Consider the following 118,011-nt stretch of genomic DNA (forward strand, 5'->3'; position numbering starts at 1 on the left):
CAATAATCTCTAATAACGATGGGAAAAGGTATAAATATGGGAATCAGAAAAACCGAATTAGTCCAAACAAAAAGTTTTCCTGTTATAACTAAAAAAACAAAACAAAAAAGCGTTGTCCATCAGATGCAACTGATGAAGTGGATTATATCCCACGAAAGCTTATGTCCAAATAAATCTGTTAGTCTCTAAGGTGAAACAGGACCATGCTTTAATAATAGCCGAAAAAACAACAACAGCTCCAACCCATCTCAACTCATTTCTTCTCTTCCCTCCCCTCAGCAAGGACAGTTATCTCCATCTTTTGATACCACCTCGGAGACTGTCAAACAAGGGGTTTTTTTCAGCTTCTAAAAGCTCTCTTCAGCTCAAGAGAAAGGGAACAAGGGATCATGTTTCAATTAAAGGTTTATTTAATACTTTACATGTCAAAGGCTTTAACTGTTTCTCCTCCTTTTCTGTACCTTTCATAAAAGGTCAAAGTGGTTTTTAATGACATGTTTGACATGTCACTGAGCAGGCTGAGGTCTCTGTGTATCAAACCTTGTTTAACATGTTTAATGTTGGACAGTGACTGAGTTATGTTAACACCTTTGGCCCATTTATTCCATTTAAATTAATACAACAGACTCCTTAAGATCCAAAGCGAGGCTCATACACCTACATCATGTTGCCATTTAGACACAACAAGAAAACAGAAAAAAATCCATCAGTAGATGACCTTGGTGCTGTGACTTCTTGGGAAGGATATCCATCTATCAATCCACCACCCCAAGGTTTTAAGGCTGAGATTTTCAAAGGAGTGGAAGGGAGGGAGGGCCCAACTCAACAATGAAATAGACTTAGGCACCTAGGGCCAGATATATAAAGGTATTTAGCTGCCTAACTCCCAAATTCATGGGAGTTAGGCAACTTGGGCTAGATTCACAAAGGGACTTAGTCACCTAACAGCCACTTTAGGTGCCTAATTCCCATATTTAGGCACCATTGGTATTCACAAAATCCCTGCTCAGATGCCATTGAACCCTGTAGATGCCTAACATCACTTGATGCTTAAATGTTTGCAGTAAAATTTCCCAAGTACCTACATTTCTGCCTCTGGACATGCTCATTACTGAATGCTAGTTGTCCACGTGCCTGGAGGCCCAGTGTGTTACATGACCAGGGGAGAACAGGTTTCCTCTGCCTATCTTGCCCTGATGTTCTAGGTGTGCTCTGAGGACGCCTAAGTACACACCTAGCAGCAGCCTTGCTTCATAAGTTTTAGCCCAGTGGCCAGGGTGCTCCCCGTGACAGATATTACAATCACATGCAATATCTCTGAGGGAACATATGGCATTATGTTTATGTGCCACAGCAGGGCAGAGATTGTATGGACATTGGGTTCTACCCCATGGGGGTGGGTTACTGAAGCTGCTTCAGGAAGTGGGGGGTGGGTAAGGAGAATCACACACATTGTAAACACCTCCAGAGAGATGCCACCAACAGAGGTGATTGCATATGCTGGTTCGAGCTGTATTTCCAGACATGAGGAAACCAAACAAAAAGCTATTAACTTAAAAAGGCTGCATTTAAACTGACTCAGGGGCTTCTTTCTGGTCCAGCAAATGGACAGGACCTTTTGTCCTACCCGGCGCCCAACAGTTGCAGAAGAATTGGAAAGACTTTGGTCTGCTAGGGCCCAATAAAAGTGATGGGTGACTCCTGGTATGTTTCATGTGGGTTTATTTTTTATTGTAGTTTCTCTGTAATGCTTTTGCCTTCAGAATAAAGGTGCTTGCTTAGAAAAAGCTGTGTGGTAACTGGCAATACACCATTCAGAGCCCTCGGAGAGAAAGCAAATCACAGGCTATGGCAGCTTGGAAGACTGGGGATATCACAGGGGAAGGCAGGGAGCTGTTCAGCCTTAAAAACTCCTGGTCAGAAGGTAGAGGGACAAGGGTCATGACCAGAGACAAGGGGCAGGTGGGGCCTGACTGGGCACTTGTGGAGGGGACAATACAGTTGCAGTTCCCCTGAAACTGACACTCATCTGGGAGACCACTGGTTCAAGGTCCACCTCTTCTTGATGGAGAGAAGGGATTTGTTGGTGGCTCAGCCACCTACTAGATGAGTGCGCTAACCACTAGGCTAAGGGATAATCTGACATGCAGTTCCCTCAATCGCAACTGTTGAAACTGTTCCACTTTGGCTAAATAATTTGTCACTGTGCCAGCAAGCGAGCGAGAGAGAGACTGCAAACATGAGACCGACTCTGTAGCCTGGTGGTTGGATCACTCTCCTGGGCTGTGGGAGACTAAGGATCCAGTCCTTCTGCTGTTAATTATCCACAGTGGAACAGCTTCCACTGAAGGGACTCGGGGCCCCATGTCAGAATAGCCCCTAGCCCAGCGGTTAGGGCCCTCATGTGAGAATGATCAGATCCCTGTTCAAGGAGTTGGTCTCCTCCTGACTTCATGTAAAAATTGCACAGGTGCCTAACTCCGGGAGACGGTTCACAGCTGAGAATCCCAAACAGAGAGAGGTGCCTCCCTGCAGCCCGGATTTAGACACAATTCCTGAGTGGTGCAGGGCTTAGCACCCACCCCACTCCTTGGCATCTCCCATAGGCTAGGTTAGATGGCTCCCTGCCTAGCATACCGGCTTTTGTGGATCCTATTCTGAGTTGCTTCTCTCTCCCCATTTGTTGTAGAGGGAAGCTGGGTACCCAACTCAGTCTTTCTGCATCCCAGTGATTTTCAAGGCATCTACATTCCTTTGTGAATCTAGCCGCGGGTGCCTATCTCCAGCTTTTGGGATCTAAATCCTTTGAAAACCTGGCCATTAGGCATTTTTGAAAATTTTGCCTTAAGTCTACAGGATACTCTGTCTCTGTGTACAGTCAGATTTTCAAGGAACATAAATTTCAATGGGAGTTGGGCACCTAAATCCCTTAATCACCTTTGAAATTCCCAGACCTAATCATCGAGCCATCCTTTCAACCACAACATCTATCTACCCTTCCTCCTTGGTTTCTCTTTTTTTATATACTTCTCTCATTGTTGCGAGGCGGGTGACTCGCTAGGACGGCACCTCCTGTTGGTCATCCTGGAAATTAGCTCTGCTGCCCTGGAGCACCCTCTGTAGGCCAATGTTCCACTTGCCACTAGCTCCCGTGTCCCTACCGGGCCCTGGTGCCCCTCTACAGCAGGGCTCTGCCCCCTGCAGTAACCCCACAGCTCTGGGTCTCCCCTCCCCGGGGAACCCCCAACCCTCTATCCCCACCTCACCTCAATCTGTGCCTACTGCCGGTCACCATATAGCTCCCGCTCACTGGGGCAGACTGCAGTGTACAAGCCATTCATCATTGGCAAAGGGGGGTTTGGACCTGCTGCCTTTGCCTAACCCCTGGGCTGCAGCCTCTGCAACCCCAGTACCTGGTTTGGCCTTTGACAAGACCTGCAGCCTAGGGCCTTGCCAGGTGGGAGCTCCCCTGCTCCTCTCGCCTTTCCCTAGCTCTGCTTGGTTGCCTGCACCCTCAGCTCCCAGGCAGCTAGGTCCTTTTCCCTCTAAAGCTGGAGGGAGAGTGTGTCTAGCTCCTGGCTCATAGCCCTTTTATCAGGGCCAGATGAGGTCTGACTGGGGAGTGGCCCAGCTGTGGCTTCTTCCCCAATCAGCCTAGCTTTTAGCCTACAGCTCCAGCTCTCTTCCGGGGCTGGCTGTAACGCTTTCCAGACCAGGGAGTGGGTGACCATCCCGCTACACTCATCTAATTGTCTGTCCACACTTCTGTTATCCAACTGGTATTCATTTGTCTGCCCAGTGTCCATCTACCTGTGTATTGCACACCTGTCCACAATCACACTATTCTTTCTTGAATTCATTTCAACTGTTACTCGTCACTTCTCTCACAAGCTGTTTTTCCCCTCATTATTCCCTAAAGTAGTACCTAGATGCTCCACACAAGATCAATTCACAATTTTCCAGGTGCTGTATATACAGAACAAGAGTTCGTGGAGAGTATATAATCTAAATAGACAATGCAGACAAAGGGTCAGAGGGAAAATAACCTGCTGACAGTAACACAGCAGATCAGTGAGAGAACCTAGGATAGAACATCAGTCTTCCAATATGTGACCTCATCCACTAGATCACACTAGCCATCAGAGGCTGATTTCTCTGGACTGATTAACATTATGGCTAGGAGGGTGAGATGATATTTGTTTATCTCGTGTGATTGCTTCCATTGGGAGAGTGATGACAATTTACAGACCAAGTCTCCCAGGACAGAGAAGGGATGATAATGTGCTAGCTACACCTGCATCAGAATGAGGCAAAGAACACAGCCAGTTCTTTACATTCTCTCCGCACTTTAAACACACCAAGGTATGCAAAGCCATTGGGAAGAAGAGTCATATCTGTAAGGGCAAGTCAATGTTTATTCTAATTGTTATCTTTATAAGCCAGGTGGTGTTTTCCCATAGAATACTGAGTAGTGTTTTACAGAATAAGTAGTGGAGCTGATGAAAAGTATTTAATCAAAATGTGTCTTCTTTCTCGACACTTCCCTATTTATGGGAACTCTTTATGGGAAAGTTGCCAACTTTGATAGCCTTCTTACAAAACTTTCCAAAAGATATCACATTCCGGGAGGTGTAAGGGAAGCATTTTAGAAAAGTATAAATAGATTACATGTATACATGGAGAATGCCTAGTCACTAGGATGCTGAGTGCATTAAAATAGAGATTAGACAGTGCGAGGAATAATGAGGGGAGAGATAGAGATTTTGATGATGATGACTGTACAGTCTGTAGATCTATATGTATCTATCTTATAGAGGTCTTTCTTAAATTTCTTATTTTGTATAAATTAGTTAAGACATGCAATTGAAAGATCAGTTAAAATACAGTTAGCTCAGATTCTTCAAATGAAATCAAATGAATTTTGATAGTTTATTTGAGAAGTTTCATACAGATCACAGCAAGACAATCCACTCTTTTTAGTACATGTCACATAACGGAGGTCCAGCCCAAGCCCAAACATCTACACAGCTATTTTTAGCGCCATAGCATGATCCAGTGTCTGCAGATCCAAACTCTGAAACTCGCTGCTGCAGGTTTGGGTGGGGGTGGTGGTTTTTTTTTTGCCATGTAAACATACCTATTGAATCCAACTAGCAACTTGATTGACTGAATAATGACTGAGTAGAAGGTTGGTACAGATATCCAGTGCAAGGTAATATTTTGGCTCCTTGCATTCCTTTACTCCCTCATTCCCTGGATGCAAATCTGTCTTGTATATTAATTTTAGTAACTCCTAGAGTACAGCTTGTTCTGGTCTCCATTGTAGTAGGCTCTGTACAAACACATAGACAATTATCATTGTTGTTTTTAATCAAACATTTATGCTACAATAGTTTCTAGAGACTATCCCTTTTTTCAGTTCAAATCTTTAAGTAATGACCTGTGTACTGATTTCATCATTATTACATACTGAAGTCATGTATTCTTCACCAGTGTCAACATAAGCACAGAGGACACCCAGTATTATTAGTAGTGTTGCTTTTCAAATATGCATAAGAGCCAGATTCTCAAAGGTATTTAGGGACCTAAAGATGCAGGTAGGCACCGAGTGGGGTTTTAAAAACCACCTAAGCAGGTTAGGTGCCAAACTCACTTCGGTAATTTAGGAACGCAAATGCTATTGAATGTCAATGAAATTTTAAATAGTAGTCACTGAACCACTTTTGAAAATCTCACTGATTAGTATTAACATTATCTGTAGTGTGAAAAGGATTGCCAATAAAATGAAAAAAAGACAGTGAGAGAGAGAGAGAGATAAGTACGGAATTAGATTGGCAGATAGATTGATCGGTTGATAGACGTGTGTGTAAGGGGATAGATAGATCGATCAATAGATAACATACCAATAATCACTAGTAGTATATATGTTGTTGTTCTGATTATACGTTTATTACCGAGCTGGCTGTCAGACATGGAGATGAGAAATCAAACCCGTGCCACAGAATTCATTCTCCTAGGGTTCTCCGTAGCTCCTCATCTGCAGCTCCTCTTCTTCATGAGCTTTCTCATTGCCTACGCCTTAGTAGTGCTGGAAAATGGCATCATCATTGTGATGATCCGGGTGAACTGACAACTCCACTCCCCTATGTACTTCTTTTTGAGTAACCTGTCCTTCCTGGAAATCTGATACGTCACAGTCACCATGCTCAAGACTATGGTCAGCTTCATGTCGGGGAGCAAGCGCATTTCGCTCATAGGCTATATGATGCAGCTCTATTTCTTCCTTGGCTTGGGGAACACTGAGTTCATCCTCCTGGCCGTCATGGCCTATGACTGATATGTTGCCATCTGCAACCCACTTCGTTACCCTGCCATTGTGAGCCAGGCTCTATGTATCCGCATGGCAGCTGGGTCCTGGCTGTGTGGCTTCTTCATCTCTGCATGGAAGGTATTTCTTATATCTCAGCTGACATACTGTAGTCCAAATGTCATCAACCATTTCTTCTGTGATGTGTCCCTCTCTTGAACTTAGCCTGCATAGACATGACCTGGGCAGCACTGGCAGATTTTGTCGCTGCCCTGTTTATCTTGCTGATTCTCCTCTCTGTAATAATCCTTTCCTATGCTTGTATCATCTCCACTATTCTCCACATCCCCTCCACATGGGGCTGCCAGAAAGCATTCTCCACTTGTGCGTCGCACTTCATTGTGGTCGTTATCTTCTATGCTGCCAGCATTTTCATCTACGTCCAGCCCCAGGCCCTTCCATCCTACAACACCAACAACATTGTTTCTGCTCTCTATGCCATTGTTGTCCCACTCTTCAACCCCATCACCTACTGCCTGAGGAACAAGGAGGTCAAAGAGGCCCTGAAGAAGACTTTGATCAGCAAAGGAGTTCCTCCGCAGAAACATCAGCACACTTAGTTAGAAATGGAGGGCGTGGGAAAGGAAGAAAATGGAAAAAACAAAATTGAACTTGACACAGGGATCGCTGAGCGAAAATCTCTGGCCAGTGTTATGCCACAGGTCAAACTAGATGATCATGATGGTCCCTTCTGGCCTTAAAATCTCAGAATCTATTAAAGCCTATTCGTATGAGCAGAACTTCAACTTGAGCATGGAGTGGCACCATCAAGTCTTTGTGCTCTCTTGGGACAAAACAACCGAGAACCCATGTGTTATTCCTGTGTTGCTAGCTTACAATTCCGATATAGATTGTTCCAACACCCTCTCCCCTTCCCAGCATCTCACAGTCTCTTAACCTCAGCTTCATTCTGCACCTGCCCCTTATATTTTCCTCCCAGACATTTTCCCTGCTCCATCCACCTCTTCCTTCTCCCTTCCCTTGTCTTTCAATTTCACTAATACCCTCCTAATTAAACCCACCCAACGGAGAAAGAAATGGTGTCACTCACATGGCGTTTGCCACCATCCCATTGATGTTTTTGCTTGTGTGTTCTTCAGATTGCAAGGGACTGTCTACTATTCTGTGTTTGTGCAGAGCTGAGCACAATGGGGCCTTGATCTTGGCTGATCCCTGGATGCTACCATAATAAACACAATTAATGATAAGTAACAAAACAAAGCTTTTTTATTTTGGTCTAAATTTTCCGGTTTTTCAGCAAAAAACTCTGAAACTGGAAAATGTGTTTTGTTTTGTTTTTTAATATAAAAAACCTGGTTTCTCAGTTAAAAATAAGGTTTTTCCAAAAACAAATGGAAATTTTACCAGATAAGTGATTTTACTGAAAATAATTGTAGAAAACTGAACATTTTCCAGTTTTTGGTTCTTTTTTCTTGAGCAAAGTCCACAAAATTTCACAGAAAGTATTTTAAAAAATTTCCAGTGAAAAATAACTAGCATTTCTCAACCAGCTATAACAAGCAACATCATGCGGCCTGTATCATCAATCAGAGCTACCAAAGATGTCTCGTGCTTCAATATAAAATTTTCACATTGTCTGCAGAGCACAAATTACCCATGGGAATTATTTTGTGAAACATGAATACGTACAAGCAAATGGCAAGCTGAAATCATATATAAATGTATTACGTAAATAATTCTTTGAAAAAATGGTTAACCTTTGTCATGGGTGCACAGGTTTGGTGCTCTGGAACAGCTGCCAATCAGTCTCAGTCAGGACCCTTTTCAGTGTGACAACCCCACAGGGTGCACTTTCACTAAGGTAAGCCTCCTTGGCTTCAGTGCCTCCTGGGACAGACCTTGGAGTGTTCAGCACCCCTGTTTCTTGCCATGGGCTCCCCCCAGTCAGTCCACCTGGGTAAGACACCTGGGGAAGACTTACACACCCCCAAAAGGGCCATGTACCCCCAACTTCCAGTGAGCAATGAACCCCAGCCAGTACTGTAAAACAGAAGGTTTATTAGTTGTCTGAAAAACAGTGTAGGAAGGTTCTTTGTTAGCACAAAAGCCAGAAAGTTACAGTAAAGCCCATCTTGGGTAGACGCAGTGCCCTCTGGCTCCCCCCTAGAGCTCCCAAAACCAGGAGATGGATCCACTTCTAACAGCCCACCCTCAGTCATGTCCAGTTGTCCCTCTGTCCTTTGTTCCCAGGCAAAACTTGTCACCTGGCCTCCACCTCTCTCTCTCTCTTTGTTCTCCAACTCATTGTACCTGGCTGGCTTCTTGTAGAGATTACCCCTTCCTCCCCGGCCATCAGTTGCTAAGTTACAGAATATGCAGCCATTGTCTGGGGTCCTGGCAGCTAGCCACACTCAGACCCAATCCTCGAGAGGTCTCTGCAAAGATCAAACACTGTTATCCCACCGCCTGGTTAATCGTGCAACACATGCACAAGGCATGCACACAATATTCATACAAATCATTAAGAAGATCCCCCCCCCCCCCGGCACTTCATCACAATCTCTAATTAATATTAGGACTTATTTTTCTGTTTATTTAAAAGTACCATCTGGACACGAGAGACTTTATAATCAGTCTAGATGTGAGGTTTCATGGAGGTATTTTGGTTTTCAGGATAAGGCACTGCACTAAGAGTAGGAAAGTTAATGAAAATTGAGTTCCTATTCCTCTTGGGGATGCAAGGTTGCTATAGCCATGTCAGTCCCAGGATATTAGAAAGAAAAGGTGTGTGAGGTAATAGCTTTTAATGAACGAACTCCTTGTCTCTATCACCAACAGAAGTTGGTCAAATAAAATATATTACCCCCACCTTATTTCTCTTGGGCTCTTTTTAGAAAATTCCAGTCACTGTATTAAGTGGAATATTTTGGCTGGACCTTTAAGCAGAGGCAGGTGGATTTCAGAACCAGGTTACTTCAGTTGGGACCAGATAGGAAACGATATTTCATCTATGCAACCTGAGGGAATGATGGAGATCATCCAGCCTCAGGTTTTCCTCCCTGGACCACATCAGGAGGGGATTTATGAAGGTGTTCAGTGGTGGCCTAACACTCTTTCAATGGTAAAGCCTTCATTGGCCTTGATGGGAGCCAAGTTGGGCACATTTGAAATGCCATTTTTAGGCATGTGTCAAGGTTCCTTCCCCACTCTGAACTCTAGGGAACAGATGTGGGGACCTGCATGAAAAGCCCGCTCAGCTTATTTTTACCAGCTTAGCTTAAAAATTCCCCAAGGTAGAAACTATTTTACCTTTTTCCCTTGGACTTTATTGCTGCCACCACCAAGCGTCTAACAAATATATAACAGGGAAAGAGCCCACTTGGAAACATCTTTCCCCCCAAAATCCTCCCCAAACCCTACACCCCCTTTCCTGGGGAAGGCTTGATAAAAATCCTCACCAATTTGCATAGATGAACACAGACCCAAACCCTTGGATCTTAAGAACAATGAAAAGCAATCAGGTTCTTAAAAGAAGAATTTTAATTGAAGAAAAAGTAAAAGAATCACCTCTGTAAAATCAGGATGGTAAATACCTTACAGGGTAATCAGATTCAAAACATAGAGAATCCCTCTAGGCAAAACCTTAGGTTACAAAAAGACACAAAAACAGGAATATATATTCCATTCAGCACAACTTATTTTATCAGCCATTTAAACAAAACAGAACCTAACGCATATCTAACTAGATTGCTTATTAAGTTCTAAGACTCCATTCCTTTTCTGTTCCCGGCAAAAGCATCACACAGAGAGAAACTTTGTTTCTCCCCCCCTCCTCCAGCTTTGAAAGTATCTTGTCTCCTCATTGGTCATTTTGGTCAGGTGCCAGCGAGATTATCCTAGCTTCTTAACCCTTTACAGGTGAAAGGGTTTTTCCTCTGGCCAGGAGGGATTTAAAGGTGTTTACCCTTCTGTGGGCTTTGATGTGAGTGAGTCACGTACTGCAGCACTGTGGCAGTTATGGGAACAGAGCAACTCAATGATACCCAGTCAAATTTACTCACCAGGGCAGGACATAACCAGTAGTGCAAAGGGAAATGTAGAGTTGCAGGACTCTGTCTCTCTGTCTAGCTGTCTGTTGTCATATATACCCCCCGTCTATTCATGTAGGCTGAGATTTCAGTGCTACTGAAGGTATTAGATTGGCCTATTCTCACTAATTTAAATAAGAATTGGGTGTCTAAATGACCATGGTGGATTGAAAATCTTCTCCTTAATGTGTCTATGAAGTCTATGCTTTGAGCAGGGGGTTGGACTAGATGACGTCTTCAGGTCTCTTCCAACCCTAATATTCTATGATTCTATCAGCTATTATTCATCTGTCTAACCATGTCATTCATTTTTCTGCCTCTCCTTCTGTCCACTAACTTTTCTAATAATCTCTAGCTAGCATCAGTATATTGGTCAACGTATGTGTCTGTAATGTGTCCAGTCACTCTGTTTTCTAGGCACTGATTCCCTTCTCACTTACCTTGGAATAAATTAGGAATAACTCCATATGAATCAATGAGTCTGAAACTTCTCTTGTTCACCTCAGAGTAAAGCAGGAGTAAATTCTTTGAAATAACTGGGGGTCCTTTTCCTCTCCCTCTGTAAATCAGGGGTAACCTGTAGTGGAGTTAGAGCTGACTAAACATTTTTCATATTTTTTTCCACCAAGAAATGGGGTTTCATCAAAAATAAACTTTTTCAAATGAAAATGTTATTTCTGAATATTTTTTTTAAAGTTTTTGTATAGGATATTCCTACATGAAACAATATTTGTTCAATTTCATTATGAACTGAACATTTTCATTTTGTTTCACTTTTGTACATCTTGGATTTTTTAATACCTACCTTTTTTTCTTTTTTAACTACTAAATCCATTTTTAGGTTTTGTTTTGTTTGTTTGTTACTTTTTCCTTTTATTTTTCTTCCCTTTTTCCACTTTGTAACTTATCAGAACTTCTGAAACTTTGGAAAAGTTTGGAAAAGCAATAGGAACCATGAAACTGGATAACGCCACCACTCTGCAACTTTTGCAAAGCTGAGGAAATTTTGAAGTCAGTGTAGTTACAGCATTGTGAAACTGAGTGAGCAGAGAGACAAGGTGGGTGGGGTGATATCTTTTATAGGACCAACTTCTGTAGGCGAAAGAGACAAGCTTTTGTCTCTTTCACCAACAGAAGTTGGTCCAACAAAAGATATTACCTCACCCACCTTTTCTTTCTCATATCCTGGGACCAATATGGCTACAGCAACACTGCAAATGTTTGAGGAGAATCAGATCTTACTTATTTGATTTTTAGCTTATCACAGAAGCCTTCAGTGGTCCCTATTCTTGAGCTCATTGAGAAAACACATAGAAAAAATGCGTTTGTTCTTTGGGTGTTTGCTTCCATTGGGATGCAGGTGTAATTTTCAGACCAGTTCTCAAGGGACACTGAAGGTAAATAAAGAGCCACATAAATACCTGTACCAGCATGCTTCATGTAGGCGGAACTAAACTCTGCTCTTCATATCTTCTCTGCTATCCAGCTACTCCAAGTTCGATTAGGGCTGCATACACAGAAGTGGTTTGAACTTTGCTCTGATAATATAGAAGGTTAAGGCAAGGTTTCCTTCTATTGCAAAAGTGTGTTTCTGAAGTGTTCCCCATTTTGTTTCTGAAATGTAAATCTGGATTAGACCTATACTGAAGTTATGTACGGATGTATTTACCCATACATAACTTTAAATAGGCTGGGATTCTCTAAAGGACCTCGGGAATTAAAGGCCTGCAAGCTGAGGAAAGCCTACGGAAGTTAGATGCCTAACTCACTTATATGTAGTGTTGTTGTAGCCATGTCGGTCACAAGGTATTAGAGAGACAAGGTGGGCGAGGTAATATTTTTATTAGACCAACTTCTATTGGGGAGAAAGACAAGCTTTTGAGTTTACTCAGAGCTCTTCTGCAGGTCTGGAAAAGGTACTCTGAGCATTACAGCTAAATGCAAAGTGGAACAGATTGTTGGACATAAGTAGTTAACATGTATTTCAAGGGACCCTTCAAGATGAAGTGGCCTGTTAACACCCCTCCAGTCATAGGGGGAGAAGGAAGTGGAAGCAGGAAAGGCCACCTGGGTGGGGGGGGGGGGGGGGGCACACGTTGTTAGTTGGTTATAGATTGTTGTAAATCCAGTATCTGTATTCCGCCAATGATTTTCACTGTGTAGCATAGTTATGAATTTAAGCTCCCGCTCATCTTTTGAAAAGACTGAATAGAGACACTAAATTTATGGCTTATTACATCAATCTATAACCCAGTAACCCCCCTTCCAGCTACTTTTCCCCTCCTCCTTACTTCCCCTCAATGACTAGAGGGGTGTTAACAGGCCACTTCACCTTGAATGGTCCCTTGAAATACATGTTAACTACTTATGCTACACAATCTGTTCCACTTTGCATTTAGCTGTGACATTCAGAGTATCTTTCTCAGACCTGAAGAAGGGCTCCCTGTAAATTCAAAAGCTTGTCTCTCTTACCAACAGGAGCTAGTCCAGTAAAAGATATTACCTCACCTACCTTGTCTCTCTAACTCATTCCTATTCCTATGAAAGTCATATATGTTCCTCTCTATACGTGCCCTTAGTTAAGATATCTTTAGGATTATAGTCCCTACATATTTAGGCTTGGAATGATTAGATTTTTATTGTTCAATATTGGAAAATAAAGATTCCACCATACACACACATAAAATAACAAAAAAATATTTCCATCGGTAGTAATTGAAATTTACAGATAAGCAAAGTAAAAAAAAGCTACTTGAGAGCTTATGAGTGTGATTTAAGGATATTTACTTTGTATATTTTGACATGTGATGTTGACCACTTATGTTTCAATGGTTATAAAACTTTCACTTTTTGAATCTCAGCGTCTTCTGCCATTAAATAATTATTGCCTGACCCTTATTGTCTGATCCAACTCACAATTTCCTACAATTGTGAACAGCTTAATTAATAAATATAAAACAAAGAAATGCTTAAAATCCACAATTTTGTGTAACTGTGAACATTTAAATTGATAAAATTTAAATTGATAAACATTGGAAAAATACTTAAAAATAAACATTGACATTATTTCTCAAAGTGATAAAAAATAAAAGTTGAAGTCAGAGACACTAGATTTATGGCTCATTACAACAATCTGTAAACCACTAATGTTGAATGGCCCCTTACTGTCTGTGCTAACTACTTATGCAGAACAATCTGTTCCACCTTGAATGTTGCTGTGATACTGGGAATATCTTTCCCAGACCTGAAGAAGAGCTCTGTGTGGCACAAAAGCTTGTCTGTCTCTCACCAACAGAAGTTGGTCCAATAAAAGACATTACCTCCCCCACCTTATCTATGTAATGGAGAAAGAGAAGGAGAGTGTCAGGCTTTGTCTGGGATCTTTAAAGGAGCCCAAGGGAATTATTTTTATATTATCCATTTTTTCTAATAGCAGAAATTAGTAGTTAACGACCAGATTCTCCTTTCAGCCACCACAGTGTAAACCAGGAGTTGCTCCACTGGTGTCACTGTATCTGATTCGCCTCTCATTCACTCCAATGTAAATCAGAAGTAAATCTATTGCAATTAGTGGTGGCCAAGATGAGCAGTAGCTGCCTGTGCATAGTAGAAGTCGTAACTGTGTTTAAAATGAGTTGCATTGCCGTTGGTCCCCATTCTGAAATCTACTCGTTGCACTTTTGCAACTGGGGTTTATGATGTGGAGACCTGCCCCCCAGCAATGAGAAGGAAGCACACCAATCTATTTCACGCACACTACTGGTTGCAAATCATAGACAAGTAGAGAGATGGAACAGTACTGGAGATAAGAAAGGCAGTGGTTGTTTTTTTTTAAAAAAGAACATGGAGCTCTCTCTCTCTCTCTCCCTAAGAGAAAACAATGACTGGACAGACTGATGTATGAGGGATTAGTTTGCTAGCAAATGAACCAATCTCCCCATGACTCTTTGTATATAAGACCCCATGAACCTCTGTGCACAAGCCCAAAGTATTTTGTCTCTATCAGTCTAGTTTTTGTTTCTCTAATTCTAGGGACTCCATACTTAGGCTGAATTTAGCATGTGATCAAATGATGGTATGTGTATAAGATTTTTCTCTCGCCTGATTGACTGGTGGAAAATGTTTCCAGATGTCCAGGAAGGGATTATTTGTGATTGCTGAGGGACACTTGGTATTGCAAATGTCTTCAGTGATTGATGAGATAATGACCCATTAAGAGATGAGGTTAGACTTGGTTAAAGATATCTTTAGCTTATTGATTAGATACTAGTGCATGGGATGGTGCATCCATCCAGTTTCCCATATGCAAGTATTCTAACAATGAATCCTCTCCTTTAAACATTCACAGATTCAAGTTTTAGATACAGCTCACCTGAAATAAATGTCTCACCTTACTGCATTTTGACACCTCATTGGAATGTAAGTGCAGTCCTTATGGGTGTTCGGGATTTTCAAAGGTGTCTAAAGGAGGAGGTATCCATTATCATGGCAATCATCCTACCTAGCCAAATGACTCACATTGCTTAGGTGGGAGAGCAGAATGGCTCCAGGCATAGAAGTCTGGCCCTGTGACTTTGCTGACCTGGCACCTAAGGAGCGGGTAACATATCGGAAATGAGGGACCTCAGCAAAAAAATGAGAAAAAATTGGCCTAACATTTTAGAAACTTTTGTTTAATCCCTAGTGCATGGAAACTGAGATGTTCCTTTCCTGTCACCCACACACACATTGAACCCACGAAGGTGACCGGGGTGATGGCACACTATCTGGAGTCATGTAGTGAAGTTTCTAGATCTGGCTCAATCCTATGAATCTTTGAATCTCTGAGACAGAACTGAGGGGGGCACCAGGCAGGGTCAGATCATGCACCCCTTTGCACATCAATGCAAAATTTGAGAGCGCAGCATGCTGGGTTCTCTGTTCATCCTTGCAACATGACCAACATTTCCCTCCCTTTCCATTTCTTTATGTTTTTTGTTCTTTTGTCTTTTTTTCACCCCTTATTTTTGAAAGAAAAAAAAATCAATTATATATAACTCCTTGAGAAGCCTTTCTAACTCCTTTAGGCTCCTCTGAGATAGATAGATAGATAGATAGATAATCAAAGGAGCCCAAAGGAGTTGTATATATAAAATTTGTATATGTAAAGGGGGCCCCGCATGGGAGTTAGGCAGCTGAACATCCGTCTTCCCCTGGTTTGTGAATCGCTCTAGGGCTTCGGTGGGAGATAAGTGCCCGGATGCCTAGAATGAGGCAGCAGTGTGCATGGCCAGAGGTAGATACATCAGCACCCAGGGAACTTGTACTGCAAAAACTTAGGTGCTGAGTGCATTTAGGCACCCTACTGGGTGCAGTGGGAGTTTTGGGAATTGCACTGTAGCCTAAAACTAGGATTTAGGCACCCAAACCCAGATTTAGGCACCTAAATATGCACTTTAGGTGCACTTTAGGTGCTTAATTCATTTGTGAATCTAGGCCTTGGGTGCTTGACTTTCAATGAAACTTTGGCTCCTATGGGACAGATTTGCAAAGGCCTTTAAGTATGTAAAGAAGCAGATAGATGCTTAGTGGTGTTTTCAAAAGCACCTTGTTGCCTAACTCCCATTGAAATCCCACTGTGTTAGGTGCTGTACAAACACAGAACAAAAAGATGGTCTCTGGCATGAAGAATCTACAATATGAGTCCCTCTTGTCTATTCAAATTCTAAAGGTCTTTGGTACAGCGACTGTTCTCATACAATATGTCTGTACAGAGTCCTGCACAATGGGGCCCTGCTCTTGGGTTGGGCTGCTTGTTGCTACTATCAAGCAAATAATGAACAGCCATGGATCTAGACTGATCGGAATCTGGCTAATCATGATTAAATTAATCACAGGTGGAGAAGGAAGGTACTGCATGTAAGGAATGGATGAAGGAAATCAAACCAATGTCAGCCACTTCATCCTACTAGGATTCCCCACTTCTGCTGAGCTGTATCTGCTCCTCTTCTCCGTCTTCCTCCTGGCCTATTTGCTAACGCTGATGGAAAACATCATCATCATCCTTGTCATCCAGGCCAACCACCAGCTGCACAAGCCCATGAATTTCTTCCTGGGCAACCTGTCATTCCTGGAGATCTGGTACATGACAGTCATTGTGCCCAAGATGCTGGCAGATTTCATGACCCAGGATAAACGCATTTCCTTCCAAGAGTGCATGGCACAGCTGTATTTCTTCGTGACTTTTGTGTGCACTGAGTACATCCTCTTGGCTGCCATGGCCTATGACCGTTACTTAGCCATATGCAATCCTTTGCGGTACCCATCCATCATGAGCAATAGGTTCTGCACCCAGCTGGCTGCAAGCTGCTGGCTTTGTGGCTTGATCACCGCTGCCATCAAGCTCAGCTTCATTGCCCAGCTCAGGTTCTGCAGCATTGACACCATCAACCACTACTTCTACGACATCTCTCCCCTATTGAACATCTCCTGCACTGACTCATCCCTGGCCGAGCTGGTGAACTTCATCCTGGCCCTGATGGTCATCATGGTGCCTCTGTGCATTGTGGTCACCTCGTACATCTGTTCACTGTGCTCAGGATCCCCTTGTCTTAGGGCAGGCAAAAGGCCTTCTCTACCTGCAACTCCCACCTGGCAGTGGTAGTCTAGTTCTACTCCACCACCCTCTTCATCTATGCCCAACCCAAGGCCATGTACGCTTACAACTCCAACAAGCTGGTGTCAGTGCTCTACACTGTAGTGGTGCCGCTCCTGAACCCCCTCATCTACTGCCTCAGGAACAAAGAGGTCAGGGATGCCCTAAGGAAGGCAAAGCTTGGCACAAGGAGCACTGGGGAACGTAGTTAAAGACTGCTGGAGAAGAGGGTTACTGATGAGTCTCAGATGGATGGCATGCTACACTAGGAACAAGTAAACCTGTGTTCTTATCCTATATCTAGGTGAAATTGGGCAAGCCACGCTGCTGGGGAAGGATGGGCTTGTGGGTAAGACAGTGGGCTGTTGCTAAGCAGATTTCTGTTCAATTCTTCTCTCTGCCTCACACCTTGAATTTCAGTGAGATTTGGGTCCCGAGCTCTAGCAGGCCTTTTCAAAAATCCCAACCTAGGTTCCCAGCTCCCTCTGAATATCAATGAGTAGCTAGCTTCTTTTGTCATCTTTGAAAATCTCAGCCCAAGTTTACTCAAAAGTTTACCAAAAGTTTGTGGACATGCTGGGGCAGCGTTTGGGACCACAAGGCCATTTTCCCCCCCTGAAATTTGTGTTGGAAGTATATTGATTCTGGTACTGCTGTGCATGGAGAGCAAACCAACCATTAATACACAGCCATGTCTCTCTTGTCCACATATATATGTATACCCCAACCCATTGTCTCTGGGCTTTACTACCTTTACACACATCCCACCTGTTCTGTCTCTCTCTACTCCTCCCTCTGCTGACTTCTCCACAATTCTATCCCTATTCTGGGATCCCCCATTCAAAAATGTCCTATCCCATTGGAGTACACCTCAATTCTTGTCCTCCTTCTAACCCCCCAGTGCTGTCTCTGTTCACCAGTCCTTTGCTCTTTTCATTATCACTTCCCTCCCCCCCACAATCTTCTGAAGTCCAGGGGTGCTATGACTTCTCAGCACTCGGGCTGGTCAGAAATTTTCCACAAAAGTGTGTTGTGATACAAAACTGGTGTTTTGACTAAACAATTTTTTTCACAAGTGGAAAAATTCTGTGGAAAAAATAAATTTTTCATTAAAAAAAACACAAATGCTTGAAAAAACAACTTATTGAAAATATTTTTGGTAGTCATAGAATATCAGGGTGGGAAGGGACCTCAGGAGGTCATCTAGTGCAACTCTTTGCACAAAACAGGGCCAATCCCTAATTTTTGCCCCAGAGCCCTAAATGGCCCCCTCAAAGATTGAGCTCATAACCCTGGGTTTAGGAGACTAATGCTCAAACCATTGAGCTATCTCTCCCCCTCACATGAGTTTAGTTTAGTTTCTTCACATCCCCATTGTCCTCTTTAGGTTGCTCTCATCAACCAAACTACATCTCCCATAATGCACCACAAGTGGGGACTCACATGGTGCAACTACTTCCCATGTCCATGACAGGAAACTACGTTATGTGTAGTCCAATCAGGGAGCTCGTACTTAGATGTGTTTAATGCATGAGGCAATTGAACTGCAACTGCAATGTGGCACTATGGTTGCATTTAAAAACTGAAATTGAGTTTCAATATTTTCCCAAAAAGACAAACTTTTCTGTGGAAAACTTAGATGAAAACTTAAGGGTGAGCAGAAATGTAATGAACAAGTGCAACACACCCAGTATATTTTTTTCTAGGAGAAGAAAGATAGTCTTGATTTACTGGAACAGATCTCAGGATACTGGGGGTCAAGTCTCAGAGACAGGAATTTTCAAAATTGCCCAAGGAAATTAGGGACCCAGGGAGGTATTTTTCGAATGCCAGTAGGACTTGTGCTCCTAAGTCACTTAGGCATTAAAACAAATAATTCCACCCCAATTTCCATTGGTTCTCAATGGTATTTAGGTACCTAATTCTCTTTTTTGCATTTAAAATCTCCACCAAAGTCCTTTGTAGATCCCAGCTAAATGTCTCTATGCTTCAGTTCTCTATCTGTCAAACAGGAATAATAACAATTCCTTCACCTACCCTGTTTATTAGAAATGCAAACTCTTTGAGGCATGGATAACCTATCACTGTGTGGCTGTGCAGTGCTGAGCGCAACGGGGCTCTATCTCACATTGAGTCTATTGGAGCTATGGTACTGGAATAATAAATCTTTCTTTGTCAACTTAATAAAAATGCCTTTGGTCATGACCTCTAACAGCAATTACAGTTATCAATATGGAACAAATAATCAAAATCAGTGCTAAAACACTTCCCATAAAATGCTTGCAGGATCCTAGGGGCTGGGCCACAGAGAAAATAACAGGCTACTACTCTGCCACCAGATAGATTTCCTCCTTTAGTTCAAGTGTCAAATGGCTGTGCTTTATGCCTGATGATCCACAGTTCCAACTTTACTGAAGATGGTGAGGGAGGAGTTATTACATTGAGCTCCTGCACCAGACTTAGACTAGAGAAAAATATCTGGTCAAGAATTTTCCATTTAAATTGTCTGCCAATGGAAAATTGGGTTTTCAACGAAACAACATTTTCTCAAACAGTTCTGATAGTTGTAGTTTGGGTGCCCTATGCTGTTATTTTCCACTATGGGCTGGGGTCTCTGGCCAGAATACATCTCCCATGGTGCACACTCACTCCATACAACAAGGAAAAAAGCCGGTGCATCGTTGGAGGTGTAGTCCAGCCGGAGATTGCAGCTCCAAGAGAAGCAGGGGTGCATAAGGCATTGAAGCTACCATGATGCTCCACGGCCCCATTTTGAATATTTTGCTTTTTTGATATTTCACCAGAAAATCATTTTTGTCAAAATTTCCCAGGGAGGCGGGGACAACACCCAACAGAGTATTGCACAGTAGAACTTCTCCAGTCCCAGTCTCCATAGCAATAGGCCTTGTCCTATTCCTGTTGCAATGCATGGAAGCTGTAACAATGGGAGTGGGTTGGAGCCCTAGTCAATCAACAAAGTTAAGGACCTTTACATCCACCAGAACTACTCAAGCCAGAGCCTCTCCCTGGGAGAAGCCAAACTTACGAGATAAACCTGTTGGATCACGTACGTGAGCTGGAGCTAAAGAAAGGAAGGATGATCCAGTGGTTAGTGTGTGTGCTGGGGCTGGTTAAAGGCCCTCTTCTGCTACAGGCTTCCTGTGCCACTTAGGGTTGGATTTGTAAAGGTATTAAGGTATTTGAGGGGGAGGGATAGCTCAGTGGTTTGATCATTGGCCTGCTAAATTCAGGGTTGTGAGTTCAATCCTTGAGGGGACCATTTGGGGATCTGGGCCAAAAATTGGGGATTGTTTCTCCTTTGAGCAGGGGGTTGGACTAGATGATCTCCTGAGGTCCCTTCCCACCTTGATATTCTATGTGTCTAAAGATGCTGACAAGAACCTAGTGAGATTTTCAGAAGCACATACTTACCTAACTCCTGGTGACTTTAAATTGATTTTAGTGTGCATTAGGCACCTCTCTGCATCAGTAGGCATCTTAATCCCTTTTAAAATCTGGCCTAAGTGACAGAGGAAGTCTATGACAGAGTAGGGACCCAAACCTAGGTGTCCAAAGTCCAAGTCGAGAGACCTAACCATGGACACATCCTGCCACTCAAACAGTTGTTTACAAACCATTCTGAAATTTAGCAGTCAGTGAGCAAATTCTCCAGTGGGACCTATTCTTTCTATAGCACCAGCCAGGGATTTCTCCCTCTCCCTGCCCCAAATTTCCCCACACACCCCCTCTCCCAGTTTTGTGAACTAGTTATGTGCAGTGTTGCCTGTTTAGTGACTGTTTGGAAATTTGAATTGAAATTGAAACATTAATACACACTTTAAAAGCATATACAGTGTATGATAAAATACATGTATCTGAAAAAGTATAATAGATTTTAAAAGTATAAACATAGACTAGCTTCCTTATACAGCTGTTGTTTTTATGACCATGTCAGTGCATTCATTTCGGTGATGTTGACCAACCTAATAATTTCAAATTATGATTTGTAAACAAAGTCTAAATGAGCTCTCCCTGACAGCTGTAGTGATGAGCTAGGGGCTGTGGGGAAAGGCTTCAGGACCAGATTGCATTTACATTCACACCTAATCTACCTAGGTATCCAGCAAGCAGAGCTGCATTGCCCAAGTGATAGATTTTGGCTGAGGTTGGGTTACAAATCACTTGAATGCAGGGGCAGGGTGGGTAATGAAATGTAGTTCTTATTGTATGAGTAAAGGGCAGTAGAACTGTACTTAGCCTGTAATGATTGAGGGCATCAAGAGAGAGGGTGGGGACAGGTGTTTTGCTTGATGGTCTGCCCAAGTCACAAATACTATTTGACCTGCCCCTCTCCACTGTTAAAGACAGAACTGATTAGGCTCCATAGATAGTCTTTTGTTTTGTTTAGTGACCACTACAGCTGAAATCAGGTCTAAGTGCTTAGACCTGCTGTGGGACAGTGTTTCTGTGGAAGAGACAGCCCAATCTGCACTAGCAGTGAGGTTCCCCCACTGAGAGCTCAGCTGAAATAGAATATCAGGGTTGGAAGGGACCTCAGAAGGTCATCTAGTCCAACCCCCTGCTCGAAGCAGGACCAAGTCCCAGTTAAATCATCCCAGCCAGGGCTTTGTCAAGCCTGACCTTAAAAACCTCTAAGGAAGGAGATTCTACCACCTCCCTAGGTAACGCATTCCAGTGTTTCACCACCCTCCTAGTGAAAAAGTTTTTCCTAATATCCAATCTAAACCTCCCCCACTGCAACTTGAGACCATTACTCCTCGTTCTGTCATCTGCTACCACTGAGAACAGTCTAGAGCCATCCTCTTTGGAACCCCCTTTCAGGTAGTTGAAAGCAGCTATCAAATCCCCCCTCATTCTTCTCTTCTGTAGACTAAACAATCCCAGCTCCCTCAGCCTCTCCTCATAAGTCATGTGTTCTAGACCCCTAATCATTTTTGTTGCCCTTCGCTGGACTCTCTCCAATTTATCCACATCCTTCTTGTAGTGTGGGGCCCAAAACTGGACACAGTACTCCAGATGAGGCCTCACCAATGTCGAATAGAGGGGAACGATCACGTCCCTCGATCTGCTCGCTATGCCCCTACTTATACATCCCAAAATACCATTGGCCTTTTTGGCAACAAGGGCACACTGCTGACTCATATCCAGCTTGTCGTCCACTGTCACCCCTAGGTCCTTTTCCGCAGAACTGCTGCATAGCCATTCGGTCCCTAATCTGTAGCGGTGCATTGGATTCTTTGGTCCTAAGTGCAGGACCCTGCACTTATCCTTATTGAACCTCATCAGATTTCTTTTGGCCCAATCCTCCAATTTGTCTAGGTCCTTCTGTATCCTATCCCTCCCCTCTAGCGTATCTACCACTCCTCCCAGTTTAGTATCATCCGCAAATTTGCTGAGAGTGCAATCCACACCATCCTCCAGATCATTTATGAAGATATTGAACAAAACCGGCCCCAGGACCGACCCCTGGGGCACTCCACTTGACACCGGCTGCCAACTAGACATGGAGCCATTGATCACTACCCATTGAGCCCGACAATCTAGCCAACTTTCTACCCACCTTATAGTGCATTCATCAAGCCCATACGTCCTTAACTTGCTGACAAGAATGCTGTGGGAGACCGTGTCAAAAGCTTTGCTAAAGTCAAGAAACAATACATCCACTGCTTTCCCTTCATCCACAGAACCAGTAATCTCATCATAAAAGGCGATTAGATTAGTCAGGCATGACCTTCCCTTGGTGAATCCATGCTGACTGTTCCTGATCACTTTCCTCTCCTCTAAGTGCTTCAGGATTGATTCTTTGAGGACCTGCTCCATGATTCTAGCCAGTCAGTTGAGTTTCTTGCAGAAAGATAGTGAGCATTTGCTGGTCTTGTTCAGAATCAGTGTTCAACTTCAGGATGAACAAGTGACAATGCACTTAACATTGGCCTCCAGTTTGTAGTGTGTGGTATCTCTTGCTTAAATAGAACGTATGATGCCACAGCCATGTTTGTTCGCTTGAACTGTGTTTTGTCTCCAGCATTCTTAAAAGCTTCATTAACACTCACCGGTGTTGTCCTTGGTCAGTGGAGACTCAGAGTTCAGAGGTGCTTTTACATGAGTTCACCTCCCAGGTGGGGGGCAAGAAGGCACTTGGCTCGTTCCTCCAGCTGCTCACTGTTCGCTTTGGCCACTGCTTAGAAAAGGCAGAGAGTTCATTTAAAATAATTACTAGTTTATAATGGGGGAAAAGAGAGAGAAACTGGCTCTGTGGTGGAGTCAGATGATTAGACAGAAGTACACATGAGATCTGATTCTGTTGTCTCCTAAGCCAACTTTACAATATAGCTGTACGTTGACCATTATGGGGATACACTAGAATAACATTGGAGTGAGTGAGAGCAGAATCAGTCCTGCTGATGCCAATGGAGGTACTCCTGATTTACATCAGAGTGGGGGAGAGGAGAAAACTATTGAGCTCAACACATATTTTCATATTCTATTCTATTATTTTCTATTCTATTCTACATAGTTTTTTATACTGCACTCCTCATGCTAGTATCCAAGCACTTTCTAGTAGAGCATTAAGCAGTGTGACTTCACATCTATTCCTGATTTACACTGGTCTCAGCAAAAGTAAAATTTGGACCCCTTTTCTCCTCTTTCAAGTGAGGGTTAAGGAAGTGATCTTTGGACATGAACTGGGCAAACAGTTTTCTACTTAGAACACAAATTGGCTTGGATTGGTTTGGGCTGAACTCTTGTGATGTGAAAGCCTGAGTTTTTTGCCACCATGAATGGTGAAACTGTCATGAGATTGGCTATTGTAAAAATGTAGGGCTTAGTTGTTATCTAATGGATTCCCACCTAACTCCCCCAAAATTTTCAATTTTCACATCCATCTATCTATCTATCTATCTATCTATCTATCTATCTATCTATCTCACACATTTTCCCTCTGTTTTCCCTTTCTAATCTCTTTCTCTACTTCCGCTCACTACGATCTTTTTTCTCGCTATTTTTATAATATGTATATTTATAATATATCTATTTAGGTCTGTGACGTTATTGACTTGAACTGGGACCATACAGAACATTGTTGCAACCAAGGTCCTGTAGTGACAACAAATCTTGTATAGAGGGGGTCAAATAAGGTGTCTAAGACAAGGTTATGGTTTGCTGGCTATGATTAAGCTATCACAGAATCATAGAATATCAGGGTTGGAAGGGACCTCAGGAGGTCATCTAGTCCAACCCCCTGCTCAGAGCAGGACCAATCCCCAACTAAATCATCCCAGCCAGGGCTTTGTCAAGCCTGACCTTAAAAACTTCAAAGGAAGGAGATTCCACCACCTCCCTAGGTAACGCATTCCAGTGCTTCACCACCCTCCTAGTGAAAAAGTTTTTCCTAATATCCAACCTAAACCTCCCACACGGCCACTTGAGACCATTACTCCTTGTTCTGTCATCTGCTACCACTGAGAACAGTCTAGAGCCATCCTCTTTGGAACCCCCTTTCAGGTAGTTGAAAGCAGCTATCAAATCCCTCCTCATTCTTCTCTTCTGCAGACTAAACAATCCCAGTTCCCTCAGTCTCTCCTCATAAATCATGTGTTCCAGTCCCCTCATCATTTTTGTTGCCCTCCGCTGGATATTTTCCAATTTTTTCACATCCTTCTTGTAATGTGGGGCCCAAAACTGGAGACAGTACTCCAGATGAGGCCTCACCAATGTCGAATAGAGGGGAACGATCAGTCCCTCGATCCGCTGGAAATGCCCCTACTTATACATCCCAAAATGCCATTGGCCTTCTTGGCAACAAGGGCACACTGTTGACTCATATCCAGCTTCTCGTCCACTGTAACCCTAGGTCCTTTTCTGCAGTACTGCTGCCGAGCCATTCGGTCCCTTGTCTGTAGCGGTGCATGGGATTCTTCCGTCCTAAGTGCAGGACTCTGCACTTGCCCTTGTTGAACCTCATCAGATTTCTTTTGGCCCAATCCTCTAATTTGTCTAGGGCCGTCTGTATCCTATCCCTACCCTCCAGCATATCTACCTCTCCTCCCAGTTTAGGGTCATCTGCAAACTTGCTGAAGGTGCAATCCACGCCATCCTCCAGATCATTAATGAAGATATTGAACAAAACAGTCCCAGGACCGACCCTTGGGCACTCCACTTGATACCGGCTGCCAACTAGACATGGAGCCTTTGATCATTAGCCGTTGAGCCCGACAATCTAGCCAGCTTTCTATCCACCTTATAGTCCATTTCTATCTATATGCATGTATCATTTTTGTATTTAAAGTTATAAGTATTGGCTCTATACTGTCTGTAGTTCAAACTTGTGCTCTGCTTCTGGGTGACACCCCAGACAAGTTGGTGTCAGCTCTGCCTAGCCTGCTTGATGGCCCATTAAGGACCATCAGCTATACAATTGACCCATTGAGAGAAGGCAGACACACCTTGTGACTCAGCGAGGTATGCGGGGACATGCCTATGGACAGAACTCTGAGGTTTTTCCAGGCCATGTGAGGGACAGCTTGTCTTTGGAACAAAGAAAGAAAGACCACATGGCAAGAGAATATAAAAAGCTGCTGCAGCTCCTCCATCTGGTCTTCAATCCTGCTTCATACATCTGGAGGAACTTTGGCACACTGAAGCTTTGAACCAGAGACTGAAAGACCCATCCCAGCTGTGGATGTACTCCAGAGACTTGATTTGAACCTGCAGTTTATTCTATCACTGCTGCAAGCCTGAACCAAGAACTTTGCCATGACTGTATGTAATTGATTCCATTTAACCAATTTTTGCTCTCATCTATAGCTTTTCCTTTTATGAATAAACCTTTAGATTTTAGATTCTAAAGGATTGGCAACAGAGTGATTTGTGGGTAAGATCTGCTTTTTATATTGACCTGGGTCTGGGGTTTGGTCCTTTGGGATCGAGAGAACCTTTTTTCTTTTACTGGGGTATTGGTTTTCATAACCATTCATCCCATAACGAGTGGCACTGGTGGAGATATTGGGAAACTGGAGTATCTAAGGGAATTGCTTGTCTGACTTGTGGTTAGCCAGTGGGGTGAGACCAAAATCTGCTCTGTTTGGTTGTTTTGGTTTGCCTTAGAGGTGGAAAAACCCCAGCTTTGGGTTGTAACTGCCCTGCTTTAAGCAGTTTATCCTGAATTGGCTCTCTCAGTTGGGTCTCGCCAGAACCAGCATCGTTACAGTGGCGTAGTTGTGCTTGGATCCACAGAACCAGATCAATTAAACTTTGGGTCAGAACCCCATGCTATCCAAATTTGAATTTTGATATTGAGATATTGAATTTTGGTATTGGTTAAAAAGCAGTTGCAATGGGTGAGCAAAAGAGCATAGGAGGGCCTTGACAAAAAAGCCCTGAACGTTCTGTGTTCAGAAAAGGGAATAAGCTTTAGAAAGAAAGCTACAAATTAAGAACTGAGAGATCTGTTAATGGCCAGTGATCAGAATGCTGGAGCACAACCCTTACCTGATGCTACAGAAGCAATGAAACTGCAAGCCCTGAGAGACGGCCTGCAGTTGGAACATGAACAAAAACTGGCAGAAATTCGAATGAGAGAGAAGCAAGCCTTGGCCCAGCTGGAGAAGGAGGCTGATAAAAGGAAGGAAAGGGCTCACAAGCGGTGTCTGGAGCAGCTGGCTGCTAAGAAGGGGGTTTGCCAGATGCAACAGGAAACTGCCAGACTTCAGCTCCAAGTCAAAAAAGCAATGGAAAAACAGCAGAAATTGTATTCTCTTGAAAGTCCAATATATAACAATGTTGGTATGTTGTATAAGTCTGAGCAGTTGTCTGGGTGTAACTAAATGTACCCCAACACTGCCACCTTTTATGTAAATGCTGTTACTGTGAGTTCAGTAGAGGGTGACTCCATAAATTGTGCCAATGCTATGTATGGAAGTGGTAGTGGAAACTTCATAGAGAGTGTAAAAGTTAATGGTAAAAGTTGGTTAGGGCAAATTATGGCTTCTAACATCACTCTTGTTAAAGCAGATCTTGTCAAAGAGGACGATTACTTACCAAATTAGAGTGTGAATGTTGTAGTCCTCTATGAGTTTACTGTAAGGGTGCCTTTAGCCAGAATCCACCTTGAATGGAATGGTACTAAACATGAAATTATAGCTGGTGTAAGGATTGCCTAAGGATCTTTTGATTGGGGAAAAGCTTTGTTCAGTCCAGGTAACCGGTCACAAGAAAGGAATGATCTTAAACCTGTGTCTATTATGGGCAATTATTTGCTTGGGGAGGGTTTCTCCAAATGTTTGTCTGTGACTGAAGTTTCTGAATGTCTGTCTAATGTCTCAGAAATGAATCTGGAATTAGATCAAGCACAGAAAGAACTCATTGGTCAGGAAAATGTTTCTCAGGAGCAGATTGAATTGGATAGTCAGGTTAAAGCCCTAATTGAGGAAGGAAAGGGTAGATTTTTAATGGGTGATGGATTGTTGGCTAGTACAGCTTGTGACAGTGAACATGGAAAAGGTAACTGTGATTTGCTGGAAGTAGCTCAGTGTAGTGAAGAGAGCAGCAGTTTATCTGTGGGGAGTGGCAATGTGCCTGGTAAGGAAAGTTTGGATGAGCCTAGGCAGCCTTGTGAGCTGAAGGCTTTGTCTAGTCAGCAGTTTGGGAAGGTGAGGATAGTGGAAGATGAGTGTCCCTATACCTTACCTGTTACCTGTGTGGAGAATTGTGACAGTGAAGGAAATGTGCCTGTGTCTGTCAAGGGTATTGACTTGCCTATGGAGGGAGCTACCCCAGTCTACAAGCAGTTGTCTGTGAACAGCCCTGTGTGTTGGGACAAGGGAAATGAAATCCAAAGCTGTGTGTCTGGTAAAGTAGAATATGTCTCTGCCTCTTCTTTGTCTGTGGAGCAGACAGAAGGTGCCTTTCAGCCTGTGATGGTTGAGGATAGTGCAGTTGTCTCAGAGTTGGTTCTGGATTCAACTAAAGCCCAGGAAGGGAATGGTCCTAAGTTTGTGTCTGCTAGGGAGAATGGCACTGTAACTAGGTTGCATCCAGTTAGTGTCATGGCAAAATCCCAGAGACCAAACAATTCTGGTGCTTGTATTTTGCCTGTTGCTAATGTGTGGCTGGGAAAGGGTGTAGCAACTCTGTCTAATCAGGGTGATACCCTAGCCAGGGCACAAGGAGAGCAGAAAAGTGATTTACTTGTGTTACCTACTGATGGTGTGGAAACTTGTAGCAAGAAGGAAAAGATTCCTGAACTTGTGTGTGGCAAAGGGAAGGAGAATGCTTCTAACCTTTTAACTAGGAAGTCTATAAGTTTACCTGAAAGGGGATTGAGTAGGAATCTGCCTGATGGGCCAGAGGTGATTCTGGATGTAAGTGAGAGCCAGAAAGAGTGTTGTTGCTCAGGGAAGTGTTCCTTTAGAGCAAGCCCTAGGTGAAGAAGGTAAAGGCAGAATTTCTGTGAGGGGTGAATTGCTGCTTAGAAAAGCTCCTGGGGAAAGGAATCCTCATCGTAGTCTTTGCAAGCAGTTTACTGCAACTGAAGGCTGTGAAAGTGATTTAACCAAGAAAGTTTCAGTTCCTAACAGCCAGAAATTTTCTGTGGTGAATGGATCCACTGACTTTCCTTTTGAAAGATCCAGTGTGGTTAGCTTTGAGAAGGTCTCAGATGGAGTGAAAGCTGTTAAGAAAGTTGAACAGCCCTTTAACCAAGTGGCTGTGTTTGGCCAGCTTGTTGGGGAGACAAGGTTGTTGAGAGAAGAATGTCTCCATGCTGATTCTGTAAGTGAACAGACTGTGTCTCAGGTTCTGAGGGAAGACTGGGTAGCTGAGTCTGCAGAGCAGAACAGCTGTGCAGTTAGTCTCTCGAGAATGCAGGGGATGGCAGGTATACTCATCTCTAGACACTGTGGATATGACTTGTATTCTCTCAGTGAACTTCACATCTGATTTCATGTGGAAGCGGAGGTTGGTAAGGGAAGGACAACAGAACTTTGAGTCTAGCTTGTTAGTGAACATGGATGGTATCTCTTTAAGACAGAGTCCAGCCTTGGAATTGGTAGCAGTGAAGAATCTGAACACTGGTGAACAGGCTCCTGTCTGTTTGAATGCAAATTACCTGACTGACTGGGAGAAGAAAGACTTGCTAATAGCCCTTAGCGGAGAGAGCACACCCAATCAGCCAGTGAATTCTGTTAAGCAAGGGAAATCAGGGTTTGATCCTTCAGGACAAGGAGGAAACAGAGACGTTAATTTTGCAATGGAAGCCACAGGCTGACCCTAAAAGGCCCAAACCCCAATGGTATTGAGCCAGAGGTGTGGCAAGACAAACATAATGATAGATGGACACTTGCAATGAATTTGTTGCTATTGCTCATGGTAATTTTTGTGACTAATGTGTTGCTGTTACCAAAAACTATAAAAATGTACAAAGTGCCTAATCTTGGAAAATCCCCTGAACATGTTAAAAGGAATACATGAGAACACAATTTATGTTAAAAGGCCTTGTTATACTGATGTTCCAGTTAATGCCTGTAAACAATTGTAAAGGTACCTTCCCCACTCTGAACTCTAGGGTACAGATGTCGGGACCTGCACAAAAGATCCCCTAAGCTTATTCTTACTTAGGTACAAACTTTGCCTTGTCCTTGAACCGTATGCTGCCACCACCAAGCGTTTTAAACAAAGAACAGGGAAAGAGACCACTTGGAGATGTCGTCCCCCAAAACATCCCCCCAAGCCCTACACCCCCTTTTCTGGGGAAGGCTTGATAATAAGATACTCACCAATTGGAACAGGTGACGACAGACCCAAACCCTTGGATCTTAAGAACAATGAACAATCAATCAGGTTTGTAAAAGAAGAATTTTATTTAAAGAAAAGGTAAAAGAATCACCTCTGTAAAATCAGGATGGTAAATACTTTACAGGGTAATCAGATTCAAAACATAGAGAATCCCTCTAGGCAAAACCTTAAGTTACAAAAAGACACAAAAACAGGACTATACATTCCCTCCAGCACAGCGAATTTTACAAGCCATTAAACAAAAGAAAATCTAACACATTTTCTAGCTAGATTACTTACTAACTTTACGGGAGTGATAAGGCTTCTATTCCTGATCTGTTCCCGGTAAAAGCATCACACAGACAGACAGAACCCTTTGTTTCCTCCCATGCCAGATTTGAAAGTATCTTGTTCCCTCATTGGTCATTTTGGGTCAGGTGCCAGCGAGGTTACCTTAGCTTCTTAACCCTTTACAGGTGAAAGGGTTTTGCCTCAGGCCAGGAGGGATTTTATAGCACTGTATACAGAAAGGTGGTTACCCTTCCCTTTATATTTATGACAGCAGTATTAAAACTTTTCACAGGGGAAAAGACATTCCAAACCTGATGTGCTGTACGACAAGGGAAACTGAGACACACTACCATATTGCTTTCATGGCTAAAGGCCAAGTTTCCTATACTATGGACAACATTAATATCTACATTGATTTGATGTTAACTGGGTTCCAAACATTTGCCAGAGCTTGTGTAGGTAAAGTAGCTTTAGCTTTAGCTCTTGGCAAGATCACATGAGACATACAGGAACCATGCTGCAAGAGCAGATCCAATCCCCTTTTGTTTTAACCAAGTTTTACCTTGAGTTTGTAAAGAGATTCAATCATGTTATTGAACATGACTTGGATAAACCATTTCTGTTATAAAACAATACTTGCTGTAGTAAGACAGAACCAAGAAGGGAAGCTCTTGGGATTCAGTCAGTGATGTTGGTGTCATCCCTTCCTCCATCAATTTTGCGTTGGGGGTGTGACGTTATTGACTTGAACTGGGACCATATAGAACATTGTTGCAACCAAGATCCTGTAATGGCACCAAATCTTGTATAGAGGGGATCAAATAAGGTGTCTAAGACAAGGATATGGTTTGCTGGTTATGATTATGCTATCTACACGCATGTATCATTTTTGTATTTAAAGTTATAAGTATTGGCTCTATACCGTCTGTAGTTCAAACTTGTGCTCTGCTTCTGGGTGACACCCCAGACAAGTTGGTGTCAGCTCTGCCTAGCCTGCTTGATGGCCCATTAAGGACCATCAGCGATACAACTGACCCATTGAGAGAAGGCAGACACGCCTTGTGACTCAGCGAGGTATGCGGGGACATGTCTATGGACAGAATTCTGTGGTTTTTCCATGCCATGTGATGGACAGCTTGTCTTTGGAACAAAGAAAGAAAGACAACAAAAACACTAACCCAGAAACCTATCCTTGCAACAAAGCCCAATGCCAACTCTGTCCACATAGTTATTCAAGTGACACCATCACAGGAACTAATCACATTAGCCACACCATCAGGGGCCCGTTCACTTACCCATCTACCAATGTGATATATGCCATTGTGTGCCAGCAATGCCCCTCTGCCATGTACATTGGCCAAATCGGACAATCTCTACGCAAAAGAATAAATGGACACAAATCTGACATCAGGAATCATAAAATCCAAAACCGGTAGGAGAACACTTCAACCACTTTGGCCACTCAGTAAAAGATTTAAGGGTGGCAATTTTGCAACAGAAAAGCTTAAAAAACAGACTCCAATGAGAAACTGCTGAGCTTGAATTTATATGCAAACTAGATACCATTAACTTGGGTTTGAATAGAGACTGGGCATGGCTGGGTCATTGCACATATTGAATCTATTTCCTTAAGTTAAGTATCCTCACACCTTCTTGTCAACTGTCTAAATGGGCCATCTTGATTATCACTACAAAAGTTTTTTTTTTTCCTCCTCCTGATAATAGCTCATCTTAACTAATTAGCCTCTCACAGTTTGTATGGTAACTTCCAATTTATCTGTATGTATATATACATCTTCTTACTACATATTCCATTCTGTGCATCCAATAAAGTGAGCTGTAGCCCACAAAAGCTTATGCTCTAATAAATTTGTTAGTCTCTTTTTAGAAAAAGCTGCTGCAGCTCCTCCATCTGATCGTCAATCCTGCTTCAGACCTCTGGAGGAACTTTGCCACACTGAAGCTTTGAACCAAGGACGGAAAGACCCCTCCCAGCTGTGGATGTGCTCCAGAGACTTGATTTGAACCTGCAGTTTATTCTATCACTGCTGCAAGCCTGAACCAAGAACTTTGCCATGACTGTATGTAATTGATTCCATTTAACCAATTCTTGCTCTCGTCTATATCTTTTCCTTTTATGAATAAACCTTTAGATTTTAGATTCTAAAGGATTGGCAACAGAGTAATTTGTGGGTAAGATCTGCTTTGTATATTGTCCTGGGTCTGGGGCTTTTTCCTTTGGGATCAAGAGAACCTTTTTTCTTTTACTGGGGTATTGGTTTTCATAACCATTCATCCCCATAATGAGTGGCACTGGTGGAGATACTGGGAAACTGGAATGTCTAAGGGAATTGCTTGTGTGACTTGTGGTTAACCAGTGGGGTGAGACCAAAATCTGCTCTGTTTGGTTGTTTTGGTTTGCCTTAGAGGTGGAAAAAACCCAGCCTTGGGCTGTAACTGCCCTGCTTTAAGCAGTTGGTCCTGAATTGGCACTCTCAGTTTGGTCCCGCCAGAACCAGCATTGTTACAAGGTCTACATTTTTATTACAATTTTCCTGGCTTGTTAAAGTTCTCTCATTCATTCTCAACCTTCTTTCAACTTTCAGGACCAGTCTATTTCCAACATGATAAACTACACATGTTGATGTTTGCTTATGATGAAGAAGAATTATACCTGTTGCAAGCAAGAGTGATTCTTATGTATTGTCTTCTCTGTCCCATGTCCAGAGTTGTGATGGATCATTCCACGGCATGTGTTCAATGACATGTATACTAATGTGGTGATTGGAGCTCATTGAGGGAACAACTGTCTCTTCTTTCCTCCATATACAAAAAGAACCATGGAAAACCACACCACGGTGGCTGAGTTCATCCTCGTAGGGTTCGGAGGCCATCCCGAACTGCAGGTCTTCCTCTCTGTCCTCTTCTTGGTTCTGTACACTGTCACCCTGCTGGGGAATGTCAGCATGATCACCATCATCAGCTCTGACTCCAGGCTCCACACCCCCATGTACTTCTTCCTGAAGAACCTGTCCTTCCTGGACCTCTGCTACTCCTCCGTCATTGCCCCTAAAGCCCTGCTGTGCTTCTCAACGGGGCACAGAGCCATCTCCTACAATAGCTGTGCTACCCAAATGTTCTTCTTCTCTCTCTTTGGGACCACTGAGGCATTCTTCCTAGCCGTGATGGCTTATGACCGCTTCGTCGCCATCTGTAACCCGCTGCGCTATCCAATCACAATGTCCAAGAGGGCTTGTGTTTTCCTGGTGGTGGGCTCCTATCTCTCAGGCTGCCTCAACTGCAGCATCCAGACAGCCTTTACATTCACCTTGTCCTTCTGCGGGCTGGGGAAAATTGACCACTTCTTCTGCGACGTCCCCGCAGTGATGCAAGCCTCCTGCTCTGACACCTTTGCCAGTGAAATGGCAATGCTGGTCGTGTGTGGGTTCATCATAGTGAGCACTGGCCTGGTCGTCCTTATCTCCTATGGCTACATCATTAGCACTGTCATGCAGATACCCTCCGCCGAGGGAAGACGCAGAGCCTTCTCCACCTGCACTTCCCACCTGGTGGCTGTGAGCTTGTTCTTTGGGACAGTCTTCTTTATGTATGCCCAGCCTGGGGCCATAACCTCCCCAGGTCAAAGTAAAGTGGTCTCTGTGTTCTACACCATTGTCATCCCCATGCTGAACCCTTTGATCTACAGCCTGAGGAACAAGGAGGTGAAAGAGGCCCTGAGAAGACAACTAAAAAAGAAAGGCTTTTTCCACTGAGTTCCCTGAAGTATCAAGGCTATTGAAGAGTGGATAGGTATTTGGGACGGATGACAATGGGTGCCAAAGACAGCGGAATTCCAACAAGGCTCTTCCATGGAACAATGGTCTCAACTGGTGAATATTATGGGGAAAGGCAGGGACTTTCAATTGCCTAAGGAAATTAGGCACCCCACTGAATATCTAACTCCCTTTGGCTCCTTTGAAAATCCCAGACAAAATGTAAGGGTGATGAATCGGAGACTAAGTCTATATCCCTTGGAAGGGGAACTCTCTCTCACATGGGGGTGGATGGTTTTGTGGTAAAGATGTTGGACTGTGAGTTGGTAAATCTGGGATCTATTTCTAGCTCCCCATGTGAACTTGGGCAGGCTGCTTACGCTGAGATGCTAATAGATTTGAGCACCCAACTCTCATTAACTTTAATAGGATTTTAGTGTCCAAAGTGCTTAGGCAGCTTTGAAAATCTCAACCTTAATCCCACTGTTTCTCAGGTACTCATCTGTAAAATGTGGATATTGATACTTCCTTTCTCTGGTTCTATCTGTTTACATGCTAACTTTTTTGGGAGCACAGACTTTTTCTGACCATGTATTGTGCAGCATCTGGTAAAATGGGACCCTGAATGTAAGTGGAATCTATAGTCATTGCTAATACGATAACTTTGAACCCTGGAGATGCATTGGCAGGGACAGCTGACAGCCACCCCTATGTGAAGAAAACCAGCCTCTTGATTCTACTTTGCATGGTTGCTTACCTTTTCCTCTGAACATTGTCAAACTGTACGTACTCCTTTCAGTGGATGCTAATGTAAAAGTCTCAGAGAAAAAAACTATGGGACTTAGGCTCCGAAGTCACTTAGGGACATATTTTCAAAGGTATTTTGGCACCTAAAGAGGCAGATACGCACCTGGAGGGACTTTGGTAAGCACCTAAACAGAATTGTATCAAATCAAATGGGACAGAATAGATTATGATGCTTACGGGAAAAGATCCACAAAATGTCTCTCATTAAGAGGCCCAGTTCAGCTCCACGTGAAGCTGATAGTCATTCCATTGACTTCAGTCAAAACCCCAGATACCCCAGCTGGTGTCAGTTGGAAAAGATCCATTGAGCTCAACTCACTGAAACCCCAGTCGGTATGAAGCAGTCGTAGCTCCACTGTAGTCAATGAAGCCAGATACCTAGCTGGTGCAAATCATCCCCTTTGCCATCAGTGGGCCAGATATGAAGCTAGTGTAGATCATCACACCTACACTGAGTCACTGACTTCAGTGGACCTCTGCTGGTTTCCACCAGCCGGGCCCCTTGTGTGAGAGTGAGGGCCTGATCCCATGTCCTTTGAAGTCAATGGAAGGACTCCCATTGATTTCAATGGCCTTTGGATCAGGCCATGAGATCAGAATCTGTCCCGCTATGTCTTGGCTCAGAGAGTAGAGCATGGAGTTGGCACATGTGAGGACAATAGCCAGTGTCAACATTTGGTCAGCAATACGTTCTCTTCTTCTTCCCATTGGAATCAGCGGTAGAACTCCCATTGATTTCAGTGGCACCATGATTGTGCCCAGTCAGCAAACTGATTAGCAAATGTAAAGTCACATGCTTGTAATCCCCCTCCATAAAGTAAAAGACCAATTGTTATCCCCTTAACATCATACCCCTGAACAATATCTTAGTGTCATTGTTTAGCAGTTACTGACTTTCACAATCATGCTGACGAAAATGGGTATGCAGCATGCGGAGGGATTTTCAATGGCACCATGGGCCACATTCACAAAGGAATTTAGGCTTTGCACAGCTCAGTGTCATCACAGCTCAGTTTTAAGTGCCTAGAAAATTACTGGGATTCACAAAGCCTGAGTTAGGTGCCCAGGCTCCCTGTGCAAGGAGCAGGGAGAGCTAGGTGCCTTAGAACGGCACTGACAAAAGTCAGCATGCTAGGTGGGTCCCTGCTAAACCAGCCAATGGGAGATGCTGATGCTCAGGGAGTTCACTGCCTAAATCCGCGATTGAGGGAGCCCCATATCTGAGTATCCCATAACCCAGGGGCAAGGGCACTCACCTGAGAGGTGGCAGATCCCTGTTCAAATCACTTCTCCCCCTCTGAGCACATTTACCACGTGAGGACCTTCAGGCGAGTTAGGCCTGAATTCCCTTGGTCTGTGCATCACTCTGAGGCTTAAGTGTCCAGACATCTAGAGGGAAGCAGTAGTGCATTTGCCACATGGGTGCTGACTCCGTGGGTGCACCAGGGCTCAAGCACCCATGGAAAAAAATACGGAGCGCTCAGCACCCACCGGCACAGTGCTTCCGGGCCCCAGGGCTGGACTCTGATCAGCAGGCCCTAGGGTGGCCAGAGGAGCAGTGAGTGGCTGGCGGGAGGTGCTCGGGGGAGGCAGAGAGTCATGAGCAGCAGGCTCACAGGGCGCGGGTGGGGAGTTTCGAGGGAGAGGGCAGAGTTGGGGCAGGAAGAGTCAGAGTGAAGGCAGGGCCTTGGGGGGAAGAGGCGGAGCAGGGCCTCGGGCAGAGCAGCAGTGGAGCACCCACTGGGGGAAAGAAAAGGCCAGTGCCTGTGTCATGCCTAAAAGCAGAAACATAGGCGCCCAGGGAGCTTTTACTGCAAAAACTTAGGTGCCAAGTTAGTTTAGGTAGCTACTGGATTCCAGTCCTGGGTTTACAATGGCTTCAGTGGCTCCACGGAGCCAGGCCCATGCTCAGAAGGGGCCCCGGCCTGCTCCGCTTGCACTGCGCCCTGAGACCCCACTGGCTCCCCCGCCCACTCACTCCTCTTGGCCTGACCCCTGCTGCCTCCTCAGCCCTACCCCGCTCCTCTCTGCCCCCTGGCCGCACCCCAGTGCACCTCCCACTCTGGGCAGTCTCTGCTTCCCACCACCTGTGGGGCCCTGCCTGTCTCCCCGGAGCTGCACCGCCTGGGACTGGTGCAGCCTGGCCTGTATCAGCCCAGGGGTGGGGGAAGGGGACAGTGCAGGGAGCTTGGCTGGGCCCCTGCAGTGGAAGTGCATCTTGAGGGAGCCCAGCCGGGGCAGGCCCTGGCCTGGCTCATCACACCACTCCCGAGGGACCGGAGCGATTCCCTGCCCCGGGATCAGCCCTGGCTGCACTGCTGGCTCAGCCTGGCAGACACAGTTGCCTCCCAGCAGGGCTAGTGAGGGAGGCAGGGCATGGGGGAGTGGGTTTCTTGTGGGGGCAGTGCTGGGCTGTGAGGGGGTAGGGAAGATGTGTATGTTGGGGCACTGGGAACTGGGGGTTCTGTGTGGGGTGCTGGGCAGTTGTGGTGAGGTTTTGGGCAGGGGGGCGCTGGGCAGGGATGGTGTTGTGCAGGGCGCTGTGCATTTGTGGAGAGGTTTGGGGTGGGTGCTGAGCACAGTGGATCTGGGGGGGCTCTGGACATAGGGAGTCAGGAGGATGTTGGGTGGGGGGGCTTTGTGGCGTGGCATGGGCCCACTCCCCGAGGGGAAGGGGCATGCTGGCTGCACAAGGCCGGGTGAGCCACTGTGTGTCTGGCAACTGCTGGTTTGTAAATAGTGCCCTCACCCTGGGCTGGGCAGAGATGGGCTTCCCCTGTCATGCCATGACTCATTGCTCCTGGCTGGCCCCACACTCTGGGGACTGACCTCCCCAGGCCATGCTCCATTGCTCCCATGGGGAACCACAAAAAAGTTTGGCACTGGGCCCACAAAAGGTTCATCCAGCCCTGCTGGGTTTGGTAGCAGCTGAGCAGGGATTTTGTGAATCCCAGCGGGTGGGATTTAGGCCCCTAAATTGGCAGTTGGATGCCAAAGTCCTTTTGTGCATCTATTCCATAGGCACCTAACACTGAATGATTACAATGGGTGTTAGGTGCCAAGGTACTGTTGAGAATCCCACTAGGTGTCAGAATAAATCTGGCTCAAGAAGACTACTCAAATGAGTAAGGGCCAGATATTCAATATATTCAAGTGCCTAACTCGCACTGGAATTTAAAATAACTTTAAAATCTGTCCCCGTGTGTTTCTGTATAAGAGTAGGAGTTCCACTTTAGGGCTTGAAATATTTTGTAGGAGTGGTGAGAAAGAAAGAAAGAAAGAAAGAAAGAAAGAAAGAAAGAAAGAAAGAAAGAAAGAAAGAAAGAAAGTTTCAGCTTTTCCACACAGCAATGTAGAGAGGCTGTCATTTACACACTGAAAACAGACAGAATGTATGTCCCTTTATAATTTTATTTTTATGTTTTAAAATTGGTACATTCTGAGACTCATTCACCATATTTACAGGAGACTGATATTCAGTTATTAAGATCCTGGGATTTCCATGGTAAATGATCAGAGTGAGTCTGATACAGCGACCTATAGTCCACCTAAATCTCATCTGAGTTCAAAGAGATTTTATCCTCTAAAAAGCCTGCAGAATTGGGCCATTGTTGTGTCCATTTCACCTCCAAAAGAAACAGGAAGCAGGTTTTGATGTGATTCTTTTACTAAGTTAATGAAACTTTAAATGTGGAGAGAATGGTCTTGACCTTTCCTTCATTTATGCAAGTTTTATAACAATGCAACTACATTGATATCAGTGGAGTTACTCTGGTTTTACAATGAGCAGATGAAAGGAAAATCCATCCCCTTGGCACCAGCAGATTTTCTCTAGACTTACACTTGGGAGAGTGAGAAGAGAATGAGCACCACTGGCTGCAACGAAGTTACTAATGATTTACACCAGGGTGTGTGATAGTGGAACCAAGCCCACTAGTATAAACGCAGCTACTAGTGATCTATACCAGGATGAGTGAATACTCCTGATTTACATCGATAAGAATGAGATTTGAATCAAAACCACTGACTTTATTGAGGTGTGTTACAGACACAACACAGGAGTATTGCACATAGATGAACCAGTCTAACATAGACTCTATCTGTTTCCATTACCTGATACAGATGTCACATTTTTCACCATTTTCCAACAGCTACCTCACCATGACATCAGAGATACTTCAAGAGCCAGATTCTGAGCAGGCTTAAATCCATGTAGCTCCACTGAAGTCAGATTGGCTAAACCAAATTTATATTACCCAATGATTTGGACTGAGGTAATTCCTATTATCAATATACGGAAATATACAAATAAATATGGAAATACTTTATTGTCACAAATATGTTGTATAGTCAATGATCTGGAATGTTATAGGAGCAGAAGAATTTCCATGCATCATCATCCTATCTCCAGTAGTGCCCAGTGTCAGCTGTTTCAAAGACAACAGTATTATAATCTGAATCATGGAGAAAAATTCTTCCTAAATGAGAGAGTAACAGTTGGTTCATACCCCAAAGCAGGAGGTCCCTATAAACAGTGAAGCCATTTTAGAATTCTGCAAATTTATTTGATTACATAATATCCAGTGGTAATGAGTTCCACAGCTTAGATGGCTAGATAGATATTTTGAGGTAGTCCCCTACTCTCCCGTGTCGTCATCCCCACCATTCATACACTGATCCCAAATATTCATTAGTTTATAGCTGGAGAAAAATGACAAAGAAAAACAATTACATATTTTGTCAGAAATTTGTATTTCTTCTTGTTGTTTTTTTGTTCACATTTCAGAAGTTCACAAAAGCCCTGCACAGGTAGATTTGGTCTCTATGTTCATAAGTAAGGTTCAACTTTTCAAAGATTTCTTCCCCATAGTTCTGCCCCAAGCTTCTTTCACCTCTTTGTTCCTTAGACTGTAGATGAGGGGATTCATCATGGGGATGACAAAGGTGTAAAACACAGACACCGCTTTCCTTGGGTACAGAGAAGTTAACTAGGTGGGCTGTGCATACATGAAAGCTGTGGACCCATAAAATAAACTCACCGCTTTGATATGAGAGGCGTAGGTGGAGAAAGGTTTGTGTCTGCCCTCAGCAGAGCGAATCCTGAGGATGGTGGAGATGATATAAGCATAGGAGATGAGCACAAACAGGGAGGTTCTCCCTATGACAAGGCCACATAAGGTAAACATCACCAGGTTATTGACATACGTATCACTGGTGGCGAGACTAATCAGGGGAGGGCCGTCACAAAAGAAATGATCAATCTCATTCAATCCACAACAGTGCAGTGTAAAGATGAAGCCAGTCTGCACCTTGGAGTTCACACAGCTACCAAAATATGACCCCGCCACCAGCTGAACACAAACCCACTTGGACATGGTTACAGGGTACAAGAGTGTGTTGCAGATGGCAGTGTACCCATCATGCGCCATGGCTGCCAGCAGGAACCCTTCAACAGTGAGGAAGACAGAAAAGAAGAAGAATTGGGTGGCACATCCATTGTAGGAAACGGCTTTTCTCCCTGCTAGGAAGCTCACCATGGCTATGGGGGCGATGGTGGAGGTGAAGCAGAGGTCTAAGACTGACAGGTTCATGAGGAAGAAGTACATGGGCGTGTACAGGCGAGAGTTGGCTCTAATGAGCAGGATCATGCCGGCATTCCCAAGCACGGTGGTAATGTAAATCACCAGAAACACCACAAAGGGGACTACGTGAGGTGCTGGACCACTTCCAAACCCTAGCAGGATGAATTCTGTCAATGCTGTGCAGTTGTCCTCTCTCGCTGTCTCCATCACCTGAAATTCCCTATCCCAGAGGATGTTGAGAAGATACATTCATGAATGTTTTGGAACTGCTCAAATCCCATGGGGAGGGATAGAAAAGTACCTTTGGAGTGATTTTCAGAATTAGTCAGCTGACTCCTTAATTCACTGCAGTTCTGTGGCAATCCCAGCCTTGAGAGATGAACCTGATGGCAAAACAGCCTTTGGCTTCACTGTAAGAAGATCAAGACCTAGTAATCCAAGTTCAACCCATTCATAATAAAATTGGAGTTTATTTATGTATTTATTTTGGGAGGTGAATCTTTTTGAGATTCTAGCCAATTTTTATTCAACTTTTCTGTACGGTTGTAATACAAGGCATGAATGATAGAATCTCTCCTTCCATGAGTAATCCCACTGATTTATAAAAAGGGTGGAAGAATTGGTGCCTTAAATATGAATTTTATCAGTCTATGGATGAATATATATGAATTATTTCTTCATAATTTCTTTTCCTGGAAGATTGCAGGGGTTCCATTTGAGAGCTTTTACCTTTAGATAGAATATTGTCTGTCTTAATCCAGGTCAAATTAAAGGGACTTTTGCCTAAATAAGAATGGAGTAAAGTCTTAGTAAGAAATTTAGGAGTAGGTATTTTCTTTAAGCTAAAAGCTATTTTGACAGTAGTTACATATACACATTTAGTACTGGATTCCTTACTCACATCATGGAACACCTTATTCCCAGTCTTACTGATAACAGTGGATTTTTTCTTTTCAACTGTATTATGCTTAAAATTGTAAGCGCATTTACAGATTGTCACCACAGATAAGAATCTGTTCCATCAGAGGAAAGGTAGCTGGGGTTTGGTCACTGGAATCCCGGACAACACCTAATGATATTCGGGTAATTCTGTGATGATGGAGAAATTACTGCAGTTCTCTGGTTCCACTTAAGGGTTAATTCTGCATCAGACTACATTATCGAAGCTGTGACTTCCACTGGTGACCAAATCTCATTGAAGCGACTGAGCTAGCAATTCTCAGTCTCTGCCAAGTCCTGGAGGGTCTTATGAGAGGCAAAATCTTTCGATTTTATCCTTGAATTCTGTCTTTCCTCCATTTCAGCTCCAAGCTGCCCAGTCCAACATCTCTCCTCAAAGACCTCAGAGCGATTAATGAATTTGCTGTTGTGAACACAGTAAATAGGACGTTGTATTCAATGGCTAGCTCTGAATAGGGAAGTTAATTACCTCTGTATATGGCACTGGAGAGACCTCTAATATCTGCATCTGGTGCATACTTCAAAAAGGATATTTTTAAAAAAATGAAAATGGTGCAGAGAAGAGATAAAAGATTGATTTCAGGTTTCACTGTGAAATAATAAGGGAGACCAGTGTATTTAGTTTATTTGAGAGAAAGTTAAGAGATGATTTGATCATGTCTGTAAACCCCTGGTAGCAGAGGTCATTAGCCTTTATGGCGACATCACACTAAGAGTTTGTGACCCTCACAGTTACCCTCAATTCATGTTGAAAAGTTGGAGACATGGCAAAAAAGAACGACAAAAGACATTTCAGAGCTGGAAGAAATGTCTGTGTGCGCCAGACGTAGAGAACACAATCTGGTTATCTTACCAAAAAGAAAATTGTGTGTGTGTGTGTGTGTGTGGTGGGGTGACTTGATCACAGAGTATAAGCCCAGAGAGAATATTCTGGATATTAAAGGCATCTATATTTTTGCAGAGAAAAGCATAACAAGAGCCAGTGTCTCAAAGAGAAACCAGAGAAATTCAAGTTAAAAATCAGCCACACACTTTTGACAGTGAGAGAGTGCTTAACCATCGGGACGAAGCGCCAAGGGGAATGGTGGCATCTGTCTAAATAAAGACAGAGTGCCTTTCTCGAAAATGCTTTAATAAAACACAAGTTTTTGGGCACAGACCAGGGTTAACAGGGTGAAAATCTCTGGCTGACGTTATACAGGAGGTCAGGTTAGAAGATCAAATGGTCCATTCTGGCCTTGAAATCTGTGAATCTTGGTGGTTTTGTTACGCAGAGGGTTATTTAATTTAATAGATTCCCAGATTCCAAGGGCGGAAGGGACCACTGTAACCATCTAGCCTGATCTCCTGTAGAACACAAGTCAAATGACTGCCCCCAAATAATTCCTAGAGCACATCTTTTAGAAAAACATCTGATCTTGATTTAAAAAAATTGCCAGAGAATCCACCACACCCCATGGCAAATTACTCCAATATTTAATCCCACTGGCAGAGAATTAAGAACTAAGTGAAAGAAAGGTTTGCCACGTAAGAAGGTCTTTCTAACTTCTTGACTCTTATAGTGTTTCTGAATGTTATTTGCCATCAACGGTGTTGGTTTCAGCGCTGCTGCTTCTTTCATTAGCTGGCTTGTCTCCTGAGTGACAATCCGCTAGGCTGTGGGAACTCTTAGCTGTTGCTGATGTCTCTGGGTTCCGTCAGTCCCATTGGTGGCTGGCTGCTGGGGAGGGAGAAGTGCTCTTTCATCCAGTCCCGTGGCTTCTGCAGACAAAGGTGTAGTAGCATAGGACGGTGACTCATTGCTAACAAGACTTCTTAAAATCCATGGTCTTTGCTTTCCCCTCCCTCCCCTGTCTCCACCCAGGAGCCCCAGGACAAATCAGAACTAAGCATCCCCCCCAGAGTCACTGGGCTTTTCAATCAACAAGGTTAGATTCAGACATCTGTAGCAAAATCAGGAGGGTTGGAGAGTGGTTTATACTCATGAGAGGAAACTCAGACACACAGTCTGCGGCCTTATCCTAAGACATTCTCTCAGGGTGTTTGTCCAATTAGATGAATTGGACTATGTTTTTTCTATTCCCGGAATGGATGAATTTAACTCTGAGAATTAGGTGTTGGGTTTGACCACTTGTCTTCCTTGTCTCCCTTGAGCATGATCTCATATTCACTAAAAATCGGGAGCAATAAAAATTTTTTTTTTCCTGGAAAATTTGAAGATTTTTTAAAAAATACATTTTGCTTTTCAGTAGTCTTAGCTGAAAAATTTCACTTTCAGGTTTTCAATGAACATTCACCATTTTCTTTGTGGTGAGGGGGACACCTTTTATGTCCAGCTTTAATTGTCCAGAGAAGATTATGTGTAGGATTGTCTTGTTTGGCAAATTTCTTTCAAAGTGTGATTTGCATTTCTATAAGAATACAGAAATGGCCATACTGGGTCAGACCAATGGTCCCTGTAGCCCAATGTCCTGCCCTCAGACAATGGCCGGTGCCAGATCTTCAGAGGAAATGAACACAACAGAGCAATTATCGAGTGATCCATCCTCTTTGTTGTCCGCTCTCAGCTATATTTCAGTCTATGCCTTCTTTCACAATAGTTCCTCTCCCCCAACAGCATGACCTATTCTGTCAATCCTATATATTCTGTGCCTGGTATTACCATGTCCCATTGATTATCATCATTCCACCAAGTTTCTGTGATGCTTATTATGGCAATGTCCTCCTTTAATACCAGCCCCTCAAGCTCACCCATCTTAGTATTTCAACTTCAAGCATTTGTGTACAAACACTTAAAAATTGATCAATACAGAGTTGTCTGCCTTCATGTGATGTAATTGAATGGGACTTTTTTCATTTGACCATTTCTCTTCAGCTCCGAACTGTACTTTATCAACTTCTACCATCTCTTCTCTTGCCATTGAACAGAATGGGAATGCTACTGCAACTGTAGGCCTAAGACAAGAAACATTTTTACAGCTCTAGTCTGTGCTCCTCACTCATCCAGCCCAGTAGTTGGGTCTCACCATTGGTCTCGCCGATATTATGCACTGCACAGCATGCATCAGTGGCTGCTGGAATGTTTTCCTCCACAGAGATTGATCCTTTTCATGAGACACTTTCACCTGCCTTTCAAAGTCCACTCCCTAGGCATCCTGAACCTGCCCAGGTGATTACTAAACCTCTCCTTGATTTTCTCTAGGTTGTTGATGTACGACTTCCAGAAAAGGAAAGGGTGGGCCGAGTCACCAAGAGAGAGGCAGAGCTGGCACAGAAACCCTGTTAAAGTCAGTTGGACAGTCTGGGGAGAACGCCCTAGCTTTCAGTCTGTCAAAAAGCCCTGCATTTCTAAAGCTTTGAGGACTGGGGACTTTTCCCAACCAGCCAACATTCATTTCAGTAAATCACCCACTAGGGTTCACTAAGGCCTCTGTACTATGGAACAGTAACTCTTGTGGTTTATGTACTCAAGGTCTAGCTGGGGAAAGGGTCTCCCAATAAAGACTCAGCATTGTTAGGGAATTCATTGAATTCATCTATTATTTCCTGCACATTGCCCAGGTTTTCTACCCAGAACAGCAAGACATTATTTCTCACCTTGCATACCTGCATGATGATGTTCCCACAAACTGATTTTCCAGCATCAAATTGATTCCCCACTGACTGATAGTAATATGAGGTTGCACGATTTCACATGGCAACATGCATTCCTTTCTCCAAGGTCTGGACAGTGCTCCTCTCGATGTCTGTGCACTACAGGGTTTGAATGAGCTTGGCCCTTAACTCCAGGAATGTGGCCTTCTGCATCTGAAAGTCCTGGAGCCACTGCTGGTCATCCCAGGTTTGCATCATAATTCAGTCCCTCCACTCGGTGCTCATTGAATGGACCCCAAACCACCTCTCTGCTGGGTGCACCTAGTCTTGGGAAGTTGTAAGGGTGTATCTGCAGGACTATCAGTTCACTCATCCTCTGTTGACTCTATCCTAGCACTGGGGCATTGCAAATAAAACAGAATCGTATGCTATATGTATGCTTAAAATGGGGAAGAGTGCTGAGTTTCTCTGCACTACATGCATCTTTGCAGTGGACAATTCATTCACGAGGCATGAGAGCAGCAGGTTATTGGATGGCACAGAGGGAATTATCAACATTTCCCCCTGGAATCCCTCAAGTCTCTGAGAGACATAAGGGTATTCCACAATGCACTGTGAAAATCTCCCACAAGATAACATGCTAAAAGGTGGCATGGGAGACACTTGGGTTCCTATCCAGAGTACAACACGTCTTTTCCTGATATACCCTAATGTTGTGTGGATACAAGGCACCAGCACAATTGATCGAATATGAATGCAGTCTGTTGAATTAGTTTTGTCCATGGTAGAGCTGGTTTAGAACTCAAATTCCCATTCTGTAAGAAATTCTTTTTTTTTTTTAAGGAAAAAAGAAAAAAGGAACTGTTACTCACATGGGGGCCAATTCCACACCCCTTACTCAGCAGAACTAGTTGCGTCAGTAAGCTCTACTCAATGAGAGTAAGGGTTGTGGAACTAGTCACACAGTTGGCTTCACCAGGCATGTTCATTTGCGGAAGTAACCAGCGTCTTTATGGAAAGAAGACTAAAAACACACTCAGTTCATATGAGCCCAATATTTCAGTCTGGGAAATCACTGTAATCCCAAAACAAAGCAACATTAAAACAAGTAGCTTGCTTGAAGTTTTGAACCGTTTGAAGCACCCAGGGACCATGTCCCAGCAGGTCCTGGAACGAAGCAGAAAGACTCATCAATGAAGTTAGTGCTCACTGTTGAGAGATCAGTGAGGAGGATATATTGCCGCGGGTAAAAGTGACTTTTCTAGCTGTTACTAGAACGCTAACAGCCGCAATAGTCTTGGCCCTTGAGTCTGGGGCAACATTTTCAAATTCCAGCTCTTAGGAACATTAAAGCAGATGAACTTTGTAAGTACTTGAGCTGTGTGTTATGCACCCATGCTGATTCATTGAGAGAAGAGAGCATGAGGGAACTATTAAAGTTCTGCAAGTTGAATGAAGATGGGGTATGTATTGATTTCAGTCTTCTGTTGGAGATCAATCTGAAAGCCTTATGGAATGTCATAATGAATTATGTTGTCTGTAATGTGATGGTGGCAAGGAATACAGAAGACTTTTCTTTCAATTCTGATTTCAATGCTTTTAGGTTCTGGTTGGTGGGGAGTGTCCTGACGCAACCTGAAGTGTCACTAAACCTAATTTTTGATTGTATTTGTTATTATAAGAACTGCTCTGAACCTTTTTTCCCTACCGAAAGTTTTCATTTTTATTGAAGAACTGAAAATATTCAGTTGAAAACTTAATTGCAAACTGGGGGAGGGAGAATGATTTTCCAATGAAAAATGGAATTGTTTTGAGGAAAGCAGACATTTTTTGTGAATAGTTTCATTTAATTGAAAGTCCACTATTCTGCTAATAAAAAAATATGACTGGCCTTAATTATTACAATTGTTACAATAACACCAGAATCAAGGATCAGGGTCACATTGTGCTAGGCTCTGCGTGAAAATAAGAAAGAAAGGAGAGGGGACTTAAACTGGCTCGATGAGGAGAATAGGATGAGACAAGGAGCCAGGCTTAGGAAAGAGCCAGGACTGGGAAAAGGAAAGGTTGGGGATAGAATAAAAATCCCTCATCTCCAGTGCTGTGAAAACAAATTCACTGATGTTTGTGAAGCACTCAGACACTATAGTGATGGGCACTGCAGGAAAGCCCATGGAGGAATTAATAATTCTCTCTCCAGAGCAGGGTTTGAATAGTGTGCAGTAAGTAAGTCTTGTGGCCACTCACTGAACAATTAAGACAAAACAAAATATTGAATAACGGTCCAGTAAGTGAGCCCCATCCATCCTGTGCACTGGATGAAGGAGAAGTACTGCGGAAATAATAATATGTGATCAGGTTATTAAAGACTCTATCATAATTAGGCTTGGCAGAAAATTCAATTTTTTTAATATAATTTCATTGGCTAATATCGTTTATTTATAAGCCTTTTTTTTCAATTTTTATCTATTTAAATTTTCACAGTTATGGGAAATTATAGGGGCTCAAAGAAAGAGGGTTAAACACTAATTATTTAATGACAGTAAACATTCAGATATAAAGAAAAGGAGTACTTGTGGCACCTTAGAGACTAACCAGTTTATTTGAGCATGAGCTTTCGTGAGCTACAGCTCACTTCATTGGATGCATACTGTGGAAACTGCAGAAGACATTATATACATAGAGACCATGAAACAATACCTCCTCCCACCCCACTCTCCTGCTGGTAATAGCTTATCTAAAGTGATCATCAAGTTGGGCCATTTCCAGCACAAATCCAGGTTTTCTCACCCTCCGCCCCCCAACACACAAACTCACTCTCCTGCTGGTAATAGCCCATCCAAAGTGACCACTCTCTTTACAATGTGTATGATAATCAAGGTGGGCCATTTCCAGCACAAACCCAGGTTTTCTCACCCCCCCGTCCCCCTCCAAAAACCACAAACACACACACATGCTCAAATAAATTGGTTAGTCTCTAAGGTGCCACAAGTACTCCTTTTCTTTTTGCGAATACAGACTAACACGGCTGTTGCTCTGAAACCTGTCATTCAGATATAAAAAGTTAAAGCTTTATAACTGCTACAGCACAAATTGTGAGTGTCACATGTCAAAGTATAAAAAAAAAATCCTTAAATCAAACTCTAGTAGGTTCTCAAGCAGTGTTTTTCTGACTTTTCCTGTCTGTAAATTTCAGTGGTTACTGATGGAAATGTTTTTTCATCAATGTGTGTGTTTGCTGTCAAGTACCTCTAAAGATCCAACCTGTCCAAGTCTAATCATAATGTATGCCTACAGGGAGGTGAATGAAAGTTGCACGGGCAACTTTAATCCTGGCATTTCCTAACTTTGACAGAGACAGAGTTATGCTCTACTTCAGTCACAAACTATTGGGTTTGCTGCATACTAAATGCTCATCTTGCTGTCTTCTAGCCTTAAAATAAAGGACTGTGTGCACTGCGGGCCACATTTCACCACACACCTCATATTGAGTACTCCTTCACTCCAAGGGGAGTCCCATGGATCTCAGTGAGTAAGATCATGATAAGAGCAGCAGAATCTTGCCCTCTATGGGCAAATTCTCCTCTTGTAAATAACTGTTATATGGGAAAGTTAATAAATTGGTGCTCTATGGTAGAAAAGTCAAAATTTCTAACAGAACTTCTGGAGATTTATTAAGAAGAAATTTAATGACATTTCTAAGGGTTCAGTCCACTTTTATGAAAACCAAGGGGAGACTTGCCTTCATTTTCAATGGGAGAGAGCTACAAATGGGGCCTGTAACCTGTGGCATTCTCCTTAGCCCTTTGCTTCTTTTTTTAATGCTTATCTCATTCCTTTTCCCAAGAAAATGGAGACAGTGAAAGAGAGAAACCACACAGCACTGACGGAATTCATCCTGCTGGGGTTTGGAAGTGGTCTGGGGCTCAAGGTGGGCCCCTTTGTGGTGTTTCTGGCAATTTACATGACAACTGTGCTGGGGAACACCATCATGGTCTTCCTTATTAAAGCCCACTCTCGCCTGCACACCCCAATGTACTTCTTCCTCATGAACCTCTCGCTCTTAGACCTTTGCTACTCCTCCACCATCGCCCCCAAAGCCATGGCGAGCTTCCTAGCAGGCAGCAAAACCATTTCCTTCAACGGATGTGCCACCCAATTCTTCTTAGTCGCTGTCTTTGTCACCACTGAGGCATTCATCCTGGCAGCCATGGCATATGATCGATACACCGCCATCTGCAACCCGCTCCTGTATCCCATCGCCATGTCCAAGCAGGTTTGCGTTCAGCTGCTGGTGGGTTCCTATGTTTGCGGCGGTGTAAACTCCATGGTGCAAACAGTTTTCACCTTTACACTGTGTTTCTGTGGGTCCAATGAGATAGATCACTTCTTCTGTGACGTTCCACCCCTGCTAGGCCTCTCATGCACCAACACAGACATCAGTGAACTGGTGCTGTTCACTTTATCCAGCCTCATCATCGTAAGCACTTCCATTGTCATTTTCGTCTCCTATGCCTACATCATCTCCACCATCCTCAGGATTCGCTCTGCTGAGGGCAGATGCAGAGCCTTCTTCACCTGCACCTCCCACATGATGTCCGTGAGTTTATTTTACGGCACTGTTACCTTCATGTACACCCAGCCCAGTTCACTAGCATCTCCAGCTCAGAGCAAAGTGGTGTCTGTGTTTTATACCTTGGTCATCCCTATGTTGAATCCCCTCATCTACAGCCTGAGGAACAAGGATGTGAAAGAAGCTTTGGGAAGAACCATCAGCTCAGTGTTTCTACAATGAACCTTCTCTATGAACATTGAAATAAATAATCCTTTGGGTTATGGAAAGACCAGTACCGTAATAGTCATAATCTAATCTAAACTAATCTATCTATCTATCTATCCCCATACACCACCTCTATCTATCAATTTATCTATATATCTATCTAAACTAGCAGTTTCCATTTGTTCTTGTCTCTTTCTAAATTTGTACGCCAGTCTCAACACTGGAGTATGCCATTACAAGAGTGATTTAAAAAATAAATCAATCAACCCTCTGTGTATCTGTTACACTTTTCCACATTGTTATCTATCATGTACCTTAGAAATGCATCTGTTCTGGAAATATGGATTAAAATGCCCCTGAACCTTGGGGAGTGTTTGAGATCTGTGTCGGAATTTCACCACTGGTCTATCAATGCTGATCCACTCACTGGAACTCAAAAAATAGTCCCTTGGCTTAGTGTGTGTGTGTGTGTGTGTGCGTGCGTGTGTGTGTGTGTTTATGTCACACTTTACTGGCTGGCTCCTACTTTTCTGGTAGGATTTTCAGAAGCACTCAGTGTTGCAGTCAATGGCACTTTTATCTCTGGTTTCAATGGGTGAGGGGGGGTGACACCGTTAAGCCAACAATGAGCACTTCTAAACAGCCCCCTTTTACTTTCAGTTCAAATGACAGGGGTATGTGCTACTGGTGCCCAGTTCCCATTGTCATTCAATGGGAGATGGGTGATAAAATACCATTGGTCTCTTTGAAAATCCCAGCCTTGGTGCTGAAATACCAGGACTTGTTACATTAATACTGGTCTCTCTCTCCTTTACCAGCTTGTGGTGTGTGTATTGTTTGGATGGCCAAGTGAAAGTTATTATTACAGAAAAAGTCCCCTCATCATCAACATCATCATCTAAAAAATAATTTTGTGTCAACCCAAAACACATTCTTTTTTTTTCTTCAAGTTTTCAATTCAGCCAGAGATTAGGAAAGTTGGTTATTTTCACTACATATGTGGGTATTTCAGACACAGGAGGCATAGTACAAGTGTGAACTACTGTTCTCACCCTCAGTGGTTCTGAACACCATTTCCTCTCACTGAAGTCAGTAGCCATTACACCTGCAGAAGAAGAGACATGATAACAGTTGAACGGGCGACAGCCTGGCTCTGTCGGAGCACCTCTGCAGCTAGCCACTCGAACGGTCCCGCAGCCAGCCGCACCAGCCATTGTTCTGGCATCTCCGGGCAGCTGGCCCCTGGCCCCTGCCCAAGCAGTGACCGATGCAGAGGGCACCAGGGACTGCCTGAGTAGCAGTCCTGGGGGCGGCGGGAACAGCCACAGCTCAGCGATGCCCAGCAGTTGTCCTGGGGCGGCTGGAGGAATGCCTGTCACCCTGGGGCTTCCCCCCAGCCGAGGCAAGAACAGTCACTGCCCCCAGGGCTTCCTTACCCCGCCTCCAGCAGCAGTCGGAGCGACAGCCACCCCCCGGAGCTCCCCTCCCCGGTGGTGGTGGGAGCAGCAGCGTGACCCCCAGGCTCCTCCCCGCAGCTGGTACCAAGGCCTTCCCCCCCCCACAGTGCCCCCCATCACAGCACCCCCCCCCCCATGAGTCAATCAGAGCTATTTATGGTATAACTCATGGAAAGGTCACAGGCCCCTGATTTTTTGTTTCTTGCCTGTGACCTGTCCATGACTTTTATTAAAAATACCCGTGATTAAATCTTAGCCTTAATTATCATCATTCCACCATGTTTCTGTTATGTTTATTAAGTCAATATCCTTGTCAGGGTTCTTTCCCCACTCTGAACTCTACGATACAGATGTGGGGACCCGCATGAAAGACCCCCTAAGCTTATTCTTACCAGCTTAGGTTTAAAACTTCTGCAAGGTACAAACTTTGCTTTGTCCTTGAACAGTATGCTGCCACCACCAAGTGTTTTAAACAAAGAACAGGGAAAGAGCCCACTTGGAGACATCTTCCCCCAAAATATCCCCCCAAGCCCTACACATCCCCTTTCCTGGGGAAGGCTTGAGAATAATATCCTAACCAATTGGTTACAAAATCATCAAAGACCTAAACCCCTGGATCTTGGAACAATGGGAAAATCAGTCAGCTTCTTAAAAGAAGGATTTTATTAAAAAAAAAGAAAGGTAAAAATCATCTCTGTAAAATCAGGATGGAAAATACTTTACAGGGTAATCAGATTCAAAACACAGAGGATACCCCTCCGGGCAAAACCTTAAAGTTACAGAAAACAGGAATAAACCTCCCTCATAACACACAGAAAATTCACATAAAACAAAAGATAAACTAATCCGCCTTGCCTGGCTCACCTATACTGGTTGCAGTATTGGAAACTTGGATTAGGATGGGTTGGAGAAGATGGATTTCTGTCTGGCCTCTCTCAGATCCAAGAGAGAACAAACATGTAAACAAAGAGCACAAAACAAAAGCCTTCCTTTCCCCAAGATTTGAAAGTATCTTGTCCCCTTATTGTTCCTTTGGGTCAGGTGCCAGCCAGGTTAGCTGAGCTTCTTGACCCTTCACAGGTAATAGGATGTTGCCTCTGGCCAGGAGGAATTTTATAGCACTATATACAGAAAGGTGGTTACCCTTCCCTTTATATTTATGACAATCCTCCTATAATACCAGCCCCTCAAGCGCACCCATCTTAGTATTTCAACTTTTAGTATTTGTGTACAAGCACTTATAAAATGGGTCAATATTGAGTTGTCTGCCTTCATGTGACATAATTGAATGGGACTTTTTTCATTTGACCATTTCTCTTCAGCTCCGAACTGTACTTTATCAACTTCTACCATCTCTTCTCTTGCCATTGAACAGAATGGGAATGCTACTGCAACTGTAGGCCTATGACAAGAAACACTTTTGCAGCTCTAGTCTGTCCACCTCACCCATCCAGCCTAGTAGCTGGGTCTCACCATTGATTTCACCAATATTATGCACTGCACAGCATGCATCAGAGGCTGCTGGAATGTTTTCCTCCACAGAGATTGATCCTTTTCATGAGACACTTTCACCTGCCTTTCAAAGTCCACTCCCTAGGCATCCTGAACCTGCCCTGGTGATCGCTAAACCTCTCCTTGATTTTCTCTAAGTTGTTGATGTACGACTTCCAGAGAAGGAAAGGGTGGGCCGAGTCACCAAGAGAGAGGCAGAGCTGGCACAGAAACCCTGTTAAAGTCAGTTGGATAGTCTGGGGAGAACGCCCTAGCTTTCAGTCTGTCAAAAAGCCCTGCATTTCTAAAGCTTTGAGGACTATGGACTTTTGCCAACCAGCCAACATTCATTTCAGTAAATCACCCACTAGGGTTCACTAAGGCCTCTGTACTATGGAACAGTAACCCTTGTGGTTTATGTACTCAAAGTCTAGCTGGGGAAAGGGGCACCCAATAAGGACTCAGTAAGATTAGGGAAGTCATTGAATTCATCTATTATTCCCTGCACATTGCCCAGGTTTTCTACTCAGAACAGCAAGACATTATTTCTCATCTTGCATATCTGCACGATGATGTACCCTGTCATAAACATAAGGGGAATGGTAAACACCTTTAAAATCCCTCCTGGCCAGAGGAAAAACCCTTTCACCTGTAAAGGGTTAAGAAGCTAGGATAACCTCGCTGGCACCTGACCAAAATGACCAATGAGGAAACAAGATACTTTCAAAAGCTGGGGGGGATGGAGAAACAAAGCCTCTCTCTCTGTCTGTGTGATGCTTTTGCCGGGGACAGAACAGGAATGGAGTCTTAGAACTTAGTAAGTAATCTAGCTAGGTATGCATTAGATTCTGATTTCTTTAAATGGCTGAGAGAATAAGCTGTGCTGGAGGGAATGGATATTCCTGTTTTTGTGTCTTTTTGTAACTTAAAGGTTTTGCCTAGAGGGAATCATAGAATCATAGAATATCAGGGTTGGAAGGGACCCCAGAAGGTCATCTAGTCCAACCCCCTGCTCGAAGCAGGACCAAGTCCCAGTTAAATCATCCCAGCCAGGGCTTTGTCAAGCCTGACCTTAAAAACCTCTAAGGAAGGAGATTCTACCACCTCCCTAGGTAACGCATTCCAGTGTTTCACCACCCTCTTAGTGAAAAAGTTTTTCCTAATATCCAATCTAAACGTCCCCCATTGCAACTTGAGACCATTACTCCTCGTTCTGTCATCTGCTACCATTGAGAACAGTCTAGAGCCATCCTCTTTGGAACCCCCTTTCAGGTAGTTGAAAGCAGCTATCAAATCCCCCCTCATTCTTCTCTTCTGCAGACTAAACAATCCCAGCTCCCTCAGCCTCTCCTCATAAGTCCTGTGCTCTAGACCCCTAATCATTTTTGTTGCCCTTCGCTGGACTCTCTCCAATTTATCCACATCCTTCTTGTAGTGTGGGGCCCAAAACTGGACACAGTACTCCAGATGAGGCCTCACCAGTGTCGAATAGAGGGGAACGATCACGTCCCTCGATCTGCTCGCTATGCCCCTACTTATACATCCCCAAATGCCATTGGCCTTCTTGGCAACAAGGGCACACTGCTGACTCATATCCAGCTTCTCGTCCACTGTCACCCCTAGGTCCTTTTCCGCAGAACTGCTGCCTAGCCATTCGGTCCCTAGTCTGTAGCGGTGCATTGGATTCTTCCGTCCTAAGTGCAGGACCCTGCACTTATCCTTATTGAACCTCATCAGATTTCTTTTGGCCCAATCCTCCAATTTGTCTAGGTCCTTCTGTATCCTATCCCTCCCCTCCAGCGTATCTACCACTCCTCCCAGTTTAGTATCATCCGCAAATTTGCTGAGAGTGCAATCCACACCATCCTCCAGATCATTTATGAAGACATTGAACAAAACCGGCCCCAGGACCGACCCCTGGGGCACTCCACTTGACACCGGCTGCCAACTAGACATGGAGCCATTGATCACTACCCGTTGAGCCCGACAATCTAGCCAGCTTTCTACCCACCTTATAGTGCATTCATCCATCCCATACTTCCTTAACTTGCTGACAAGAATACTGTGGGAGACCGTGTCAAAAGCTTTGCTAAAGTCAAGAAACAATACATCCACTGCTTTCCCTTCATCCACAGAACGAGTAATCTCATCATAAAAGGCGATTAGATTAGTCAGGCATGACCTTCCCTTGGTGAATCCATGCTGACTGTTCCTGATCACTTTCCTCTCATGTAAGTGCTTCAGGATTGATTCTTTGAGGACCTGCTCCATGATTTTTCCAGGGACTGAGGTGAGGCTGACTGGCCTGTAGTTCCCAGGATCCTCCTTCTTCCCTTTTTTAAAGATTGGCACTACATTAGCCTTTTTCCAGTCATCCGGGACTTCCCCCGTTCGCCACGAGTTTTCAAAGATAATGGCCAAGGGCTCTGCAATCACAGCCGCCAATTCCTTCAGCACTCTCGGATGCAACTCGTCCGGCCCCATGGACTTGTGCACGTCCAGCTTTTCTAAATAGTCCCTAACCACCTCTATCTCCACAGAGGGCTGGCCATCTCTTCCCCATTTTGTGATGCCCAGCGCAGCAGTCTGGGAGCTGACCTTGTTAGTGAAAACAGAGGCAAAAAAAGCATTGAGTACATTAGCTTTTTCCACATCCTCTGTCACTAGGTTGCCTCCCTCATTCAGTAAGGGGCCCACACTTTCCTTGGCTTTCTTCTTGTTGCCAACATACCTGAAGAAACCCTTCTTGTTACTCTTGACATCTCTTGCTAGCTGCAGCTCCAGGTGCGATTTGGCCCTCCTGATATCTTTCCTACATGCCCGAGCAATATTTTTATACTCTTCCCTGGTCATATGTCCAACCTTCCACTTCTTGTAAGCTTCTTTTTTATGTTTAAGATCCGCTAGGATTTCACCATTAAGCCAAGCTGGTCGCCTGCCATATTTACTATTCTTTCGACTCATCGGGATGGTTTGTCCCTGTAACCTCAACAGGGATTCCTTGAAATACAGCCAGCTCTCCTGGACTCCCTTCCCCTTCATGTTAGTCCCCCAGGGGATCCTGGCCATCTGTTCCCTGAGGGAGTCAAAGTCTGCTTTCCTGAAGTCCAGGGTCCGTATCCTGCTGCTTACCTTTCTTCCCTGCGTCAGGATCCTGAACTCAACCAACTCATGGTCACTGCCTCCCAGATTCCCATCCACTTTTGCTTCCCCCACTAATTCTTCCCGGTTTGTGAGCAGCAGGTCAAGAAAAGCGCCCCCCCTAGTTGGCTCCCCTAGCACTTGCACCAGGAAATTGTCCCCTACGCTTTCCAAAAACTTCCTGGATTGTCTATGCACCGCTGTATTGCTCTCCCAGCAGATATCAGGAAAATTAAAGTCACCCATGAGAATCAGGGCATGCGATCTAGTAGCTTCCGTGAGTTGCCGGAAGAAAGCCTCATCCACGTCATCCCCCTGGTCCGGTGGTCTATAGCAGACTCCCACCACTACATCACTCTTGTTACACACACTTCTAAACTTAATCCAGAGACACTCAGGTTTTTCCACAGTTTCGTACCGGAGCTCTGAGCAGTCATACTGCTCCCTTACATACAGTGCTACTCCCCCACCTTTTCTGCCCTGCCTGTCCTTCCTGAACAGTTTATAACCATCCATGACTGTACTCCAGTCATGTGAGTTATCCCACCAAGTCTCTGTTATTCCAATCACGTCATAGTTCCTTGACATCACCAGGACCTCCAGTTCTCCCTGCTTGTTTCCAAGGCTTTGTGCATTTGTATATAAGCACTTGAGATTACCTGTTGATCGCCCCTCATTCCCAGTATGAGGCAGGAGCCCTCCCCTCACAGACATTCCTGCCTGTGCTTCCTCCCGGTATCCCGCTTTCCCACTTACCTCAGGGCTTTGGTCTCCTTCCCCCGGTGAACCTAGTTTAAAGCCCTCCTCACTAGGTTAGCCAGCCTGCTGGCAAAGATGCTCTTCCCTCTCTTCGTAAGATGGAGCCCGTCTCTGCCCAGCACTCCTCCTTCATGGAACACCATCCCATGGTCAAAGAATCCAAAGCCTTCTCTCCGACACCACCTGCGTAGCCATTCGTTGACCTCCACGATTCGACGGTCCCTACCCAGGCCTTTTCCTTCCACGGGGAGGATGGACGAGAACACCACTTGCGCCTCCAACTCCTTTATCCTTCTTCCCAGAGCCACGTAGTCCGCAGTGATCCGCTCAAGGTCATTCTTGGCAGTATCATTGGTGCCCACGTGGAGAAGCAGGAAGGGGTAGCGATCCGAGGGCTTGATGAGTCTCGGCAGTCTCTCCGTCACATCGCGAATCTTAGCCCCTGGCAAGCAGCAGACTTCTCGGTTTTCCCGGTCAGGGCGGCAGATAGATGACTCAGTCCCCCGGAGGAGAGAGTCCCCGACCACCACCACCCGCCTTCTCCTCTTGGGAGTGGTGGTCGTGGAACTCCCAACCTCAGGACATCGCATCTCATGCCTTCCAACCAGCGGAGTCTCCTTCTGCTTTCTCCCCCCAGACATATCATCTGGTCCACTCTCCGCAATGGTACCTGTGGAGAGAACATAAAAGCGGTTAGTTACCTGTGTCTGTGTTACTGGAACCCGGACATTCCGCTTACCTCTTCTGGAGGTCACATGTTGCCAAGCTTCTTCACTGGCCTCTTGGCTCCTCTGTGCAACCTGCTCTATATCTTTAGAGCTTTGTGCCCCTAGAAGCCTATCCTGAGGGATTCTCTTTATGTTTTGAATCTGATTACCCTGTAAGGTATTTACCATCCTGATTTTACAGAGGTGATTCTTTTTACTTTTTCTTCTATTAAAATTCTTCTTTTAAGAAACTGAATGCTTTTTCATTGTTCTTAAGATCCAAGGGTTTGAGTCTGTGGTCACCTATGCAAATTGGTGAGGATTTTTATCAAACCTTCCCCAGAAAGGGGGTGGTAACGCTTGGGAGGATTTGGGGGGGGGGGGAAAGACATTTCCAAACGGACTCTTTCCTAATAATAATAATAATACCAATTAGACGTTTGGTGGTGGCAGCGAAAGTCCAAGGGCAAAGGGTAAAATAGTTTGTTCCTTGGGGAAGTTTTAACGTAAGCTGGTAAAAGTAAATTTAGGAGGTTTTCATGCAGGTCCCCACATCTGTACCCTAGAGTTCAGAGTGGGGAAGGAACCTTGACATACCCCAAAACTGATTTTCCGGCATCAAATTGATTCCCCACTGACTTGTAGAAATATGAGGTTGCACGATTTCACATGGCAACATGCATTCCATTCTCCTAGGTCTGGACAGTGCTTATCTCAATGTCTGTGCACTTCAGGGTTTGAATGAGCTTGACCCTCAACTCCAGGCATGTGGCTTTTTCCATCTGAAAGTCCTGGAGCCACTGCTGGTCATCCCAGGTTTGCATCACAACCCAGTCCCTGCACTTGATGCTCATTGGATGGGCCCCAAACCACCTCTCTTACATGTGTACCTGGTCTTGGGAAGCTGTACAGGTGTATCCTCACGACTGTCTGTTCACTCATCCTCAGGTGACTCTACCTAAGCACAAGGGCCTTGCAAATAAAACATAATTGTTTGTTTTGTACATACAATGGAGAAGAGTGTTGTGTTTCTCGCACTGCATGCATCTTTGCAGTGGACAATTCATACATAAGAGCCGCAGGCTATTGGATGGAATGGAGGGAATTGTCAACATTTCACCCTAGTTTCCCACCCTAGATTCCTAGAGGTATAAGGGAGAGGCACAATGCACTGTGAAAATGTTCAACAAGGTAACATGCTAGGAGGTGCCAATAGGGGACACTGGAATTCCTACCCAGAGTACACACATCTTTTCCCGATAAAACCTGATGTTGTGTGGACACAATGGACCTGCACAATTGACCAGATATGAATGCTCTCTGTTGAATTAGTTTTGTCTGTGGTAGAGCTGGCTTAGAACTCAAATTCCCATTCCATGGGAAATCCTGAAATAAAAAAAAAAAACGAAGAAGAAAGAAAGAATTGTTATTCAGATTGGTCCAATTCCACACCCCTTACTCAGTGGAACTAGTTGCATCAGTAAGCGCTACTCAATGAGAGTAAGCATTGTGGAACTAGTCACACAGTTGGCTTCACTGAGTGTGTTCTTTTGAGGAGGGTAGCCAGTGTCTTTATAGAAAGAAGACTAAAAACACACTCAGTTCATGTGAGCCCAATATTTCAATCTGGGAAATTACTGCAATCCCAAAACAAAGCAACATTAAAACAAATATCTTGCTTGAAGTTTTGAACCGTTTGAAGCACCTAGGGACCATGTCCCAGCGGGTTCTGGAACAAAGCAGAAAGACTCATCAGTGAAGTTAGTGCTCATTGTTGAGAGATCAGTGAGGAGGAGATATTGCCGGGGGTAAAAGTGACTTTTCTGGCTGTTGATAGAACCCTAACAGCTGCAATTGTCTTGGCCCTTTGGTCTGGAGTGACATTTTCAAATTCCAGCTCTTAGGAACATTAAAGCAGATGAATATGGCAAGTACTTAAGCTGTGTGACAGGCAGATATGGTGATCCATTGACAGAAGAGAGCATGAGGTTGCTATTAAGGTTTTGCAAGTCGAATGAGACTGTGGTATGTATTGATTTCAGGCTTCTGTTGGAGATCAATCTGAAAGCCTTATGGAATTTCATAGTGAATTATCAGCAGTGCTGCCTATAATATGATGGTGGCAAGGAATACAGAAAACTTTTCTTTTAATTCTGGTTTCAATGCTTTTAGATTTTGGTTGGTGGAGAGTGCCTGATGCAACCTGAAGTGTCACTAAACCTAATTTTTGTTTGTGTTTGTTATCATAAGAACTGCTCTGAATTTTTTTCCCCTACCTAAAGTTTTCAGTTTTCACTGAAAAACTGAAAATGTTCAGTAGAAAACTTAATTACACACTGAGGGAGGGAGAATGATTTTCCAATAAAAAATGGAATTGTTTTGAGGAAAGCAGACATTTTATGTGAATACTTTCATTTAAGTGAAAGTCCACTATTGTGCTGAAAAAAAATTATGACTGGTCTTTACTATTATAATTGTTACAGTAGCACCAGAATCAAGGACCAGGGTCACAATGTGTTAGGCTCTGGGTGAAAATAAGAAAGAAAGGTCTCCAGATTAAGTCAAGGTTTTTTTTTGTTTTTGTTTTTTACTAAGGTGATGGGAGAAAAGCTGGAAGCTGGCATGGAGGGGAGACACAACATGGAAACTGGGAGCTGGGAGGTAAACTGGGGCTAACTGGGCAATAAAACTAGTGCTGGGAGCTGGGAGGGAGACTACAGGGGGTAGGAGACTGGAGGCCAGGAAGGAACATGAAGGAGGGGGGAGCGAGTGTTGATAGCAAGTAGGTGAGGGGGAGACTAAAATCAGAAGGTGTGGGGGGGATACTGGGGCTGGCTGAGCAGGGGCTGAGAACTAGTAGAAAAGCATGGAAGAGGTGAGGAGGCATAGTAGACAAATCCAATGAGGCTCTAGTGTGAAATGGCAGAACCGGCACTGGCTGGGCAAAGAGACTAGGAGAAAGAACTGAGATGGGGATGGGGGAAGATAGCAAGATTGGATGAGGAGCCTGGAGAGGGAGATTGGGTCTGGGAGCTTGTGGGAAAGAGGAACTTAGACAAAGTGATGAGTGAAACTGGATGTGGAAGGAGACTGTGACTGGTATGAGAAGCCTGAGGAGAGGGGACTTGGACTAGCTCGGCGTGGAAAACAGAATGATACAAGGAGTCAGGCTTGAGGAAGAGCCAGGACTGGGAAAGGGAAAGTTTGGGGGCGGATTAAAAATCTCTCATCTCCAGTGCTGTGAAAACAAATTCACTCTTGTTTGCGAAGAGCTCAGATAGTATAGTGATGGGCACTATGGGAAAGCCCCTGGGGAAATTAATCATTCTTTCTCCAGAGCAGGGTTTGAATAGCATGAAGTAAGTAAGTCTTGGGGTCATCCATTGAACAACGAAGACACAAAAAATATATTGAATAGCTGTTCAGTAGGTGAGCCCCATCCATCCTGTGCACTGGATGAGGCAGGGGTACTGTGGAAACAATAATATGTGATCAGGTAATTAAAGACTCTATCATAATTAGCCTTGGAATAAATCAATGTTTTAATAATATTTCAACAAAAAATATCAATGTTTATTTTTAAGCCTTTTTTCAATTTTTATCAATTGAAATTTTCACAGTTATGGGAAATTATGTGAGGGGGTCAAACAAAGGGGGTTAGATGCTAATTATTTAATGACTGTACACATTGAGATATAAAAAGTTAAAGCTTTATAACCAATAAAACACAAATTGTGACCCTCACATGTCAACGTGTACAAAATAAATATCCTTATATCAAACTCCAGTAGGTTCTCAAGTAGCGTTTTTTTGACTGCCTGTCTGTAAATTTCAGTGGTTACTGATGGAAATGTTTTTTCATCAATGTGTGTGTTTGCTGTCAAGTACCTCTAAAGATCCAACCTGTCCAAGTCTAATCATAATGTATGCCTACAGGGAGGTGAATGAAAGTTGCACGGGCAACTTTAATCCTGGCATTTCCTAACTTTGACAGAGACAGAGTTATGCTCTACTTCAGTCACAAACTATTGGGTTTGCTGCATACTAAATGCTCATCTTGCTGTCTTCTAGCCTTAAAATAAAGGACTGTGTGCACTGCGGGCCACATTTCACCACACACCTCATATTGAGTACTCCTTCACTCCAAGGGGAGTCCCATGGATCTCAGTGTGTAATATCATAATAAGAATATCAGAATCCTGTCTTCTAGGGGCAAATTTCCCTCTTGTAAATAACTGTTATATGGGAAAGTTAATAAATTGGTGCTCTGTGGTAGAAAAGTCAAAATTTCTAACAGAACTTCTGGAGATTTATTAAGAAGAAATTTAATGACATTTCTAAGGGTTCAGTCCACTTTTATGAAAACCAAGGGGAGACTTGCCTTCATTTTCAATGGGAGAGAGCTACAAATGGGGCCTGTAACCTGTGGTATTCTCCTTAGCCCTTTGCTTCTTTTTTTAATGCTTATCTCATTCCTTTTCCCAAGAAAATGGAGACAGTGAAAGAGAGAAACCACACAGCACTGACGGAATTCATCCTGCTGGGGTTTGGAAGTGGTCTGGGGCTCAAGGTGGGCCCCTTTGTGGTGTTTCTGGCAATTTACATGACAACTGTGCTGGGGAACACCATCATGGTCTTCCTTATTAAAGCCCACTCTCGCCTGCACACCCCAATGTACTTCTTCCTCATGAACCTCTCGCTCTTAGACCTTTGCTACTCCTCCACCATCGCCCCCAAAGCCATGGCGAGCTTCCTAGCAGGCAGCAAAACCATTTCCTTCAACGGATGTGCCACCCAATTCTTCTTAGTCGCTGTCTTTGTCACCACTGAGACATTCATCCTGGCAGCCATGGCATATGATCGATACACCGCCATCTGCAACCCGCTCCTGTATCCCATCGCCATGTCCAAGCAGGTTTGCGTTCAGCTGCTGGTGGGTTCCTATGTTTGCGGCGGTGTAAACTCCATGGTGCAAACAGTCTTCACCTTTACACTGTATTTCTGTGGGTCCAATGAGATAGATCACTTCTTCTGTGACGTTCCACCCCTGCTAGGCCTCTCATGCACCAACACAGACATCAATGAACTGGTGCTGTTCACTTTATCCAGCCTCATCATCGTAAGCACTTCCATTGTCATTTTCGTCTCCTATGCCTACATCATCTCCGCCATCCTCAGGATTCGCTCTGCTGAGGGCAGACGCAGAGCCTTCTCCACCTGCACCTCCCACATGATGTCCGTGAGTTTATTTTATGGGACTCTTACCTTCATGTACACCCAGCCCAGTTCACTAGCATCTCCAGCTCAGAGCAAAGTGGTGTCTGTGTTTTATACCCTGGTCATCCCTATGTTGAATCCCCTCATCTACAGCCTGAGGAACAAGGATGTGAAAGAAGCTTTGGGAAGAACCATCAGCTCAGTATTTCTAAAATGAACCTTCTCTATGAACATTGAACTAGATAATCCTTTGGGTTATGGTAAAACCAGTACAGTAACAGTCGTAATTTCTATCTATCTAATCTATCTATCTAAACTAGCAGTTCCCATTTGTAATCGTCTCTCACTCTAAATTTGTATGCCACTCCCAGCACTGGAGTATGCCATTATAAGAGTGATTTAAAAATAAATCAAACAACCCTCTGTGTATCTATGTTACATTTTTTCACATTGTTATCTATTCATGTAACTTAGTAATGCATCTGATCTGCAAATATGGATTCAAACATCTCTGAACCTTGGGGAGTGTTTGAGATTGGTGTTGGAATCTCACAACTGCTCTATTAATGATGATCCAAACACTGGAACTCAAGAATAATACCTTGTCTTAATGTGTGTGTGTGTGTGGTTATATCACAGTTTACTGGCTGGCCCCCTGACTAATTGACCAAAGGAGGTAAATTACGATTTTCCGAAGCACTCAGTGTTGCTGTCAGTGACAAAATGTTTTATGGATGAAAAATTCAGATTTAGGTTGACCAAAACCGTTGGCAAATTTGAGTTGAGTTTTCCAAATTTTTGTCAGTTGGAAAGAAAAAAAAAACAGATTTGTTTTTAAATCAAAACGTTTCCTTTCAACATTTAAAAAAGAAACATTTTAATTGTTTGATTAAAAAATACTTTTTCATTTAGAATTTTATTGCAGTTTTATTTTCTTAAGAATGGTTAAAAACTCCAAAATGAGGAAAGGAAAATATTGTGTTTGGGGAATCTGGCTAAACTTTTTATTCAACCCAAAATAATTTTTTTCAACTTGTTTGGTTCACTGAATCATCATCATCATCTAAAATACTTTCTTTCAGATTTTCAATTCAACTAGTGACTAGAAAAGTCGGTTATTTTCACAGCTACATACGTGGGTGTTTCAGACACAGGAGGCATAGTACAAGTGTGAACTACTGTTCTTGTCCTCAGTGGTTCTGAACACCATTTCTTCTCACTCAAGTCAAAAGCAATTGCGCCTGCCAAAGAAGAGGTGTGATAACAGTTGAATGGGAGATCAGCCACAGCATCTAACAGACATCTTGCTCCTTCTACAGTTGTTTATTTGGTGGGAATCCTAGGACATTAATAGGCCAAATAACCATTCAGTTGGGCCTGTCCCAGTGCTTCTGTCATAGATCTGCTCTTAAACAGTCCCTTGGTGGTTCAGAATTCAGACAGGTCAACGCCAGGGCTCCCCCCAGACCAAGCTGCTGGAGAATCTGTCTTGTCTCTGCCCCTGTCTCTTTGTCTGTCAGTCCTAGGTGACAGCTCCTGAATCTTTGTGAGCCCAGCTCTTATCACAGCCATCGTCAGACACTGTTCCCCAGCTCAGGGCCCTTGCTGTGGTAGGTGTTTCCATTACCTCTTTCACAACCGTCATTTACATAAGTAGGCTTTATTCAATATGTCAGTGACTCTGGGTCTCCAACTAGGCAGCTTTGTGAGTCCATCATCTCATAGAATCATAGAATATCAGGGTTGGAAGGGACCTCAGGAGGTCATCTAGTCCAACCCCCTGCTCAAAGCAGGACCAATCCCCAATTTTTGCCCCAAATCCCTAAATGGCCCCCTCAAGAATTGAACTCACAACCCTGGGTTTAGCAGGCTAATGCTCAAACCACTGAGCTATCCCTTCCTCCATTCCTCCTTATCCCTTCCCTTTAGACTTAGGGCACATCTACACTTCAGATGATGCACTGATGCAGCTGTGCTACTGTAGCACTTTAATGAAGATGCTCTATGGTGACGGGAAGGAGCGTAGTTAATCCACCTCCCTGAGAGGCGGTAGCTATGTTGGCGGGAGAAGCTCTCCTATCAACATAGCACTGTCTACATGGGGTATTAGGTTGGTGTAACTGGGTTTTTCACACCCCTGAGAGACATAGTTGTGCCGATATAGGTCAGTACTATAGACCAGACCTAAGTGCATAGTGGTACAGAGCACAGAGGGAAACAGAAGTGTGCATAGGAATGATGAAATTATTACCAAAATCCTCACATTTGTCTCAGCATCTACTATTATTAGTGTTAAGAGTAGTACCTACAAGCCTTCCCTGAGTTTGGGGTTCCAATATGCTCATTGGAAGTCAAAGGACAGGGTAGAAGACTGTCCCTGCCCCTATCTGAATAAATGAGAGGCTGAAGATGACACAGAGACATGTAGAGAAGCAACTTGCCTGAGGACACAAGCCTATTGAAAAATTCTGTACTTTTTAAAATCTGAGCATCCCGACAGCCAAGATTAGTGTCAGTAAATCACCAGCCTGCCAGAGCAGTGCAAAGCAGTTCTCTTGGTTTATGCACCCAGAGGCAAGGTGAGTGTATGGGTGGCACAGATTGAGGATATAGGCCCCATCTACCACTCCAGCACAGATAGGAAAGCCCTGGTCACTGAGTCACCGTAAAGTACGTCAGTGAGGTTCTGCTGCTCGTCCTAGGCAGCAGCATCGTATCCATCATTACGGAGCAATTCATCAAATTCAACACAATGTCTGAACTATCTTATCGCAATTCCTGTTTCCCCCACATAGCCATTCTCAGATTCTAAGGCCAGGAGGGACCATTATGTAATGCTTGTTAGGAAAGGGGGCTATATATTTTTCAATGGAACATTTCAATGAAAAGGATTTTTTTTCATGTTTGTAATTCTTGACTTTTAATCAAAGTATCAGATACCCCAAAATGACCAAAGAAATTCTGTTTTCAATTTTCTGACATTAAAAAATATTTTTTGAGGAAAACAGACACTTCTGCAAAATGTTTCATGTTGTTGAAAACCCAGTTTTCCAACAAAAAAAAAAGAAAAAAAGTTTACATGGAAAATTTCCAACCAGTTCTACCATTATTTCATCTAATCTTGACCTCCTGCATAACACGGTCTAGACAATTCTACTTAGCCATTCTTGAAGCAAGCTTACCACTTCTGGTTCAGAAATAGGTGTCCTGCTCTTATTTATCTTTAATAAGTTCTCTTCAGGACAATTGTCCTGTGTAAGGCTCCTTCTGAAATTCCTCTCCCACCTAAACAGTTTAGACCCATTAATTAACACCTGGGGAAAATACCCAGCATGCTTTAAAGATAACACAATGGAGATTAACACCAGGCTTTTTGCTTCTTCTCAGGAACTTTTGATGGAGGACCAGTTCCAGGCAAGTATGCGCTGAAGGAACACCCATGCTCAGAAACCCACAACAGCATGTCTTCTGAAGGGTAAACTTTCCCAGGGACTAGTGGAATTATATTTTGAGCATGGACACGTTCCCTGATATTTGCAAGGGTTTGAAGGCCCAGGTGTACTCTAGGATAGAAGAACCGAGTATAAGAAGAATGGAAGCATCATTAGTTCTGTTTGCAGTGGGTGTGTTTGCAGGATTCCTCCCATTTTAAGTGACCTGAGTAACACTGAAATAGTTAGTAATATAGCCTAGGCATACACCCAGGGACCTAGGGGAAGAAATTCTCAACTGCAAGAGCAAGAATTTGGAACATCCTTCTGCAGTCACTCTGAAAAAGTCCTCCCTTGCCAACCTCAGGTCTCACTGGAGGACTCACAACATCACCAGAAGATCAGAAAATCTGTTCCGGGTGTGTGCGAAGGTTGAGAAACATGACTAATCTCCACACTTGAAATGGACTATTGACTGACCTTCCAGCCAGTTTGACTGTTTTTATAACTCCTGTGCAATGCCTAGGTGCCATGGTCACTAGAATTTGGGAAAATCTAATTATAAAGTAGACAGGAATGTCTTGATGATAGATCTGGTTTAAGCTGCTAGACTGACTTCTTGAAAGCTGAAGACTTTTGAAAACTGTCCCACCTATCTGCACCTTCTCACCGTCCACACTGATACTGCAGCACTTTTTGTAGAATTGAAAGGTGAGTTCAAAGTTTACCAAGCCTTCATATTATCTAGCTAGCTAGCTATCACTTTCTACAGAATTTACTATCATGTGAAAAAAAAAAATTGCCTTCAGTAGGTTGAGTACTGTGAATAAAGATTGCTCCCCTGAGTCAAGCTTTGTAACATCATCCCCCAGTCCCGCTTTTAATGGTTTTAAAAAAGATTAATATTTCTAATAGTACTAAATACCTGTCTATGTTTTTCTACTGGCACCCATAACCAGTGGTTACTTACTCTCATTGTTAAAAAAACCCTGCTCCCCATTTCCAGTTAAGGTTAATCTAGCATGCTTCCAATCATTTGATGTCATTACACCTGGGGCTGCTCTATTAAAGAACACAGCCTTTTGAAAAAAAAAGATAAGTATATTTCATGAAAGAAAACAGAAAATGTTTCACTAAAATTTTCTTTTACTTTTTTTTTTTTTGGTGGGAAAAAAGAATACAATATCTTTCACTCTTTTCCTTTTTGGCCAAAGGAAAAGATGTGGGGGAAAGAGCAGAAAGATGAGAGAGTGTTTCCCTCAACAACCACTATTTCTCACCCTTTTTAAAAAAATCTTTTCCCTACCTTTTTTTTTTCCAGTGCAAAAGTGAAGCGAGACAAATTCAAATTAGAAAAAAGACACACACTTTTAACAGTGAGGATGATTTAACATTGTGTAAGTGGGGGAATAGTCCCGCTATTGTGGGGAACTTTCCTGGCTTCTGCACTACTCCAGTGAAGTGGGCTAGCGAAAGAATCTGAGTCCTCGCTCCCACTTCCTTTACCCAGTGGCCTCCCTTCCCTTGAGGACTCCCCTTCCACTCTCCTGTCTGGCAGAGTCCTCGTAACCCCAACAAGACTGGGACCAGGATTCCAGGGGGGCTCGACCCCCAACCCTGCTGTGGTCACTTAGGACAGGGGCTAGGGTGTCCCCACGCCGGGGTACTCTCTCTGTACTGGGCACTTCTCTGACCCACTGATCATTACATACAGATTTGAAGCAAATGCAAGTTATTTAATCAACAATTAATTTTAAAAAGAATAAGGGAAAATGGGAAAGGTTAAAGGAAACACATCAACCTGCTCTGTGGCAGGGAACATCACAAACAGTGTCTCTGGAATGTCAGGGCAGTTCACAATCTGTCCCTTGTAAGTCCCAGGCCTTCTTCTCAGACCCTGGCTGTGCTGCAGGGATGCTGTGGGTTGGACACTTGCTCTGCACCGGTACAGACTAGGGACCAAATGGCTCGGCAGCAGTTCTGCAGAAAAGGACCTAGGGGTTACAGTGGACGAGAAGCTGGATATGAGTCAACAGTGTGCCCTTGTTGCCAAGAAGGCCAATGGCATTTTGGGATGTATAAGTAGGGGCATTGCCAGCAGATCGAGGGATGTGATCGTCCTCCTCTATTCAACACTGGTGAGGCCTCATCTGGAGTACTGTGTCCAGTTTTGGGCCCCACACTACAAGAAGAATGTGGAAAAATTGGAAAGAGTCCAGCGGAGGGCAACAAAAATGATGAGGGGACTGGAACACATGACTTATGAGGAGAGGCTGAGGGAACTGGGGATGTTTAGTCTACGGAAGAGAAGAATGAGGGGGGATTTGATAGCTGCTTTCAACTACCTGAAAGGGGGTTCCAAAGAGGATGGCTCTAGACTGTTCTCAGTGGTAGCAGATGACAGAACAAGGAGTAATGGTCTCAAGTTATTGGGGATCGGTCCTGCTTTGAGCAGGAGGTTGGACTAGATGACCTCCTGAGGTCCCTTCCAACCCTGATATTCTATGATTCTATGATTCTAAGTTGCAGTGGGGGAGGTTTAGGTTGGATATTAGGAAAAACTTTTTCACTAGGAGGGTGGTGAAGCACTGGAATCGGTTACCTAGGGAGGTGGTGGAATCTCCTTCCTTTGAAGTTTTTAAGGTCAGGCTTGACAAAGCCCTGGTTGGGATGATTTAATTGGGGATCGGTCCTGCTTTGAGCAGGAGGTTGGACTAGATGACCTCCTGAGGTCCCTTCCAACCCTGATATTCTATGATTCTATGATTCTGGTGGTGGCCACACGCTCTCAGGCTCTAACTGGTAGGACCCTTCTTCCCAGTGTCGCCCCTGCCCTGTCAGGTTTACGATCCAAGCCTGGCCTGCAGAGCCCCTTGGCTGAGGCGTCCCCCTGTGCTGGGCCCACTGCCCAGGGTCCCCCGTCGCTCTTCGCAGCTGCTCACCACACCCAGCCGTCCAGACTGCTCCAGCCCCAGCTCCACCACTCGGTCTCAGCACTGCTGCTGCTGCTCTGCCTCCAGCTCCCTGGGCTGCTTCTTTGGCCCCTCTGCCTCTGGTTGCTATAGCTCCGCTTCCAGGACAGGTCTGCTCTGCAGGCTGCTTCTGTGACTCTGCTCCCAGCACGGACCTGCTTCATGGGCTGCTTTTCTGGCCCCTCTGGCTCTGGTTGCTGCAGCTCTGCTCCCAGGGCAAATCTACTCTCTCTTTGGCTGTGCCTCTGGCTTTGGGCTGCAGCTCTCCTCCTAGGACTGGGTCTTCTCTCTCTGGGCTGCTTTTCTGGTCCCTCTGGATCTGGCACAGCTCTGCTCCCCAGCTGAGCTTGGGCCCCTGCTTTTTCCTTAGCTCGGCCCCACTCTGTCTGATCCAGGTAATTCCAGCTCACACGGAGGACAGGACCTCCCTGGCCTCCTGACTCCCTGATTAGCCTGCCTGCCCTATCATTCAGGCTGACCTGGAGCATTGGCCTCTTCCCATTGTTCCTGGGGGCTGTCAGTCTCAGGGTCCTGTTTTCCCACCGACCCTTTCCCCTTTTTAGTATTTTTTAGCAACTAAAACACCCCCACTGAATGTTAGTAAGGGGACAACAGTCCCCTTACACTTGGAACAAACTACCAAGGGAAGTGGTAGATTTTCCATCTCTTGATGGCTTCAACTGAAGACGGATACCTTTCTGGAAGATATACTTTAGGCAAACACCAGTTATGCTTTAGTCTAATCCAGTCCTATCCTCATAATGACTGGGTATGTGTCACCTTAGGAAGGGATGTAGAGTAAAGTTTCTAGATGCCATTCATGACTGCTTCTTGGAGCAGCTTGTCCTGGACCCCACAAGAGTCTGAAGTTGAACTGAGGATCTGGTCGAGGAAGTGAATACATCTGAACCGCTTGATAATATCAACCATAACACCATGAAATGCCGGGGAGAGATAGCTCAGTGGTTTGCGCATTGGCTTGCTAAACCTAGTGTTGTGAGTTCAATGCTTAAGGGGGCCATTTAAAGTTCTGGGGCAAAAATTGGGGATTGATCCTGCTTTTAGCAAGCGGTTCGACTTGATGACCATGATCTCCTGAGGTCCCTTCCAGCCCTGATATTCTATGAAATGTAAATCATTGTACAAGGTAAAATGCCACAGAAACCCACCACAATAACATTTAACTTTACGAGGGGAACTACACAAAAATGAGGAAGCTAGTTAAACAGAAAATAAAAGAAACAGTCACAAGGGTGATTTGTCAGCAAATTTCATGGAAGCTACTTAAAAACAGCATAATAGAGGCTAAAACTAACTGTATATCCCCAATCAAACAAACAGTAAGAGGACTGAAAAACAACACATGGCTAAACAGCAGAGAGAAAAAGGTGGTTAGAGGCAAAAAGACATCCTTTAAAAACTGGAATTAAAATCCTAGATAGGAAAATAGAAAGGAGCACAAACTCTAGCAAATAAAGCATAAAGTATAATAAAGTATGTCAAGAAAGAATTTGGAGAGCAATTAGCTACGGACAAAAAAAAACACAACTAAGCACAATTTTTAAGCATATCAGAAGTAGGAAATCTGCAAAACAGTAGGGGGGGCACTGGATGGCCAAGTTGCTAAACGAGCACTCCAGGACAACAAGGTCATTGCAGTGAAGCTAAATGAATTCTTTACATCAGTCTTCACTTCAGAGGATGTGAGGGAGATTTGTTCAAGAGTTCTGTAGTAACTCACATATGAAATTGCAGAAATACTAACTGTGGTATGTAATCTATCACTTAAATCAGTTTCTGTGCCAAATGACTTCAGGGTAGCTAATGTAACATATTTAAAAAAAATAAGTCTCCAGAGGTGATCCTGGCAGCTACAGGCTGGTAAGCCTGACTTCAGTACCAGGCAAATTGGTTGACTCTAAGAACAAAATTAGCCAATATATGTATAAACAGGATATTGTGGGAAAGAGTCAATATGGCTTTTGTAAAGGGAAATCATCCCTCACTAATCTATTAGAATTCTTTGAGGGGGTCAACAAGCAGGGGGATTCGGTGAATATAGTGTATTTTGACTTTCAGAAAGTCTTTGACAAGGTCCCACAGCAAAGGCTCTTAAGCACCGTTAAGTTGTCATGGGATAAGAGGGAAGGTCCTCTTATGGATCAGTAACTGGCTAAAAGGTGGGAAACAAAGGGTAGGAAAAAATGGTCAGTTTTAACAATGGAGACATAAATTGCAGGGTCCCTCAAGGATCTGTACTGAGAGCACTGTTGTTCAGCATCTTCATAAATGATCTGGAAAAGGGGGTGAACAGTGAGGCGGCAAAGTTTGCAGACAATACAAAATTACTCAAGATAAGTCCAAAGCTGATTTTGAACAGTTACAAAGGGATCTTACAAAACTAGGTGACTGGGCAACAAATTCAGTGCTGATAAGTGAAAAGAAATGCACATTGGAAAATATAATCCCCTCTATATATACAAAATGATGGGATCTAAATTAGCTGTTACCTCACAAGAAAGAGATCTTGGAGTCATTGTGAATGTCAAGAACCGTTAGGAAAAGGATAAATAATGGAACAGAAAATTTCATAATACTGCTATATAAATCCATGGTACACCCACACCTTGAGTATTGCCTGCAGTTCCAGTTGCCCCATCTCAAAAAAAAAATAGAACTGGAAAAAAGGTAGAGAGAATGGCAACAAAAATGGCTAGAGGGATGGAAAGGCTTCCAAATGAGGAGAGATTAAAAAGACTGGGACTGTCCAACTTAGAAAAGAGACAACTAATGAGGAATATGATAGAAGTCTATAAAATCATGACTGGTGTGGAGAAAGTAAATAAGGAAGTGTTATTTATCCCTGCACATAACACAAGAACCAGGAGTCATCCAATGAAATAAATAGACAGCAGGTTTAAAACAAATATAAGGAAGTACTTCTTCACACAATGCACAGCCAACCTGTGGAACTCATAGCCAGGGGATGGCCAAAAGTATAACTGGGTTAAAAAAAAATTAGATACGTTCATGGTGAATAGGTCCATCAATGGCTATTATCCAAGATGGTGAAGGACACAACCAAATGGTACAGAAGTCCCTGAACCTCAACTGTCAGAAGCAACTGGCACTGACCAATGTCAGAGACAGAATATGGGGCTAGACAAGCCATTGGTCTGACCCGCTATGGCTGTTCTTAAGTTCTTAAGTTGTGGGCATCCAGGGACAACTAGTGCAATGTAATGTCCCATGTTATACTCAGGGTCAGACTGGATTATCCTTTATGGCTTAAATACTATGAATTTATGAAAAAAAATGACTAGAATATATGGAATTGTTTCTGCCTAAACAAAACACTTGACAACTTTCAACATTTTTCATTTACAAAAATTTCCTCAAAAAACAAAATGTTTCAACAAAAATGAACATTTTTTGGTGATTTCCTTCTGTTTTGATCAAACGGTATGTTCAAGAATGTCTATAAAGGTCTTTTAAGTTCTCTGGGGAAACACTCAGCTGTGAGAATAATGGATTTTCAGTGCACTGGCAGTTCCAAAAAATCATTTGGCGTTGAACCAAAAACTTTTTTTTCCCAAAATTTTCAACAAATCAAAAAAAAAAGTGGGTCAAAAAAAAGTTTCATTTTAGCTTTGACCATTTTCAAATGGTTTTGTTTGTTAATAAAATCAGGGAAATTTTGAAACATAAGTCATTTTGAACCAAAGTATCAAAACAATTTGATTTTTTTTAAATTAGGTCTTGTCACCCAAAATAACTTGGTAAAACTGACACAAATTTTCAAAATATTTTGGAGTTGAAGAATCCGCACTTTTTGCTGAAAAAACTTTTCAGACAAAAAATACCACCCAGGTCCGCCTAGCACATGAGGGTCATGATGGCAAATGTGTGCATCATCATCACCCACATAAGTACTTGCACATGATGATGAAGTAGCCTCTTAATACATGTATGATTGTGAGGTGGTCAGCTACTCTACCGATGTGACCCCTATAATTACTTAATGGATGGATTCACTTGCTCGATCCATTGCACACAAGCACAAGTTCACTGAGCTGCTTTTTCCATTCCTTTCACATCTGCAGATAAAGAATTTGAAACCCAAGCCAGGTTGGAGAACCAAACCGGCCTCAGGGAATTCATTCTTCTGGGATTTCCCACCAAACTGGAGGTCCAGGCCTTGCTCTTCCTGATCTTTTTGCTCACCTACGTGCTGACAATCACAGAGAACGTGGTCATCATCCTGGTGGTGAAGCAGAACCACTAGCTCCACAAGCCCATGTACTACTTCCTGGGGAACCTGTCCTTCCTGGGGAACCTGTCCTTCCTGGAGCTCTGGTATGTCTCGGTCATCCTGCCCAAGTTGCTGGTGGGCTTCTGGTCTCAGAAGGAGAGCATATCCTTTTCCATCTGTATGGCCCAGCTCTACTTCTTCATCTTCCTCATGTGCACTGAGTGCGTCCTCCTGGCCGTCATGGCCTACGACCACTACATGGCAATCTGCTACCCACTGCACTACCCAGCCATCATGACCCACCAACTCTGCCTACAGCTGGCAGCTCTCTCCTGGGCAGGCGGCTTCTCCATCTCCCTGGTCAAAGTGTACTTCATCTCTTGCTGACATTTTGCTGTCCCGGAGTCATCAACCACTTCTTCTGCGACATCTCCCCAGTGCTCAACCTGGCCTGCACCGACATGTTGGTGGCGGAGATGGTGGACTTTGCCCTGGCCTTGGTCATCCTGCTGCTCCCGCTTGCTGTCACTGTCCTCTCCTACCTGTGCATCATCACCACAATCCTGCACATCCCCACTGGCCAAGGCAGGAGGAAAGCCTTCTCCACCTGCGCCTCCCATCTCACCGTGGTCATCTTCTTCTTCTCAGCCACTGTCTTCATGTACACCCAGCCCAGGAGGATCCACCATTTCAACCTCAACAAGGTGGTGTCTGTCTTTTATGCTGTAGTCACCCCAGCGCTGAACCCTCTGATCTACTACCTGAGGAACAAGGAAGTGAAAGAGGTCCTGAGGAAAATCCTGGACAGGAACTGCTCCCTAACCAATCGGATAGGCATGGAATCATAGCAATGTAGGGTTGGAGGGGACCTCAAGAAGTCATCAAGTCCAGCCCCCTGAGCTGAGGCAGGACCAAGCATGTAATCTGGGATTCCCAAAGGCATCTAAGTCCAGCTCTTTAGGATTAGAAAGTCGGTCTAGCAGATAGAGAAGTAGAATTGGATTCCTGAGACCTGGGTTTAGTTCCTGGCTCTGTCACTGATTCTCTGTGTGACCTTGGAACTTGATCTACTGTATGGAAGATTCTCTCCATCTATAAAATAGGGATAATAATTCCATACCGCACAGGAATGTTGTGAGGAATAAATCCATAACTGATTGTGTAGCCCTCTGATACTATGGGGATAAGGGCCATATAAATATCTTGGTAGGTAGATAATTCCTGGTGAATTTCAATATGGGCTTAGGGGCATAACTCCCTTAGGGTCCTTTCAAATCCCAGCCATAGACTGAGATTTTTCAAAGCCACTAAGAGATTGGGGACTGTCAGAAAGGAAAGGGAATTGGTCATCCAAATGTCCTAAATATCTTTAAAAATCCAGCGCATAACACAACAATTCCAAGTGCTGTAGCCACCAGGTGCAGTCACAGGATGAAAAGCCATGGGATACAACAGATCTGGGATCAACTACCAATCATGCCATGGAATTCCTGTTGGACTATGGGTGAGTTTCTCTGTCCCTTGGTTCCCCATCTGTGAATCAGTAATAACAATACCTCTTTTGCCAACTGTTTGGCTGATTTGTCTATTTAGGCTGAAATTTTCAAAGATGTTTGATGCCCAAATTCCACTGAAATTCAATGAGAGATGTACACATAATTCCCTTAGAATGTAAGCTCCTTGGGGCAGGCTCTGTCTCCCATTATATGTCTGTATGTTGCCTAGCACAACAGGACCCTGATCTCAGTTGGGGATAATAGTTATTTTGTGTCAGCTCCATCTCTGCTATAGAGCAAAAGGGGGAAAATGTTCCTGACTCCTATTTCCTTATACCCTGAAGCATGTGGGTTAATATCTCCGAAATACATTTGTTCTGCTTCAGGTGCTATTCCTACTCATTTACACCTTTAAACATATTTCTTATCATATTGATACACCTCTAGTCTATGTAACATTCACAATTAAGGATGTATTGAGAAGAAGTGGATTTCACTTAGTCCCCTTTAATCATGTTTTCTGTTGTTGTATTCCACGGAGTGCCTTTTTGCTGTTCGATAAATTGGCTTTTTGTGGTTCAGTCATTATGTTGTATGCGGTCAAAAATTTCTGCTGAAACTTCTGTTCAACAAAAAATAAGATCTTCAACTAAATAACTTCTTTCTATATAAAACTGAGTTAAAAAAACCTGAAAACCCCAAAACCATACAACTTTTTTTTTTTTTTATTTTCAGCCAACACAGTGAAATATTCTGGCCAAAGAGTGAAATCTTAAATTGAGATATTGATTGTGAAGTTTGGTTGAGGTGGTGAAGTTAGAGGGTAGAAGAGGGTGGGATATTTCCCAGGGAATGCCTTACTGCCAAAGGATGAACTAGCTTTTGGCTTAGCCCTCAAGTGTTAACACGTTGTCCATGTAGCCTCACACTCTACAAGGCAGCACGAATGGAGGGAGGGGAGACAGCATGGCGGACAGAGACAGAGACACACACCCTGTGTGTGGGAGAGAGAGAGAGATGTGCATTGCCCCTTTAAGTACATTGTCTTTTTAAGTGGATCAGGAAGTTGAGACAGCAGCTGCTGCCCCAAGCTCTCTCTGTCTCTCTCCCTCTGTGTCCCCACCCTGCTCTATATGGAGAAGGGGTAAGCGGGGTGCAGGAGCAGGGGGGAGGGAGACACCCTGACATAAGCCTCCTTCTTTCCCCCTCCCCTGCACAGCATGTAGGAGGCTCCAGGGAGCAGCTCCAAGGCAGAGGACAGGAGCAGCACATGGCAGTGGGGGAGGGACAGCTGAACTGCCCACAGTTGATAGGCTGCTGGGCAGCTGCCACACAAGAAACTTAGGGGAGCTAATGTGGGGGCTGCCGGTCCACCCTAGTTCCAAGCCCCCACCAGCTCGCTGCAACGGGCTGCTCTTCCTGCAAGCCGTGGACCAAAGCAGGAGGCTGCCAAAGAAGTTATAAGGGAGCATTGCACAACTTTAAACAAGCACGTTCCCTAATTGATCAGCAACATAACAATGCAACAACGTTAACTGGGACGACTTTAAGTGCGGAGGTACTGTGTAGCTAGCTATCTTGGTAAAAACAACCCCTGGCACTAACATAGTTACAGCAGTACAAGTCGTGGGTGCAGATGAGGCCTAAGGGTTTATCTGTTCCCAGATACTATGTGATGATCCCCCTCTTGACCAGCACACGGGATTGAAGTAGGAATCTCCAGAGCTAAATACACAAGTCACTACAGTTAGAGCTAAAGTTCCATAGCAGCTGACATTAAGAACTCATATCTTCTGTGCATCAGCCCCGAGGGGTCGTCCAACACACACTCACCAGTGGGTTACAATTGCATCAGCTGAACTTCAGTCAATTTTATTAAACCTGTGCAACGTTTAAGTGTGAATACGCACACATTGGTTCATACTTGATTCTTTGGATTTAGTTGTGCCTGTACATTTTTGGGCTCAGGCTAAAGATTTATCTGCCACAATGACACTGAATTTGATTTTTTTATATAATTTTGATAAATAATATCAATGTTTATTTTTAAGCATTTTTTTCTATTTTTGTTGCTTTAAATGTTCACAGTTGTGCAAAATTATAGGTAAGCATGAAATTATGGGGGTTAGATAATTATTTAATATCAGTAGATGCTGAGATTCAAAAAGTTAACACTTTGTAGCCATTAAAACACAAATTGTCAGCATCACATGTCAAAATATCCTTAAGTAAATATCCTTAAGTCAAATTCTTATAAGTTCTCAAGCAGCATTTTTCTTACTTGGGCTGTCTGTAAGTTTTGATTTTTATTGATGGACCTTTGGTCTGACCCAGTATGGCCATTCTCATGTTCTTATGTTATGCTAATGGAAATATGATTTCATCGGTATGTGTGTGTATGCTGAAGTCGATGTTTACTGATATTTACCAATGAAAATCTAATCCTTCCAAGCCCAGATGTAAGAGTCTCCACATACAAAGTTGCATTAGATCAGCTAAACCAGTATAAAATTGCACTTTTAGTTATATCACTACCAGTTTCCCTGTGGGTAGGGCCGAAGTCCTGTTGACTTTCAAAGTGATTTAAGCCCAGATTTTGAAATATATTTATGCATTGCTACATTCAGTGTGGCAAGGCCCAGGTCCTCCAAGGTATTTAGACACCTAAATCCCACTGAAATAAATGTGAGTTAGGCACCTAAATGCCTTTAAAAATCTGGACCTAAGAGACTTAGGCATTTATGAGTCTAAGACTTATTGAAAGTCAATTGAACTAGCCCTCTAAAGGGCCAGATGTTAAAAGTTATTTAGGGTCCTAAAGAACCAGCTAAGTGCCTGGTGGGATTTCCAAAAGTGCCCAGATCCTGAAAATTATTAGGCACCTAATTCCCATCAATTTCAATGGGAATAAAGTGCCTAAATGCCTTTGAGGGTCTTGGCCCTGGGCATCTGAAGTCAGTGGGACTTAGGAGCCTAAATGCTTATAAAATATTTCCTTTAGGCTCCTAAATCCTGTAGATGCTTTTGAAAGTTTTACTAGTTAACCTCAAGTTCCCCAAGCCCTGATCAAGTGCAGTGCAATGGGGCTCCTGGTGGTGACTGGTGCTCCCAGGCAGTATCCCAATACAAATAAATCCTAATTCATTGGGCTCAGCCCACCTCAGGTGCAGGGATTTTCCCATTGAATATTCATGGCCCGCAAACCTCAGCTTCTAGTTCTTTGGCTGAGTCCCCCCGTCCCCTGGGATTTCCCAGCGCTTCTGTAAATTTAAAACGCTGCTAATGACCTAAATGAATGATCGAGCTCAACTCAGAACATAGGGGATTCATCGGGTGGAGGTGGGGGTTGTGGTTTCACACTGGATTCAGTTACGGGCTCTGGCCAGAGATGTGAGAGCCACAGCAAGGGGACAACCAGATCCAAAATGACAAGCAATGGGAGTATCAGCCATTGGAGTTCCAGCCACAGCAAAGGTGCAAACAGCTTTGCCTCTAGGGTACCCAGCTGGGGAGCAGCTTGCTCAGCTAGTCTAATGAGATCCCACCGGATATACACAGCCTCGCTACTCCTGCACCGCTGCTTCCTTTCTTCATTGACACAGAGGCAATTACTAGCAGGGGTCTAAAAACCTGGCTGTGCTCCCATGGCGTTAGAAGCAAGAAAAGCCTCCACATCAATAAACACTCACCCACAAACATTAGCTTCAGATTTTTTTTTTCCTATAACAAAAGACAATGGAGAAATGAATCTCTATGTGCATGTCTGTGTAATAGATTGTGTGAAAGCACAGAGAGTAGGCAAAATACAAACACAGGGCTTTCTATTTTTACATAGTAAACTGGTTTCTTAGAATAACAGTCTCTCTCCAGCTTCTTATTCACATTCGTTTGGTTAGCTCGGAGGATAATAGGAAATAATCATATCTTCACATTCACCTTCTTACCGTGACATTAATTATCCTCTTGAGTAAGAATAGAAATATGAAAACAGGCTAATTCCCTGTTATCATTAATACTAATAAACTGGGTAATAAACAAAACAACGAATATACAGTATTATATGTGACAACAACAATTAAATATCAATACATTTTAATAATAATAACAATAATAATAGATGTCCTAATAAAGGCCTATACAATACTTCACTCCTCTTTTGACAGCTGAGGAAGGATTTGAGTGGTGTATTGGAATTGTGCTGGCCCTCTGCACAGGGGTGAACTTTTCAAAGGGGCTTAAGGGATTTAGGCACACTACTTCTGTTGATATTCATTAGGAAGTGAATGGATGTCTTCACTGAAAATCCCTGCCTGGGTGAATTTCATCAAAAGTGTGATCTAATACATGTATTAGACAAAGTGAATCAATAGAGGAAAAGACATTTTCACCCTAAATGATTTTTTATGTATACTAATCTTAGGTGTGCATCTGGCAACTATAACAGTTGTGGGGTTGTGTTTTTTTTGTCCCAGGTCAGCATCTAGTCAATGCCGATTCACTGCTTGCGTTTTTCCTCCCCCTTCTCTTGGAAACTAATTTTTGTTTCAAACTGGAAAATCTGGGGGTTTTTACACATTTCAAAATATCAGAATATTTCATTCTGACCATCTTAAAATGTGGGAAGTTTGTCAAACCTGACCCTGTTTGGCAAACCATTTGGGTCTTGATAAATCAGCATTTTCTGATTAAAAAAATATATTCAGAAATTCCCCATCAGCTCTAACACAGAGAGTTTGCAATCAAAACAGACAAGTCAGACAGAAGGTGGTAGAGGAAACGGGTCGAGTGATTTACTCAAGCTCAAATTGTCAAAGCTGCTTAACACATGGTGTTTTCTGTCTGTATAATTATCTTGGGCATGGAATGCTTGTATTTTGTTTGTTAGTTATGACCAAAATACTTATACTGATACAATAGTATGGATGATGCTACATTGGTATAAAGATGCTTATTATTAGTATTACTCATTCCTCTTCCTGTAGATGAATAAGCTACACTGGTGTAAAACACCATTACACCAGTATAACTTTCTACCTTATACCAACATAACTTAGAAACATTTTGGCCATTGTTGACTTTTTTAAAAGCACCCTTATTAGCATAAATTTCTGAAAGAAAAGGCATTTCAGACTATGGAAAACTGGCATTTTTCATTTCAAAAATGTCAAAACAAAACGTTTCAACAACTTTTGAACATTCTTTTCAAAACTTTTTCTACTTGAAACATTTGTCAAGTCCAGCTCTTTCCCATGAAAAGTTCCGTTTTGACCAATTGGTCCTTTCCTGTCCGGGAGGGTCGGGGGAATCATGTTTCTATTTTCTATGGATTGCTGCAGTAAAAGTATTGATGGCAATGATGACTCAGAATGGTTGCCAGTGGTCTAATTCCTAATTACAGCTGTAATACAAATAGCAATAAGAATAATAAATTACAGTGTAATTTCTCAGTACTACTTTAATAAAAAAATACAATCATAGTTAATATGGTTCCCTAGAGTGTATTTTCAAGTGTCCCAAGCAGGATTGTCCCTTACAGTACTAGAGAGATATAGGGTAATATCTTTTATTGGACCAATTTCTGTTGGTGAAAGAGATAAGTTTTTGAACTTACAGAGCTTTTCTTCAGCTCTGGGACAGATACTCAGAGAGTGACAGCTAAATATAAGCTGGAACAGATTCTTAAGCATAAGAAGTTAATGCATGTTGCAAGAGACCATTCAAGGTGAAGTGAGAAGTTAACACCTTGACAGTCCCAGGACAAAGGTGGGTTAATGGGTTACAGATTGTTGCAATGAGCCATATCCAGTGACTTTATCGACTCTGTGATTTTTACACTATGTTGTCTATTTTCCCACTTCCTGTGACAATATCAGAGACAGGACTTTCACTTTCGGAGAATTCTCTCCACTTGATTCACTATTTCCCAAGGAAGTGGTTTATCCTCACTGTTTCCCTCAAGGTGGATTTCACTTCCTAGTTCCTTAGAACGTAGATCAGGGGTTCAGGACGGGGATGAAGATGCTGTACATGAAGATGATTATCACCTCCCTCTCACAGTGGCTTTGCAGGGATGGTGACATGAAACCAAAAAGAAGGAACAGATAGAGAAAGGCCAACCCCATGAGGACAGAGGCACAGATAGAGAAGGCTGACCCAGAGTGACAAAATGAGGGACAAAAAATGTTTTCAAAAATCTGTGGATCTACAAAGACTGAAATGCCTTAAACATAATTGTGGGGATTCTGGATTCATGTAATGCATGTCCTTCCAGGGACAGGTCTTTCTGTTCAGGAATTTCTTCAGGGCAGATTTCACCTCCTCATTTCTCAGAGTATAGATCAGGGGGTTCAGGACTGGAGTGGCAATGCTGTACATGAGGGTGGGTATCATGTCTTTCAGAGGAGACCCCAGGGGTGGCAGCTATGTAGTTGCCAAGAACTGGTATATAGAAAAGAGACACCACAGTGAGGTGGGAGGCACAGGTCGAGAAAGCCTTTCTCCTGCCTTCTAGACTGGACCTTCAGGAGGAGGAAGGACATGATGTAGATGTCGGAGGGGAGCGTGAGGATGAAGGAACTCAGACCAAGAACTGCAGCATCTATGTTGATGAGGATCAGGTTGAGGTGGGTGTTGCCACAGGCCAGGTTCAGTAGGGGCTTGATGTCACAGAAGAAGTGGGGGACATGGGTGTAGCCACAGAAGGGCAGCCTGGATGCCAAGACGGTGGTCAGCAGCGCATGCAGGAAACTGGTGGACCAGGTGGCAGCTGCCAGGAACAGGCAGGCCCATGGGCTCATGACCAGCCTGTAGCACAGCGGGTTGCAGATGGCCACATAGCGGTCGTAGGCCATGATGGCCAGAAGTATGGCCTCACTGTTGCCCAGGAGGTGGAAGAAGTGGAGCTGGGCCAGGCAGCCGGCAAAGGATATGGCCTATACAATTTCAACCCTAGTCACATGGTTGCATCCCCCTCCTGGGTCTCAGGTTATGAAGGGGCTGCCATAGCAACCATGCAGGTAGCTGGAGCAGCCCCCACAAAAGTCACACATTCTTATTCCCACCACCTAGACACGGGTGCAATACACAGGGAAACTGAGGCACACACAGCGTTCATGCAAAACAGTAAGACTCACATAGGCTTACATACACTATAACAAGGGAAAATCCCCACTTGGTCACAACATATAAAAAGGGTCCAGGCAGGATTGTACTGGTGAAGGCTAGCCCGTGCCACTCCTTGCTCCTTCCCAGGCTGCTGCAGCTACACTACTATTTCAAAGTGTTACCTCAAGCAGAGATAGTGTGAGGATGTCTATGTGAGCTCGGAATTGCACCGCCAGCTCCAAGGGTAGATGTAGCCTTCATCATCATGTAATTAAAGACTGTCTCATAATGTGCACACACAACGGTGCAGAATTCTGGTTCCCCAGGCAGCTTCATGCAATGCACAGACAACCTGTGGAACTCATTGCCAGGGGATGTTGTGAAGGCCAAAAGTGAAATTAGGTTAAAAATGAATTAGATCAGTTCATGGAGGTCCATGAATGACTGTTAGCCAAGAGGGTCAGGGACTCAACCCCATGCTCTGGGTGTCCCGAAACCTCTGGCTGCCAGAAGCTGGGAGTCAATGACAGGGAATGGATCATTCAAGGATTGACCTGTCCAGTTCATTCCCTCTGAAGCACCTGACACCAGACCCTGCTGGAAGACAGAACAGTGGGCTAGATGGACCATTGGTCTGACCCAGTGTGGATGTCCTTATGTTCTTACCTGTAAACCGGGCATTTTCTCACTGCTGAGTTAGTGTTTCAATTTGCAGCTTAAATAAGATCAATTTACATAAATGTTACTTCTAAATTCTATCATGTTTAGTTTTAATAACCTCACATCATGCATCATCAGAATGAGCTTAACCCTGAGCACTGCTGCTACTACTTTGACTACAGGACTAATTACATTAGCTGGGCACAGGAGAAGGCTTTTATCCAAGAGATCATGGGTATGGGTGGATGAGGCCAGGTGTTGGGTCTGTGAGATGGCCAAGGGAAGCCCAGCATAGACTAATAAGAATATGAGAACGGCCATACTCTGTCAGACCAAACGTCCATCTAGCCCAGTATTCTGTTTTCTGACAGTGACCAACACCCGATGCTTCAGAGGCAAGGGGCAGAACAGGGCAATTTGAGTGATCCATCCCCTGCCATTCAGTCCTAGCGTCTGGCAGTCAGAGACTTAGGGGGACACAGAAAATGGGGCTGTGTCCCTACCCAGCCTGGCTAATAGGTAGGGCCCTACCAAATTCATGTCCATTCTGGTCAATTTCACGGCCAGAGGGTTTTCAGATTGGTCAGTTTCACAATTCATCTGAAATTTCAGGGTGTTCTAACCATGGGGGTGGTCATAAATATAAAGGGAAGGGTAACAACCTTCCTGCATACAGTACTATAAAATCCCTCCTGGCCAGAAGCACAATATCCTTTTACCTGTAAAGGGTTAATAAGCTCAGGTAACCTGGCTGGCACCTGACCAAAAGGACCAATAAGGGGACAAGATACTTTGAAATCTAGGGGTAGTGGGGGGAGGCTTTTTTCTGTCTGTTGTATGCTTGCTGGAGAAAGATCAAGAAAGCAAGCAATCCAACTCCATTAGAATTAGTAAGTACTAGCAAGGAAATGTGTTAGTTTACTTTTGTTTTGGCTTGTGATTTTCTCTGTGCTGAGAGAAAGGTGTATTCCTGGTTTTCTTTTTGCAACTTTAAAGTTTTTTGCCCAGAGGGAAATCCTCTGTGTTTTAAATCTGATTGCCCTGTGAGATTAGCTTCCCTTCTAATTTTACAGAGGTGCTTCTTTTACCTTTTTTCTTTCTAATAAAGTTCTGGTTTTTTTAAGAGTCTGACTGATTTCTCTATGTTCCTAAGACCCAGGGGTTTGGGTCTTCGATCATTTTGTAACCAACTGGTTAGGATATTATTCTCAAGCCTCCCCGTGAAAGGGGATGTAAGGGCTTGGGGGGATATTTTTGGGGAATAGGAACTCCAAGTGGTCCTTTCCCTAATTCTTTGTTAAATCACTTGGTAGTGGCAGCGTACCCTCCAAGGGCAAAGAGTTTGTGCCTTGGGGAAGTTTTACCCTAACCCGGTAGAAGTAAGCGTAGGGGGTCTTTCATGTGGGTCCCCACATCTGTACCCTAGAGTTCAGAGTGGGGAGGGAACCCTGACAAGGGTTCTGACCCAAAATGGGGTCAGGGGGTGTGTTTGTGGCAAAGTTGTTGTGGGGATGGGGTCCCAAGATTGCCACATTCACTTCTGTGCTGCCTTCAGGGCTGGGCTAGAGGATGTTCCCAGAGGTGGAGGTGGGTAGGTGTCAGGGGTTCCTAGCCCAGGCCACTGGAAGATTAAGGCGGGGGCCCCGGCCAGTTTGTGGGCCCTCATGAAAAATGGGTGCCCCTGCCATGGAAGAAGCTCCAGAGGCTGTAGCCCCCTACCCAGTCACCCCCGAGTCCCAGCAGGAGCTGTGGGGGAAGAAGCCCTGAGTTTGAGCACACTGAGCCCGGCTGCAGCCATAGGGACTGAAGCCCCATGCCCCGGCTGGAGACATGGGGCCAGAAACTTTGAGCCTGGGGAGCCCTAAGCCCCAGCTGGAGACATGGGGCTAAAGCCCCAAGCCCAGGCTGCCCCATCTGCAGCTGCTGGGAGCAGAAGCCCCAAACCCAGCTGGAGCCACTGGGTGGAGGAAGCTCCATGCCCCGAGCCATGGCAGGAGCCCTGGGGAAGGGGGAAGCAGAAGCCAGGAGCCCAGCTCCTGGGCTGCTCCAGTGTAGAAGTGAGGGTGTACCACCCTCATTTCTGCACTGCTTCTCGAGGTGAGTCTGATCTCCCCTCCCCCCCCCCCCGCAAGAGTGGCCATGCAGGGGAAGGACAACTCCTGTCCCTCCCCAGCCTCGCCAGACTAGCAGCTAGGAGCCCAGGCTCCCAGCAACACTTGGAGATCAGATTTCACAGGGAACAGAAAGATTTCACAGTCTGTGACACATTTTTCATGGCTGTGAAATTGGTAGGGCTCTACTAATAGCCATGGATGGATTATCCTCTCTGAAATTATCTAATTTTTTTGAATCCAGTTATGCTTTTGGCCTTCACAACATCCCCTATCAATGAGGTTCACAGATTCACAGTGTATTGTGTGAAGAAATATTTATTTTAAACCTGCTTCCTATTAATTTCACTGGATGCACCCTGGTTTTTGTGTTATGTGAAGGGGTAAACAACACTTCCCTATTCATTCTTTCCACAGCTTTCATGATTTTGTAGACCTCTATCATATCCTCCCTTAGTTGTCTTTCCTAAAAATGGGCAGTCCCAGTCTTTATAATCTCTCCTCATCTGGAAGCTGTTCCATAACCCTAATCATTTTTCTTGCTGTTCTCCAATTCCAATATCTTTTTGGAGAAAGGGTAACCAGAATTGTATGCATTATTCAAGATGTGGGCAAACCATGGATTTATATAGTGTCATTATGAGAATTTCTGTCTTATTAGCTATCCATTTCCTAACAGTTCCTAACATTCTGTTAGCTTTTTTGAATGCCGCTGCACATTGAGTGTATTCTTTCAGAGAACTATCCACAATGACTCCAAGATCTGTTTCTTGAAGGGTAACAACTAATTTAGAATCCATCGTTTTGTATGTATAGCTGGGATTATGTTTTCCCATGTGCATTACTTTGCATCTATCAACACTGAATTTCATCTGCCATTTTGCTGTCAAGTCACCCAGTTTTTGTATCTGTCAATGTTCCTTCCCGACTCTGAACTCTAGGGTACAGATGTGGGAACCTACATGAAAGACCCCCTAAGATTATTCTTACCATCTTAGGTTAAAAGCTGTCACCACTAAAGTGTTACACAAAGAACAGGGAAAGAGCCCACTTGGAAATGTCTTTCCCCCCAAACCCTACCCACCCTTTCCTGGGGAAGGCTTGATAAAAATCCTCACCAATTTGCATAGGTGAACACAGACCGAAACCCTTGGATCTTAAGAACGATGAAAAAGAAATCAGGTGCTTAAAAGAAGAATTTAATTGAAGAAAAAGTAAAAGAATCACCTCTGTAATATCAGGATGGTAACTACCTTACAAGGTAATCAGATTCAAAACATAGAGAATCCCTCTAGGCAAAACCTCGAGTTACAAAAAGACACACTGACAGGAATATCCATTCCATTCAGCACAGCTTATTTTATCAGCCATTTAAGCAAAACAGAATCTAACACATATCTAACTAGATTGCTTACTAACTCTTTACAGGAGTTCTGACCTGCATTCTTGCTCTGGTCCCGGCAAAAGCATCACACAGACAGAGAGGACCCTTTGTCCCTCCCCCCAGCATTGAAAGTATCTTGTCTCCTCTTTGGTCATTTTGGTCAGGTGCCAGCGAGGTTATTTTAGCTTCTTAACCCTTTACAGGTGAAAGGATTTTTCCTCTGGCCAGGAGGGATTTAAAGGTGGTTAGCCTTCCCTTTATATTTATGACAGTAACTATTCCCAGTCACCTTTGGACTTGACATATTCACTGGATCACCCTTGTCCACATATTTGTTGGCCTGCTCAAAGAACTACAATAGATCAGGGAGGCATGATTTCCCTTTGCTAAAGGTGTGCTGACTCTTTCCCTAAATATCCTTGTAGCAAGATGGCCGATTTAGTCTGGTGGGTCCTGCACTTTTCTTGGCAGGGAGCCAAGATGCCACCCTTTGCCCCTGCTTTTGGATGCCAAGGGCCCTGCTACTAGGCCAGGAAGGTGGAAGAGGAGGGAAGCAGGGGAGGGGTCTGGGTTTGCTCCTTGCTCAGAGTCCCAGCCCATCTCAACCACTGGGAGTTTCTTACCCTCATCCCCCTGAGGTGGGGTTACCCTCAGTCCTTAGATGCTGAGGGGAAGGGAGTCTCCCTATCCTGCTGCGCAGCGTCTCCCTCCCTCCAATTCTTCCAGGTCTTCCAAATCACTTAACACACCTCCAGTCTTAGTCTTAGTCATTGTCATCTTCTTCTTCCTCCTCTGTCTGCCTGATGCAGGGGGTTTTATTAGGTTCCTAACAGGGCCTTATTTGACTGCAGGTGCTCCAATTAACCTGCAGCCACTTTCCCCAGTCTTTAGGGAACCACGCCTTAATTAGCCTTGAGCTTATAGATTTCCCCTCTAGCACTCTTCCACTGCTCCTTGGTTTTCCTGTATCACAATCCTGTTTGCGTGGAATTGAAGTTGGACTCAACAGCCTATACTTGGCAAAGTCACCTCTGAAGCCTTTTTTAAAATTTAGTGTTACTTTAACTATCCTCCAGTCATCTGGTATGCAGGCTGACTTAACTGAATGGTTATAAACCAGTTAGTAGTTCTGCAATTTTATACTTGAGTTCCTTCAGAACTCTTGTGTGAATACCATCTGATGCAGTTTATCAATTTTGTTCCAAAACCTCCTCTAATGACCCCTCAATCTGGGACAGTTCCTCAGATTTGTCAGCTACAAAGAATGGCTGAGGAGTGGGAATCTCTCTCACATCCTTTCCAGTGAAGACCAATGCAAAGAATTCGTTTAGCTTCCTTGCAACATTCTTATCTTCCTGGGGTGCTCTGTTAGCACCTGTATCATATGGTGTGTCTTCTCCCCCTGACCCCCAAATTCTTTGGCAGGCTTCCTGCTTCTGATGTACTTTAAAAAAATATTATTAGTTTTTGTCTCTTTTGCTAGTTGCTCTTCAAATTCCTTTTTGGCCTGTGTATTTATACGTTATGCTAGACTTGCCAGAGTTTATGCAACTTTCTATTTTCCTCAGTAGGATTGACTTTCCAGTTTTTAAAGAATGCCTTTTTGCCTCTAACCTCCTCTTTTACTCTGTTATTTAGCCATGGTGGCTTTTTTTTTTTATTTGGGGGTATACATTTAATTTGAGCCTGTATTATGGTGTTTTTAAAAAAGTTCCCATACAGCTTGCAGGAATTTCACTCTTGTGACTTTTCCTTTTAATTTCCATTTAATGAGCTTCCTCATTTTTGTGCTGTTCCCCTTTTTGAAGTTAAATGAGACTTTGGTGGGTTTCTTTGATATTTTCCACCCACAATGATGTTAAATTTAATTATATTATGGTCACTACTACCAAGTGGTTCAGCTATATTCACCTCTTGGACCAGACCCTGTGTGCCACTTAGGACTAAATCAAGAATTGCTCTGCCCTTTTGGGTTCCTGGACTAGCTGATCCAAGAAGCAGTCATTAATGGTGTCTAGAAATTTAATCTCTGCATCCTGTCCTGCAGTGACATGTACCCTGTAAACATGGAGATAGTTGAAATCCCCCATTTTATTGATTTTTTTCTGGTTTTGTAGCCTCTCTGACTTCCCTGAGCATTCCACAATCACCATCACCAATCTGGTCAGGTGGTTGGTAGTATATTCCTACTGCTATACTCTTGTTATTCAAGGATGGAATTCTATCCATAGAGATTCTATGGCACAGTTTGATTCATTTAAGATTTTTACTATCTTTGAGTCTGTGCTTTCTTTCACATATAGTGCCTCTCCCCAACCAGTATGACCTACTCTGTCATTCCTATATATTTTTACCCTGGTATTACTGTGTCCCATTGATTATCCTCATTCCACCGAGTTTCTGTGATGTCTATTATATCAATGTTCTCCTTTAACACCAGCCACTCAAGTTCACCCATCTTAATAATTTGACTTCTAGCATTTGTATACAAACACTTAAAAATGGGTCAGTATTTAGCTGTCTGTCTTCCTGTGATGTAATTGAATGGAACTGTTTTTAATTTGACTATTTCTCTTCAGCTCATATTAGTACCTTAACAACTTCTATCCTTCCCTCTTTACTAGGGTATAGAGAATCCCTGTTAATAAATCCTCTTCTAAGAGATGTTTCTGTCCAAACCGTGTGCTCCTAAGCACCTGTCAACATTCCCCCAATCCTTAGTTCAAAAATTTCTCTGACCTTTTAAATTTTAAGTTTCCTTTTCAAAATTTTTAATTCACAGACTTTAAGGCCAGAAGGGACCATTGTGTTCATCTGGTCAGACCTCCTGATCATCACAGGCTGAAGACCCTCACACGCCCATTCCTGTAATAGACTCATAACTTATGGCCTGTTACACAGGTCCTCAAATCATGGTTTAAAGGCTTAACGTTACAGAGAATCCACCATTTATGCTACTTTAAACAAGCTAGTGACACGTGCTCCATGCTAAACAAGGAAGCAAAAAAACCCCAGGATCTCTGCCAATTTGACCTGGAGGGAAATTCTTTCCCTCACCCAAGTGTGGCAACCCAAGTGTGGCAACCTCTCTTTCTTTCTGCTCCTTCACCCGCACTGTTCCCCCAGCTCTAAGGTGTCCCAATACCTCAGGTGTTGCTGCTGCTACTTCCAAAAATCAGTAGTCAGCTCATATGCTGTGTGCACCAGCCAACTGAAAATAGAATGAAAACGAGAAAATTGGGAGAATGAGAGGAGTGAAAAAAATAAATTAAAAAAAAAGTATAAGAAAGAAATATAGAAAAAAAAGGAAGTAAGAATAATAATTTCCTAGACTGAGAAACTCTGAGCTTTTGCCTCTGCAAATAAAAAAAGAGTGAATTGTTGTAAGCTTTTCAATTCCATATCATACCTGAGTAAACTGGATTCCTCTTGATGCTGAAATATCATAAAAATGACAAGGGATAAAGTCCACTGCGGGGGAAATTTCAGAGACAATTGAACACTGAAAACCTTGATGACTGTGCAAGTGAGACACCTTTTTGTTACAGTCACAGTCTCTGAAACACCCACATTGTCAGCGGTGAAGGGAAATTTCCTTCCATCTGACACCTCACCTGGGACAGGATCCTTGCCTTGCTTGAGAATTTCAAGCTGCAAACCAAATGAAACCAATGCTTCCTGGAGAGATGGAAGTCAACAATGTTGTGAGGACTAGAGTTGGCTGAAAATCAGAAAGAAGAGCAACTGATTTGCAAATATTTTCACTGACAAATATTTCACTCAATTTCTGTACACAGTATTTGCATAGTGAAGTAGTTCTCAAGAGTTTGGGAAACGCACCATGCTAGTGTAGTATGTGGAGGTTGTAGAAGCAAGAGACATGAGTTGAGAACATCAAAGCTAATGGAGGGATATTGATGTCCAAGTCTCACTCAAATTAATGAGTATTAGTGGGCACTGGGTGTACAGGCCTCTTTGAAAATCAATAGATACCATAACTGATGTATAAGCACCTAAATAGAACTGAATAAGACAGAATCTGGCTCCAAATCTTAGGGCTTACAGCATATTTCCAAAGGTATTTAGGCACCTCAAAATGCAGATAGGCGCCTACTGGTAGTTACAGAAGCACCTACATAAGACTTGTCAGACGAAAGGTTCATCCAGCCCAGTATCCTGTCTTCCGACAGTGGCCAATGCCAGGTGCCCCAGGGGGAATGAACAGAACAGGCAATCATCAAGTGATCCATCCCCTTTTGCCCATTCCCAGCTTCTGGGAAACAGAGGCTAGGGACACCATTCCTGCCCATCCTGGCTAATAGTCATCGATGGACCTATCCTCCATGAACGTATCTAGCTCTTTATTGAATCCTGTTATAGCCTTGGCCTTCACAACATCCTCCGGCAAGGAGTTCCTAAGTGTGTTAGGCATCTGATGCATCTTCAGTTCACTTGATGGAGTGCTCTGTCCCCCTCTCGTAGCTACTATGCAGTGTGGAGTGGTTGATGTGTTGCTATGGCCCTGGTTAACAGAGGTGTATCTTTTAGCTCTGGCAGTAGAAGCTTGTGCTTTACTATCCCAAGGTCCTAGTTTGATTCCTGACGCTGATGTTTCCAGCAGAAAATTGAGATTTGCTTTTCTGATGAGAAATCAACATGTTTTGAGAAAAAAACAAATCCTTTAATAGGATTTTAATAGAAAACATAGAAAGGTAGGAATGGAAGGGACCTCAAGAGGTCACTTAGGCCAGGCCCACTGCTGAGGTAGGACTGAGGAAACCTAGACCATCACTGACAGGTGTTTATCTAAACTGTTCTTTAAAACATGCAGTTATGGGCATTCCACAATCTCCCTTGGTAACCTGTTCCAGAGCTAAGCTAGCCATAGACTTAGAAACTTTTTCCTAATATCCAACTGAAATTGCCCTTGCTGCAAATTAAGCCAATTCCTTCTCATCCTGCCCTTGGTGAATGTGGTGAGTAATTGATCACCTTCATCTTTATAACAATCTTTTACTACAAACTGAAGCTCTGAACAAAGGACTGAATGACCCATCCAAGCTGTGGATGTGTTCCAGAGGGACTTTCAAGCCAGCAAACTCACCAATACTGCTAAGAACTTGATACATGGACTTTGAATCTTTGTATGTATGTGAGTGTTTTATCATTTAACAGCTCGCTTCTTGTTCTTTCTTTTTTCTTTATAACAAACCTTTAGTTTTAGGCACTAAAGGATTGGCTGGCAGCGTGGTATTCTGGGTAATATCCAAACCTATATTGACCTGGTAACATGGCTGACTCTTTGGGGGTCAGAAGAACATTTTGTATATGTGAGCAGAGTTTTTTAAATTACTTCTCACTGTGCTGGACCTATGTGCTGACTGGGAGCCAGAGAACTGGAATGCAATAGAGGGGGCTATGTGATTTCTTGTTTGCTTCTTGATAACTAGTGTGGGGGATCAGAAGCACAATTTGTGACTCATTGGGGAGTTTAACTTCAGTGTTATCCACCAGTCTTGGGAGTATCTGGTCTTCCTTCTGCAGTCTCCCCTGCCCTTGGCATTTCCAGTGATGGCTGCCCTCGGCACACCGGGTCATACTCACTATTTTCTAGCTTGGACATGCTCAGCTCTTTCAACCTTTTCTCATCGGTCATGTTTTCCAAACTTCATAGAATCATAGACTTTAAGGTCAGAAGGGACCATTATGATCATGTAGTCTGACCTCCTGCACAACGCAGGTCATGGAATCTCACCCACCAACTCCTGTAACAAACCCCTAACTTATGTCTGAGCTATTGAAGACCTCAAATCGTGGTTTAAAGACTTCAAGGTGCAGAGAATCCTCCAGCAAGTGACCTGTGCCCCACGCTGCAGAGGAAGGCAAAAAACCCCCAGGGCCTCTTCCAAGCTGCCCTGGGGGAAAATTCCTTCCTGACCCCAAATAAGGCAATCAGCTGAACCCTGAGCATGTGGGCAAGACTCACCAACCAGACACCCAGGAAAGAATTCTCTTTAGTAACTCAGATCCCACCCCATCTAACATCCATCACAGGCCATTGGGCATATCTATGGCTAGTAGTCGAAGATCAATTAATTGCCCAAATTAGGCTATCCCATCATATCATCTCCTCCATAAACTTAACAAGCTTTGTCTTTGTCACATTTGTTGCTTTCCTCTGGAGTCTCTCAGATTGATCTCATTTTCTGTAAAGTGTGACATGGGACACAATACTCCAGCTGAGACCTCACCAGTGCTGAGTGGAGTGGAACAGCTGCCTCCTGTCTCTCACACATGACACTGCTGTTAATACACCCCAGCATGGTATTTACCTTTTTTGCCACACCATCACACTCTTGACTCATATTCCATTTGTGATCCACTATAACCCCCCAATCCTTTACTTCAGTACTGCTGCCTAGTGTGCTAGTCCGCATTTTGCATTTGTGCTTTAGATTTTTTTCCTTCCCAAGTATAGCATTTTGCACTTCATTGAATTTTATCTTCTTGATTTCTGACCGTTACTCCCATTTATCAACATCATTTTAATCCTGTCCTCCAAAGTGCCTGCAGCTCCTCCATGCTTGGTGTCATCTGCAAATTTTATTGTCATACGTTCATCCAAGTCATTCATGAAAATATTGAATAGAACCAGACCCAGGACGGACCCCTGTGGGACTCCACTGGATATATCCTCCCAGTCTGACAGTGATAAGTATTCGTTGAAAACAGTCTTTCAACCAGTTATGCACACACCTTACAGTAATTTCATTTAGCTCCTATTTCCCTAGTTTGATGATGAGGCAACCATGAAAGACTGTATCAAAAGCTGTAATAAAATCAAGGTATTTCACATTTACTGTTTCCCGCCCCCCTCCATTAGGCCAGTAATTCTCTCAAAGAAGGAAATTTGACACAGAGATGACCTGTTCCTGCTGACCGTGTGTGTGCAGGGGGCACAATTTAAAGGTTCGTCCACCCCCATAACTACTCGAGTTGCTCCCCTCCCACTGATAGTCCTCTCCCTTATCCTCAGTTTCCCCTCCGGTAAAGCAGCACCCCTCCCCAGCCCCAGCTGTTGCTCCTGCTTCTTTGTAGTGCACAGCTCACAGCTCGCTGGCTCTTGCAGCTGCCGCACAGGGAGGGGACCTGGCCGCACCATGTGACCGAGCAGGGCTGGCAAACCCTGGCAGAAATCAGGGGGGCATGTGACCCCTTGTGCCCCCATGTGTTGCCTCTGGTTTGACATGATTTGTTCTTAAAAATCCATGCTGGCTCTCACTTATCACATAGGTTTGATGACTATTGTAAATTATAGAGAAAAAAAAACACAAGAATTTCCTAGTTAGCATGTAAGAAATCCAAACATGTTAATTTGTGGAATTACACAAATATGGCACCCATATAACCTTAAATCTGACCTATCACAGAGTTTTCCAACTTCCCAGAGAGTCAAAACTCAGGGAAATATTATGCACATGCTCTATTTGAATAATAGTATTTATTTTATACAATTAACAGTCATTCCCCTTTGTCTTTCCCACATTATTTCTCTAACTCAAAGTTTCTCCAACAGCAGACTATAAAGTGGAGTCAATGTTCAGACCACATGTCAGTAATTTGGGGATAAATATATTACAAGGATGTTGTAATTTTTTCCAAAAGGACATAGGATAGTCACCATTATAATTAAACAAAATCCAAACATCTTACAATCAGAAATGACAGTTGGGTTCCCACATAACCTTAACTCTGCCCTGCAGTGACATCACTAAGGGGAAATTGGAAAAAAAAGTACTGTTCTTAAAAAAAAATTGTGTCAACAAAGACTAAAATGTTTTTATTGTAATTTTTTTTTGGTTTTCATTTAATTTGTGTCCTTTTAGGGAAGAGTTTTCTGTTCAGAAATTTCCTTAGTGCTGTTTTCACTTCCTCATTTCTCAGGGTGTAGATCAGGGGGTTCAGAACTGGGGTGACGATGCTGTACATGAGGGTGGGTATCATGTCTCTTTCAGAGGGGAAACCCGGTGAGGAAATCATGTAGTTGCTAAGGCCTGGCATATAGAATAGCAACACCACGGTGAGGTGGGATGCGCAGGTGCAGAAGGCCTTTCTCCTACTTTCCCGCAAGTGGACTTTCAGGAGGAGGAAGGAGATGATGTAGATGTAGGAGAAGAGCGTGAGGATGAAGGAACTCAGACCGAGGACCCCGGCATTGATGTTGAGTAGGGTCAGGTTGAGGTGGGTGCTGCCGCAGGCAAGGCTCAGCAGGGGCTTGATATCACAGAAGAAGTGGGGGACGAGGTTGGAGCCGCAGAATTGCAGCCGGGAGGTCATGACTGTGGACATCAGGGCATGCAGGAAGCCGATGGACCAGGTGGCCGCTGCCAGGAGCAGGCAGGTCTGTGGGCTCATGACCAGCCTGTAGCGCAGCGGGTTGCAAATGGCCACGTAGCGGTCATAGACCATGACGGCCAGCAGCACAGCCTCACTGCTGCCCAGGAGGTGGAAAAAGTGGAGCTGGGCCAGGCAGCCAGCAAAGGAGATGGTCTGGTGCTCAGACAGGAAACCAGACAGCATCTTTGGCACAGTGACTGTGGAAAAGCAGATGTCCAGGCTGGAGAGGTTGCCCAGAAAGAAGTACATGGGGGTGTGGAGCCGGGGCTCAACCACTACCATGGTTATGATGGCCCCATTACCCAGCAGGCTGGTCACGTAGAGCAGCAGGAAGAGAGGGAAGAGGAAATGATTCAGCCCTGGGAGATTCGTCAGGCCTAAGAGGACAAACTCGCGCATCTCCGTCTGGTTCTTCATTGATGAGGATGGGAGGGAGACGTGCTAGAGCAGAAAGAGATGCACAAATCGTTGTAATTTGTATTTCAACAAGCACCCTCCACCCAAGGTCTCAGAGTGCCTGCCAGTCATTCATTAAACCTTCCCACTCCTCCTATGGGTTAACATCTCCGTTTTATAGTCTGGGAAATGTCGGTAGAGAGGGGCAATGTATCATCTGTATACCTATATCTATAAAATGCTATTCGGTTGTAAATTTAAGCACTTGATAGTAAGGAAATGCCAGATCATCTACAGCTCCCCGTGCAACTGTCATTCTACCCCTCGTGCATCCATCCCATGCACTGAACAAAGCAAGGCTCTTGGGCAAGAAAACAGTATATGTTAATGTGATTAAATCCCATAGCATAATGCATATGAAAAAAGGGGCTGAATTAAGGTTGCAACGACAACTGTAAAGCTGGCATTTTCTAACTGTCAAAAGTAGAATTTGACTTGGAAATGTAAATGATATTCTTGTACATAGGGGTTGATTTTTTTGCATAATTCTCTTAGGTGCAGCAAAAATAAAGATAATCAGTTCTGGCTTACCCCTGAGCCATGCCGCAAAGATTTCTGCCACTTAATCAACAGGCATGATTATGTTAGCTTGTGTCAGAAGAAGGGTCTTATAGATAGAGCCCTACCAAATCCATGGTCTATTATGGTCAAATTCATGGCCATAGGATTTGAAAATTGGTAAATGTTACATTTTCAGCTGTTTAATCTGAAATTTCACTGTGTTGTAACCATGAGGGTCCCAACCCAAAAGGGGATTGTGTGTATGTATGGTGGTGCGGGCGGTGTTGCAAACCTGTTGTAGAGGGGTCATGGGATTGCCACCCTCACTTCTGTGCTGCCTTCAGAGCTAGACTGTGAAGGCAGCAACCACAAAGCTTCCTGCAGCTGCAGGAGATTCTTGGAGGTGGAGTGCTGTCCCTCCCATGCCCAGCCAGAGCTGGGAGCCCCCATTGTTGGGGCACTCCCAGCAGCACAGGAAAGATTGGACACAACTGCACAAGTCTCCTCCAGCTACAGGAATGTCTGGGGCTGCTGCCCAGAGAGCGTCCTGCAGCAGGCACCTGGAGGTGGTTCTGGTCTCCCCCTCAAAGGCAGCTGTGAAGGAGAGGGACAAGTCCTGCCCCACCCTGCCCAGCTGGAGATAGGGGCCCCCTTTGCTGGGACGCTCCTAGGAAAAAGGGAACACTGGATTACATGTGGAATGGCTTATTTCATGGTCCATGATGCATTTTTCACATCCGTGAAATAGGGCCCTACTTATAGAAGAGGGCAGGGGCATAGAGAGATGAGGCCAAGTGGTTGGTCTTAGAGACGGCCAGGGGAAGCCCAGCTCATATCGCCTTCTTTCTGCCCTTCCATCCCCCAATGTTCCAGAAGCAATTGGCTATTCCATTACCTCATTACCTGTTGCTGTTTCCAAAAGTCACTACTCATATCCTCTGTTCAGCATCCAACTGAAAATAGAATGAAACAGAGAAAATGGAGCGAGTGAGAGAGGAGTGAAAAAAAAAACGAAAAATATGAACTGTAAGAAAGAAAGGTAGAAAAAAAGGAGGAAAGAATAATAATTTCAGAGTCTGAGAACATGCTGATGTTTTCCGTTTGTAGATAAAGAAGAGTGAATTATTATAAGCTCTTCAGTTCCTGAGTAAACTGGGTTCCTCCTGAAGATAAAATATTATAACAATGTAGGACAAAATCCACGCTATGGGAATCTTAAGAGAGGATCAAACACTAATTGCTCTGGAAACCTTGATGACTGTGAACAGAGAGACCTTTTTAACACAGTCACATTCTGTGAAACACCACATTGTGAGCAGGGAAATTGCCTTCCATCTGACAGCTCTCCTGGGATGTAATTCTTGTACCACCTGAGAATTTGAAGTTAGAAAACAAACAAGACCAACACTTCCTGGAAAGATGGAGGTTGACAATATTGTGAGGACTAGAGTTTGTTGAAAAGCATAAAGAAGAGCCACTGATCTATAAATGTTTCCACTAGCAAGTCCACTCAATTTTTGTAACCAGTATTTGCGTAGTGAAGTGGTTCTGTGTGAGAGATTGGGAAAAACCCCATCAATGACAGGTTTCAGATAGCAGCCGTGTTAGTCTGTATCCGCAAAAAGAAAAGGACTACTTGTGGCACCTTAGAGACTAACAAATTTATCTGAGCATAAGCTTTTGTGACCTACAGCTCACCCCATCAGTGGATACCATAATTGAGGTATAGGCATCTGAATAGAACTGAACAAGGCAAAATCTGGCTCCAGAGCTCAGGGGCTTGAGCATATTTCCAAAGGCATTTAGGCACCTAAGGATGCAGATAGACACCTAATATGATTTACACAATCACCTAAATGAGTTAGGCACCTAACACCTATTGAACTCACTTAACTTTGGTACCTGGAAAGTACCTTGAGCGCCTGTGCGGAGTTAAATAGGCTGTGTCACCACCATGTGGCCACGCAGCTTACAGGGAACTTAGGTTATAGTGGATCACAAAGTAAATGTGAGTCAACAATGTAATACTGTTGCCAAAAAAGTGAACCTCATTCTGGGATGTATGTAAGCAAGATGCAAGCAAATTCTTCCACTCTATTCAACATTGATAAGGCCTCAGCAGGAGTATTGTGTCCAGTTCTGGGCACCGCACTTCAGTAAAGATGGGGGCAAATTGGAGAAAGTCCAGAGGAAAGCAATAAACAAGATTAAATGTCTAGAAAATATGACCTATGATTGAAAAAAAATGTTTTTTTTAGTCTGGAGAAGAGAAGCCTGAGGGGGTACATGATAACATTCTTCAAATACATAAGAGGTTGTTATAAAGAGGAGAATGATAAATTGTTGTCCTGAACCACGGAGGACAAGATAAGGACTAATGGGGCTTCAACTACAGCAAGGTTGATTTAGTTTAGACATTAGAAAAAAAACTTCCTGACTGTAAAGATAATGAAGCACTGGAACAAATTAACTAGTGAAGTTGTGGAATCTCTATCACTGGAGGTTTTAAAGAACAGGTTGGACAAACACCTGTCAGGGATGGTCTAGATAATACTTAGCACTGCTTCAGTGCAGGGGACTAGATTAGGCCTATTCCAGTCCAACATGGAATTGAGGCCTATTCCAGTCCAACATTTCGGTGCTTCTCTGATGCGGTGCTATGGCCCACTATTGTGGCGGTTATGCTGCATGGCAAAGTTGATGTGTTCCCATTGCCTTTATTAACAGAGCAGTATCTTTTAGCCAGCAACAGAATCTTGTGCTTTTCTATCCCAGGGTCCTAGGTTTGATCCTTGATGCTGACATTTCCAGCTGAAAATTGAGATTTGCTTTTCTGATGAAAAAATCAACATTTTTTTTTAAAGAAAAGCCAATCCTTTCATAGAAAACATAGAAGTGTAGGACTGGAAGGGCTCTCAAGGGGTCATGTAGGCCAGCTCCCCACCCCGTGCTGAGGCAGGACCATGTAAATGAATGCAATTCCTGACAGGTGTGTGTCTAGTCTATTTTTAGAAACCTCCAAAGACAGGGATTCCACAGCTTCCTGTGGTAACCTGTTCCAGAGCTTAACTAGCCATAGAGTTAGAAACTTTTTCCCAATATCTAACCTAAATCTCCCTTCCTACAGACTAAGCCAATTCCTTCTCATCCTACCCTCAGTGGACATGCAGAACAATTTATCACTATACTCTTTAAAGCAACCTTTTACATATTTGAAGACTCTGAACTAGTGCTGTTGATTAATTGCAATTAACTCAAAAAAATTAAGTACGATTAAAAAAATAGACATGACACTGCTGTTAATACACTGCAGCATGGCATTTGCCCTTTTTGCCACACCGTCACACTGTTGACTCATATTCCATTTGTGATCCATTATAACCCCCAGATCATTTTCTGCAGTATTCCTGCTTAGCCTGTTATTTCTAAATATGCATTTGCATATTTGATTTTTCTTTCCCAAGTGTAGCATTTTGCACTTTTCTTTGTTGAATTTCATCCTCTTGATTTCAGACCCATACTCCCATTCATCAACATCATTTTGAATTCTAAACCTGTCCTCCAAAGTGCCTGAAGCCCTTCCAAGCTTAGTGTTAGCTGCAAATTTTAGAATCATACGTCCATTCAAGTCATTCATGAAAATATAGGATAGTACCAGACCCAGGATAGACCTCTGCAGGACTCCACTGGATATGTCCTTCTAGTTTGACAGCATGCCATAGATAACTAGTCTTTGAAAACCAGTTATGAATACACCTTACAGTAATTTCATCTGGACCTTATTTCCCTAGTTTGATGCTGAGACTGTCATGAACGACTGTAACAAAAGCCTGAAGCTTTGAGCAGGGGCTTGGACTAGATGACCTCCTGAGGTCCCTTCCAACCCTGATATTCTATGATTCTATGATTAATAAAATCAAGATAAAACACATCTACAGCTTCCCCCCATCCACTTAATCCTGTCAAAGAAGAAAATAAGATTGGTCTGAAATGATTTGTTCTTGACAAATCCATGGTGGCTATTACTTATCGCTATATTATCCTCTTGGTTTGAACAAATTGAATGTTTAATAATTGGTTCCAGTATCTTTCCAGGTATCAAAGTTAGACTGACTTGTCTATAATTCCCCAGGCCCTCTTTATTCCCTTTTGAAGATATGTTTGCCCTTCTCTGTTCCTGTGGGACCTCACCCATCTTCCAAGAGTTCTCAAAGATGATCATGAATGGTTCCAAGATTGCTTCAGCTAGTTCTGTATGTATTCTAGGATGACATTCATGAGGTTCTGCTGACTTCAGCTACGTCTACACTTGCAGATGTAGAACGCCAGGAGTTAAACCGACCCTCAGAGACAGCAGCAGGGAAAGCATTGCTGTGTGTTCACACTGTGCTCCTTGTGATGGTGGAGCATGTCCGCATTAGCAGCTCTTGCAATGCCACAGAAAGCAGTGCATTGTGGTAGCCATCCCAGCGTGCAAGTGGCTGCAGTGTACTTTGGAAAGGGTTTGCAACGCCTAATGGGGCAGGCACAGCATCACATGATGCAGGTTTTCCAATCCTATTGTCCCAGGGCATCCTACTAGATTGCCAGTTGCTTTTCAAATGGTGGGGTGGAGTGTGACAGGGAAGTGTGTTGTGTGTATGTGGGGGGAGAGACAGTGTGTTTTGGGGGACAGAGCGTGTGTCAGCAAGCTGTCTTATAAGTTCAGACAGCGGCAGGGAGAAGGGGGAAACCCCAACATCAGCCCCCACCCCCGCCTCTCTCTCTCTCGCACACACACACGCACAAATGCCTGCCTCTGAAGCAGGAACATTCCACAGTAATGGTTTGCTTTGTGTCCCGGAGCAGATAAGCAGCCGGCTGTGAGAAACGGAGCTTTGAAAGGGGATATCCACATATCTGCTGCACAGTTCAAAACAATGGTGAGAGTGGTCACTTGACTTCAAGGGATTATGGGACATTTCTGGAGGCCAATCACAGTGCAGTAATGCAACACATTGTCCACACTGACACCGCAGCACTTCAGCCCAGGTGCAGAAAGCTCTATGCTTCTTGTTGGAGGTGGATTACTAGGGGCGCTCCAGCTGCGGAGTCCAGGCACTCTAAGTGACTTGCCAGTGTGGACACCTCAGGAGTTAGGGCGTCCGGGGCTGATTTAATGCACTCTAACTTGCAAGTGTAGACAAGGCCTTCAATGCATCCAACTTACCAAACTATTCTTTAACATGTTCTTTTCCTGCTTTGTACTGAGATCCTTCCCCTTTGTTATTAATATTAATTATTTCAAGCATCTGAGGCTAGACACTCAAAGGGGTTTAGACACCTACCTGACACTTTGGGCACCTAAATCCCAGAAACAGGCCATGCTGGGATTCACAAAACCCCCTCCAATCCCTGGAGATGCCTAAATTTGGAGCCCAAGTTCTTGCAGTCAAAATTCCCCGTGCACCTAATGTTTCTTCCTTTGAGCAGGCGAACTGCACCTTGGCATGGTCAGAACTCAGGCCCCTGTAGGTGAGCTCATACAAAATGGGCCTGCATGGGAACCTCCCTCATAACTTTTAGCCCAGTGGTTACAAGACTCACCTGGGATGTTAGAGACCCAGGTTCTAGTCCCCCAGCCACCTAAGGGGGAGAAGGGATTTAAGCAGGGGTGTCCCACATCTCTGGTGCATCGCCTAACCATTGGTCTATGCCTTATTCTGATGTGGGGCTTGTTAGGGGGGCTTATTCCTTCACCCACTTACTTACCTGGTCCTTTTTGCATGACCAGAGAGCAACAATACCCGAAGTCCAAAGGTGCAAACAATTCGATGTTTATTGGGGTGAGCTTCCAGCAAGCATGATTCCAGTTTCTTTCCTTAGTGTCCCCCTTCCCAGCTCTGAGCCAAGAGTAGGCTGCCTGGGTTGAAACAGTAGGGAACCCTTATTCCCAGGTTCTCATTCTGGCTCTGGGAGAAGAGTGGGGGTTGTTACCTGCTCCTGCAAACCCTGCCATTTTGCACTTTGAAACTTTTTTTTTCTTCCCCTTCTTTCTCTCCATTCCCCCAGGACCAAGTCCCAGCTCCAGTCTCTAAAGGTGGTCTGTTAACTCTGCTTTTGACTTTAAACCCTATTGTGCCAAATCATCTTTAACTACTCCTAACTAATTTACAACCCTTCAGCAGCCCTTGCTGAAGCAGCACCAAACTTGAAAGATTTCTGGCAGCTTCCCATAACGCTGCCCTTACTTCAAACCTCTCACAAGCAGACTGAAGTGCCTCCTTTCCCTGGAAGGCATTCAGTCCCCATGGGCAGGGACCTTCTTCCACTACCCATATACCAAGGAGGGCGGGCTCCTCAGCCACCCCCCATCCCTCTGGGTCCCTTAACAGGGCTCCCTCAATCTCTCCTGTCAAAACTGTTCCACTTTGGATTAAATAAATCGGGACAGGGTATGAGAGAGAAAGGGAAAGACAGCACTAGAAGGATTCTATTGCTTGGTGGTTACAGCCCTCTTCTGCAAGATGAATAGTTTCTTAGCTAGAACTTTTTTTTTTTTTTTTTACGGTGATGGGAAGCTGCCCCATTGACCAACTCTCCTCCTTTTTGATCCGGGCTTGGGATAGGCACTGAGAATGGAAAAAGAACGCTTACCAAATACCACCCTTGAATGGAAGCCAAACACACAAGAAGAAAGGAGGAATACTGCGAATAACATGGAAAGGAACAGTTCTGAACAACATCAAGCATCTCATCAAGAAATGGGAAGATTTGGAGAGAAGCGCAGTTGGCAAGGATGGAAAATGTGGGTAGTTCAATGTGCAGCAAAGCATGGGATGGACTAAGGTCTAAGTGAAAAGTCTGCAAGGTGGGGGAACCAGTATCCAGTCTCCCCACTCCAGTGACTTTTTTTGGTGGAATAGTTTTACACTGAAATGTCTTTGGAGTTGGGTCAGTCTCTCACTATGTTTTCTTACAGTCAATGGGGTTCTGCTCTCATTTGATGCCAAAAAGAGCTACTGTAATATACCACTAATAAATAACAATTAATTTTAACATTTGTCCCACAGCTAGTAATGATGAAGAAATTCTGCTAGGATATTTGACCCACCCACCTACATTGCCTGTTGTGGATTGTCCTCTACTCTCTAGTTTCCTGTGGCTAACACAATTGTTCTCCTATGCTCTAGTTCCAATTGCTAACTTTACTTTTTGAGCAAGACACAGGATAGATCTCAAGAACCTGTTGCCCAGTGCTGAATGGTACCTACATATATATATATATATTCCATTTCCATTCTCTCTTTTTCAATTCCCATACAAAATCTATGTTAAGGTGGAGAAAAGGTTGAGAGTGCACATAAAGTAAACAGGAGTGAAAGACATTACAGAGATGTTTTAATTATTCAAAACAAGTGTTAAAATCCAAGAAGTTCAATTAAGGTTTAAGAAATCCTGATGTGTTGATTTCTGGAAATACACAAATAAGGAACCCAAATCATCTTAATTCTACTCTGTTACAGAAATTACCAACTTCCTATATAACCAAAACTCATTGATATATCGTGCATAGGCTATATTTCAATGATTTTATTTATTTATATGATTAACGGTCATTCCCTCTTCACCTCCATTGTGCTTCTAACTGAAAGTTTCTCCATCACAGAAACTAAGATGGAGTTAAGGTCCAGCATATATGTCAGTAATGTGGAGTACAATACAATACAAGAATGCTTTAATTTCCCCAAAATACACAGTGGATATTCACCATTAAAGTTAAACAGAATCCAAATAGGTTCTAAGAAATGACATTAGGGTACCCAAATAACCTTAATTCTGCCCTGTAGAGACACCAGAAAGGAGAAAAAATGGGGAAAAAATGCAGCGTGGCTATAAAAATCTGTAGGTCAACAAAGACTAAAGGTGTTTTAATTGTAAATGAATGGAGTTTCCCTTCATTTAACTTCAGGAAAAAGTTTTCTGTTCAGGAATTTCTTCAGAGTGGATTTCACCTCCTTATTTTTCAGGGTGTAGATCAGGGGGTTCAGAACTGGGGTGATGATGCAATACATCAGGGTGGGTATCATGTCTCTTTCAGAGGGGAAACCTGGAAAGGAAATCATGTAATTGCTAATGGATGGCATATAGAAAAGAAACACCACAGTGAGGTGGGATGCGCAGGTGGAGAAGGCCTTTCTCCTACTTTCCTGCGAGTGGACCTTCAGGAGGAGGAAGGAGATGATGTAGATGTAGGAGAAGAGCGTAAGGATGAAGGAACTCAGACCAAGGACCCCGGCATCGATGTTGAGCAGGGTCAGGTTGAGGTGCGTGCTGCTGCAGGCAAGGCTCAGAAGGGGCTTGATGTCACAGAAGAAGTGGTAGATGAGGTTGGGGCCACAGAAATGCAGTCGGCAGATCATGACTGTGGACGTCAGGGCATGCAGGAAGCCGATGGACCAGGTGGCTGCTGCCAGGAGCAGGCAGGTCTGTGGGCTCATGACCAGCCTGTAGTGCAGCGGGTTGCAGATGGCCACATAGCGGTCATAGGCCATGACAGCCAGAAGCATGGCCTCACTGCTGCCGAGGAGGTGGAAAAAGTAGAGCTGGGCCAGGCAACCGGCAAAGGAAATGGTCTGGTGCTCAGACAGGAAACCAGACAGCATCTTGGGCACAGCAACCGTGGAAAAGCAGATGTCCAGGCTGGAGAGGTTGCCCAGAAAGAAGTACATGGGGGTGTGGAGCCGGGGCTCGGCCACTATCATGACTATGATGGCCCCATTTCCCAACACATTGGCCATGTAGAGCAGGAGGAAGAAAGGGAAGAGGAAGTGCTTCAGCCCCTGGAGATTGGTCAGGCCTAAGAGGATGTAATAGCTCACCTCTGTCTGGTTCTCCATCGCTGAAGAGAGGAGGGAGACGTGCTAGATGCAACAATCCTTGCAGTTTGTATTTCTATGAACACCTTCCACCCAAGTGTCCCAGATTGCCTGCAAGTCATTAATTAAACCTTCCCAGTGAAATGGGTCACCAAATGAAATGAATAGGCAGCAGGTTTAAAACAAACAAAAGTAAGTATTTCTTCACACAACATAGTCAGTCTGTGGAACCCTTTGCCAGAGGATGTTGTGAAGGCCCAGACTAAAAAAGTGTTCAAAATTAATGAGATAAGTTCATGGAGGATAGGTCCATCAATGGCTATGAGTCAGGGTGGGCAGGGATTGTGTCACTAGCCTCCATTTACCAGAATGTGGGAATGGGCAACAGGGGATGGATCACTTGATGATTACCTGGTCTGTTTATTCCCTCTGAAGCACCTGGCATTGGCCATTGTCAGAAGAGAGGATACTGGTCTGACTCAGTGTAGCCATTCAAATGTTCTTATGTTCCCAGTGCTGCTGAGGGTTAGCCTCCTCATTTTACAGTTGTGGAAATGGAGGTAGAGAGGGGTAATGTGTTATCTATATATCTTTAGCTAGAAAGTTTTATTCGCTTGTAAAGTTAAGAACTTTAAAGCAAGGAAATGCCAGATCATGTACAGTTGCCCAGGCCACCATAATTTTGCCCCTTGTATATCTGTCCTATGCACTGAGCAAAGAAAGGATCTTGTGGAAGAAAACAATATGACCACATCTGCATCTGGAGCTGGGGATGCTATTCCCAGCTTGTGTTGATGGACCCATGCTAGCTCTGCTTCAGATGGTGTGCTAAAAATAGTAGTGTAGCCCAGGCAGTGGGAAGCAGTGGCATAGTGGACCTATGGGACATAATGGACTGTAAGCTAAATATGAGTCAACCGTGTAAAACAGTTGTAAAAAAAGGGAACATCATTCTGGGATGTATGAGCAGGACTGTTGTAAGCAAGACATGAGAAGTAATTCTTCCCCTCTACTCCATGCTGATATGGCCTCAACTGGAGTATTGTGTCCAGTTCTGGGTGCCGCATTTCAGGAAATATGAGGACAAATTGGAGAAAATCCAGAGAAGAGCAACAAAAATGACTGAAGGTCTAGAAAACATGACCTGTGAGGGAAGATTGAAAAAACTGGGTTTGTTTAGTCTGGAAAAGAGAAGATGAGAGGGGACATGATAACAGTTTTCAAGTACATATGAGGTTGTTACAAGGAGAAGGAAGAAAAATTGTTCTTAACATCTGAGGATAGGACAAGTAGCAATGGGCTTACATAGCAGCAAGGGAGGTTTAGGCTGGACATTAGGAAAAACTTCCTAACTGTCAGGGTGGTTAAGCACTGGAATTAGTTACCTAGGGAGGTTGTGGAATCTCTATCATTGGAGATTTTTAAGAGCAGGTTAGACAATAACCTGTCAGGAATGGTCTAGATAATACTTAGTCCTGTCATGAGTGCAGGGGACTGGATTAGATGACCTCTCGGTCCTTTCCAGTCCTATGATTGCATGCTAAGCTAGCATGTATGTACATGTATGTACCCATGGGGTCTGGGTAGGTTTCTACTTGTGGCAGCTGGCCCATGCTGCTTCTTGCCACAGCCATGATTCCAAAGCTGCACTACTATTTTAGCATGCTACCTCAAACAGGGCTAGTATGAGTATGTCTGCACTAGCTGGGAATCAGACCCCTTGCTCCAAGTGTAGACATAGGCTATGTGATCATCCAGTTAAAGTCTCTGTCATAATGCATACACACCAAAAAGACCAGAATTCACATTCCACAGGCAACTGATGTTTTCTCACTGCTGAGTTAGCGTTTCACTTTGCAACTTAAAAAATGTTCATTCACATAAGTGTTGGGGTTTTTTTGCATTAATTCTGTTATGTTTACCTATAATAAACTGCCATTATATGTCATCATAATGGGCTTAACTCTGAGCACTGCTGCACAAGCTCCTACGACTTAAGCAATGGGGCTAATTATATTAGCTGATGGTAGTAGAAGGGATTTATCCAAGAGGCCAGGGTCATAGGTAGAAGAGTCCAGATGCTGGTTCTGGGACATGGCCAGGCAGAGCCCAGCATAGACTCATAGATTTTGGATCTGTCTACACTACAATTAAAAACCAGTTGCTGGCCCATGCTAGCTGATTTGGGCTTGTGGGGCTTGGGATAAGGTGCTGATTTATTGCAATGTAGCTGTCCGGGCTTGGGCTGGAGCTTGAGCTCTAGGACCCTATGAGTTTAAAACTGCAAGCAACCTCTGCCCCATGCTGCAGAGGAAGGTGAAAAACTCCCAGGGCCTCTGCCAATCTAACATGGAGAAAAATTCCTTCCCAACCATAAACATGGTGACCAGTCTCTCTTTCTTTCCACCCCTCCACCCCCACCGCTCTGGCAGCTCCCAAATATTCCAGTACCTCATGTGTCGCTTCTGCTGCTTCCAAGAGTCAGTAGTCAGCTCATATCCTCTGTAAACCAATCAACTGAAAACAGAATGAAAAAGATAAAATGGGGAGATTGAGAGAGGAGTGATAAAAGAAAAATATGAACTAGAAGAAAGAAAGAAAGATTTCATAATCTGGGAACACTGAGGTTTTGCATCTCTAGATAAAGATGTGTGAATCATTATAAGCTATTAAGTTCCATATCATACCTGGATAAACGGATTTCCTTTTAAAACTGAAATATAACTGTCAAGGTTTTTTCCCCACTCTGAACTCTAGGGTACAGATGTGGGGACCTGCATGAAAACCTCCTAAGCTTACTTTTACCAGCTTAGGTTAAAACTTCCCCAAGGTACAAATTAATTTTACCCTTTGTCCTTGGATTTCCACTGCCACCACCAAACTTTATCTGGGTTTACTGGGAAATGTAGTTTGGACACGTCTTTCCCCGCAAAATCCTCCCAACCCTTGCACCCCACTTCCTGGGGAAGGTTTGGTGAAAATCCTCACCAATTTGCATAGGTGACCACAGACCCAAACCCTTGGATCTTAGAACAATGAAAAAGCATTCAGTTTCCTTACAAGAAGACTTTTAATAGAAGTAAAGGAATCACCTCCGTAAAATCAGGATGGTAGATACCTTACAGGGTAATTAGATTCAAAACATAGAGAATCCCTCTAGGCAAAACCTTAAGTTACAAAAAAGACACACAGACAGGGATAGTCATTCTATTCAGCACAGCTCTTTTCTCAGCCATTTAAAGAAATCATAATCTAACACATACCAAGCTAGATTACTTACTAAAAGTTCTAAGACTCCATTCCTGTTCTGTCCCCGGCAAAAACAGCATACAGACAGACACGGACCCTTTGTTTTTCTCCCTCCTCTCAGCTTTTGAAAGTATCTTGTCTCCTCATTGATCATTTAGGTCAGGTGCCAGCAAGGTTACCTTTAGCTTCTTAACCCTTTACAGGTGAGAGGATTTTTCCTCTGGCCAGGAGGAATTTTAAAGGGGTTTACCCTTCCCTTTATATTTATGACAATAACAATGGCATGGGATAAAGTCCACTGCAGGGGAGATTTCGGAGAGGATTGAACACTGGATGCTCAGCAAACCTTCAACCGTGTGCAAATGAGCCACCTTTTATCACAGTCACACTCTCTGCAACAACCAAACTGTCAGCAGGGACATTGCCTTCCATCTGGGACATGATTCTTGTACCATCTGAGAATTTGAATTAGAAAATAAACAAGACCTATGCTTGCCAGAAAGATGGAAATTGACAATATTGTGAGGACTAGAGTTTGTTGAAAAGCATAAAGAAAAGCAACTGATTTGCAGATGTTTTTATGAGCAGAACCACTCAATTTCAGTGAACAGTATTTGTGTAGTGAAATAGTTCCTTGTGAGAGGATGAGAAACACCAAACACTAGTATGGTATGTAGAGGTTGTAGAAGCAAAGCATGTCAGCAGAGAACAAAGTTGTTGGAGGGATATTAATGGCCAAGTCTCATTAAAATGAATGACTTTCACTGTGAGTTGGGTGCACAGGCCTCTTTGCAAATCCCAGACAAATATACTAAAATCAATGGGTAACATAATTGAAGTATAAGCATCTGAACAGAACTGAGGAAGACATAATCTGGCTCCAGAGCTCAGGGACTAGAGCATATTTCCAATTGTATTTAGTCACCCAAAGCTGCAGATAGGCACCTGGTGGAATTTACACAATCACCTAAGTGAGTTAGGCATCTAACCCTCAGCTTACTTGATGTGGTGCTCTGTCCCCCTCTAGTGGAGGCTAGGTTTTGTGGAGAGGCTGATGTGTTGCAAAGGCCTTGCTCAACAGAACTGTATCTTTTAGCCAAGGCAGTAGGAGCTTATGCTTTACTATCCAGACCTCCTAGATTTGATTCCTGATGCAGGTATATCCTGCTGAAAAAAATCAACATTTTTTGAGAAAGGCTAATCCTTAATAGAAAACATAAAAATGTAAGAATAAAAGGGACCTCAAGAGGTCATGAAGTCCATTTTCTTTCCCCTTTCCCCACCATGCTGAGGCAGGATTAAGTCTACCTAGTATGTAAGGGAGCAGTATGACTGCTCAGAGCTCAAGTATGAAACTGCAGAAAAACCTGAGAGTCTCTGGATTAAGTTTAGAAGTGTGAGCAACAAGGATGATGTCGTGGTGGGAGTCTGCTATAGATCACTGGACCAGGGGGATGAGGTGGATGAGGCTTTCTTCAGGCAACTCACGGAAGTTACTAGATTGCAGGCCCTGGTTCTCATGGGAGACTTCAATCATCATGATATCTGCTGGGAGAGCAATACAGTGGAGCACAGACAATCCAGGAAGTTTTTGGAAAGTGTAGGGGACAATTTCCTGGTGCAAGTGTTGGAGGAACCAACTAGGGGCAGAGCTCTTCTTGACCTGCTGCTCACAAACCAGGAAGAATTAGTAGGGGAAGCAAAAGTGGATGGGAACCTGGGAGGCAGTGACCATGAGATCGTCGAGTTCAGGATCCTGACACAGGGAAGAAAGGAGAGCAGCAGAATACGGACCCTGGACTTCAGAAAAGCAGACTTTGACAACTTCAGGGAACTGATGGGCAGGATCCCCTGGGAGAATAACATGAGGGGGAAAGGAGTCCAGGAGAGCTGGCTGTATTTTAAAGAACCCTTATTGAGGTTACAGGGACAAACCATCCTGATGTGTAGAAAGAACAGTAAATATGGCAGGCAACCAGCTTGGCTTAACAGTGAAATCCTTGCTGATCTTAAACACAAAAAAGAAGCTTACAAGAAATGGAAGATTGGACAAATGACCAGGGAAGAATATAAAAATATTGCTTGGGCATGCAGGAGTGAAATCAGGAAGGCCAAATCACACCTGGAGTTGAGGCTAGCAAGAGATGTTAAGAAGGGTTTCTTCAGGTATGTTAGCAACAAGAAGAAACTCAAGGAAAGTGTGGGTCTCTTACTTAATGAGGGCGGCAACCTAGTGACAGAGGATGTGGAAAAAGCTAATGTACTCAATGCTTTTTTTGCCTCTGTCTTCACGAACAAGGTCAGCTCCCAGACTACTGCACTGGGCAGCACAGCATGGGGAGGAGGTGACCAGCCCTCTGTGGAGAAAGAAGTGGTTCGGGACTATTCAGAAAAGCTGGACGAGCACAAGTCCCTGGGGCCGGATGCGCTGCATCCAAGAGTGCTAAAGGAGTTGGCGGATGTGATTGCAGAGCCATTGGCCATTATCTTTGAAAACTCATAGCGATTGGGGGAAGTCCAGGACGACTGGAAAAAGGCTAATGTCGTGCCCATCTTTAAAAAAGGGAAGAAGGAGGATCCTGGGAACTACAGGCCAGTCAGCCTCACCTCAGTCCCTGGAAAAATCATGGAGCAGGTCCTCAAGGAATCAATTCTGAAGCACTTAGAGGAGAGGAAAGTGATCAGGAACAGTCAGCATGGATTCACCAAGGGCAAGTTATGCCTGACTAATCTAATTGCCTTCTATGAAGAGATAACTGTCGCTGTGGATGAGGGGAAATTAATGGACGTGTTGTTCCTTGACTTTAGCAAAGCTTTTGACACGGTCTCCCACAGTATTCTTGCCAGCAAATTAAAGAAGTATGGGCTGGATGCATGGACTATAAGGTGGATAGAAAGCTGGCTAGATTGTCGGGCTCAGCTGGTAGTGATCAATGGCTCCATGTCTAGTTGGCAGCCGGTATCAAGTGGAGTGCCCCAAGGGTCGGTCCTGGGGCCGGTTTTGTTCAATATCTTCATAAATGATCTGGAGGATGATGTGGATTGCACCCTCAGCAAGTTTGCAGATGACACTAAACTGGGAGGAGAGGTAGATACGCTGGAGGGTAGGGATAGGATACAGAGGGCCCTAGACAAATTAGAGGATTGGGCCAAAAGAAATCTGATGAGGTTCAACAACGACAAGTGCAGAGTCCTGCACTTAGGACAGAAGAATCCCATGCACCGCTACAGACTAGGGACCGAATGGCTAGGCAGCAGTTCTGCAGAAAAGGGGTTACAGTGGATGAGGAGCTGGATATGAGTCAACAGTGTGCCCTTGTTGCCAAGAAGGCCAATGGCATTTTGGGATGTATAAGTAGGGGCATTGCCAGCAGATCGAGGGACGTGATCGTTCCCCTCTATTCGACATTGGTGAGGCCTCATCTGGAGTACTGTGTCCAGTTTTGGGCCCCACACTACAAGAAGGATGTGGAAAAATTGGAAAACGTCCAGCGGAAGGCAACAAAAATGATGAGGGGACTGGAACACATGAGCTATGAGGAGAGGCTGAGGGAACTGGGATTGTTTAGTCTGCGGAAGAGAAGAATGAGGGGGGACTCTCATCTGCTTCAACTACGTGAAAGGAGGTTCCAAAGAGGATGTATCTAGACTGTTCTCAGTGGTAGCAGATGACAGAACAAGGAGTAATGGTCTCAAGTTGCAGTGGGGGAGGTTTAGGTTGGATATTAGGAAAAAAATTTTTACTAGGAGGGTGGTGAAACACTGGAATGCGTTACCTAGGGAGGTGGTGGTATCTCCTTCCTTAGAAGTTTTTAAGGTCAGGCTTGACGAAGCCCTGGCTGGGATGATTTAGTTGGGGATTGGTCGTGCTTTGAGCAGGGGGTGGGACTAGGTGACCTCCTGAGGTCCCTTCCAACCCTGATATTCTGTGATTCTATGATGAACCCATATAAGGTGTTTTTCTAACCTGTTTTTAGAAACATTCAAAGCAGGGGATTCCAAAACCTCCCTTGGTGCCTCTTCCAGAGCTTAACTAGCCTTATATTTTCCCCCTAATATCTCACCTAAATCTCCTTTCCTCCAAACTAAGCCAATGTCTTCTCAACCTACCTTCAGTGAATGTGGTGAACTATTTAAAACTGTCCTTTTTATAACAAATGTTTACGTATTTAAAGACTGTGAACACAGCCCCCCTTCAGCCATCTCTTCTCTAGACTAAACATTCCCAGCTCTTTCAACCTTTCCTCGTCGGTCATGTTTTCCAAACTTCTTGTCATTTTTGTTGCTCTCTTCTAGATTTTCTCAAATTTGATCACATCTTTCTTAAAGAGCATCAATGGATGCAATACTCCAGCTGAGTTCTCACCAGTGCTGCGTAGAGTGGAGCAAGTCTCTCTTGTGTCTTACATGACTCCGTACCATGAGATTTGCTTTTTTTTTCTGCAGCATCACACTTTTGACTCTTATTCCATTTGTGATGCATTATAGCTCCGAGATTCTTTTCTGCAATACTGCTGCCTAGCCTGCTATTCCCCATTCTGTATCTGTGCTTGTAATTTTCCCTTCCTAAGTGTAGCACTTTGCACTTTCTTTATTGAATTTTATCTTCCTGATTCCAGACCCATTATCCCATTAAACAACATCATTTTGAATTTCGGTCCTCTCCTGCAAAGTGTTGCAGCCCCTTCCAGCTTAGTATCATCTGTAAATTTTATAACCATATCTTCATCCAAGTTGTTAATGGAAATAATGAATAGCACCAGTCTCCAGGACAGACTCCAATGAATATGTCCTTCCAGTCAACCTCGTATACACACAGTAATTTCATCTAGACTCTATTTCCCTAGTTTAATTATCAGATCGTCATGAAAGACTGTTTCAAGAGATTTAATAACATCAAGATATGTCACATTTACTGCTTCCCCTATATCCATTAGGCCAACAACGCTATCAAATAAGGAAATTAGATTGGTTTGAGATGATCTGTTCGTGACAAATCTGTGTTTGCTGTTACTTATCACCTAGGTTCGATGACTAATTTTAGTTATACAGAAAATAAATACTGAAACCCAAGAATTTCCAAATTAATGTTTGTCACAAAAATAAAGGGAAGGGTAAACACTGTTAAAATCCCTCCTGGCCAGAGGAAAAATCCTCTCACCTGTAAAGGGTTAAGAAGCTAGGATAACCTCGCTGGCACCTGACCAAAATGACCAATGAGGAGACAAGATACTTTCAAAAGCTGGGGGGAGGGAGAAACAAAGCCTCTCTCTCTGTCTGTGTGATGCTTTTGCCGGGGACAGAACAGGAATGGAGTCTTAGAACTTAGTAAGTAATCTAGCTAGATATGTGTTAGATAAATGGCTGAGAAAAATAAGCTGTGCTGACTGGAATGTATATTCCTGTTTTTGTGTCTTTTTGTAACTTAAAGTTTTGCCGAGAGGGATTCTCTATGTTTTGAATCTAATTACCCTGTAAGGTATTTACCATCCTGATTTTACAGAGGGGATTCTTTTTTACTGTTTCTTCGATTAAAATTATTCTTTTAAGAAACTGAATGCTTTTTCATTGTTCTTAAGATCCAAGGGTTTGGGTCTGGGGTCACCTATGCAAATTGGTGAGGATTTTTATCAAGCCTTCCCCAGGAAAGGGGGGTGTAATGTTTGGAAGGATTTTGGGGGGAAAGACGTTTCCAAACAGACTCTTTCCTAATAATACCGGTTAGACATTTGGTGGTGGCAGCGAAAGTCCAAGGGCAAAAGGTAAAATAGTTTGTACCTTGGGGAAGTTTTAACCTAAGCTGATAAAAGTAAGCTTAAGAGGTTTTCATGCAGGTCCCCACATCTGTACCCTAGAGTTCAGAGAGGGGAAGGAACCTTGACATGGTGGCAGAGCAGTGGGATTAACTTGAAATCATTTTGAGATCAATTTGAGATTTTTTGAACCAGAAGCACAGATTTTAAAAAGGAATTGTTTTTTTCCTTTGGGCTGCTGGAAAGCAGTTTTAAACTGAAAGCAGTTAGAGGTTTTTTTTCTCTGCTTGGGGGCCAGAGCAGAGACAAAAGGGAATTGTCTTTTGTGAGCTGGAGTTTTCTCTACCTAAAGGCAGGGTAATTAACCTCCTGCAGGGAAATTCACCAGTCTTCACAGACCTGAGAAGTTTTTTTTGTTGTTGTTTTTTTTTTAACCTAAGAGCAACTAGAGGGGTTTTCTGCCTATTTGCCTGGAGACAAAGGTGTTAGGGTTTTTTTTTTAAAAGGATTTCTCTGTAGGCTGACAATAACTATCAGAGAACATAGGTATCCGGACAGCACAGCAAAATTTTACAAGCCAAGTTTATTTTTGTTTTCTTTCTAACTCTCAGATGTAAAGTTAGTTAAAAACAGAGAGATTAGGATGACAGACTCCACAGTTCACCAAAAGCTGGAATTAGCCAGATTTGAAGCTGAGGAAAAACAAAAGGAACACGAAAGACAGATATAACTCATGCGGATGGAAATGGAGAAGAAGGAAAAAGAGAGGAAGCATGCACTGGAGATGGAGAAGGCGAAGGCTCTGCAGAATATACTAACAAACCCTAGTAATGCTTCTCCAGGTACCACTTCCCATTCCAGAAAGTTCCCCACCCACAAGGCAGGTGATGATACCGAGGCCTTCTTAGAAAACTTCGAAAGGGCCTGCCTTGGGTACAGCATCTCTACAGACCAATACATGGTAGAGTTGAGGCCGCAACTCAGTGGACCCTTAGCTGAGGTGGTGGCTGAAATGCCTAAGGAACACATGAAGCAGTATGAACTGTTTAAAACCAAGGCAAGAGTCAGAATGGGGCTAACACCCGAGCATTCCTGTCAGCGGTTCAGAGCCCTAAAGTGGAAATCAGACATGTCATTTACCCGACATGCCTACCACATTGTGAAACATTGGGATGCCTGGATATCAGGAGCAAGTGTTAAATCTCCAGAAGATTTGCCCTTCCTACTACAAATGGAGCAGTTCTTAGAGGGTGTTCCTGAGGAAATAGAAAGATACATCCTAGATGGGAAGCTCAAAACTGTAATCGAGGCGGGGGAGATTGGAGCCAAATGGGTGGAGATGGCAGAAATGAAAAAAAACTGGTCGCAGTTGGAACGGATACCAGAAGGGACAACCTCAGACCACACCGTACTACCGGGAGCCATCCAAGGCCCCAACTACCCCCCAAGGAACACTCCACCACCTTTTCATCCCGCCACACCATTCTTTAGAAACCCTCCTCGCCCCAGTGACCAGTCAGCTGGATGATGTTTTAAATGTAACGAGCCGGGGCATGTAAAGGCCAACTGCCCCAAGAATCCCAACAGATTACAGTTCATTGCACCGGAATCACACCAGAGGTCCTCAGGCCCAGACACCTCCCAGATACCCTTGGAGCAGAGGGAAACTGTGATTGTGGGCGGGAAGAAGGTCACCGCGTGGAGGGACATCGGAGCACAAGTGTCGGCTATCCATGCTTCCTTAGTGGACCCCAATTTAATCAACCCAGAGATCCAAGTGACGATTCAACCCTTCAAGTCCAACTCTTTCAATTTGCCTACAGCCAAGTTGCCTGTCCAGTACAAGGGCTGGTCAGGAACATGGACTTTTGCAGTCTATGATGATTATCCCATCCCCATGCTGTTGGGGGAAGACTTGGCCAATCGTGTGAAGCCAGCAAAGAGGGTGGGAATGGTCACCCGCAGCCAGGCTAAACAAGCCCTGATGTCTAGCTCTGTTCCGGAAACTTCTACCAGGACCCGGTCAGAGGTGATGGACCCAGACTCCAGGCCAATGTCTGCAACAACAGTAGTAGATCCAGTCCCAGAGACCCAGACAGAGTCAGTCCCAGAACTGGAACCGGTGGAACAACCAGCACCAGACCCATTGCCAGCACTGAATCCAGTACTTGCAACCTCAACACCAGAGGGCCCCAGCAAACCTGAACCGGCAGCGGCCAATAACCCTACACAAGAGGCTCAGCCGGAGCCTGAACCCCAACATAGTGCCCCAGCTGAGAACGGTTCACAGTCAACGGAAGCAGCCCCATTCCTGTACATCGCTTCCAAAGGGACCAAGCCTAGGTCCACAGTCCAATGAGGAACTGATGTCTCCAGTATCAAGGGAACAGTTCCAGACTGAATAGGAAGCAGATGAAAGCCTCCAGAGCGCTTGGATGGCGGCACAGCACCCGCCACTTCTCAACTCTTCTAATCGATCCAGGTTTGTGGTAGAAAGAGGACTTTTATACAAGGAAACTCTTTCTGGTGGACACCAGGAAGACTGGCATCCTCAGAGACAGTTGGTAGTTCCAACTAAATACCGGGCCAAGCTCTTGAGCTTAGCCCACGATCACCCTAGTGGCCATGCTGGGGTGAACAGGACCAAAGACCGGCTGGGGAGATCATTCCACTGGGAGGGAATGGGCAAGGATGTTTCTACCTATGTCCGGTCTTGTGAGGTATGCCAAAAAATGGGGAAACCCCAAGACCAGGTCAAAGCCCCTCTCCAGTCACTCCCCATCATTGAAGTTCCATTTCAGCGAGTAGCTGTGGATATTCTGGGTCCTTTTCCGAAAAAGACACCCAGAGGAAAGCAGTACATACTGACTTTCATGGATTTTGCCACCCGGTGGCCGGAAGCAGTAGGTCTAAGCAACACCAGGGCTAAAAGTGTGTGCCAGGCACTAGCAGACATTTTTGCCAGGGTAGGTTGGCCCGCCGACATCCTCACAGATGCAGGAACTAATTTCCTGGCAGGAACTATGGAAAGCCTTTGGGAAGCTCATGGGGTAAATCAGTTGGTTGCCACTCCTTACCACCATCAAACAAATGGCATGGTGGAGAAGTTTAATGGAACTTTGGGGGCCATGATACGTAAATTCGTAAATGAGCACTCGAATTATTGGGACCTAGTGTTGCAGGAGTTGGTCTTTGCCTACAGACCTGTACCCCATCCCAGTTTAGGGTTTTCACCATTTGAACTTGTATATGGCTGCCAGGTTAAGGGGCCATTACAGTTGGTGAAGCAGCAATGGGAGGGATTTACACCTTCTCCAGGAACTAACATTCTGGACTTTGTAACCAACCTACAAAACACCCTCCGAACCTCTCTAGCCCTTGCTAAAGATAACCTACAGGATGCTCAAAAAGAGCAAAAAGCGTGGTATGATAAACATGCCAGAGAGCGTTCCTTCAAAGTAGGGGACCAGGTCATAGTCTTAAAGGCGCTCCAGGCTCATAAAATGGAAGCGTCGTGGGAAGGGCCATTCACAGTCCAGGAGTGCCTGGGAGCTGTTAATTATCTCATAGCATTCCCCACCTCCAACCGAAAGCCTAAGGTGTACCATATTAATTCTCTAAAGCCCTTTTATTCCAGAGAATTAAAGGTTTGTCAGTTTAAAGCCCAGAGAGGAGATGACGCTGAGTGGCCTGAAGGTGTCTACTATGAAGGGAAAAGCGATGGTGGCGTGGAAGAGGTCAACTGCTCCATGACCCTTGGGGGTCTGCAGCGACAGCAGATCAAGGAGCTGTGCACTAGCTACGCGCCGACATTCTCAGCCACCCCAGGACTGACTGAACGGGCATACCACTCCATTGACACAGGTAATGCTCACCCAATTAAAGTCTGACCTTACCGGGTGTCTCCTCAAGCTAAAACTGCTATAGAACGGGAGATCCAGGATATGTTACAGATGGGTGTAATCCGCCCCTCTGGAAGTGCATGGGCATCTCCAGTGGTTCTAGTTCCCAAACCAGATGGGGAAATATGTTTTTACGTGGACTACTGTAAGCTAAATGCTGTAACTCGCCCAGACAACTATCCAATGCCACGCACAGATGAACTATAAGAGAAACTGGGATGGGTCCAGTTCATCTCTACCTTGGACTTAACCAAGGGGTACTGGCAGGTACCACTAGATGAATCCGCCAAGGAAAGGTCAGCCTTCATCACACATGTTGGGCTGTATAAATTAATGTGCTCCCTTTCGGGCTGTGGAATGCACCCACCACCTTCCCAAAACTTGTAGATGGTCTCCTAGCAGGATTGGGAGAATATACAGTCGCCTACCTTGACGATGTGGCCATATTTTTGGATTCCTGGGCAGAACACCTGGAACATCTACAAAAAATCTTCGAGCATATAAGGGAGGCAGGACTAACTATTAAGGCTAAGAAGTGTCAAATAGGCCTAAACAGAGTGACTTACTTTGGACACCAGGTGGGTCAAGGAACTATCAACCCCCTACAGGCCAAAGTGGATGCTATCCAAAAGTGACCTGTCCCAAAGTCAAAGAAATAGGTTCAATCCTTCTTAGGCTTGGCCGGATATTAGAGGCGATTTGTACTGCAATACAGCCAAATCGCCGCCCCACTGACAGACCTAACCAAAAAGAAATAGCCAAATGCCGTTCAGTGGACCGAAGAGTGTCAGAAGGCCTTTAACCAGCTTAAAGTGACACTCATGTCTGACCCTGTGCGAAGGGCCCCAGACTTTGACAAACCATTCCTAGTAACCACAGATGCATCTGAGAGTGGTGTGGGAGCATTTTTAATGCAAGAAGGACCGGATCAAGAATTCCATCCTGTAGTGTTTCTCAGCAAGAAGCTGTCTAAGAGGAAAAGCAACTGGTCAGTCAGTGAAAAAGAATGTTATGCCATTGTCTATGCTCTGGAAAAGCTACGCCCATATATTTGCTGAAGGCATTTCCACCGGCAAACCGA

General features: G+C 44.0%; 6 protein-coding genes and 4 pseudogenes across 8 annotated transcripts; 6 read left to right on the top strand and 4 right to left on the bottom strand.

The window, feature by feature from the left end:
* Nucleotides 1-5,971: 5,971 nt before the first annotated feature.
* On the top strand, nt 5,972-6,927 carry LOC102940355 (annotated as a pseudogene).
* A 9,394-nt stretch (nt 6,928-16,321) lies between these two features.
* Nucleotides 16,322-17,262, top strand: LOC102940135 (annotated as a pseudogene).
* A 15,714-nt stretch (nt 17,263-32,976) lies between these two features.
* Nucleotides 32,977-33,909, top strand: LOC102939909 (olfactory receptor 12). Its single transcript, XM_007072607.2, has one exon. It carries the CDS (start codon nt 32,977-32,979, stop codon nt 33,907-33,909), a length of 933 nt encoding a protein of 310 aa, XP_007072669.1.
* Nucleotides 33,910-39,557: 5,648 nt separating this feature from the next.
* LOC102946052 lies at nt 39,558-40,505 on the bottom strand (annotated as a pseudogene).
* Nucleotides 40,506-48,139: 7,634 nt separating this feature from the next.
* LOC102945823 (olfactory receptor 12) lies at nt 48,140-49,647 on the top strand. Of its 2 annotated transcripts, XM_037915713.1 has the most exons (2): nt 48,140-48,153; nt 48,723-49,647. In XM_037915713.1, the coding sequence occupies exons 1-2, from the start codon at nt 48,140-48,142 to the stop codon at nt 49,645-49,647; spliced, it is 939 nt and encodes a 312-aa protein (XP_037771641.1). The 2 variants fall into 2 exon arrangements, with proteins under 2 accessions (XP_037771641.1, XP_007070667.2); XM_007070605.2 differs by lacking the exon at nt 48,140-48,153 and having other exon boundaries at nt 48,703-49,647.
* An 11,466-nt stretch (nt 49,648-61,113) lies between these two features.
* LOC102945594 (olfactory receptor 12) lies at nt 61,114-62,621 on the top strand. 2 transcript variants are annotated; one of them, XM_043526810.1, is made up of 2 exons: nt 61,114-61,127; nt 61,697-62,621. In XM_043526810.1, exons 1-2 carry the CDS (start codon nt 61,114-61,116, stop codon nt 62,619-62,621), a joined length of 939 nt encoding a protein of 312 aa, XP_043382745.1. The 2 variants fall into 2 exon arrangements, with proteins under 2 accessions (XP_043382745.1, XP_007070666.2); XM_007070604.2 differs by lacking the exon at nt 61,114-61,127 and having other exon boundaries at nt 61,677-62,621.
* Nucleotides 62,622-72,702: 10,081 nt separating this feature from the next.
* On the top strand, nt 72,703-73,907 carry LOC102945366 (olfactory receptor 6B1-like). Its single transcript, XM_037915316.1, is given in 3 exon segments — nt 72,703-72,736; nt 72,911-73,441; nt 73,444-73,907. Coding segments are annotated over 3 exon segments (1,029 nt in total).
* Nucleotides 73,908-80,741: 6,834 nt separating this feature from the next.
* LOC102945142 lies at nt 80,742-82,340 on the bottom strand (annotated as a pseudogene).
* An 11,337-nt stretch (nt 82,341-93,677) lies between these two features.
* LOC102944926 (olfactory receptor 12D1) lies at nt 93,678-94,637 on the bottom strand. Its single transcript, XM_007070603.3, has one exon. The coding sequence runs from the start codon at nt 94,626-94,628 to the stop codon at nt 93,678-93,680; it is 951 nt and encodes a 316-aa protein (XP_007070665.1). The 5' UTR covers nt 94,629-94,637.
* An 8,468-nt stretch (nt 94,638-103,105) lies between these two features.
* Nucleotides 103,106-104,047, bottom strand: LOC102944707 (olfactory receptor 12D1). Its single transcript, XM_007070602.1, has one exon. The coding sequence runs from the start codon at nt 104,045-104,047 to the stop codon at nt 103,106-103,108; it is 942 nt and encodes a 313-aa protein (XP_007070664.1).
* Nucleotides 104,048-118,011: the final 13,964 nt, after the last annotated feature.

This window comes from Chelonia mydas, chromosome 13 (assembly GCF_015237465.2).
Source record: "Chelonia mydas isolate rCheMyd1 chromosome 13, rCheMyd1.pri.v2, whole genome shotgun sequence".
Taxonomy (NCBI): domain Eukaryota; kingdom Metazoa; phylum Chordata; order Testudines; family Cheloniidae; genus Chelonia; species Chelonia mydas.

Bases quoted from the DNA above. Each gene is read 5' to 3' on its own strand.
- LOC102939909 (XM_007072607.2), top strand. From the start codon at position 32,977: ATGGAAAACCACACCACGGTGGCTGAGTTCATCCTCGTAGGGTTCGGA.
- LOC102945823 (XM_007070605.2), top strand. From the start codon at position 48,703: ATGGAGACAGTGAAAGAGAGAAACCACACAGCACTGACGGAATTCATC.
- LOC102945594 (XM_007070604.2), top strand. From the start codon at position 61,677: ATGGAGACAGTGAAAGAGAGAAACCACACAGCACTGACGGAATTCATC.
- LOC102944926 (XM_007070603.3), bottom strand. From the start codon at position 94,628: ATGAAGAACCAGACGGAGATGCGCGAGTTTGTCCTCTTAGGCCTGACG.
- LOC102944707 (XM_007070602.1), bottom strand. From the start codon at position 104,047: ATGGAGAACCAGACAGAGGTGAGCTATTACATCCTCTTAGGCCTGACC.